Genomic DNA, 144,179 nt, shown 5'->3' on the forward strand with positions numbered 1-144,179 from the left:
TGCATTAAGTAAGGATTTCAACAGTTTGCACCCACACAGAAACACAAAGTGAAATATATTGTTTGAGTACTCGTTATAGCATTAAATCTCAATGTACAGCACATTAAGGACAGAGATCCTACATGAGGAGTAAGTGCACAGTGACTCCTGTTGTTGACTTTACCAATTGACACTCCTGTCTATGGCATCAGTAATCTCCCTATGCTCCAGTCATGAGTTCCCAAGGCTATGGAAGCCCTCTGAGTTCTCTGACTCTTATCTTGTTTAGACAAGGTCATAGTCAAAGTGGAGGTTCTCTCCTCCCTTCAGAGAAAGGTACCTCCTTCTTTGATGACCTGTTCTTTCCACTGGGATCTCACTCACAGAGATCTTTTGCCAGAGTGTCTTGGCTTTCCATGCCTGAAATACTCTCATGAGCTTTTCAGCCAGCTCTGAATGCCTTTAGGGCTGATTCTGAGGCCAGAGTGCTATTTAGGACATCTGCCATTCTATGAGTCTGCTGAGTATCTCACTTCCCATGTTGGATCACTCTCCCCTTTATTTACTCCATCGGTTAGCGTTAGCAGGTACTAGACTTGTCTATGTGCTCCCTTTGACTCCCAGTCCCTCCACCATGACCAACTGTGAACTGAAATTGATCACCTGGAACAGTGAGATGGCATTGGTACATGCCACCTCGATGGGATTGAATTGGAATCCCCTGGTATGCTTCCAACTCCACCACTTGGGGCAAGTTTTAATTTACATTTAAGCATTTGATCCAATTTAGTTAATTTTCATAAACAGTAGTGGATAGTGGCCTAACTTCATTCTGTTTTATATGAATATCAGCACATTGTCTTTTTATAGCATTTTAATTTCAGAGTACATAGGAGAGTGTATCCACTGGGAAAGGTCCACCCTGACTCCTTGGGCAGGCATGGTGGCCTAACTTCAAAGGACGGCCCCATCATAGTTGTCACAGCATTGCCTGGAACTGCCAACACCCATGTGTACACAAGCCATGTAAACCAAAATTAACTGGGGATGAACATTCCACTATGGGCAAGCCTCAACCAGTAATTAATCAGGGTGGAGCTACGCTCCAGCTTCCATCCCTTGGCCTGCATAATTCTGAGGCATTTCTAATGTTCCCTCATCGGATAAATGTCAAGTGTGCAAGCAAGGTATCTGGCTTAATAGCCTTTATTGGCAATCTTTCCTACCCTGTCTCCCTCTTCCCCTTGTATATACTACTGTGCCCCCTGTCCCTCTGCATGTGGATTCTAGACTCGAGGTCTGTCTTTGGAGGAACACAAACTAAGAGAAGCGTGAAAAGGATTTCCAGAATTCTCTGTGCAGAGCCCTTTCTGTGACTACCCTGTGGGTCTTTTTTCTTCAATCATATTCCCCTCCCGGCAGGATTCCTCTCTGATGTCCATAGACTCCCAAATAAGGCACGTAAGTCGAGAAGAATGCCACCAAGCATGACAGATTATAATTCTGCAGACTTCCATTTGACTCTAGTTCAATGTTTTAAAAATGGTGAGCAGCTTCCTTGGATAGAAGGAATCTAGAAGCCAGAGCCTCCTTGTGGTTTGTTTTCCATTCTTGGCATGCAATGTGTAATGTTGTGGCTGCAATAGATTCCCAGGATCTTGTCCAATCAAGAGTGAAATAACAAAGCCAGGAATTAGCTTAGAGGACAGTGTTTATGTTGCAAGTTGTCTCTTGGTCTGCCCAAAAGATCCCGTTTAACAACAATGAAACTGTCACACAATGCCACTCTCTTCTTCCACAAAAAATTTAAAGGAACATCATCCTCAAAGTGTGGCACTCATCTCCTCCTTGGCATTCAATCCCATGGCCAGACAGAGGATGCAAGATCTGCTTGTCAATGGAGACCTCTCTGCATGAAATTAGTGTGTCTTCACTCCTCCCAAATATGGATACAGCCCAGTGCTTTTAAAATCCCTGACTGCAGGCCCATGCTTCTGTGTGAAATCTTCACCAGCCCCTGAGAAACCATAACAATAATGAAAATTCAGAGAGCTCTTCATGAGTTAAATGCAATCATTTTTTGTTTTAAAGGCTGTCTTTTATCCCAATAGTCTATGTCTCCTCCTTTAGGGATATCAAAATTTCTTAAATTTCTTCCAAGAAATGATGACAAAACTTTGTTGCTTTTTTATTTCTCATATCATTTTTAAAATTTTACTAATATGTGAAATCAGAGTTTAATATTCAGTAGCCCATAGGAGTAGCACAACACAAAACTGCTGAGCAGACATATTGACAGTGACACTCCTTTTCCAGACCCTACCATTTCAGACTACTTTGTATTTTCTCCCTGCCACTCACTGCATCCTACATATGTTTCTCTGAAGACCTGAGCCTACCTCTCTTCCAACTCCCATTGAGAATCCAATTGAACTCTTCAAGCAATATTTATGAATCAGCTGCTCAGTGTCAAGTGCTATAAAAAAGAATGAGATATTTCCATTGTTCCCAAAATGTCTGTAATTTAATCCGAGAACAGGCCCCTTTACAACAAACGATAAGATAATCTCAGAACTCTACTGGAGGAATAGTTAATGAAGATGGAAAAGAAAGACTCCCTCCACTGGGTGCTGACGGCTCCATAGAGGAGGGCTCGTAGTTCTTAGTTAATGTTTCCTAAGTGTGTGTGTGGTGGGGGGAGGGCATCATGTTCCAACAAAATGTTATAAAAGCTTTCCTTCCTATTACTATATTGCTTAAATCCACATACAGATTTACCCAAATGTCTTTGTAGTAAGTATTTGCTAGAGAATGGTATGCAAGCTGTGTAAGAGAAATCTACTTGGGCAACTCTGGGCAGGCCCTATATTGCATACACCTAATTCACAATGTGTAGGGAAATGTTGATTAGCTGCAGTGGATAGTAGTTGACCAAGAGAGTAAGTGAATGCAGACAGAATAAGTGGAAAAGTATACACCCAAACATATGTTACTCTCCCAGAAGGAAAAATCAGCAGAGGGGCTCCTATAGCATTTGGTCAAGTTTGAAGGCATAACTGTAATGTCTAGGAAACAGCCAAAGAAAAAGTATCAATCCTGCATGCTATTAACTTCTGTAAATTGGTACCTGTGCAGCTTTAGGAATATAAAGTCACCTTGCTATACCTGTGAGTTCATTTGTTTCTGCTTAGTTTGTCATTCCAGAGAGAATTTTGAAGAGCAATGCAGTATATAACCTGCAGCTCATGTGTACTGGGTCTAATAAACCAGTTAGTTCATCCTTTCAATATCCTTTTAATTGGCTTCATGAAGGCTCATATGTTGTGGAAAGTCTGAGTCAATTATTACACTCAAAGAAACATTTCTGTTTTACAAATGGTCAATGAACTTATGGGTAAAGGTAAAAAGTGCTTAATTTGGGGGCCGGCGATGTGGCGTAGCGGGTTAAGCTGCCGCTTGCAGTGCTGGCATCCCATATGGGCACCAGTTTGAGACCCGGAAGCTCGTCTTCCAGTCCAGTTCTCTGCTATGGCCTGGGAAAGCAGTATAAGATGGCCCAAGTCCTTGGGTGCCTGCACCCACATGGGAGATCCAGAGGAAGCTCCTGACTCCTGGCTTCAAATCGGCACAGCTCCGGCCATTGCAACCAACTGGAGAGTGAACCAGCAGGAGGAAGACCTCTCTCTCTCTCTCTCTCACTCTCTCCCTCCCTCCCTCCCTCTCCTTCTCTCTGTGTGTAACTATTTCAAATAAATAAATCTTTTTTTAAAAAGTGTTTAATTTTGGGCCAGCGCCGTGGCTCAATAGGCTAATCCTCCGCCTTGCGGCGCCAGCACACCGGGTTCTAGTCCCGGTCAGGGCGCCGGATTCTGTCCTGGTTGCCCCTCTTCCAGTCCAGCTCTGTGCTGTGGCCCGGGAGTGCAGTGGAGGATGGCCCAAGTCCTTGGGCCCTGTACCCCATGGGAGACCAGGATAAGTACCTGGCTCCTGCCATCAGATCAGCGCGGTGCGCCGGCTGCTGCGTGCTGGCCGCGGCGACCATTGGAGGGTGAACCAACGGCAAAAGGAAGACCTTTCTCTCTGTCTCTCTCTCTCTCACTGTCCACTCTGCCTGTCAAAAAAAAGTGTTTAATTTTGCCAATTATCAAATAATGCAAATTTTTTTTACAGGTAGAGTGGACAGTGAGAGAGAGAGAGAGAGAGAAAGGTCTTCCTTCCATTGGTTCACACCCCAATGGCCACTGCGGCCGGCGCGCTACACCAATCCGAAGCCAGAAGCCAGGTGCTCCTCCTGGTCTCCCATGCGGGTGCAGGGCCCAAGCACTTGGGCCATCCTCCACTGTACTCCCGGACCACAGCAGAGAGCAACCGGGGAAGAGGAGCACCCGGGGCAGAATCCGGCGCCCCAACCGGGACTAGAACCCAGGGTGCCGGCGCCACAGGCAGAAGATTAGCCTAGTGAGCCTCGGCGCCGGCACAAATAATGCAAATTTAAACAAAAAGAGTATAAATAGTTTACCTGTCAGATTGTAAAAGAGGAACGAACATGCTAGTTCCCACTGTGTGTGACAGTGAACAGAAACAATATTCTCCTACATTTTTGGTGAGAATGTGAATCATTACAGCTTTCCCAGAGGCACTTCGTAATGTATCAAGAGCCATAAAAAATGCACATATCCAGGTTTAGTGTTTGGTGCAATAGTTAGGATGCAGGTTGGGACGCCCATAATAACGCATCTGGGTGGAGCCCCAGCTCTGCTGCAAATCCCAGCTTTCCGACAATACAGACCCTATGAGGAAGTGGTGGTTCCTGCCACCCATGTGGGAAACCTGGATCAAGTTCCCAGCTTCTAAACATTTGGGGAGTGAACCAGAGGCAGCAGACAGGACTTTTCTCTCTCTCTCTCATTCTCTCTCTCTCTCTCTCTCTGCTTCACAAATAATATATATTTTTTAAATACACATAACCTTTGACCTAGCAGTTCTACTTGTTGGAATTTATACTAAGAAACTAAATGAGTATGTACTCAAATTGGAAATAGGGGAAACATAGCAATAGGAAACTATACTCAAATGTTCTAATTCATCTGTAAGAGGGAACTCTGTCCACTCTTTGAAAATGCAGATGTTGGGGTCAGCACCGTGTCATAGTAGGCTAAGCGTCAGCATGCCATATGGGGGACAGTTTTTGTCCCAGCCACTCCTCTTCCAATCCAGCTCCCTGCTATGGCCTGGAAAAGCAGTGGAAGGTGGCCCATGAGCTTGGGCCCCTGCACCCACCTGGGAGACCTAGAAGAAGCTCTTGGCTCCTCACTTCAGATCAGCCCAGATCCAGCCGTTGCAGCCGTTTGGGGAGCAAACCAGCAGCTGGAAGACCTTTCTCTCTGTCTCTCCCCCTCTGTGTCTGTAACTCTACCTCTCAAATAAATAAATAAATAAATAAAACGTTAGCACTTATTTGGTGATCTGAAAAGATTATGATAAATGTAGATAAAAAATAGGTTATGGAACAACTGTGATTCCATTTGAATAAAATCTAAATTATACATCCAGTAATCATAAAACTTTTTATACATAAAACTTTGAAGATATACATCAAAATATAAATCATAGTTATATTATAGAGGATTATTGGTTATTTAATTTTTTAATTTAAATATTTATATTTTACACACTTATGTGATAAGTGGTAGTAGAAGGGGAGAGCAGCCAGTTGGGGGCTTGGCTGTAGGCAGAAGTATCATGGCAAACAGAAACCAGCAATTGGGTCTTAGATCAACTGTGCTTCCCAAATGAAATGTAAATAGTCAATTTTCCTCCTGTATCCTCAGTTTTCTCATATGTAGTACAAAAAGGATTAACTAATCACCTAATCCTACTTGAGACCATTTTAGGCCCATGAGATTTAGAATGAGTACCATGATATTTTAGTACCAAGGTAGCCTCAACCTGAATTGCAACTACCAGCAATAAAGTCAAATAATTCATCACAAAGATATCACTGGGATTAATTTTTTTCTATCCCTCAATGGTCTAAGGAGATGATCTGAGAAGATGGAGGAAAAACCACAGGAACTATAGAATGTTCTAAATGATCTATTTTGCATTGAGGTTGTCACTGTCTGGGTTCATCCATTGAGCTGCTGGGTTCACAGTGCTGATGGGGCTGAGATCCAGGTGAGAGTCCAAGGCAGCATGTTCAATTTCATGATCAGCCATCTTTAAAACACATAAAATTGGCCTCAGGGAGAGAAAATGGGCTGATTCCATACAACTTAGCACCACTACTAGAAATTAAGTAAAAAGCCAGTATCTTCGCTAAACAATTATCCAAAACTACGCCAAAGAACTGTACGAGACTTCATTACTCCTCACCACTTCCACCACCCATTTAGGGTCACCAACTTACAATGAAAAAGGACTTCAGGAAGAATAAGGTAAAGTCATGCAGAAAAGAATCATTTAACTTGTGAATAGCATTTGCTAATTTAATGAGACCTCAGAGCAACTGGATACATTCAGCCTCACTGGCTTCCGGATTTACCATGTGGCTTCCCCTGTGCTGGGAGCATCGTCCCTTCCTCATTCAGAATTTAATTTGCACCCATGCCACATAGGGATTGCAATCAACACTCCTTTCTGCCACAAGCCTGTTCAGTTTCCTGATTGCCTCACACATCCTGCATGTTCATTGCTCAGTTCTGCTAGGGGAATGTACCTCTCTTCTTTTCCCCTACTCCAGTGCCTCTGACTCGTCTTCATTCATTCAGCAAAGCTTGTATCAAGCTTTCATTTCTTGGAGGAAGTCCTTCAGACACCTTCAGTTTTAATCCATCCAGCTCTGTTCTGACATGTTTTGTATACACTATGGAAACATATCTTCAGTCCTCACAACTTTGATTTTTTAAGCTTTATTTATTTATTTGAGAGGCAGAGTTACAGACAGAGGGAAGGAAAGACAGAGAGAGAGGTCTTCCATCTGCTGGTTCATTCCCCAAATGGCTGCAATGGCCAGAGCTGAGCCAATGTGAAGCCAGGAGCCAGGAGTCTCTTCTGGGTCTCCAGAAGTGGGTGCAGGAGCCCAAGCACTTGGGTCATCTTCCACTGCTTTCCCAGGCCGTTAACAGGGATCTGGATTGAAAGTGGAGCAGCCAGCCGGCGCCACGGCTTACTAGGCTAATCCTCCACCTGCGGCGCTGGCACCCTGGGTTCTAGTCCTTGTTGGGGTGCCAGATTCTGTCCTGGTTGCTCCTCTTCCAGTCCAGCTCTCTGCTGTGGCCTGGGAGTGCAGTGGAGGATGGCCCAAGTGCTTGGGCCCTGCACCCGCATGGGAAACCAGGCGGAAGCACCTGGCTCCTGGCTTCCGATAGGTGCGCGCACTGACCATAGCGGCCATTTGCAGGGTGAACCAATGGAAAAAGGAAGACCTTTCTCTATGTCTCTCTCTCTCTCTCTCTCTCTCTCTCTTACTGTCTAACTCTGCCTGTCCAAAAAAAAAAAAAAAAAATAGAGCAGCCAGGACTCAAACTGGTGACCATACAGAATGCAGGTGGGAGTTTATCCTACTATGCCGCAGTGCCAGCCCTAACTTTGATGTTTTTAACATGCTTCAGTTGTATACCTCTAGAATGGAAGCCTCTGTAGGGTGAAAAAAAAAAAAACCTATCTCCTATATAGTTATCTCCAGTTATCTCCATTCTCTGAGGTGCCTAATAAACGTTCCATTTCTCTTTTCCTCTTTTTTATGAAAGGCAGAGAGACAGAAAGACAGAAATATGGGGAGAGTAAGTCCCATTCACTGATTCACTTCCCAAAATGCCTGAAATGTATGAAACCAGAGCCTGGAGCCGGGAACTTAACCCAGGTCTCCCATGTGGGTTTCAGGAAACCAATTACCTGTGCTATCACCACTGTTCCCCCAAGGTTTGCATTAGTGGGAAACTGGAGCCAGGAATCAAACCCAGGCACCCCAGGAGTCTTAACGGCTAGGCAAAACACCTGCTCCCTCTAAGGCTCTTTCTATGGTGATTAGGTGAATAAAGAAATACATAAAGATGAGCTAGTAAGAAATCATATGTAAACAAGACATCAACCCTAAAAGGAAATCAATAACGTCAATCCTCCTAAGAAATGCTCATTATTGTTAGGGACACATCACCAAAAGGTGTGTACCCAGAGAGAAGCTGGGAGTGATCCTGCTGCTGGAGCACACGGGAGTTTCTAAGGCTCTCTGGAGAGTGCTCATTTAGTGAGGAGTGGGACTCCACACTAGAAAACATGAGTGGGTTGACACAGCCTAAAGGAAAGGTACATGTAATTTTTGGTCGAACAATTTGTCAAATTGACTACAATATCCTGGATCCCATATGGAAAGAAGAAGCTGACCCAGTTGATAAACTAATTTGACTCTTCCAGTTTGGCAATTCTATTTCTGCCCAGGCATGGCTGTTTATGTAACTCCTTTCCTATGGCTGCTAAAAGTAGCTGCAAAGGTAGTTGACCTTCTTCCAACTTGCTGATGGCCACCTGCTGATGGATGGACGCTGAGCTCTCTGCACACCCAGAACAGTCCTCTGCCAGCACCTACTTATTAGCCCCCCTCACAGATGGCTAGGACCTAGCAGGATGGACAGAGCTGCGGGTACATCTGCTTTCTAGATAACATCTTTCCCAGTGCAGTTATTTTTAACCCTGCCTGGTTTTCCAGGGTGAGAAGCAAGAGGTGATAAAGATATTGCCGGGTATGCCCCGTGATATTATTGCGGATGCAAAATTGAAACTCGCTTAGCACAGAAGAGCTTTTAAAAAAATTCTGTCTATCCCTGCCAGCCCAGGAACTCTGTGATAATACTGGCAACAACCCCCCTATTTCAAAATGGCTCTCATTAAAAATTAGCACATAGCACACTACCTAGTACACCCTACACATGTGTGTGTGTGCATGTGTGTGCATGCATACGTATGTGTAGAGAAGAGAAAGAGGTAGTGCCATGTTTCATTTCACATTACAGAAATGCACATAGCATTTTGCTTCTTGGAAGCAATCATAAAAACCCTGCAACAAGCAGAATTTTTTCAGAAGAAGGAAATACACAAAAAATAAACTCCAAAATTTCAAGTGATGAGGCATAATTATGTGTAGTTTAGATGCATTAGCCTTCTCTGTGTTGATGATTTTCTTTACTATAAGCATTCATTAATCAGAATATCACAATTAGAAGAAAGAAAATGTCTTATCTGTTAGCTCTCTCTGCCACAGCTCTTCCAAAATCATGGCATCTGTTTTCTGATGATGGGACACCTGACAAATGTTCTGGAACACATCAGTTTGTCCTTGAACATGGGCTGCAGCATTCCTGGATTACTGACACAGGACTTTCTTCTACCCTCCAGAAGTTTTAGTGCCTGAAAGAAGGAACTCAGGACCCAGCTTCTGGCCAGTCTCATCTCAGAGTTAAATAGCTACCAGGTCCATCTGTTATTCTCAGACAGGTAAGCACCTGGCCAAGACCCTACACATTTTAGCAAACAAAGGAATTGGAACGTTGTTTTTGCAATTTTCTAGTTGTCTAATCCTGAAGTTAAAGTGTATTTGCTTCTAAAATAAAAGGAAGAGAATGAAAGGTCATGGAGGTGATTGGCTTTCCTGCTCCATGAAAAAGAAGGGTGGTGACATGTAACAGGAAAGAATTAGAAGGGTATAAGAGTATCCAATTGTAATTAACCTTTGGCGCTCCCTGCCCTAGGATGGCAGGAGGGCCAGTGTCTTGGCTGCCTTTCGAAAATAGTGTTGGAAGGCGATGTGCATTCAAAACAGATCCCACTATCATACCAGGTGTGCTTAAAAATATTAGTACTATCCATCTCCCAGACATGGGCAAAAGGTTGTGGCTAGTGTTGGGAAAGCATTCTAATACTGATATATGCAACTTGGCTGCAAGCTTATTTATTGGACAAAGCAAGGATGTAGCAGGAACCAAAGTAACTTGCAAGGTTCAGCAATTCAACAATCAGAAATTGCTCTTCCTTACTCATGCACACGAGTTCTACAGCATTCTATGAGGCAAGTTAGTATTTCCATAGCACAGATATGGAACCTGTGAAAGAATGCAGAGAAGTTGACTTGCTCAGCACCACACAGATGACAAATGGTAGAGTTCTACCTCCAATCAAGATTCTGGGCTACTTATGTCGGACCTCATCATTATGTTCAATCAGTGGCTTCATGTCGGAATCACTCAAACAGCTTTAAAAAGTAATGATGCCAAGGTTCTCCCCAAAAACACAGTCTGGAATGGGAGAATGATAGTTGTTCTTTTTCCTAAAAGCTCCTCATGAGACTCAACTACTTGCGTGTAACCAATTCTGAGAATCATCATGTTACATGACAACCATCACCCACCGTGGTGTGGAATCCATAGAATATGCTCTTCCGTGATAGTAGCAAACTTTCCCACTGGGGAGTAAAAGACTGATGCCTCCAGGCTGGTGCCATGTGTCAGTTGAATAGGTGATTGCAAGCTTGGTCTAATATGACAACCACTGATGGATTTGAGTAGGCAGAGAGAGAAATAGAAGATGAGTCAGAGGTTTCTAAGTTGGGTACTAGGTGGTTTTGATGGTAGTAACTGAAATAAGGAAAGCAGTAGAACTAACAAGTTTGCAGAAATATGATAGTAAAAAACCCAGTGTAGAAACTCTAAATTTTGCGGAAGCAAAAATCTAGATTATTTTTTGTTTCCATTCCTGCCTTGCTTTGTGATAGTAATTTCTATTCTCCACATCAAAAGTAGCAAATACAAAGATGACTATGAAAGTTCTTAGGAGAAAATATATTTCACCACATACAAATAAGAATTCTCACTACTTTATTCAGGGTAAGTTTGTTATATCATGGTTCCAGGAACCTACGAGCTTATGGCAAAGGTCCCTGTGTCTAGCCTTGTCTCTCCCAGTCTAGCATCTGGGACGGGGAAAATAAAGGAGCAGAACTCCTAGATTTTCCCCTTTCCTCTTAATAAAGTTAAGTAATAAAAACATGTATGGGGACTAGACCTGAAGAAAGAGAATCAGGTTCTTCCTTCTGTGGCTGCCCAGAGAGTTTCAGCAAAGGGTAGGCAGGGAGCTAGACAAAGGCTTCCAAACAAGATGAGCCTGGGTGTTTGCTCAGTACACAAGATGGATTCATCAGGAGCACATGTCCAGGTAGGGATGAGAACCAAGGAATATGGCCAAAGATAAGTAAGGAAAGCAAGAGGAAATAGGAACTTAAATGGAATTAACTTACAGCAAAAAACTACTAATAGAATTCAGGCTAAGACTGCTCATCCAATCAGTAGCAGTAGGGTCAGAATTGCTCCGCTGAGATGAGAGCCAGCGTTCAGAAGGATTACTCCCCCAAACAGCAGCTCTATTGCTCAAGCCTCTGTTTTAGTAGTATCACGGGATTTCCTGAGAAGCTCGGCTCAACCCTGATGAGCAACAATCATCAAGGAGCCCATTCCCTTGGGAGAGAGGCTTTCCCTTTTGTCCAAGAGTTTCATTGAATGTAACAAGCCACCCGTGGAATGGGTGACCTCTCCGGGTCAATAGAGTTGCACTGCTGCATTTCTTTCCTGATGCTGAGTCAGGAGTCCTGGCACTAGGGACTTTGATCAAGATGGGATGTCAATCAGGGCAAAGGCACCAGGCAAGGACCAGCGTTGTACCCTAGTGGGTAAAACCACCACCAGCATCCCATAAGGCACTGGGTCATATCCCGGCTGCTCCATCTCCTATGCAGCTCCCTGCTAAAGGCCTGGAAAAAGCAGCAGAAGGTGGACCAGATGCTTGGCCCTCCACCACCCATATGGCAGACCTGGATGATGCTCCCCTCCTGGCTTCACCCTGATTCAGCCCTGGCTGTTGTGGTCACTTGGGGAGTGAACCAGTGGATGGATGATCTCTCTCTCTCTCTCTCTCTCTCTCTCCACCTCTCCCTCTCTCTCTCCGAAACTCTTTCAAATAAATAAATAAATAAATAAATAAATAAATAAATCTAAAAAAATTTAAAGAAAAACAGAAAAACAGGTCGAGGTTACAATCTATCAAATTTCAAGGAATCACTTCAGAATTGGCAACCTGAAAAAAAAATTAAAGGAAAGATTTTCTCTAATTTCTCAAGATCAGGATAAATATTAAGATTTAAGATTCTATCTATGAATCAAATATATCACATCTTAATGAGTAATAAAAGGCAATCAATTAGAATTCATCTTTTTTTTTAATTTGACAGGCAGCGTTAGACAGTGAGAGAGAGAGACAGAGAGAAAGTTCTTCCTTTTTCGTTTGTTCACCCCCCAAATGGCCACTACGGCCGGTGCTGTGCTTATCCGAAGCCAGGAGCCAGGTGTTTCCTCCTGGTCTCCCATGCAGGTGCAAGGGCCCAAGCTCTTGGGCCATCCTCCACTAACCTCCTGGGCCACAGCAGAGAGCTGATCTGGAAGAGGAGCAACCGAGACTAGAACCCAGTGCCCACATGGAATGCCAGTGCTGCAGGTGGAGGATTAACCAAGTGAGCTATGGCGTCAGCCCCTAGAATCCATCTTAATAATTTATCAACTAGGGCTTGGATTTTAGCCTGTTAAAATGCCAGTTGGTTTACCCATGACCCATATCAGACAGTACTCCACCTTCCACTGCAGTTTCCTATTCATGCAGACCCTGGGAGTTAATAGGTGATGACTTAAGTAGTTGAGTCTCTGACAGCCATGTAGGAGAGCTGTTCTGAGTTCCTGGCTCTCAGCTTCAGTCCTGGCCATTATGGCCATTTGGGGAGTAAACCAGAAGACGGAAGCGTGCTCCCCTGCTTTCTCTCTCTTTCTCTCTCCTAAATAATTTTTTAACTAAATTTATTAACTAAATTCAGGTTCTGTGAGAATCAGCCATGTGACTCTGATCCCCCCAAAATGCATTTCTTATCCCTAGGTCTTAAGCACAGGTGTTTATGAAATGAGAGAAAAAAACAGTATCACAGCATCCCTGAGTGTCCTTCTAGTTTGTTTAAGGAATATAAATAAAGCCAGCAGGATTTAAAATGAAAGCAATTATATTCTGCTCCTTTAATCAACTTGTGTATGCTAACACATGGCACTACGCTAGAAGCAATGTGATATCTCACAAGCAAATTATAGAGAAAGAGCAGGCATTTCTGTGGCAAGGTAAAAAAAAAAAATCATCGGGAAATAAAAGTTCCCCCACCAACCAGCATCAGCCCATCTGTGCTTCCCTGAAAGACAGCTCTCCACCCCGCCTGGCACCATGCATACCCTTCTTCAACAACAAAGTTCCACACCAGAATGCCCTGCACGAGGGACAGTAGTTCCCCACCCGGAGCAAGACAGAACACAAAGGAAAACGATTTCTAGGCAGCTGAGATGTGTCCGATCAAACAGCTTTTGATTAGGGTGCACCCCGTGAGGGCCTGAAATGGCGGACTGATACCACCCGGCACCCTGGCCCCCGTCAGCGCTGTCCTGGGGGAGGAGCCAGACCTTTGTGACTTACAACACTGCAGACAGGGAAAAAATGTGTCAAATCTGCACACTTTCTGTGTTCTCGGTAAGCAAAATAGGTGTGGAAGAAAAAAGTTAAGATTCACTTTGGCACATTTCTAACTCTACCCATTTGGAGCAAGTCAGCTAGAGCATGTCCCAAATTGTACATGTCTTCCCTCTCTTCTTCCCACTCTTATATTTAACAGGGATCACTTTTCAGTTAAGTTTCAACACTTAAGAATAATTGTGTATTAATTAGAGTTCAACCAATAATAGAACAAAAAAATACTAAAAGAGATAAAGTGTTAAGTTGTTCATCAACAGTCAGGGCATGCCAAGGGATTCCAATTCAATCCCATCAAGGTGGCATGTACCAATGCCATCTCACTAGTCCAAGTGATCAATTTCTATTCACAATTGATCACACTGATAGGACTAAGAGTCAAAGGGATCACATAAACAAGACTAGTGTCTGCAAATACTGATACAATAAAAAAGGGAGAGAATGGTCCAACATGGGAAGCGGGATACACAGCAGATTCGTAAAAGGGCAGATGTCCTAAACAGCACTCTGGCCTCAGAATCAACCCTTAAGGCATTTGGATCTGGCTGAAAAGCCCATGAGAGTATTTCAGGCATGGAAAGCCAAGACACTCTGGCAAAAAAAAAAAAAAAAAAAAAAAAAAAAAAAACTAAATGAAAGATCTCTGTGAGTGAGATCCCAGTGGAAAGAACAGGTCATCAAAGAAGGAGGTACCTTTCTCTGAAGGGAGGAGAGAACTTCCACTTTGACTATAACCTTGTCTAAATACGATCAGAGTCGGCAAACTCAAAAGGCCTCCATAGCCTTGGCAACTCATGACAAGAGCCTAGGGTGATTACTGATGCCATAAACAAGAGTGTCAATTTGTTAAATCAACAACAGGAGTCACTGTGCACTTACTCTTGATGTAGGATCTCTGTCCTAAATGTGCTGTACATTGTGATTTAATGCTATAACTAGTACTCAAATAGTATTTTACACTTTGTGTTTCTGTGTGGGTGCAAACTGTTTAAAGCTTTACTTAATATATGCTAAACTGATCTTCTGTATATAAAGAGAATTGAAAATGAATCTTGATGTGAATGGAAGGGGAGAGGGAGCGGGAGATGGGAGGGTTGCAGGTGGGAGGAAAGTTATGGGGGGGGGAGCCATTGTAATCCATAAGCTGTACTTTGGAAATTTATATTCATTAAATAAAAGTGCCTAGTGGACAAAAAAAAAAAAGATTCGCTTTGAAGAGAAAGGCATATGTACTTTCTAAGAACCATAGAAGTTCTAAAATGCTGTCTAGTATGGTAGCCCCTGGGTACGTGTGGCTATGTCCATTTAAATCAACTGGGGTTGGCCTTTGGCATATCTCCCAGCAGGGTGTCCATGTTCAGATCTCAGCTTGCCAACCTATTCCAGATTTGCACCCTATCCCAGCTGCCAGCTACTGAGCACTCTGGGAGGCAGCAGGTGATGGCTCAAGCACTGGGCCCCTGCCACCCAAGTGGGAGACTCAGAGGCTCCTGGTTTGGTCTGGCCAAACAGTCCAGGCAGTTAAGGCCAATTGGGTGTGCACCAGTGAATGAGGGACCTCTTTCTGTTGGTCTCTCCCTCTCTCTTTGTATCTTTGCCTTTCCAATAAACAAATAAGTCTGTTTTCAAAAAGGAAACCAAAGGGAGAATTGATCAAAGAAAACAAAAACAAGCAAACATAACCCTGAGGAGGTTGCCTCTCCTATTATTTTATACCGAGAAGAGAATGTTGATTTTCATTATTTGTTGGCTATTCCTCCACTCGTGTTTTCTCAAGCTTTGGCACTTTATCTGACAGCTTCCACTTGGCTGTGAATTACAATGGTCACAGCATTAAAATAAATGCTTAGGGGTCGGCGTTGTGGCTTAAGCAGGTTAAGCTGCTACCTCCATTAAGCTCATGTGCCATATGGGTGCCCTTGTCTACCCCAGCTGCTCCACTTCCCATCCAGCTCCCTGATAATGTCGCCGGGAAAGCACCAGAGGATGGCCCAGGTGCTTGGGCCTCTGCACCCACAGGGAGACCCAGATGAAGCTCCTGGCTCCTGGCTTCAGCCTGGCCCAGTTCTAGCTGTTGAGACTATTTGGGGAGTGAAGCAGCAGACAGAAGATTCTCTCTCTCTCTCTCTCTCTCTCTCTCTTTCTGTAAGTCTGCCTTTCAAATACACAAATACATAAATAAATCTTTAAAAAAAAAAAACTGTAAGGGTAACACTTCCTTAGTGCTGGAGAAGTGTCCAGACGCCTCTTGTTTTTAGGACAACCCACATTACAGCCCCAGCAAGTCCTCACATGGAGTCCTCCTTTGATTTCCTTTCCCTGAGCCAACTGCATCATCTGCTCTCACTGGCCCCACTCCCACTGGCTAATTACCTCCCTCAGGTTTTCGATGAACGGGTGACTCAGCAAAATGACTTTTTAAATGAGTCTTCACATTGCGCAAGTCAGCCCACATGCAAACTGGGACTGGGGCTGATTTCTTGAGTAAATATTGCAAGACTTTAATATCTAAATTAGTGTTTTTATTTGAAATAGTTATCCCAGCAGGTAACATTCTGCTTCCAATTGTAGAGCCAAGGCTTAAGTCACTGCTAGAACAGTGCTTGGGGAATTTGCTTAAAGGCACATCCAAGTGAAAACTGCTAAATTGTCTTTGAAGAGGGATATGAGTGCCTTCCTACTTTCCCTTCTCTAGGGTGTCTCCTTGCAAACTAAGAGGCCAACAGGACTTTCAGTTTTATAAAGCAAGTCACAGGCCTTCTGATCTTTGCAAGAGTCAGCACAAATCTCTAAAACTAACAGAGGAGTATCCCATAAGGTCTGCAAGGGACAAATGCATTCATTTGTCCCTCATAGGGACACCATATTTTCATAGGTTCCTTGTTCACATACGAATGTGTACAATTCTGACCTGACTTTGTAGGCATTTCTGTGTAGCTGTACATGCATGTGAATATGATCACATTCACCCAACAGTGACAAATGGTTTCTTTCTGTTCTGTATCATTTCAGAGAGGTCTTCTGTTGGCTAGACTGTATGATTCTTCTCCTCCCCGAGAACCTACAACATGTGTTAGCACAGGCTGACAGCTAGATATGAGTGGAGTACCAGATGTCCTGGAGAGTCCCAGGGACTTTTCAAATTGTCACAACTCAACAACCACCAAATCGGTGAATGTTCCAGAAAAGCTAGCCTCATTGTTGACCATATTGTCATCATGGTTGAGATTACAACCTGCCTGAGACATCCCCATGAGAGATCTGAAAAGACCTTGTTACGAAAGAAAGTAGGTAGCCCTGCTGTTCCAAGAAAACCCCATCTTACTTGCAGAACTCTCTTCCCTATCTCATGAGAACTCTGCCCCTCATCATAAGATAAAATAAAGGATGCTCTCCACACAGCCTGCCCACTCTCCCTACTTCCAGAATGTACTTTTGCGTACAATAATCTCTGCTTGTTTGCTCAGTTCAACCCAGATGTGGTAATGTCAAGAACCAGGACGCACTTTGCCATAACATATGCATTGAAATATTTCAAACCTGTATGTTTATAGGCAAATTCTATTCTTTTTTTTTTTTTTTTTTGACAGCAGAGTGGACAGTGAGAGAGAGAGAGACAGTGAGAAAGGTCTTCCTTTACCGTTGGTTCACCCTCCAATGGCCGCCACGGCTGGCACGCTACGGCCGGCGCATTGCGCTGATCCAAAGCCAGGAGCCAGGTGCTTCTCCTGGTCTCCCATGTGGGTACAGGGCCCAAGCACTTGGGCCATCCTCCACTGCACTCCCGGGCCACAGCAGAGAGCTGGCCTGGAAGAGGGGCAACCGGGACAGAATCCGGTGCCCCGACCAGGACTAGAACCCGGTGTGCCGGTGCCGCAAGGTGGAGGATTAGCCTAGTGAGCCGCGGCGCCGGCCAAATTTTATTCTTGAAACCCCCTTACAAAAGCAACCTGGAATTTGACAAGTAGTAGGAATGATCATAAAGATTACAGAATCTGGGAAAATGAGGATTGTTGGTTTTTTGTTTGTTTGTTTAACATGATTCAAAAGTTAATCTCCAAAAGTATCGCTTTGAAAGGAAAAGAAACTTAGGTTCATTTGTTTTTAAAAAATGAGTGATTTCTTGATACTTTCAATAAGTAATATATAATATGCATTCAAAAAACATAAACAGCTTTTCTTCCATACATAGTAAATAATGTTCCCTAATTTTTATATATATTCTTATTTTGTTAGGTTTATTTTTGTCTAGTTGAAAGGCACAGTTACACAGGGAGAGAAGGAGAGACAGAGACAGAGACAGAGAGATCTTTTGATTCACTCCCCAACTGGCCACATAGGCTAGGGCGAGGCCATACTGAAGCCAAGAATCAGAAACTTCTTCCAGGTCTCCCCTGTTGGTACAGGGCCCCGACAAGTTGGGCCATCTCCAGCTTCTTTCCCAGACACATTAGCAGGGAGCTGGATTGGAAGTGAAACAGCCAGAATTCGAACCAGCGCCCATATGGGATGCCAGTATTGCAGGTGGCAGCTTCACCTGCTATGCCACAATACCAGTCCTTAACCATGTTCTAAATTTAATGACCTCTTAGTTAAACATAGCCAATATCCCCACAATAGTTCAGACACTGGGGCCTCTTGTTAAAAAGCACACAGGATGAGCCAATGAAGTCAAAAGCAAGCAGGGAAAAAGCTGGTTTTGTATCATTTTCCCCATATCCTGAGGATCCATGATCGGCTGTGTACAGAACATAAAATCAGATATGGTTTTTGCTCAAGTGACTCATGATCTAAATGTGAAAAATTACCTAAGATGCAAACAACAAGCAGGATAGAGCAGCCTAATGAGAGAGCTGTCAACAAGACAACACTGGTAGCACCAGCTCTTTCTGGGTATTGGTGAGAGTTCAGTGTTGCTGCATGGCACTGAGCTCCATGGCACCCTTGAGGTGTTGAGCACTGGCCTGAGCTGCCTGCTGAATACCACCAGGAAAGGTTTCTCAGAGTCGCTGTGGGTCTTCCCCAGTCACCACAAGAGAACTGGGCATGAGTCCATCCTGGTGATTCTCAGGTGGTGAGGCCCGGAAGCAACACCTCTGACCTCAACAGGATTTTGGAAACCCAAGTCCTTGAGACAGCTTCTCCACCCATGAACAGGATGACCTGGTCGGGGTCTCATGCTCCCGGTACCCTGGCTGCTGGATCTAAACACTGGGGGAAAACAGTGGTCGCATCTGACCTTGTACATCAATACTTCCCCAACTCCATAAGACACAGGCTTGTCTCCTTTAGGACAGGGTTTCTCTAATTTGAAAAATCATATAGAAGCACCATTAATATATATATTGGGGTGGGTATTGTGGTGCAGCAGGTAAGTCATCACTTGGGATGTCTGCATCCCATATTGGAGTTTCTGATTCCTGTCCTGGCCACGCTACTTTCTATTCAGCTTCCTACTACTGCATACTCTTGGAGGCATCTGGTGATGGTTCATAGCCTTGCCACCTGAGTGGGAGATTCAGACTGAGTTCTGAGCTCCCTGCTACAGACTGGCCCAGCCCTGGCTACGGCAGCCATTTGTGGAATGAACCAGTGGAGGTCTAAGATTTCTTTCTCTCTGTCTCTCTGTCTCTCTCTCTCCTCCCACCTTCACTCTCTCTCTCACTCTGCCTTTCAAACAAATAAAATATACATACTTCCAACCTTCACCCCAAAATCTTTCGGGGGAAGATTCAGGGACACTGATTTTTTCCCTGAACACTTAGGTGACACTGTTGCAAAGCAATGAGGGTTAATGAGCCCCCCTAACTCCCCTCTGTCCCACCTAGATTTAATCTTATTTCAGGATGAAAATTGAAAACTGGAGTCTGGATTCTTATTTCTCAAATGTGCCTAGATATTAGCATTTAGCTTCTAAAGATCTGGGCCATTTTACTCATTGTTATTCTTCCAGTGACTAAACTAGTGAATCTCTAAAGCTGTCCAGGGGATTCAATAGATCCATTTTCATTTTAAATGAGAAAAAAATGTGGTCCAGTCTGCAAGCATTTTAAATTTGTTGGACCCTTATGCAAAAATATAAATGGCTATTTTTTCCCAAACAAAAGAAATGAGGAGGAAGGTTTAAAGGAGAAATAAAACTCAAATCTGAATGTTGCAACTATCTTTGTTAACAGTAATCCCAGAAATGTCATAATAGACAGCCAAATGGATGGAAATCTTGTGGATTATGAGAGTTCCTTGATGCTAAAGGATGACCCCGTTGATTCTGTCCCCAGCTGTGGGTCCTCAGGGACCTTTGCAACAGAGGTTTCCAGTAAAAGAAGCAAAGGCAAGAAGAGACCAGGCTGGGACACCAAACCAGCTCTAGATTACTGCTGGGAGAGTGGCCAGTGGATGGTCCACTCCAGGTTATTCAGAGGGGCCTGGACAACCTTGGCTCAAACTCAGCCTACAGTGGCACCCACAAGGGACTAGATAAAGAATACAGGGCAACTGGATTCCCTAGGTAGTAACAATAGTCAACCTTAAGATAACCATAGCAGTCATCATGGTCTCTTTCTAATATGTAGCATACATGTGTACAGATACTCACACATACATACATTTTCTGCCGTATTTTATACTATGTCCTTTAAGGTTCTAAATAGGTATTAAAAGTAGGGAAAAAATTAATCTGGCTCCCAAACAAGGAAATATTGTAGAAGTATCTCAATAAGAAGTTTTTTTTAAGGACTTAAATTCCCAGTCTTCCTTATCTTTGGAGGACACAGTCTGCCTTGTGCAGGTACCCATGCCTATAAGAAATGTCAGATTTGAATTGGTGCCTGAAACACAACCAATATCGGTCCCACTACTTCTTCCTTATTTTCTAAAGGTGAGGGACTCTTTGGGTCAAATGCTCTGGCTGACCAATGAAGAAATGACCAAGGGCTGGTCTGAGTAGCAGCAAAAAACTGTAAAACTGATCTGCACTAAGCCGCCGTCTTGAGCTGCAGGTGGTCTATTTGACTGTCTATTACTGTAGAGCAGTGTGTGACATTTGTACTTTCCTGGTTCTATGCCTCAGGGTGCAACCTGGACCCCCAGTTACTGCACAGCAGTGGTAGAAGGTGAGATTTCAAAGAGGTACCAATGGCTGACTCAGCTGCATTTAGGCCAGCACTCTTCCTGATGCATAGAGGATTCTTACAGAAACATTTCATCCTTGTGGTTAAGTATAATAAATCTCTTCTTGTTTAAATGGTAAGTGGTTTGCTTCTTGGCAAAGCTTTAAAGGGAAAAATTAACACACGGTGTTCCATGGAAAAGGAGGTGATTCTTCAAACACACAGGTATAGACAGAGTCTTCCAAAAGTAGCAGGCTTAAATGGGAGGAGGATGAGAGTTAAGTGTTCTTCAAGTCCCAGAGCAGAGATAAAATGGCAGGGGCATCATGAGCCTAGCAGGCCCATCAAATCCAGGAACAAGCTCCAAACCAGGTCATGAAAGCCTGAAATGCAAAAACCGCCTGGGACAGACTGGTAAAAGTTAAGACAGCACCTTGATTCTCCACCCATTGCAGTGGAGGGAAACTCTGGTTGAAACAAATACACAGAGAAACAAAGTCTAGTCATGTTTAATATATAATATAAATTAAAAATTAGATTAAAGACAGAACTGGAGGAACGTGCAGGTGCCCAGAGAGCACAGCCCAGCATCTGGCCAACATGACCAGCAGGTGGTGCCATACACATTGCTTTTTTTAGTGCCATTCATGCTGAAATTTGGATATTGGAGTTGGTATTGAAGGCATCAGCTGAGAAAGAACAAACAAGGCTTATCAAGCATTGAGGCTTTTGGCCTACATCAGTCACCAAAAGCAACACATTTCAGCCTTACTGAGTTATCTCTAAGGCCTGATCTGATTGAACATCATTCAAGTGAAGACACAGCCAAGAGAGGTAGGTAAACACATCCCTGTGTTTAAAAAATGAAATATTTCCTTTTCACAAGGAAGCTGTGGTTCATTGTTCAGTTTTACCCAATATCATCACCAGTTTCTTTTTTTTTTCTAAGATTTATTTATTTGAAAGGCAGAGTTACAGAGAGAGAGAGACAGAGAGAGAGAGATCTTCCACTACTGGTTTACTCCCCAAATGACCACAATGGCTGAATCTGGTCTGATCTGAAGCCAGGAGCCCAAAACTTCTTCCAGTTCTCCCACATGGGTCCCAGGACCCAAGTACTTGGGCTATCCTCCACTGCTTTCCCAGGCAAATGAGCAGGGTGCTGCATTGGAAGTGGAGCAGATAGGACTTGAACCAGTACCCATATAGGGTACTGGCCCTGCAGGCAATGGCTTTACCCACTATGCCACATTGCTAGCCCCCATCAGTTTCTTTTATAACTGAGTTAAGATGATGAGATTCAGGACATAGGCTTTTTAAAAATCCAACATTCTAAATTATCAATAAGTGGAGATAAGGCAATATGACTAAAAAATGATAATTCAGTGCCCCAGTAACAGTATCAGGAGGCTGACTGCAAATCACTGGAATTTATCCAAATTCACTTGTTCTCATATCATTAAACTCCTAATAAGAAATTCTGCCAATTATACCGATGGTAAAATTATAACACAAGAATAGGTAGCCCACAGATGGATGATGTGACATCACTTCTTAGTGTGCTCAGGAGTACATAGCTCATCCCTTTATTTCCCCACCACCACTTTACATAAAATTTCCATGATCTTCTATTCCTGGCTTCAGCCTGAACAAATTCCTGCCTAAAGGATCACAGGCAGAGAACTGGTTACATGGAGATTATCACAGATATGGGACAGGTTCAGCAACTCAGGACTACACAGCATGATAGCAAGGAAGAGAGAAAGGTGTTAAGTCTTTAACAATCTGCTAAAAGTATATAGAAAACACATCCCTGAGAGTGATGTATCAAGAGTATATAAAGAGCTCTCAAAACTCAAAAACAGTCCAAGAAAAATTGGACAAAGGATCTGAATAGACCTTTCACCAAAGAAGATAGATAAATGGTAAATAAACACATGAAAAGATGCTCAGTACCATTACTAATTAAAGAAATGTGGATGGGGGCCGGCGCCACGGCTCACTTGGTTAATCCTCCACCTGCAGTGCCAGCATCCCATATGGGCACCGGGTTCTAGTCCTGGTTGGTCCTCTTCTGTGGGGAGCAAACCGGACTAGACTGTTACTGGAATTAAGACTTATTCTATGCATCTGCTCTCCCACAATATGGCGCTGGGAGAGAAGTAAACAGCTTCCGCACAGCTGCCTCCAGTTCAACCAATTAACTGTAGGACTTGCTCCTGATTGGAGAGCAGCGTACTCGGCGTGTGGGCAGCCGAGTTAGGATTGGCGGAGGAGGACTATAAAGGAGGAGAGAGACGGCATGCACCAGGAACATCTATGGGGAACATCTAAGGGAACCCGTGCAGCCCCCGAGAAAGCCGGCCGGCGGTGTGCCGCTCCCCCGCAGAAGTGGGGAAAGCGGCAGGGGGAACCGCCCTTCCACGGAGGTGGAAGGGACGGTAGCCCACCCGGGAAGAACCAGCAGCAAACCTGGGGAGGGCCGAGCAGACGAAAGAACAACGCAGGGTCCTGTGTCGTTCCTCCACGAAGAGGGGGAGCGACACTCTTCCAGTCCAGCTCTCTGCTGTGGCCTGGGAGTGCAGTGGAGGATGGCCCAAGTGCTTGGGCCCCTGCACCTGCATGGGAGATCAGGAGGAAACACCTGGCTCCTGGCTTCAGATCAGCATAGCTCCAGCCATAGCAGCCATTTGGGGAGTGAACCAATGGAAGGAAGATCTTTCTCTCTGTCTCTCTCTCTCATTGTCTAACTCTGTCAAATAAATTAAAAAAAAAAAAAAAAAAGAAATGTGGATGAAAACCACAATGAGATACCATCATATCTTTATTAGAATAAACTTTAAAAATTTAAGATAATATCAAACAATGGCAAGGATATGGAATATCAGGAAATCTCATTGCTGGTGGGAATATAAAATTGTACAGCCACTTCGGAAAACTTATAAAGTTAAGAATACACTTAGCATATGACCCAATAATCTCACTCATAGGTGTGTACCTAAGGATAATGAAAACTTAAATTCACACAAAAGTGCACACAAATGTGTATAACAGCTTTTAAAAGTAATTGCTATAAGATATCCAAATGTCCAATGGTTCATGAATAAATGAACGGCAGAACACACATACAATAGGATACCACTTAGCAAAAAGAGAGTGAAGGAGGAAGAAAGGAGGGAGGGAGAGAGAGAAGTTGGGACAGAGGGAGGGAGAGAAGTTGGGACAAAGGGAGGGAGGGAGAGAGGAAGGAAGGAGAGAGAAAGATTATTTTCAGATGTATCATGTGAGTGAAGTAAGCCATATTCAAAAGATTACGCTCTATAAGAGTCAATTTAGAAGCTCATCTGGAATAAGCAAAATTATAAGGACTGAAAGCGAATCCTGGACATAAAGAGTTAACCACAAAGAAGCAGTGTTGGGGAATATGTTGAGGTGTTGGAACCATTCAAAACCATCATTATAGAGGTAGTTGCACAATTAAATGTGTTTGTCAAAAGTCATAGAACTACATACTACATAGAGTTAATTTTACCATATAAAATATCTTCAAAAATGTCATGGAAAATGTATATTATGGATAAACTACCCATGAAATTCAAAATTACTTCCCACTAAATTACCTTTAATTCCATTTCCCACAAACTTTTTGAAATAACCTCATGTTCTAAGAAAATAAAATAAAGCAAAGTAGAAAAAGCTATTAAAGTCAACATGCAATTATCAATCACAAACTTAAATCTGGCCACAGGAACTCCATGAAGAAAAGGGATTGTTTCCTTCTTTAAGGCTCTCCCTTAAAGACTCTTCCTCCAGACTATGAAGCCTCAAGCTGAGAAGCTGGATTGATCTCTGAGATGTTCCACAAGAGCCTCAGCACCCTGGATCCACTGAGAGACAGTGCAATGTGCCCAGTGGGTAGGAGAGGTCCTAGCCTCAACTGCTGAAATTGGTCCAAATTTCCCTGACTTTCCCTAATTGAAGGCCAAACATATAAAATCCCTGAATGTGTTCAGACCTATCAAGAGCTTCAGATCCTTTGTTAGGAGCGATGTACAACTTTTTGAAGTAAACCAATAAGTAGCATCAGTCCCCAGATTTTGAGACTTACTCCCATAGTAGAAGGACAAAGGATCTGAATAGGCCTTTGTCTTACTCCCAAAGAAAAGGGAGCATAAGGCCTGCAAAGTGGCAAATATTTGGAGGAAGCGAATTACAACCCAAATGCAATGGACAGAGTTGTAACATGATTTTTTAAACTCTGTGTTTATGCAATAAGTAACATGACACAAACAAAGTACACGTCCTAGGACATATATTTCACGGGGAGAAAAAAACCCTAAAAGTCAAAGTTTCTTCAAATGTATCTTTTAAAAATTTCCAAGCTAATTTTTTTATCCAACTGAAATAACTCCAGCCTCCTCCATGAAGAACACTCGACCCATTATTCATGATGTAGTTCAGCAGGAAGTTATACAGTGAGCCTACAATAACCTACCTTTGGAATTTGAGTTCCTGCTGTAGTCTTAGAAATTTGGCAAGATCTAACTTCTCTGTTTCTTAATCTTATAATATATAAATTCAGAAGAATATCATTTGCCCTATACCAGTGGTTCTCAAGCTTTCACAGGCATCAGAATCAAGAGAAGAAATTGTTAAAATACAGATTTCTGGCGAACCCCACTGCTAGAGTTGCTGATGAAGTAAGTCTGAGGTGGGACCTGAGAATCTGCATATCTAGTAAAGCCCTGGGAGATACTGATGCTGCTGGTTTAGGGGATATGCTTTGAGAATCCCCACCCTCTGTATTGCAAGAGTCAAATAAGATATAACACATAAAACTGTTTCATGACATGCAATCCGCTATATCAGTATGTGGCAGTTTGTATTTATAGTTGCATTGAATCCTTTAAGGCGTCTTCTCTATCACTCGAATGCTACACTTTAGCATTTTTTTCTTTGAAAACCTTTGAAAAACTTTGCACTTTTTTTCTGATGTTGGCAGAGTCCATCTGGGGTTGATGTCATTTTTATTCTATTTTCCTTTCACCAACCAGACTTCACTGAGATCTTTCAACCCCTTGCAGTGCACAGCAGACTATCTAGCACACAATAGGCATTCCGGGCAGGAAGTTGCTGAGTTCAGTTGAACATCCCTTTTTATAAGAATACTGCTTTGCTTCTCGATGATTGCAATGAAAATACAGTAGGACCATAGTACAAAGCACAGTGATATATTATTTTCATGAATTGGGCATCTAAGGTCACTTTGAAACTGACATAATATTGACTATCTGACCAAATGTTAAATATCAAATACAATCTATACTGTATTCACATAAATGATAATTGCTTCATGTTTATATGTATACATTGTAAAAGTCATGTATACATTTCTTGATCAGTAATATAAATCTTCCAAGTGTGACCCAGGGTCCATGAGTAAATTGCTTTGATTTTCATTGCATCTTCAAGGAATGGGATCTATTAGAGATGTGAGAACAATAGCTCTGCTTCTATACTAAGACAATAAAAATTCCTACACAAATGATGTATGTACACAAATTTCTGACCAGCACCACCTCTGTCTACTGTAAAGAAACTGGACATGCCCATTCTTAAGAATAAATTAAGTCCTGATATTAAGCTATGAATGGCCACTAAATAGTAAAGTGTTACATCATCCTTTGTCCTTCGAATTTTAACAGCAGCCTCCTTAATAAAAGCAAAAGAATTGTTATAATTACGGAAATGCAGACATCATTGAAACCCAGGGTCATATGTTAAGGGATTGAAGGGCTTTCCCAAAAGCTTGAAATGATGTCCTCATTGACAATTCTTATTTTGTCCCATAGAAAGTCAGTCTTCTTGTGAGGACTAGAAGCATCAAATTCTGAAAAAAAAATTTTTCGCATTCATGACTTACAAGCTGACATTTTTTTTTTTTTGACAGGCAGAGTGGACAGTGAGAGAGAGAGACAGAGAGAAAGGTCTTCCTTTGCCGTTGGTTCACCCTCCAATGGCCGCCGCGGCCGGCACACTGTGGCCAGCGCACTGTGCTGATCCGTTGGCAGGAGCCAGGTACTTATCCTGGTCTCCCATGGGGTGCACGGCCCAAGTACTTGGGCCATCCTCCACTGCACTCCCTGGCCACAGCAGAGAGACAAGCTGACATTTTCCTTTTGATTTTATAACACATTTCTTGAAGGAGAAAAACTAAAATCTATGTCTGGATCATGTTTAAAGACTTATAGCTAGGTAAATTTTAGTTATTGATTGCTATGAAATAAACCATTCCAAAATAGTTTAGAGCAACAGCAATGTTATTTATTTTTAACTTTTATTTAATAAATATAAATTTCCAAAGTACAACATTTGGGTTAGAGAGGCTTTTTCCCCCCATAACCACCCTCCCACCTGCAACCATCCCATCTCCCACTTCCTCTCCCATCCCATTCTTCATCAAGATTCATTTTCAATTATCTTTATATACAGAAGATCAATTTAGTATATACTAAGTAAAGATTTCAACAGTTTGCACCCACACAGAAACACAAAGTGTAAAGTACTGTTTGAGTACTAGTTATAGCATTAAATCTCAATGTACAGCACACTAAGGACAAAGATCCTACATGAGAAGTAAGTGCACAGTGACTCCTGTTGTTGACTTAACAAATTGACACTCTTGTTTATGGCATCAGTAATCACCCTAGGCTCTTGTCATGAGCTGCCAAGGCTATGGAAGCCTTTTGAGTTCGCCAACTCCGATCTTATTTAGACAAGGTTATAGTCAAGTGGAAGTTCTCTCCTCCCTTCAGAGAAAGGTACCTCCTTCTTTGATGGCCTGTTCTTTCTGCTGGGATCTCACTCATAGATATCTTTCATTTAGGTTTGGTTTTTGTTTTTTTGTTGTTGTTGTTTGTTTTTTGTTTTTGCCAGAGTGTCTTGGCTTTCCATGCCTGAAATACTCTCATGGGATTTTAGGCAGATCTGAATGACTTAAGGGCTGATTCTGAGGCCAGAGTGCTGTTTAGGACATCTACCATCCTATGAGTCTGCTGTGTAACCCACTTCCCATGTTGGATCATTCTCTCCTTTTTAATTCTATCAATTAGTATTAGCAGACACTAGTCAATGTTATTAATATGGTTGCAATTTGGGCAGGGCTCTGCAGGAATGGCTTGTCTGCTCCATGTTGTGCAAGTCGGTGCAACTTGACTTCCAGAATGGTCAATATTTTTGTCTTTAATGATGGTACTTATTGCCTGGGACCTCAGCCAAGGCTATCTTATTAGTGGCCCTAATTCTTCTCCATGAGCATCTCAATGCTGGGGGGACAAAGGGAGGAGATAGAAGTTGCCAATCCAGGGAAAACATGACTTTTGTATTATATTGAGTAAGCCATCACAGAACTACATCAGATTGAAGGGAAGGTTGAATTCTGTATTTAGCGGAAGATTAAGCTTGTGATTATAAGAAAATTAAAAGTATGTCATTGTAAAAATTAAAAGGAAAGAAAGAAAAGGAGGGAAGGTGGGAGGGAGGGAGGGAGGCAGAGTGGGGTAAGAAGTATCATTATGCTCTTAAAACTGTATATATGAAATACATGAAGTTTGTTCCCTTTTTATAAATAAAAAAATAACTCAGACTTCTCAATGGGGACAGTGTGACAAAGGCAATCTTTTAACTATTATGTCAGAGTTTGGTTAAGATCAGACATTACATTAGGGCACAGGTAACCAAAGTCTGCCTTTAATCTTAAACCCATCAGTGTTTCTCATAGTGTAGCCTAAGACCAACACTGCCACCCAGAAATTTGTCAAAATTGCAGATTCCCATGTCCTTCCATAGACTTACTGGCTGAGAAAGTTTGCTTTACATTAAATTGAGAATTTTTCCCTGACCCTAAAATTTGCTGAACGAATTGAGAAGATGAAAATGAATTTAGTTATAGTAAACTACTCTGTTTATTTAGGAGGAAGAATAACAAATGAAACTGAAGATCTAGATTTGCTTGAAGCAATACACCATATTTACACATGATTTAATGTTCTAAAAATATTTATTGAGGATTCTACATAATAGATTTGTATCTCCATGGTGGTTAATCTTCAGTAAATATGCTTTTAGGATCACATTGCTTTTACTTGGTACACACTGTCTTATTAAATTCCAATTAAATCCATATGTAGGAATGCTCACTTATATTGCCTCTAGAAGGACTCATTACAGAATCAATTACTGGCATTGAACCCTAGTACAATTTGAAGAAAATAGCAGCCCCCACTTGTTTATACCAAAAGAAAAGCAATTTAAAATTTACACCATCACCAAACATGGTCTCTAAACATTTTTTCAGATGGCGTCTATGGTGGTAACTGCTTAAAGAAAAGTCATAAAACTCATGAAAATTTTCAACAAGAAAATATTTTTCTAAAAATAATTTGTCACTAAAGTTTGTAACATGTATTGTTGTTGATTGATGTAGCTATACACAGGCTGGTGCCATGGCTCACTTGGCTAATCCTCCGTCTGCTCTATTTCACAACTTTTTTTTTTTAAGAGTTTTAGGGCGCCAGCACCATGGTTCAATAGGCTAATGTTCCACCTAGCGGCGCCGGCACACCAGGTTCTAGTCCCGGTCGGGGCGCCGGATTCTGTCCCGGTTGCCCCTCTTCCAGGCCAGCTCTCTGCTGTGGCCCAGGAGGGCAGTGGAAGATGGCCAAGTGCTTGGGCTCCTGCACCCACATGGGAGACCAGGAAAAGCACCTGGCTCCTGGCTTGGGATCAGTGCAGCGCACCAGCCATGGCGGCCATTTGGGAGGTGAACCAACAGAAAGGAAGACCATTCTCTCTGTCTCTCTCTCTCTCACGGTCTAACTCTGCCTGTCAAAAAAAAAAAAAAAAAAAAGATAGAAAAAAAGAAGAAAAGATGTAGCTATACACAGCACAGAGCATGCCCAACAAGAAAAGACAAAAAAACTACAAAACACTGACGCAAGAGCCAAATGATACTTCTTCATAGCCTTGAGTCAACACAGAGAAGATTCCTGATCCTTGAACCATCATCCTTCCTTGAAGCACCCCCAGGTTCAGAGACAGCCTATTGGTGGCTATAGGAGGATTCTGATCCATAGATGGACCTAAAAAAATCCATTTACGTTTAGTGTCCTCTAGAGACAGTGAAATATTTAATACATTTTAGAATTTTTTATTCAAAAAGCTATATTTAAGAAAAGAAGTTCATTATTAACAAGTAAGTCATTAATCATCTGGGTATACTGCTTCTCCTCCTGGAATTGTCTGGCAAGCTTGTACTTCATCTTGCTTATGAGAAAAACAAATAAACAAACAAACAAAAAAACCTCCTCCAAGTCTCTTGATAGGTTCTATGAGAGAAGCTGCATGGTCTTGTTCCCTCAGAGGGTGTAACACTGAGGAAACAGCAGGATTTGGAAATCTCAGCCCAGGGCCTCCCTTCCATGGAGTGTGGCAAGGAACCTGCAAAAGCCAGTCTTGAAACAAAACATTGTCAAAACACTGGTGGGGCTGGCCCTGTAGCATGGTGGGTGAAGCCCTGGCTTGCAGTGCTGGCATCCCATATGGGCACCAGTTCAAGACCCCCCTGGCTGCTGCACTTCTGATCCAGCTCTCTGCTGTGGCTTGGGATAGCAGTGGAAGATGGCCCAAGTCTTTGAGGCCCTGTACCTGCATGGGAGACCCAGAAGAAGCTCCTGGCTCCTGGCTTTGGATCGGCACAGCTCCAGCCATTGCAGCCAATTGAGGAGTGAACCAGCAGATGGAAGACCTCCCTCCCTCCCTCTCTCTCTGTCTCTCTCTCTTTCTGCCTCTCCTTCTCTCTCTATGTAACTCTGATTTTCAAATAAATAAATTTTAAAAAAAAGTTTCCCTGCAATGTTGCAACTCTTTCTCCTTGCGCAGTCTGCTAGAGGAGGAGTTTCTTGGCCCAGGGGGACTCTGCTCTACAAGCCTTCCCCTCTCCTCTCTTCCCCTCCCCTCCCCTCCCCTCTCCTCTCCTCTCCTCTCCTCTCCTCTCCTCTCCTCTCCTCTCCTCTCCTCTCCTCTCCTCTCCTCTCTGGGGCTGTATTCCCCAGGTCATTCTTTACATGCCTGCATATCACCACTAAAGAGGCAGGCATGAACAACACTGATTTTCAATTCACAGTGATAGCCCCAAGAAGACGAAGAAGCAGTGAGCAGGAAAATTGGATTTGGGGAATTCTGAGAGAAGACAGGACAGTTTAAAGAACCTGGAGCCAGTTAGGAAAAGGAAGACAGATTGAGGGACACATAAGGCAACAGGAACAGCAGCAAAGGGCTCTATACCATCCAGGCCCATGCAACTCACTATCTATGCACTTGATTAAGTTTCCCAACCTCTCCAAAACTCTGCTTTGGCTGCTGAAAGTGGAGCTACTGATGCTTTTCTTACTGACATGATAGAGCTAGAATAGCACTTAGGTGTTTACTGCCTTGTGGAGAATTGAGCCCATTATATGCATCATTTTATTTCTCTGTATGGGAAAAGGGCGAAAAACCCAGCTGGAAGCAAACACCTGCTCCTACATGGGCAGTCCTTGAACATCAGAGGTGTGGCTGCGGCTCTGTAGAGCAGCCTGGCCTCACCCATCCTCATACCTCTTGTTCCTAAACATTTGGAGGCTTATGCAACATTGGCACAAGTCATCAATTCCACACTGGAAGAGGCAGATGATACACCCTTCTGTTGTTTCTTTCTTTGTCTTAATTTCAGGTTGTCTGTGTTAATCACATCCGAAATGCAGAGAACACTGGACAATAGGCCACACGTTGGGAATTCCATCATGAGTGAGACTGCAGATTTGCCATTCCACCTCTCCCATTTGAGGCTACCCTCTTCAAGCTCCCCGTCCTCTTTCAAACCCCATGACACAGGGGTGTTGTGTGTGTGATACAGCAAGGGGAACAATAATGTAACATGATTCTTAACTAGCAGCCGCCTAAGTGAGCATCATTATAGTCCCTTTGTGCATTAAAAAACCAAGCAAGTGTCTTTTCCAGTTGAGGACACTGAGGTAAAAAGGGAGCCAGAGAAAAGCAACACAAAACAGTTGAGGCACACTTGAGGCTTTACTGTTGCCAGCTGGGGTCACCTGCCTTTGTGCCTGGGGGAACTCGGAGGCGCTGGAGGCAGCCTTGGGGTTTCATGTATGTAATCCTTCCAAACATGGGTGTGGGGAGGGCAGCCTGTGGAAGAGGCTTAGGAGCTGAAGCGCACGGCCTATGTTCAGGGTAAAATTCTGCTTGGAAGGAAGTGCTGGCCCCTGAACCACAACCCACAGAGAAGGCAGCCTGGTAAGGGAATCCGCCTGAGCCGGTGACAGCAGTGACCTGTGGCTGCAGGGGTCAAGCCCTTTGTGGAAGCACGGGGCTGAGTCCTGCTAAAGGCCTTCCTCCTACTCTGTAAGGGAACAGGAGACTGCAGTAGAAAGGAGGCCCCTTAACACTGCTAATGCACACGATGACATAGAGACTCCAATGGCTCGGGGAGTCACAGCTGCCCTGGGGCAGGAGGCTGGCTGGAGTCAGAGAAGCCCCACTCCTATCAAGCTCAAAAGAGGCACAGAAGCTGGGCTGGCCAGTAACAGCTTTTTCCTGAGCACATCCCAAACATTAGACCCCTCCTCACCACCGCACAGGGGTGTCTCCAGCTCAGTGGCTCTCCAACCAGCATCATGAATATCACCTGGATTGGAAAGGAATGGAAAGTCCTGGCCCCACCCAGACCTACAGCATGCTGGATGTGCGTTCTGTGCAACTATGCAGCTCTGGGTACTGATCTCCCTGGGGGTGGGCAGTGAGGAGTGGCCACTCTGAGAGGCAGATGTCTGCAGGGAGCTCCTCCTCACTCAGCTCCTCCTCACTGCCCAATAGTGCTCCTTGGAAGCTCCCAAAGGACTATGGAGACTGCCTTTCCCAGAGGCTACCACCCCTGCCTATCCCATCTCTACTCCAGATACTACTACTCCTGCCTACCCCTCCCCGTTCCTGATACTACTGCCCCTGCTCCTCCCTCAGGAAGAGTTGAACTATACACTGCTGAAGTGTTCTGTAAATGCAGATACTTCTGCATAGCTGGCTTGCAACTCCCCCTTTCCCATTTTCCCATTGGAGTCCTCTCTTCTTTGGCCTTTACTGATTAGACACACCACTCACCCCTTCCTTGGGCTCTTATCAAATTAAATCCTCCTATGTCCCCTGATTTCAGATATCTTACAAGTGCTTCAGCCTTAGGCTTTTACTGATTATCAGTGGCTTTTCTTTTCTTCCCGGGTTTCTGGTTGAGCTATGCTTCCCATACTTTCTGGCTTCAGGGAACAAAATCTAGTTGACAGAGACAAGGGTTTGTGGGGCACATGTGTTAAGGTTCACTATTTAAGTTGCAACTAGCTGCTGCAATCAGTCTTGTCTTGCTGTCCAGAGATTCATGGAAAGGAGCACATCATTTGTTAGAGACCCAGGAGTTCAAATCCCAGTTTTTCACTTCTTAGTGAACTGGTTCTTCGTGAAGTAACTTAACTCCAAACCTGTGCTCAATTTCCTCTTCTGTAAGTGGTTATTGAAAATGCTTACACACAGGACTGTTGAGACAAACATGGTCATCTGTGAAAATGTGATTGTATATGTAAAGTGATTAGGATGCAGGTTCACCCATTTAAGTGTTTGCAACTATTAGTTCCCTTCAGTAGACATCTCCACTCAGTCACCACCAACATTTTACATTCTACCTATTTTTCATGAAATAAAAAGTCTGGCTTTATTATGTGAAAGGCTAACTCATTTGACCTTAGCAAACAATGACAATGATTGTTATTTCCAAGGTGTTTCTTCTGACCCAATGGTTCTCAGCCTTGACTTGACTTTGGAACCTGTGGACATGGGGAACAGTACTGATGCCTCAGACCAAACCCAGAGACACTGATTTAATTGATTAATTGGTTTTGGAGTACTCTAGATATGGGGAGTTGTAAAGCTTGCAAGCTAGTTCTAAAGCATGGCCAAGATTGAAAATTCCTCCCCAAATTCCCATGTATAGTAATGAAGTACAGAAAGGGTTTAGGTTAGATTTATAAACTAGAATGACAGCAGGTGCATCTTGGGTGAGGAAAAAGTGTTTCAATTCTAAGCACATTTTTATCTTGGGCTAAACAACAGTAAATACAAGCCTTTGTATTCACTGTAGTTCTGGTCTGCGGGCAGCACCCATGCTTTCCTGCTCTGTCCATGAGGTGAGAGCAGGCCCACAGTTAGCAGAGGGAAAGTGAATTCAGAGGAAGGTGAGCAGGTCCTTTAGTTGCAGGTGGAGTCTCCATAGAGCTTTTGTCCCAAGACAACCAATTTGATCTCCATCATCGAGAATGGGACTTCAAAAAGTTCAGGAAAAGAAGCATTAAAAGAAAAGCTAATTTTAATTTTAAAAATCCATAATTTATACATAGTGTTTTTCACAAATGGGCATTTCCCATGAACTGTTTGAAAACCGCTCATGTAATTTCTGAATGTGGTTCTAATATAATAGGTAGGGAAATGGAGTATTATGCGTTGGTCCTCCAAATCTGATTCATTTTGTAGACAAATCAAACCTGGAGTTATATGGTTTAAGCTACTGCTTTTAAGAAATGAAGCACCTGAATAACAGGTTTTATTACTTGCTGAAAATCACACACGCCAGATTCATGTGAAAGCCACTGGATATCCTGACTTCAGGGAAGAGTTCCTTCTATTTATAACCATGCATCTTCAATATTGCCCAAGAGAGAGCCTAACCTCAAGTTTGGAATATCCCCAACCAGGAGGCTGTAACAAAATGAAGAAACAAATTTTGGAAATGAATTCATATTAAATGATTCCCAATAAAGCATGAATTAATATTATGAGGCAAAATTACTGTTGGGAGGCATTCCTAATATTTAGAATATTTTATATTATACTTGGGAATATCAATTTTATTCAATAAGAACCACCCAAAATTCTAGTGGCTTATCATAATCAGTCTGCTCACCATGTTTTCGCTTTCTGGGATCCAGGCTGAAGGGGCAGGCCTTACTTGGGACATGCCATACCTAGGAAGAAGAGAAAGAGCAGGAGAATTGGTGGGATCACACAAGGCAAATGATACTCCTGCTCACGTTCTGTTGGCCAAGCAAGAGGGGACATAAACTGCTCCCATAAGAGAAATACAGTTCACATGGCCATGGGTAAGCACATATGAGGGGACTTCAAAAAGTTCATGGAAAATGCACATTATCTTAATGCCATTTTTCCATGGATCCTTTGATAGGGCAAGAGAAAACAAAAACTTGGGAGCAATAATATCGTCCATCACAGAGTATACTTTTAGCGCACAAGGTCTATCAAAACCCTAATGTGGTCTTATCCTTGAAGTGAGAATTGCTCATCCTCTCCACACTCTGAAGAATCCTCCCCTAGGATCAGAAAGGACTGGGGAAGATTGGAATGCAAAGAGGGGAGATCCAGATAGAAGAGGGTAGTCCTATAAAATGTGCTTTGTCTTGGGGTCCACTAAGGAGACCATCCTGGTCCCTCCCCCAGGACTTCAGTTGTCATGCGGGTGACTCATGCCAGGGAGGCGAGCTGGGGTGTGCCCTGGCACAAAGGATCCGAAGTAGGATCACCTACAAGTCATCGATATTTGGATTCTTAATGCCGTTTGTGACTTTGCAGCCAACACAATTCCCTTTCAGATTGCACTTTTGCTGAGATCAATATGAAGATTAATTGGTATTCCCTGGGCACACAGCAACTGATGGGGAGAAGGCAGTACAAAGGAGCACTAGGTAAAGCCAGCTGACTAGGTGAGCTTTGTCTACAACAGAGAATCATTCACCAAGGCATTACTGAGTAACCTCTAACCTAGCTGAATTCCAGGCTCCACTCAGGGCCAGCAAACTTCACGACATTGTTCACCTCCTCCTCCATTTATTGTCCTACAGTAGCCTCACCCATCCTCCCAGGATGCAAACTCAAGATTGGCCAAGAGAGACCAGACCTCAGGCAAACTGTAACCTGTAGCAGGCTGTGGTCCCTGAGAGCAGTTCATAGATTCATCCCCTTTGTTCCCTCATGTATTCATTAGTAACCAAGGGCCTATCAGTTGCCACTGTGGTGCAGACACAGTCCTTGATAAGGAGACACAGTCTTGACCAACCAAAATCATTACTAGTGGTGATAACATCTTATAATTTTAAAGCACTGTGAATGGCTTAAAGTTCCTCAGAGTAGGTGGCCAAGTTATAGAATCAAAGACTGCTGTATCAACAAACAAAGGTTCCCGCTGAGATCTCGCTGCCCTGAGGGACGATGCTCCATGCTCACATTTGGATGGTGCAGCACCCGCCTGTGTGGTGCCCAGCCTGAGAGGTGGTGTCTGTGGGCCCGGGATTTGGAGAGACCACACTCAGCTCAAGAGGCTAAGCTGCCAGGAAGAGATCAGCCAGGAAAAAAAAAAAGACACTGAATCTCCTTCCCAGACATTTTTTTGTAAAACCTTTATGGAAAACAGTATAGAGATTCATCAGAAAACTAAAAACATCTCTATCATATGACCCAACGCTCCTGCTTCTGGGAATATACCCAAAGAATGAAGTCAGCATATGAAAGAGATTCCTCCACTCCCATGTTTACTGCATCCCAATTCATAAAAACAAAAATAGAGAATAAACCTAGATGTCCATCAACTGATGACTGGACAAAGAAAATATAGTAAATGATGGAATATTACTCATCTGTAAAAAGGGATGAAATGTGCTTGCAACAAAATGGGTGAAACTGAAGATCATTATGCTAAGTGAAATAAGCCAGACATAGAAAAGCAAATTCCATATGCTTTCTCTCATAAGTGGAAGTATTTTTATGTATATTATATATATTCATGTTATGTATAACATGTATAAAATTACTTTATATATGTATAAAACTATTTGGATGCCATGTTATTTGACATATATATAAATATTATCTTTATTGAATTTATACCTTATATAACCATAAACCTTTCTTTCCAGGCTCGGCATTGTGGTGTAGCAGGTAAAGCCACTGCCTAAAGTGCCGAAATCCCATACGGGTGATGGTTCAAGTCCTGATTACTCCACTTTTGATCCAACTCTCTGCTATGGCCTGGGAAAGCAGTAGAAGATGGCCTGGGTACTTGAGTCCCTGCATCTACATGGGAGACCTAGAAGAAGCTCCTGGCTCTTGGCTTCAGGTCGGCTCATTTCAGGCCATTGCAGCTGGTTAGGGAGTGAACCAGTGGATGGGAGGCTTCTTTCTCTCTTTCTCTTTCTCTCAGATTCTTATCATTAATATAACATTAATATTCCTGCTTTCAAGAAAAACAGTGTGTATGTATGTATGTAATATGGAGTTAAGTAGGCCAAAATATTAAAAATTGTTAAATCTATGTGTGTCCATTAAACTCTTCTTTAGACTTTTCCACATTACTTGAAATATTTTAAAATAAAAACTAAAAATACAAAAATATAAATGTGCACATGCATATATATATATATATCTTGTAAAATGATAAATGTGATTTAAAGATTGAAAATTAATATGTTTAATCATCTCATTTTAAATTCTCTGTAAAATAACGCAGTAGTCATCTCATTTGATTTTCTATGGAATTTTGTGAGGTGGTAGCACCAAGTATTTCAACCCTCATTTTATGAATGAGGAAATAAGCCCAGAGAGAGTAAGCAGCTTACTGAAGTTCATAGAGTTAGTTAGAAGAACTTGTAACACTGTTAGGCCAGTAAAACACATCCAGGCACTTAAAACATTCCAAGAATCATTACAAGCCCATGCTTTCCTGAATCAAATTCCTGAACTCAGAAGTTGTCCTCTAAACTAAAAAAGAGATCCAAGCAAACAAATTATCCTTGTCTGCCTAAGAACTGCTGTTGGTCCTCATTGAGGGTGAAAAACAAACTTGGCTTCTTCAAGCTTGCAGATGAAGTAGAAATATTGGTGCAAGACTTTTACAGTTCATTAACTGTCATGCAGAGCGAGGAAGATTTGTGGCTTGCTTAAGGGACTGTTAGGCAGGGCTATGACACTCGTGCCAATAGGTTTAACCCTTCAGCAGCAGGCCACGTCAGCCACTTATGAGGCCGCCAGCATCCCGGCAAGGGCGAGCAGGAGGTCAGCCACACTCGGGCTGCTTTGAGTCCTCACGTAGAAAAATAATCTCTAGAATATCTTGTGTTTAGAATGATTTTTGTATTCTTTCTGGAGGTTTCCATTATAAAATCAATTTTTTATAAGCCACTTCTGAAAGACCTGTGCTGTTAGGATTAAATACTAAACAACTGAGCACCACAGCCAACAGTTCCATGTTCATGGCTTTCTAGATTTGTACCCAGCATTTCATATTTGCCAGAGTGGAGAACCACAGCCAAGCTAGGACTTATGGCAGAAAACAACAACTAACACTTCTGTTTGGTGACTAAGCAAAGTTTCAACAGAATTACTTCCTGTGCTTGCCCATGACAGGGTTTTTAATCCGTGACACTTTAAGAGAACAGACTCGGACCAAGCATATAACCCGGAAGGGAACAAAGCAACAACCGGAAGTTGATTTGGAGGTCAGTCGCCATCGTGAAAAGAAACAGTGATGGAAATGTCTTAAAAAGTTTATCTTCTATGATTATCTAAGGTGAAGTTGTAGGTGACAGACCCAGTGGTGAGGACCACGGTGTTATTTTTATTGAAAATATTTGCTGTTTGTTTGGGTAAAACAAAATCCTCTCTGTCCACGTAAGTAGTCAATGCCTTGAATTAAGTGACACTGTGTTGGATATATTCAGAAGTAAATCAGGAGAGAATGCATCTCACAGAAGAGATAAATATACTGCTTTCCCACACTGAAAACTGCAGGCAACGCATTTGTTGTTTTATATGGTAACAAACAATTATCCTTCACAATAGAACTAAAACCAGAAAGCTGACTCATGAATATGCTCTGATTTATTTCTCCCTGCTGGGGACATTATTAGTCTTTTCTAGCCCAGGCACATGTGAAGAAAAAGTGCTATACTCATGTGTAGTATGGGTGCACATGTGCACGTATGTGTGAGTATAAACTATTAACAAAATGGAGTTCCATGCATTCTCTATTACTAAACACATAATAGAAGCCGGTAGTAAATATTCGTCCCTTCAATGAATGATGGACAGACTGGTCTGGCAATCTTCTAAAATATAAATATGTTATCAGTGATTAATTATTAGACAGATTTCATTTTGGATTCAAATTAAACATAGGTACTGCTCCATCTTCAGTAACACAAGCCTATAGCTGATACTCTATGCCATCAATATTGATATTTGTATTTCAAGTTTTTTACATCTCTGACAATGGATAAAACTGTCAACCAGGTGGTAGTTGTAATGTAGCAGCTATTGTCTACTCATTCATAAACTTGCTTGTAAGTGTCCTATTATTCTAGTTCTATTATTAATAGTTATTGTTTTTGAATTTAATAATTTGTTTAGGTCTGAAAGATACTAGAAATTTTTTAATTAAATTTAAATTTGGTCCCATTAGCCAAATTTTTTTTTTAAGATTTATTTTATTTATTTGAAAGGCAGAGCTGCAGAGAGGTAGAGACAGAGAGAGGTCTTCCATTCACTGGTTCACTCCCCAAATGGCTGCAACAGCCAGAGCTGTGCAGATCCAAAGCCAGGAGCCAGGAGCCTATTCCAGGTCTCCCACGTGGGTGCAGGGGCCTAGGGACTTGGGCCATCCTCTACTGCTTTTCCCAGACCACATCAGAGAGCTGGATCAGCAGAGCTGCCAGGACTAGAACTGGCACCCATATGGGATGCCGGCACTTTAGGCAGGGGCTTTAACCCATTGTGCCACAGCACTGGCCCCTAACCAAATGTTTTTATGACTTCATGAATTTTGAATTATAATTAGAAAATCTCTCACAAACTAGTATTTAAAAGTAAAATATTTTAATTTTCATTTTTGTAGTTTTAGTTCTTATTTTTAAATCTTTGATCTGTTTTTAGTTTAGCTTACTATTCTGTCATTTGCTCCACCGATTTATGGTACCCAGTTAACATATTCTAAATTTGCTTATATTCATTTTAAACTGTTTCTGAGTTTTCAATTACTTTCCTTTGGTCTATTAATCAATTAATGCACTTATATCTCGCTATTTTATTCATTATGACTTAGTAATGATGTTTTAATACATGGCAAAGTCATTGACCCCTTCACTTATCTTCTTTGTTCAGAATATTCTTGGCTATATTTATATTTCAGTTTCCTGTATAAAATTTAAAAGTACCTTGTCTCTATCAAAATACCATCAGTGATTTGAATTATATTAAGTTGAAATAGTAATAAAAGAGAACTGGTATTGTTATAATGGTGAGTTTGCCTCCACAAGGTTACATAGGTAATAAAGACAGCTGACTGAAGAAACAGTTCCAAGACTCCTGATAAAGTGTGACCATCCAACTAGGGACTACATACACGTCCCAGCCATTCCTGTACTAAGCTAGGTGGGTCATGTGACACGTTTTTACCAGCAGAAGCGAAGCACAGGTGTTGGCTACCTCTCCCCATTCTGTGAGCTGCAGGAGATGACAAGGCCTTTCTACTGGGTAGAAAATAAACAAGATGAAATGAGTATGGGTCCCTTCATCATGTGGACAGCCACCCTCCAGTAACAGTTACATGCCTTATAGTGCTGTGTGAGCAAGAAAATAACTTTAATGTACCTAACTTATCATACAATTTAGATTCAAATATTTATGCCAGGTACCGCAAATAGATGCAATGTACTACCACATCTCTTTGCAATTGTTCAACTGTTCTTTGTTTCTCCTAGGACAATTTTAAAGTTTTCTTCCTACAGGTCATGTATATTTATTAGCATCTTTATTCACAGATATTTTTCTTTATAGTTGCTCTTGTAAATCGGGTACTTCTTCCCTTGTATTTTCTGGCTGGCAGTTGTTTGTATATATGAAAGCTCTAGGTTTGTATACATTGCTTTTTTACTGTTCTATCTTAATGAATTTTCTTACTGTTTGTTGCATATTTCTTTTAATTAGTGTAGATTATTCATCACATCACCTTCAAACTTTTGTAAATTTAATCTCCATTTTTCTATTTGTAATTTCTATGTCTTTTCCAAAAGCATTGACCAGTACCAGCAATATAACATTGCATGATAGTTATGTTACACTTCCATGTTTAATTCTTGACTTCCATGGAGATATCTCTGATGTTTCCCTCCATAACCATGGTGTTGATGTCAGGCTAAGATTTTATCATGTTGAAGATTGAGCAGTAACAAATGTTCAATTTTATGGCCAGTGCCGTGGCTCACATGGTTAATCCTCCGCCTGCGGCACCAGCATCCCATATGGGCGCCAGGTTCTAGTCCTGGTTGCTCCTCTTCCAGTCGAGCTCTGCTGTAGTCCAGGAGGGCAACAGAGGATGGCCCAAGTGCTTGGGCCCTGCACCCGCATGGGAGACCAGGAAGAAGCTCTGGCTCCTGGTTTCGGATTGGCACAGCACCAACCGTGGCGGCCATTTGGGGAGTGAACCGATGGAAGGAAGACCTTTCTCTCTGTCTCTGTCTCTCACTGTTTATAACTCTGTCAAATTAAAAAAAATGTTCAATTTTATCAATAAATTTAAGGTCTATTTTTTACCCATCAATTTTTATGGCATATTATTTTGTATCTTAACACTGGGATATTTTACTCCTAGAATAGAACCTATTCACTCACATACACGGATCTTATCATGTAGTACTGAAGTCTGCTTACTAATGATTTAGGATATTCAGAGAAATTTCCATTTGTGGAATTTGTTTGTGACTTTCTTTTCTGGAACAATTTGTACCAGTTTTTGATAGCAGTAGCTTACTCACTTCATAAAAATGGACGTATTCCTTCTTTGCTCTTGACTTGGTGGGATGTCCTTTAAAGGCTTGATTGAATTCCTTCATGTAATCAAACTGAAACTGGTGAGTGTATCTATTTTTTCTGTTCAGATGAGTATAATTATGTTTTATCTCTTCCAAGGTCAGTTTGGATAAATTATATTTTCCCAAGAAAACAAGTGAGTTAATTTTTCAAAATTGTTTACACAAAGTTGGACAAAAGGTGACTAGATTTAAAATTTCCCTATGATTTAGCAGTTCTTTGCCGCCATCATTTCCTTGTACTATGTATTTGCATTACCCATCTCTTTACTAAAAAGATACCATTACTTTTTTTTAATGTTACTTTCTATGTTCTTTCTTTTGAAGGAGGACCAGCTTCTGGACTCATAGTCTTTGTTGATTTTCAAGTTTCCATTTGAGTAGTCTATAATTTTATGTAAAATTTCTTCTCCATGCTCTGCTTCAATTTATTTTATTATTATTTTACTTTTTGAATTGGGTATATAACTTACTTTGTTCATTTTTAAAATTATATAAATATTTAAAATTGTGGTAAGCATTTAGCCTAGTGGCTCAGACGCAGGTTAAGAAGCTGCGTCTCACATTGGATGGACTACCTGAATTCATCATCTAGCTCTCCTACCTCCAGCCTCCTGCTAACACAGGCTTCCTGGAAGCAGTACTCCATGGCTCCAGTAACTGTATTCCTGCCACCTCCTGGGAGATCCAGATTGAATTCCTCACTCTGGGTTTCTGTGCTGGGTCCAGCCAGGGGAATTTGCTTGAATTTGGGGAGTGAACCAGTGTTTAGGAGCACTCCTTCTCTCTCAAATTAAAGAAAAATTATACATTCTTAAAATGTCAAATATTTAAAACTATGAATCTTCCTTCGCTCAATTCTGTCTACATTTTATATGTCAAATGGCATGAAGCTATGTGTTTTAATTATTAAAAAGTGATACAATTTTGATTATGCAAATATACTATCATTGTATAAGTAGTTGGATAAGAGACCTTTTTATAATAAAAGGCTTCCAAGTTAGAAGGCACTTTTCATTAGCAGCTTTTGTTCTTAAATTTTACTCTTACTGCACTGTGAAACATAAATGTGTCTGCATTACTTAGACTTCCTGGAATGTATTGAGATTTTCTCTACAATGTAGTGCCTGGCCATTGTCTATGAATACTCCCTAGGCAATGCACATTCTCTATTTTGAGAGTATTAAGCTTAAGCTATACCATCATGTCTACCATGTATCATACTATTTTGCTTAGCTCAATGTTTCCCTTGCTCCATGAAAGCCTGAAAGAGGCAAATTAAAAGTCTCTTCCTTTTTATGTTTCTCCTTTTCCGTTTATCTCCTGCAATTTGTATGTAAAAACCTGGAAGTCATGTTTTTTGATATGGAGATAAGCACAACTATTGCAGACTCAGGATAGAGTAGAATCAAACTGCCTTTCTTTACCCTAATTCTTTATTTTTGCCTGACTTCTACCATTTCTAATATTCAAACTCTCCTCTATTTAATTTTTTGGTTTTTTTTGAGATTTTTTCAATCCTTTAGTATACTTTTGCCAGACTCTTATTTTCAGCTTTACTGAACTACTGTGTTTGGATATATTTCACACAAAAATTATGGTTAATCTTCCTTTCCTGATTGACTCAGAAATCCCTTCTTTTGATAAGTGAGTTCATTTAATTAGTATGAGCAGTACATTTTCCTTAGATCTATCATTTTATGTTTTCTCCTTTTTTAGTTTTTTTTTACTACATGGTATATTTGCTTTGATTTTTTATATATTTATTCTAATTAAAAATTTTATCCATAATTGTTTAGAATCTATTGGTTCTTTGTTTCTCTAGGCAGCATATGTTAGTCTCTTGAATAGTGATAAAATTAGCACATTTCCTCTTTCCTGACAAACTGTTTTCAAATAATATTTTTTAATGTTTACCATTGTAAGCTTAAATATGTCAATTTTCCTAATGCTATCAGCTTTAATCAATAGCCATTAGCTAAACTATTATAATGATAAATAATCAGAAAAACTGTCCCACTGCTCACCTTCAATCATCCCTGAATTTTTTGTTAGTTGAAGCATTCCCACATTGTCAGAACATATGAGACTTAAAATGTACTGTTCTAAGCCCCAACTCTGTACTAGTCTTAATTCCAGAATAAATATTTTCAGCAGCATTCCCCACCTCTTGTTGTAAGATCCTTTCTGTAGTCATCTCACCTAATAAAACTTTATTCTCTCAAATTTCCTCAGAAAGGCTCCTAAAAGCCACATTTCCTTGATTTCAGCATATTCATAACTTTTGTACATAACGTTTAGGCTTCTTGTTTCAAGAAAGACAGAAGGGAGAGATAGAGATCTTAAAGCCAATGTTTCATTGCCCAAGTGCTTGCTACTGTTGGGGCTGGGCCAGGCCAAAGTCAATTTTCCCATTATTTAAAGCCAATCTCACATGTGGTATCCGGGACTCACGTACTTGAGCCATCACCTGCTGCCTCCCAAGTGCTCATTAGCAGGAAGATAGAATCAGAAGTGGAGTCAGACAATCCTATATGGGAGACCAGTGTCCCAAGCAGCATCTTAACTGCTACACCAAATGCCCAATCCAGCCTTTACTCTTAAAGGACATTTTGCACAGAAAACTCTTGACTTATATGTTCTTTCTCTGAAGTTTTTCTAAGTGTTGCATCATTATTTTGCGACAGGGAATTTTTCTGTTGAGAAATTTGAGACCTACCTAATTTCTTTACACATGCTTTGATCCTGTTTCCAGCTGCCCAGAGAAACATTTTAAAATCTTTTTATCTAGGGCTGGTACGTGGCCCAAAAGGTTAAGCTGTTGCCTACAACACAGTTATCCCATATCTGACTGCCAGTTTGAATCCCAGCTGCTCTGCTTAGGATCCAGCTCCCTCCTAATGGGCCTGGGAAGGCAGCTGAAGATGGTCCAAGTACTTAGGTCCCTGCCAACCAAGTGGGGACCCTGGATGGAGTTCCTGGCTCTGGCTTTGGCCTGATCCAGCCCGGGGCCATTGTGATCATTTGAGGAGTGAACCAGTGAGTGGAAGATCTCTTTATGCCTCTTACCACTCCCTCTCTGTCCCTCTTCCTTTCAAATAAACAAAACTTTTATTGAAAAAATCTGGACATCTTACAAATTTATTAGGTCAGTACTTTCTATCATATGGATTTAAACTTTTGACAGTAGTAGTAAGGTCACTTATATGTAAATTTTATTAAATGCATGTTTTAAATGTTTCTTTCCCATTTTTAAAATTTTCATCTTCAGAAACACCAATTATGCAAATATTGGATCTCCTTTGCCATTATTTTCTATTGAAATCTGAATGCATTTTTTGTGGTAATTTCTCTCCTAGTTTCCTCTATATCCTTTATTGTGTTTTCCATGGAATAGTTTGTTCATTGTGCTTCCTAAAATTTTGTGTTCACTTCTCGGATGTCTGTTTGGTTTTCTACTTCTGAGATCTGATTCCTAACATTCTGGCTTACTGTATTATCTTGCCAGCTCTTTCCTGAGGTTCTTATATTTTCTTTGAGTTCTATTACTTTTGGAGATGATTGTATTGTAAACGTTCTTCCTCCAATCTGCAATGAAATATATGGTTGCAATTTTCTTCTACTTTGTGGCAGTGTTTTTCCGGTGAGTGTTTTGTATCCATTGATAAGTTTTGATAATCTTTTGCATCTTCTATTGTGAAAGCACCTTGGTCTTAATTTAGTGCTGTGTCACTTCTTTCAGTTTATTAGTTAAGCGATGGGCCAGCTGTTTATAGGAAGCTCCTTTATTGGAAGGAGGAGTATTCTTCATGGGAGGAGAGCAGTCTAGCAAACACAGAGGTATTTCAAGCAGTCATGGGAAAATAGAATTAAAAGATATTTGGGCATTAAAAACATTTTTGAAGTCTATGCATATTTTTTAGTATACATTTTCCATAAACTCTTTGAAGAGCCCGCACAGTTACAACACAATATGGGTTGTCACAGATGAGATACACTCTGACAAATGAGGTTCATAGATAGATTCTTTCTGAACCCTCAGCCTCTGCTCCACTGTGCCACATCCATCTGACAACTCCTGCCACATCCATTACTGTGAACTAAGGACAGAGGAAGTGCACTTTGGGGCATAAGCCCCTCAGCTGCAGGAAATGCTGGTGCTTTCTGAAACAGCTCCTTCACTCTCATTCAGCCCTCTTTTGTCACCACGTCTTGCCCCATTTCTTCCTGTTCTTGGCTACCTGCGGTAACCATTTTGAAGTAATATTTTTGGGGATCTGTGAATTATCCATGTCTCTTGACTGCACCAAAAAAAGAAATCCTGGGCTTCTATTTTCTCATTTTTCTTTTGGGATTTTTATAATTTCTACAGTTATAAATATATGTGCCAATGTACAAAGCCATATTCATTCTGGAGACAAAAATGCAGCCTTTTAGCCAGGCCCCTTCCTTTCCCTGTGTTCCATCTTCTCTTGGTATTGTGCGCTAACATTATTAGACACATTTTTTGAAGAGCAAATTATCCATCTACCCGAAAGTATACAATTTCATGGGACCAGCAATTCAGTGCAGCAGGTTAAGCTATTGCTAGAGACACCCACATCTCGTATCAGAGAGCCAATTCAAGTCCTGGCTGCTCACTTGTGATCCAGCTTCCCAATGATGCATCTGGAAAGCTAGGAGATGACAGCCCAGGTACTTCTGCCCCCACCACCTGCGTGGGAGACCCAGGTCAGTTGCTGACTCCTGGATTCAGCCTGGCCCAGACTTGTTGAAGGCATTTGGGAAGGGAACCAGTGGATGGAAAATCAATCTCTGTCTGTCTCTCTGTCTCCCTCTCTGTCTCCCTCTGTCTCTCCCCCTCTCCCCCACCTTTTGTCATTCTGTGTTTTGGATAATAAATCTATTTTTTCAAGTATACGATTCCTGGTGAACTCAAGCTCTGTAACCTGCCCTGTGAGGTTGCCTGCCATGCCCCTGACCTACACTTTCAGTGTCTGTCTTCTCTAGTCTGTTTCCTGTGCTGAGTTCTCCATTCAGTCTTTTCTTCCTCTTCTTGTCTGCCTCCCATTTCCCACTTTTCCCATTATTTTTACAGGATGAACATATTTTGCCACTAAACCCCAGTTAAAAGTGACTTTCCTCCTATACTTGATTCCTATACTATTTCTCTATACTCACCATAGGGCTTTCGGCTTTCTCTCTGATATTGTAGTTATCTTCTCTGTTCTTATCCTCCCTCCTGACATCAAAACTCTAGAGAGAACCATTCTGCCTGATATATCTTCATTTCCCATAAAACATGCAGCACAATGAAAATTCCACATAAATATCTGTTGAATGAATGAGGTCACTCTCAGTACCGAATAAGAATGGAGATAGATGCTGCTTTAAAGATCACTCATTTTGCTCAGCTTCAGGGCCACCATCATCCATGTAGTAAAGAAATGGGATTTGACTGGGACCTAGTGTTTGCATGAAACAAAATTTTTTATTTTTTTATTTATATAAAGGGAACAGATTTCATGTATTTCATATACACAATTTTAAGAACACATTGATACTTTCTCTCTCCCATCCTCCCCCTTCCTAGCTGTCTTTTAATTTTTGCAATGTTATACTTCAAATTTACTTTATAATCACAAGCACTTCATCCTCCACTAAATGAAGAATTCAATAAGTATCATGCAGAAAAACCGCTGTTCCTCAGTAGTATAGATCAGGGCTAAAAACAATAATCAAATCTCAAGATGTCAGTTTCTCTCACTGACATTGTTTTTTGTTTTTTTAATGCATTGTTACTAAAGACGCTAACCAGCTGAGCCCCAGCCATGAGTAGATGCACAGGCCTACAACCACACGTCTCCCACTTGGCTCCTCCCAGCCTCCCGAGCACGTCCGTTCCCACACCTCCTCAGTGCCATGACTCCATCAGGGTCTGACCTGGGCTGTGGCCCTGGGCCTCCCTGAGTCTCCCAGCACTTGGGGTCAGGCTTTCTTGAGAACTCTCAAAGAAAATGTATTGCCAAGAATGACCTAGAAGAGATTACCTTGTGTGTTACTAAAGTGACTACATTTCTTACTCTCCAAGTAGACTTTGAGGAGACCTTTTCTTAAACTCTAATAACTGGATTATGTCCAATCACATCACTATGAGACTTCCAAAAGCCTTAGTCAGCTTGGCCTTACAGCCAGCCTCCCCAGGGAGAACCGCCAAGTCCAATCCAGCGAGCACACCTCAGACACATGCCCTTCCCTCAAAGACAAGTCCACCATCAGTGTTTTTCCTCCAGACTTTGATCTCTAAGCTGGACAGGCAGGTGAGCATTTTTTAGGCTGCCAGTCCAAGTATCAGCCATGATGCAATGGACATGAGTACTCAAGAGCAGGTCCTAGGCCATGTTCTAGTAAACAGAGTGTCAACTTGTCCCACTATTCTGACCCTAAAGAGGATCAGGGAAGGAGCAGTAAGGCAGGCCGGCCATAAGGAAAACTGGAAAAGAGAAACCATGGCCAGAATGTGTCCCTAGAGCAGTTGTGGTGCAGTGTGTGTGTGTGTGTGTGTACACATGGGTATATATGATGAGAATGATCCTCCCCTCTCAGGATACACTATCTATCCCCTTACGGTGTCCCTTGCCAAGGTCCCAGGGGAAATGAATAAGTTGTAATTGTACAAAACACAATAGAAGCCAAAACTTCACAATACATGAAATCAGTACATGAATTGAGAAGTCTAAGTCATGTGTTTTTTGAGAGTGGCACTAGAGCAAATTTTTCTGTCAATAGAAACAAAAATAAAGGTAAACTGTGAGTGCCACCTGGTGGAGAGATTTGTCACTGCATGAGGCTCCTCAGCCGGTGGCATGGCCAGGGTGGAGATGCTCCCATCTACCCAACCCCTACCCCCACTTAGAAACAGCATCACACCATTTTCTTGCTATGGAAAGACTCAAGGGGGTCATTTTCTTAGTCCCCACACTCTGCGGATTCGGTGTGAGCCACAGGGAACACAGGGCAGTGACACAGAGGGAGAGTTGGTGAGAGGGATGGGGTGATGCCATCACCTAATACAACAAAACCAAAGCCGGTTGCATATCCAAGTGTGTGTACGCATTCATCCCTTGAGACATGAAGTCCTTGGCCTTTTGCCATGCGCAGCCAAGGGGCAGACTTCACATTCCCCCCGTCTCTGACTTCACTGTCAGGATTTCAAGTCACCTGCGGAAATACCAGGATGGGTGGGTGTGTGTTCCATGGTGGGGTGCATCCAGGAGGATCCCAGTACTGGCAGCCTTCTGAGATCTCCCTGGAAAGATTTTGTCATTCATGTGTGTTACTTCTATTCTAGTCCATGACAGGGATTTAATGTGTCCTGTGAGTTTGAGTTGCTAGTCAATGCTGCAAGAAAGGCTGGAACTGGACTCCTGGGTTCTGTCTTCAAAGCCTTTCAGTCTAGCAGCTGCCATTTCAACAAGCTCCTGGGTGGGAGAATCAATGAGACAGCATTTATCTTCCTGACAGCACAGCCCCCTATGAGGCTGTTTGCTTCTGTGCTGGCACAGCCGCTGAGGCAGGGCAGTCCTTCGATCCCACCCCACCTCCGTGGCTTTGTAAAGTGACAGGTTTTTCCTCACAAGGACCACCAACCTGAGGGCTCTAAGGGGCCAGACACTGGGGGTACAGGTCTCCTGGCTGGACAGAGGTCCTCCGCAGGTGCCAGACTTAGAATTGCTGCTCATCACGCTGGAGCCCTCTCTTGTGAGCTGAGCTCTTGGCTGCCTTCCATTTGCACAGCCAGGGGAGTGTGTGTCCATGGAAAGTCATCATCTGAGTCAGACAGACACAGATGGGGTCCAGCCCAACCACTAGCCAGCCCAGTGATCCTCAGGTCGCTTCACCCCAGGTCTCATAGCTTTCATCTACAAAATAGGGCAATTTTGCTTGGCTCATGGGATTATAGTAAGAACTAATGAATACAAAACTGCATAGCACAAATAGAAGTCTATTCCTTTTACATGTGTTATCCCTGAAAGTGAGGGAATAGTCATTTATATGTATGTGTGTATTTCCAGTTTTAGTTTTTGCACATGTATAATAATGAAAGCATATCACTGTGGACATCATAACCTCTTTCTTAAAACTGAAACACATTTTCTTTGGGGCTATTTAAAGTAATTAGCAGTTAGGTGCATTGTTCACATAATTTTTCTTTTATTGTCTGAAAAAGGCAATGTGTCATCCCAATGAAATATGAAAACAACTGCACATTTCAGAATATGCAGCTTCAGAAAATATTTTTGAAAACAATCCTATACTTTGCTGAATACTCCATAAGTGAATAAAATTTTGCCTTTGGTATATACCTTGTTTCTTGCAAAGTAGGCTTTTAACCTCTTAGTAGTAGAAACATTTATTAAACACTTAAGTGGGTTAAGCAGCATTCTGGCTTTTTGTGTATTTTCTAAATTTATTTTAGAACAATAAACTGTTCTGTTTTTGCTGGACAGTTCTATGAATGTTAACAAACGCAGAGACCCAGATCAATCCCACAATAGATGTAGTGCACTTCCCTCATCCCCACAATCCTTTCATGCAACCTCTCCCTCGCACTTAGCCACTGGCAACCATTGCTCTAATCTTCAGCCCTACAGTTTTGCCCTTTTGTAATGTCATATAGATAATATACTATGCATCATCAGAACTATCTAAGAGCCTCAGTCCTTCTGCAGCCCCTCTCCTCGTTTGATAAAGAGGCAAATGCAAACTAACAGAATCCAAAAGAGATTTCTCTTTAAAAAAAAGTATGAATGGCCCCCTACCACTTTATGTCAGATTGTTCTCATTATTTCTTTTTATTTTAAACATGTATTTATATGTTTATTTATTTATTTAAAAGGCAAAGCTACAAAGAGAAAAGGAGAAAGAGAGAGGGGGAGAGAGAGAAGGGGAAAGTGAGAGAGAGAGAAAGAGAATCTTCCATCTGCTTGTTCATTTCCCAGATGGCCACAACAGCTGAGGTGAGGCTGGACAAGGCCAAAGCCAGGAGCCTGGAGCCTCTTTCAGGTCTCCCACATGGGTGCAGGGTCCCAAGTACTTGAACCATCTTCTTTTGCTTTCCCAGGCGCATTAGCACGAAGCTTGATCAAAAGTGAAGTAGCCAAGACTTGAACCGGGAACTACACGGGATGCTGACACAGTAGACAGAAGCTTAACCTTCTACGCCACAGCACCAGCCCCAAAAGAGAATTCTTTACAGGAGGCCATATGAAGGGTCTTCAAGAACAAAACAGCCCTCAGCCTCAGGAAAGTTATCATCCATGGGATGACCACAACCAAACCAGCTGCTTCTCTTAAATAAGAGAAAGCAGACCATGTCTCACGAGTGAGGAGGCAAGCACAATAATCAGGATGGCATCAGGAAGATCATTGCCATTTCACAGGGAGAATGCATGAGGAAGTGAGCTTGACAGGTGCACTATAAAATGATGCTTTTGGGCAGGTACTGAGGACTCAAGAGCGAGCAAAACAGGGTCAGGTCAGGGTGCAGGGCAGGAAATCCCTGCTCGAGGCAGATGGCATTGGGGACGAAAGGAAAGAAGGGCAGCCAGTGTGGCTAAAACACAGTGAATGAAGGGGAGACTGACAGGAAGCAAAGCCAAGAAAATAGCCAGAGATCCGATGAAAGAAGCCACAAGGACTCTGAGGGGGATGGAGCTGCTGGACGGCCCTGTGCATGGGATGGACACATCGAACTTACATCTTAGTAGAACCACTCTAAAAGTCACTCTGTGAGCCTTCTGGAGAGGCTAGGCTCAGACACAAGTGACCAGGCAGGAAGCTTTTTCTGCAATCCAGGTGATAAATGATAATGGCTGTACCCAGGGGCCGGGGTAGACGTGGTGACAGGTCCTCAGCATCTGGATGCAGGTAAAGCCAACAGTATCTGCTGAAACAGTTGACTAGAAGAATGCCATTGTCATTACTGAGATGAGAAGATTGCAGGAAGAACAAGTTTGAGGTGTAAAATCAGTGGTTGACTTTGGAATGTGTTAGGTTGAAGATGTCTCATAGATAGTCCTCACGGAGATGTTGAGTAAAACCAGGGCAGAGATGATGAGCAAGGAGAGGCACACAAAGGATGAGTTAGAGGGGAAAGAGGGTGGGGTTCACCAGGATGCCATGGCCCCAGCTCAGGCACAAAGATATCTAGGTCTGACCTTGGAAAAGAAGGAGAAGAGATGCTTAAAGATTGTTTAATGGATGACTCTCTAGCCTTGCAAATAAAGACAAACAATCTCTGTTTAAATTTTGGATGACTTCAAGATTGGTGTTATCCTCTTGGAAACAATTATTTATGAATCAGATTAAAAATTTTATAGCAGAAATATTTTTACAATGATGAAAGCATATGCCTTATATTATCAAAAAAGGAATTAATCAAGTCTATTTTGGCCTTAGTAGAAAGAACCCAAAACGTTGGCTTTGTGATATTTTATCATCAAATGACAGTGTGTGTGTTTAACTCATTTCTGCAAAGCTCCTGACTCCTCTGCTCTCCTCAGAAACATTTATCTGAAACAGGCTAAATCTATAAACTCTCACAAATTGTTTCCAAAGTAGGCAGCATGCAGAGCTGGAAGAAATTGAAGTTCAAATGCTTACGTTCACCTTTCTGATTTAATGAATATAATTGGATATTTCAGTCTTGATCACAATTACTTAAGGTCGTCATTCTTAGAGAGAGATGAATGGGTAAGGAATACCATGCCACTGAGTCCAGCATTGTACCTACAGCTGTGGGCTGTTTGGTTTATATTTTTAAGAAGTTCCTTCCCTTAATACAGACTAATTCTATTTTTCGATAGTTCCTTGAGGTGACACATTCTTTCCATGTGGGGCTCTGTTAAGGTAGGAGCCTCCTCAAGTTCTTATCTCAGGGAATGGTCTACCATGCAGCCATTCAGACAGCAAGCCCAAAATGCATGCTCTGTTCCCCCAGTTCTGCCCATTCTCCCTCCCAGTAACTCTGGCCTTGCTGCTCTTTCCTTCCCCCTTTGCCATGTCTCTGTAGGGCTTTTCCCACCTGAAGAGCAACCACAAGAACACATCAGCGTTCCAGGGCTCTCATCTCACTTTCTCCATACCCACCCACCTGTCGCTCCCCCTCTTCGTGGAGGAACGACACTAGACCCTGCGCTGTTCTTTTGTCTGCTCGGCCCTTCCCGGGTTTGCTGCTGGTCCTTCCCAGGTTGGCTGCCGACCCTCCACCTCCGTGGAAGGGCGGCTCCCCCTGCCACTTTCCCCACTTCCGCGGGGGAGCGGCACACCACCGGCCGGCTCTCTCGGGGGCTGCTCAGATGTTATCCGGATGTTTCCTTTAGATGTTCCTGGTGCATGTTGTCTCTCTCCTCCTTTATAGTCCTCTTCCGCCAATCCCAACTCTGCTACCCACACGCCGAGCACGCTGCTCTCCTCCAATCAGGAGCAGCTCCTGCAGTTTATTGGTCGAACTGGAGGCAGCTGCGCAGAAGCTGTTTACTCCTCTCCCAGCGCCATATTGTGGGAGAGCAGATGCATAGAATAAGTCTTAATTCCAGTAACTTAGTCTAGTCCGAGTTGCTCCCCACACCCACCCTCCATTCTTTCCAAGGAGATCTTTCAAATATGCCCAATCCTCTTTAAATTCTGCAGCAATCCTCATCACTTTGAAGATGAGGTCCCTACTCCTTAGCACCTCTCGTTTAGCACCTTTTGAGCTTTCTTCTCCAGTTTTCATTTCTGTTATCCCCACACATGTCAGGCCTCCCAGCTATAGAACATCTTTCAGTCTCCCTATAAAACGCCATTCCCTCTTGCCTCAGGGCCTTTGTACTAGTGCTTTTTCTACTCTGATCAACCTGCTGCCTTTCCCCACAATGACCTTCATCATACTTTAAGACCCAACGAAACTACTGGCTTCTCTGACTTGTCTCCCCACGCATCCCCACAAGTATCAGCCTGGGTGCTCTATCCTCCTCACTCCCATAACACTCTTGCCTTCCCTCCATCTCTTATCCCACTGAACTGGAACTTTTGGACAAATGACATGCAACACACAAGTGTCCCTTGTTCATGTATACACATACAAGTATACTTAAAAAAGTTACAGAAAATGCATACTGTTAAAAACCTATATGGATTTCAAAAACGTTCTGTACCCAAATAAATTTATATTCTAATTGCATTTTTCAGGGGCCAACATTGTGGTACAGTAGGTCAAGTCACCACCTAAGACATGAGTACCCCATATCAGAATGATGGTTCAAGTCCAAGCTTACAGCTCCCTGTTAATACACCTGGGGAAGCAACAGGAGATAGCCCAAGTATTTGGGCCCTTTCCACACAAATGGGAGACCTGGATGGAGTTCTGGGCTCCTGGCTTTGATTTGGCCCATCTCATGCCTTTGTGGTCATTTGGGCAGTGAACCAGCATGTAGAAGATATCTTTCACTGTGTCTCCCTCTCTCTGTTCTTCTGTTTTTCAAATAAAAGTTATAAATATATAAATCTAAAAAGTAAGAATTTCATTTTTCCATGAAATGTTTGAGCACTTTCTTTCCCTCACTCTCTCTCTCCTTCTCTCTCCATTACACACACATAATATAGAACCTGTATTTCATCAGTTTATCCCCTGTACCTAGCACAGTACTAGCAGAAAATAAAAATTCACAGGCTCTTAATTAAATGAATAAATTGATTAATCTACTTTATTAAAATAATTAAATTTTTAATAAATTAATTCATCAAAAGTCTGAGGTTTAATGGGCTTTAGTTATTTGAGATATTGTAAGAAGCTAAATTTGAATCCATTAAAGTCATTCTTTTTTTCCCTTCATAAAGGCCCTTCATCAAAAACTCCACACATAAGAATTAACAACAATAGAACAAAGTGAAAACCCATGGCAGAGGTGTATGACTCTATGTATTAGCAACCACTGGCATAAGTAGCTGCTTTTATATTGATGTTTGAGACTCTTGCTATAAACTGACTTCAATAGTCTTTTCAGATGCAGCCTGCTCACAAGCACATAAATTCATCTAGTACATGCTTTCACCAAAATCTCGAAGAGTAAGTGCTTTCCAAAAACACTAATTTATCACCAGAGTCTACAGGCACAGGGACTGCTCGTGCGGAGAAGATGTAGCAAGAGGCTCCAGCACACTGGAGCACAGAGCCTCCTGCCAAAGGCTGCGGAGCAATTCTCTCTGCAGTAAACAGGGGTGGGAAATGCTTTTCTGTCAAAGGATATTTAGATATTTATAACATCATTCAGAGGCCATACAAAATTATCAACTTGAAAATTAGCCTGCTATAGATTTACTGAATTTTGAGTTACCACCTGTGATTGGCTTGGCAGGATTGGACCCGATCATTTCATAGGTCTTCCATGGCCCATGGGCTGGACATTCCCCACCCCTGAGGGGGGGACTCCAGGAAGGCCTTTCTGATCCCAAATATCTCCCCCTGCAAGGACCAGAACCCTTGCTCTGTGTTAACAGAAACATCCCCCTCGGGTTTCTGCATAACCTTTCTGACAGCAAATACCCCAGGAGGGGCTTTATGGTACATTCCTACCACCCGTGGAAGAATCTCTTTCTCCAGACAAGAGGTACATTTGTGAAGCACAGAAAGAACTCAGGACAGAAAGACTTGGAAAGGAAGCAGGACGTGGAAGTTACACCCGACACACCTTCACACTCAAGCCTGCCCCAGTTTCTGAGGCCACCTGTGTCTATCAGTGGTGGAAATCCTTTTATTAGGGCAGCTGTGTGCATTGGCCTCTCCACCAATATCAAACAAAAAGGGTTGAATTTTTGGAAACCCACAACTCTCCCATGCCTTCCACAGGGTCTTGGCCACGGTCACAGTCTGAATAGTTTGCAGAATCAAGTGAATCCAACCTGGATAAAGAGTTCCTTAGCCTTGCTGGAGTACATGCATTCCATGGCAAATGAAATGGCCTCATGATCTCTTTCAATGGCATGATTGTTCTCAGCCGTTCCATGAAACTGTCATTTTTCCCCCAGAAGGCAGAGCAAGCCAGCTTTTCAGGAAATCATAGTATCCAATTTATAAGTGCACATGACTCTGCTGCAGTCTCCCGGGTGCCCAATAAAGCTGATTTGCACACTGATCTCCAATAATGCCCATGAATAATACATGAATAATGCACATTTCAAACACGTCCTGAATAACAGTTTAAATAGAAATAGATGGTGTTATGCCATGTCTTCTAGGGGAAGGGTTCAAGGTGCAAAGCAAACAAATTAAACAGATGAAGAAAGCAGAGCAGGGGTGGGGGGAATCATCAGAGGACTGGGGTATTAATGAAGGGGTGTGTTCAGTGGGGAAAGGCTCAAAGTGGCTGAGGCAGGGGTTTTGCAAGAGGTTTTTGACAACAATGAGGTATTAACTGCATCAGTGTGAGACATGATAAAGCCACAATTGAAAGAGGTGGTTCCAGACAAGGCAGAGTTTGGGGGAGGGGTGAGCATAAGGAGGGAGGGGAAGGCAGATGCTATATTACAAAGTAGCAGGGATGGCCCCCAGGTAACCTTCAAATCCCAGGAAAATCCAACAGAACTTAGCATGGTGGAATTTCCACTGATCGCTTGTAGAAGTCATCAAGGCTTGCTGAGTAGCTTGGATTGTCAAAAACAGCCCACCTACCACCTCTGGCTGCACAATTACTGCTCCTGGTGGAAGGAAGATACGTAGAATCCTCAGAGTCACCAACACAGTGTGCTGTGCCCCAAGTCCTGGCATTCTCCTTGACAGTCACTCTTTGTGGCTTCCCAGTCTCCGTGAGAGCTGGGCCATCTTTGGCCTCAGCATTAACTTACTCTAATACTGAACAGGTGCTGTCTTCAAACAGGGCATTAAAGATAGACAAATATATATATATATATATATATATATATAATATTTGTATGTATATTTGTATATTGTGATAGAGAGATAGATAGATAGGTAGATAGGTAGGTAGATAGATAGATAGATAGGAAAATAGAGAGCCTAAATGGAATTAGAGGCAACTTTCCTCTGGTTTCCTATATTCAAATTGTCACCTGTGATCAGCCAGAGGAAGTATGTGCAGAGCAGACACAGAAAGTCTACTTATGAGCCAGCAGCCTCAGCCAGGTGCCAGAACACAGCCAGGCACCTAGGAATGAGCAGGCAGTGATTTTCAAGTCTTCCAAGTCAGGTTCCCTGTGCAAGAGTTTAGCACAGCCCAAAGGGAGTGGGAGATGATGGATTACAAGATACAGATGCTCATTTCAACAAGGAATGACACACATCAGGGACAGACGGGAATAGATTTCATGACAAGCTTCCCAGAAGCCATGTCCCCTCAAACCTCAAAGAAGGGAGAAGGAACCCCCAAAGTAGACCAGAGTTCTTACACAGAGCCTACGAGAAGGCTTACCACTCCCTCCCCATTCTAGCTCCTTGTTTGAACATTCCGTGCTCAGTGGTGGAAAGCAAGGGCAGGCAGAGAGGGCCTTCCAGCAGGATCTGGAAGCAAGCATGTGTGAGTGCTGCTGCGGGCCAGCACTCCCCAGGGCTGGGATAAAGTTCTGACCCTCAGAGCTTAGCAGCAAGTGAAGGAGAGATGCTGAGAAATGCCATTATGGATTGCATGGTGATAGGCACTTGCAGGAGCACCTCAGACCGCCAGGCGAGACCCAGGATTACCACTGCACAACTACCAGCAAGAACTTTGGCATTCCCCACAGCAGGTCCTGAGACCACGCATATTTGGACATTTTGATTGGAGATTGGCTCCCTTGTTGTGTTCAATGGCAATTCTCACACAGGGCAGGTGACTTCTTACCTTCTGGAGGGGAGGCAGGAAGGAGGGAAATACCTTGTGACCGTTCAGTCTTACTGCATATAGCTCCTCGTCGTAGTAAAGATCAGCTGAAACACACTGCCTTTCTTCTCTGCCAGTGGTGTGATGCATTTCTATCACTGGCTTTTTAGACCTCACTGATCTTGTTTCCTTGTTGAATCCATTCTGACTGATGAGTTACCTCTCCACTCTAAATGCAAGTAAGAGACAAGTGAGAGAAATTTCATACCAGTCCAACAACATATATTGAATGCAACCTGTCAGACACAGCACCAGGTACAGCTATGAGCAAGGCAGGCACTTCCTAACAATGAGGAATTCACAGTCCAGAGGGCAGGACAACCATGAAATGAGTAATATGAACACCAGCATGCAGAGCAGGAGGCAGGAGATGCACTGCGCTGCATTTCTGTGGGTAAATAAGACTCATCTACAGTTCATTGTTTTGCTTTTACAGAAAAGGAATAAAAGAAGGAAAGAAGAAAAACAGGAAGGAGAAAGGGAGGGAGAGAAGGAGGAGAGAGAAAAAATGTGAAAATGTGTATAAGGATAAGTGTCAACCGGTACTGGCCTTAGGGGCAGAGAGGCAATAGAGAATGTTGAGGACCTTGATAAACTCAAAGCTCGCCCAGGGTCTAAAGGACACTCCTCCAGCAGGTTGCTTCCAAGTACATTTGCAGATGTGCTTTTTCTAGATTTTCTCCTTTAAAAAAAAGGCTAAAATTCTGATTTACTTTAGGTAAACTCTCCTGAGTTTTAAATGTTGACTTGTATAAAAAATTAATATATTGTATGCAAGCCAAACCAAACCCCCCGGCAGGTGGAAGCCAATTTGCAGAGCCCACTCTAACCGGTCTCCTGGAAGGTTACAGATCTCAGAGTGTGCACCAGACAGAGCCCATTATTTCAGACCCTCGCCTCCTTCCCAGCACGGCACAGGCCTCACGCCGATTTCACATTCCTCCTATGTTCCTGTCGATGAACAGATTTAGCATTTTAACTGAGCTTTTGATAAGCAGCAGGGCTGTCTTTTGGCTAGGACATTGGACTAGGTGACCTCAAAGGTCGCTGCTGAATCTAATTGACACCCCACATCCTGAAATTAGGAGAATAATGACAGCATAGCAATGATAAATCCAATGATGCATTAAGTGTTCATTTGCAGTGAGTTCATTTGTGTTATCTGGTTTAAATGACTCACAGGACTCACTCATTTCATTTATGTAGGGAAAATGCTCACTGAAGTCGACACTATGGGTAAAATAAAAGCAGCATTTCCTTGTCTCCCCTTTCATGGTTTTGGTGCTAGTGCTCGAGATGACAGACATCCCCAGTACCCATGGGCATGGACTGGCTACCCATGAACCTCACCCCCAGGGCAGGCTTGTGCGAAACTCTGCAGGTTGTGTGAAAAGTGTCTTCTGTCTACTGTGTGTCAAAGTGGCTCTGAAGTAGGCATGGTTTGTTCAGAAATTTACAGTCCAATCAGAGAGGCAGAAGATCTTCCCGTATAAGCAGATGCCAGGTTAGAAACAAATTCAGCAGGAAAAGAAATGAGGGGTGTTGGGGAAATCAGAGTATTTTCAGTAGCAGAGGTGGATTGGCTGGGCCCCTGGGGAGGGGAGCAAGACTTGGAAACACTGGGAGGAGGAGAGAAGGTGAAATGGAAGTCAGTGCCCCTTTCGGATGTGCCAGTGTCATCTCTGGCAGCCTGGAAGAATACAGCAGGAAACGGTTTGGGGAAGGGCAGTTATGCAAATGAAAGGAAAACCAAACCAAGTCACCTTCGTCCTCAGCCCCAAACCACTATGGCCAGGGAGCAAACCTCACAGCATCTGGGTGGCCTGTGTCTGCAGAAGGCGGACAAGGAGCCCTGTTCTTTGTGGCTCCTCCTCCTGATGCCCACATCTCTGGGCTACAGAGCAGGCTTTGAAGGCTTCCCTCAGAAGCACAGTTTGCAGAAGGGGCCTGCTGGTTGGACCCTGCGGCTGGACTTGGCTTCTGGCGTGGGCAGGCCACGGGGCAGAACAGAGGCTGTGGATGGCAGCAGAGGTCTGGACCACCCCCTCCTCCCATTTGCCTGAAGGTCTGGAGGGCACTTCCCTGAACTTGAGCAAGACAATGAAACCATCTGCAGGCAGAGGAAGCCCTGTGGGGTGCATGCTGGAGCTCACAACAGGGAGGCAGAGTGGGGAAGGAAGGGTGAGAAGGCAGGAGGGAGATCCCATTTGGAAATAAGGAGAAGGCTTTGAACTTGCAGATCCCTCCAACAGAGGCAAACCTGCTCTAAAGCAGCCCCAGCTGGGTGCCACAGGAGCCTGTGAATAAATTTGACAGGGAGCAGGGGATGACAGCTCCCCATCCCTAATGCATTCACCCCCAGGTGCTGCTGGGCATCTGTTCTGTAATTATCCAGGCTCTCCCCTCCACGCCTCCCCCTCCCCCTTCACTCCCTCCTGTGGCTGTTGGAACATTTGCCATAATTATCTCTATGGAGACCTTTGGAAGGATGTGCTGTGTGGCTCTTTTCTCTCCCTCCGTCTCCCTCCTCCTGGGCAGGAGGAGAGAAGCCCCTGGCTAGTGGGTTTGGGAGCATTCCATTTCCCGGGGGCCACACAGCATCCTGCCCTCCCTACCCAGCCCATGAGCACAACATCTGTTCTTCCCTTGGTGCACCTTTGTGGGGCAGAAACAAGGAAGGGGCAGAGAGCAGGGTCTGCAAGGAGGTCGTTTTCCATCCACAGGGTACCTTCCCTCCCTCCCCAGGATCTGATGTGCCCATGGGTTGAAAATAACACCACTAATAAACGCTTAAGGGGACTACGTGAACATGCTGAGAACTTCTCATAATAATATTATTAATATTTGAGGTAGGTCTTTGGAAAAGTGGTTAAGAAGCTGCATGGGACACCCACCTCCCATCTCAGGGTGCCTGGGTTCGAGTCTCAGCTCTGCTCTCAATTCCAGCTTCCTGCTACTGGACACCATAACAGGCAGCAGGTGATGGCTCAAGTGATTGGGTCATTGCCACCCACGTGGAAGACTCGAAATTAATTCCTGGCTCCCAGCTTTGCCCTGGCTCAACCCTGCATTTTGTATACATTTTGGGAAGTGAATTAGAAGATGGGAGCTCTCTCTCTCTCTCTCTCTCTCCGCCCCCTCCTTTTCAAATAAATAAAATTTTAAAATGAAAACATTAGTAATAATAATAATGATAATACTAAAGATAATAATACACAGTTCCAGATGGAAGAGCAAGGGAAGGAGGCCTACTGTTTGTTTCCAGCATCTGTCACCATGCGTTGCCCATACTTGGCATTCGATACGTATTTGTTGAAGAGACGGAATACTGCTTTCTCGCATATTTCACCAACATGTCTCTAAAGACAATACTCACGAGTAGGTACTAGAATGTCAACATTAGGGTGAAAAAAATTGCCACACAAAGATATTCAGCAACTTCCCCAGGGCATATAGCTAGTAAGGAATAAAGCCTGGACTTGAACACAGACCTATGACACCCAGTTATGCCACGTCACCGGCTGGTGTGCTTCCATAAACACTTCAGTTGCTGTTTTCTCTAACGACAGAGTCCTCATTTTCCTGACTCCTACTCACTGCTAAGCCTCCGAGAAGATACCTTACTCACAAACGAATCTCTTACTATTGTGAATCACATTTCATTTACTCAGATTCACTACCACATATCAGAAACATTCAGCGCATGATAGGTACTCAATGAATGTTAAATTTTTATTTTACAGATAGCAGTCATAACCTGCTCAAGACCATACGGCTGGCATGTTTAAGATCCAGTCTGAACTAGAGCCTTTGACGGCACGAGTGATCAACCGCTGAGCTACATGGTACATAATTTCATATTATGTAACAAATGAAGTTCTATAATTGTAGTTATTTCCATTGTTACTGACAGCTTCTTAATATATACAACCAACTAATAATCATAAACTTGAGTTATTTCAGTCTTTAGTATAATGAAAGCAATGCAAGCTTATTTTGGAATATTAGAAGAAAATACAGAGAAAAGAAATTAAATCAATAATCCCAAACATGTAAAATTAATGTTTTCTTAGGGTTTGTTTATGCCTTTCTACATAATTGAAATCATAGTCTTTATACAACTTGGGATTCTATTTTTTAAAACTAAATATTAAAACACAAACATTCCCCAATTCATTCTAATAATTTCCCTATAATTTGTTTAAATAACTTGAAGTCATTATTTTACATATGTGATACTCATTTTAATCACTAAAACAATTCATTGCCTGGACTTTCAAACATCTCCTGTTGCTGGACCATTTTTCACTATTAAAAGTGATAATACAGAGAATAGCCTTTTCTACTTTCAGAATTTGAGAACACTTTTTAGTAGAATAAATAGTCTTCCAGAAGAGAAATGATTGAGTCAATGGGCATGAACATTTTCAGGGCTCTTGACATAGATTGCCAAATTGCTTTCCAAATGAGTTGTGCTAATTTTTGTTCCCACTAACAGTGATTTGGATAGTCCCATAATTTAAATTTGATAATTTCTTTAAAACACACACACATAATCACAATGTTTTGAATTGCAATACGAAAGACATTTAACAGATTATTTAGTTGGCTTCTCTTATTCCCTCTTTTATATCTTAGGAAGCCAATGTCCAACCACTTCAATTCCTGCCCAAGATCACAGGAATCTGAGGCTATGAACCAGGCTACAGCCGGGCCTACTGAATCCCAGTTCTCAGCACCAGCTCCGAGGGATCCGAAGACAACATTGCGATCTATTTATCTGCTCACTAGAAGTGTTACAGAGTTGCCATCAGTGGGTAACTTAATTTTGATCATAGCTTCAAGAGAAACAGCTTTTGAAATATCTGGGCCAGGCTAGTAACTAATCCCCATCCATGGTGAGATAACACTCACCGTAACTGCTAACACTCACCGATAACATTCTTCTACCTGCCAGGGTTCTGCAGGGAATTTGCATCCGCTTATCACTTCTTCCTCCTGGCTCAGGCCTCTGGAGCTCTTTCAGTCCCGCTTGATGCACACCTTGGCAGCTTTCACTGCAGCCTTCCTGGGGCTTGTGCTTTTCCCATCACTGCTCAGCATGATGGCAGCCTACCTCATCTGCAACCTCAGGCCAAGCAGAAGTGTTGCTCCTGCCCATCTGCCATGTTGGCCACATTTCCCCGATTGCTAAGTAATTCCAGGCTCTTCCCAGGAGGGCTGAGTGAGCTGCAAGCTAAGCCTCTCCTCCTAGGCCCTGCTTTGTGCTCTCAGTCATTATCAGAGCTGTGGTAGGAGATGGAGCTACACTTCCTCCACCAGGGGCCAAATGGCCCATGACTCGGCTGATCACTGACCCAAAGTGTGGCCTGCAATTTGCCGTGGGAGACAGAAAGTACATCACCGGCAGAGTGGTATACTAGGGGACATTCCTATATTCAATTCCTACACTAGCGTTTTCTATGCAATCCAAATTATATACCACGGTCACGGAAACTGACTTACAACATGGCTTGCGCTGACTTACTTCTCCACTTAGAAACGCACCTATTACTATAAGCTGAAAAATGGTTAACTTTGCTTTCGAAGCCCCTTCCTATGCAAGATATCTGTCTTCCACCAGTCATTCATTCAAGTTCGTTGTATGCCAACCCCTCCAGGAAAGGCATTCAAGGGAGGGGTAGCAGTAGAAAGAGGCAGGAGACTTGTGGGAAAAGTGAAGGTTTGATGGAACTTGGCTGTAGGAGAAAAGTGCTCGGGGGATAGCAAGGGGCTCAGACCATCCGCTGTGCCTAGAATGTTCTTCCCCACTTCCCCCTCATGGAACCCTCAGCCTTCCTAGTCCAGTTCCTACATCACTTCTGAGGTGCTTGGAACCCACCTTACCTCCCAACTACAATCACGTTCCTCGTTAGACTGAAGCACCTGCTCCATACCTCTGCTGTGCCATTTTTTCACACTGAGATGACACTTTCTAAAATGCCTGAAATCCTCATAACTAAATTTACATTCCATTTTTTAAACATTGGCCTTTGTCGATTTATGTTCCCTTCCTTCCTTGCACTTGGAAGATGACCAAAACATTTGTTCAAAGAATTAAAATTTTATGTAAGCCACACTTAATACTGGATAGGATGAGTGAATGAATGAGTGAATGAATGATGGGGGTAATACTGGAAAAATAGTTGCTTGAGAAACTCTCCAAGTGTCTGTTCTCAGCTACCTGGGATGGACACACATATACTGGTAACACAAATTGGCACTTAAAATCAGGCTATATACATACAACCAGCAGGACACTGAACATGATAAATGATCACTAAATACTGACCAACCAAAAAGCTCAATAGTTTTTTTTTAGCATAGTCCTACAACTAAAATTATAACACTTAAGCACTATAATCAGAATATCCGATCTGCCTTTTGCCAGTGGGAAGCAATTCTTGATTTTTCCCACAGCATAGCATACATCATGAGCCATAGGTGTCACTTACAGGCCTCTGTGAGGGTATGCTCGCCAGCTTTGTATCTATTAAAAAGAGGAAAGCCTGAGATCAGGGCCTGCCAGTCAGGAGGCAGGAGAAAATTCAGACCTTATGTTTCCATGTCTCATGACCTGGTCACAAAATGATTTGCCAGCACTGAAACCATCCTGGCAGGAAGACGCCTGGCCAGGCATTTGATGAAGACTTCGCGTGCTCCCGTTTGATGATCTTTGGGAAAACGTGACGTTGTCATTTGTCACATCTTTAAATAGGATGGAGTCAAGCGGTCTCTGAGCTGCTGGTGGAGTGTCAGTCACTTTTTGCCTTTCCCTTTTACATGCGTGTCTGAGCTTCGTAATTGAATCTAAATATGGCACTGGGGCACTTTTTAAATCTAGAGACGGGAAATACTTGCTGGAAGAAGCCGAGAGCTTGGCGTTGGCAGCTGCCAAGGGAATCAGAGAATATGGCAGGATCAAGGCTGGCCAGAAACAGAGGCAGTACGGAAAAGGCAAGGTTTGGCTTAAGAGACCTAGAGTCAGCTGCCATAACCTGGCAAATGGACAAGCAATTTTTTCACAGCCAACAGTAAAATGAAACTTATGGAAACAATAAAGTAAATGTTCTTCTAGCCAGTAAGTCAAATTAGAGAAGAGTAGCTTTTTTCCAACCAGGCCTGAAAATCAATATAGTTTAGTGGTCTAAAGACTGCCAGGAAGTTAACAGCATTTCAGGTCCTGAGTTAATGACGTATAGTAAAGATTGGCAAACTATGGCACCTGGGCCAAATCTAGCCCCATGCCTAATTCTGTAGGCTCACCAGCAAAGAATGCATTTTACATTTGCAAATGGTTAGGGAAAAAAACTAAAAAGAATACTATTTTGTGACACAGGAAAATCACATAGAATTGGAATTTCAGTACGACAAAGAGAGAGTTCTTGGAACTCAGCCATGCTCATTTGCTTACATGGTGTGTAAGGCTGCTCTCATGCTATGAAGGCAGAATGAGTACTTGTGAAAGAGCCACAATACTTGCATAGCTTAAAGCGGTTATTTACTATCTGCCCCTTTCCAGAACTTTGCTGCCCTATAATATTCATGGTCAGAGACGATTAATTCAAGGCCCATTCCTAATGAAGTAAAGATAACATATACCAGCACAAGGAATGAAGCTTGGAGTTGTAAGAGGATTTGGAAGAGCCCTGGTCCAGCCTCCCGCAGCACAGAATTCCTGCAGGAAGCATCCAGGCATGAGGACTAACAATACCAAGGAGCTCTTTGTTTTCAAACAGCTTATGAGAGAGAAATACTTCTGGTGTTGAACTAAACTGATCTTTATCTCCACTCTGGTATGGACTTTCTTACCTACAAACATTTTCTTTTTTTAAAGATTTATTTTATTTATTTGAAAAACAGAGTTACAGAGAGAGGTAGAGACAGAGAGAAAGGTCTTCCATCCACCGATTCACTCCCCAATTGGCCGCAACGGCCGGAGCTGTGCTGACCTGAAGCTAGGAGCTTCTTCTGGGTCTCTCACGTGGGTGCAGGGACCCAAGCCCTTGAGCCATCTTCTACTGCTTTCCCAGGCCATAGCAGAGAGCTGGATCGGAAAGAGGAGCAGCCGGGACTAGAACCAGCGCTCATGTGGGATGCCGGTGCTTCGGACCAGGGCATTAACCCACTGTGCCACAGCGCCAGCCCCACCTACAAATATTTTCTACACTGAGAGGGCACTAATCACAATTCTTCAAATTGTGGTCAGAGTGGATCACTACTCTCCACTACAGGTCAGCACTTTCCGTCTCAAAGAGTTTCACATGCACTGTCTCATGCTGCCCCTCACAACAGTTTCTAGAGAGCCGGCCTGTATCATTATCTCTGTGACAACTAAAGAACTTGAGGCTAATGTTATGAATTGAATGGTGTTCCCCCCAAATTCATATGCTGAGGCTTTAACTCCCAATGTTATGGTATTTGGATAGAGGACCATTGGGGACATCATTAAAGTTAAATGGTGGTGTAAGGGTAGAGCCCTAACTGATAGGATTGGTGTTTCTAGAAGAAGAGATGCCATAGTAATTCTTCCTCCCACTCCTAAACACACACACACACACACACACACACACACACACAGAGGAAAGCAAGGAGAAGTTTGGATCTACAAGCACAGAATCAAGTCCTTATCAGAAATCAACCCTGATGATACCTTGATCTTGGACTTCCAGCCTCCAAAACTGTGAGAAAACACATTTCTGTTGCTTGAGGCACTCCACCTATGCTGTTTTGTTACAGTGATTCTAACAGACTAATACAATTAATAAGATTAAAAACATGTTCAACATAGGGCAGCTTACCAGCTACAGAGCAGGAGTTCGTTCTAGAAATATTTACTAAGTGCCTATTAAGCACAAGGAGTCTAAAGGAAGATAAAGGTATTTATCAAAGTATTACCAGTATTCAATTTTTAAAGTGCAACCAAAAGAGATACATGGTGCTATGAGAAATAAGTAAGATGAAATGACTTCCTCGAGTTGATCAAAGGAGTGCACCCCAAGACCCAAATGAACCGATCTGAAAGGCAAAAGCAACCTTATTGAGCGAAGGAGTAGGGGAGTGAACTTCCTGAGAGAAGGCATGTGCAAAGACCCACTAGTAGCAAGAAGCACGTTGTGCTCAAGGAAATGGTATAAAGCCAATATGGCTGAAAGAGGTGGGGGTGGCCCGAGACAAAGCTGCAGAGTCAAGAACTGATAGACTTCTTTCTCTTTAAACATGGTATTGAAACACAATACACACACCAAGAAAGGCACATAAAGTACAGATAAATGACTATTTTTGTCCTCTGAGCACACCAAAATTAAGAACAAAACATTACTAGTAAACCAAGAGTCCTCACTATTACCCCCTTCCGCCTCCTTTCTTTTAATATGGGGAAAGAAGAATACGTTGTCATTCACATGGTAGGATTCAGTGAAGCAATTTTGATAACTAAATCCCAAATGATTTGACATCAATACAATTTCTATACTCTCTCTGTATGTTAACACAAAAAAAAAGAGAGAAAAAAATGTGTCTTTCTAGATCTGGCTTATTCCATTTAGCATAATGATACTAGACTTCTTATGACCTTGTCAGCTCCGGCAAACAACTGTATCTTTATGTTAAGGACATTACAAAGCATTAAAGTGCTTTCAACACGGAAATGACTTTTCTGAACACTTCATGTGAGGAAGGAGTACTGATTGCAGTGTGGGAACCAGATTAAAGAAAGGCAAGAAAGCCAGTTAAAAGACCATTGTAGTAGACAATACGAGAGGCATTGTGTAGCTTGGACTAGCAACGTTGCTCTGAAGATACAGGGAAGGAAATAGCTATGAGATCTCTTTATTCCATAACATCATCAGGATATATGATTGGCAGTGCATGAGGCTGAGAGCAAGATGTCTAGTATGACTTCTTGACCCCTGTACGTGTAATGGGATGGATCAGATTATGGTTACATTTCCTGAGATGTGACATCGTACAAGAGGCTGTCAGTGCCCTCAGCCAAAGACCAGCAGAAACACCACTGGAGTGGGCATTTGGAGCAGCATTTAAAAGATCACTTGTGGCCAGTGCCGCAGCTCACTAGGCTAATCCTCCACCTGCGGCGCCAGCACACCGGGTTCTAGTCCCGGTCGGGGCGCTGGATTCTATCCCAGTTGCTCCTCTTCCAGGCCAGCTCTCTTCTGTGGCCTGGGAGGGCAGTGGAGGATGGCCCAAGTGCTTAGGCCCTGCACCCCATGGGAGACCAGGAGAAGCACCTGGCTCCTGCCATCGGATCAGCACAGTGCACCGGCCGCAGCGGCCATTGGAGGGTGAACCAATGGCAAAGGAAGACCTTTCTCTGTCTCTCTCTCTCTCACTGTCTACTCTGCCTGTGAAAAAAAAAATCACTTGTGAGGCTTGATCCCATATCAGAGTGCCTGGTTCAAGTCCTAGCTCCACTTCTGATCTAACTTCCTGCTGATGTGTATGCTGGGAAAGCATCAGATGACAGCTCAAGTACCTGGGGCCCTGCCACCCATCTGGGATCCCATCTTGGACTGAGTACCTGTTTCCTGGCTTGACCTGGCTAAGACCTGGCTCTTGTAGGCATTTGGGAGCAAACCAGCAGATGGAAGCTATTTCCCTCCCTCCCTTCTAAATCCCTCCTTTCAAATAAAATGAAGATAAGAACATGGAACTTTTTAAATGCTTCACATGTAGATACACTGTCACACTGGGGGGAATGCATGCAATCATAAAGGATCTCAGTCAGGAGTGTAACAAGAGCCACACTATAAAATATGGGAACATCTGGACAGCAGGTCTTCTCATCTGGTCTGGCCCCGCCAAAGAAAACCTCAGGAGAGACTCGAAATTCAATAAATCTACAGCCAGCTAATTTTTAAGTTGATAACTACTTATGGCCTGTGAATGATGTTATAAATGTCCAAATGACCCTTGGACAAAAAAAAAGTCTCCCCCTGCCCCCGGCTCTGGAATGTGAGCTTCCATTAGGTGACTTGGGGATGATACAAGGAAATGGAAGTTTGCTCCTCTGTGGATGCTGTCAGGAAGCAGGGCTAATTCTGTGATTGGATATCACCATATCATCACATTTTGTATCAAGAAGATTGTAAGAGGGCCCAGTGCTGTAGCGCAACAGGTTACCGCCCTGGCTTGAAGTGCTGGCATCCCATATGGGTGCTGGTTCAAGACCCAGCTGCTCCACTCCCGATCCAGCTCTCTGCTGTGGCCTGGGAAAGCAGAAGAAGATGGCCCAAGTGCTTGGGCCCTGCACCCACGTGGGAGACCTAGAGGAAGTTCCTGGCTCCTGGCTTTGGGTCAACGCAGCTCTGGCTGTTGTAGCCAATTGGAGAGTGAACCATCAGATGGAAGACCTCTCTCTCTCTCTCTCTGTCTCTCTCTCTCTCTGCCTCTCCTCTCTCTGTGTAACTCTGCTTTCAAATAAATAAATAAATCTTTTTTAAAAAAAAAAAAAAAAGATTGCAAGAATGGAAGGAAGCCAAAACTGATTGGTCGAGGCAGAACAGGTCTACAGTATCCAGGATGGGCAATGCTTGCTCATTCTTTTAAAAGATTTTATTTATATATTTGAGAGGTAGAGTTACAGACACTGAGATGAAAAGACATAGAGAAAGGTCTTCCTTCAGTTGGTTCACTCCCCAGATGGCCGCAACGGCCAGAACTGCGCTGATCTGAAGCCAGGAGCCAAGAGGTTCTTCCAGGTCTCCCACACAGGTGCAGGGGCTCAAGGACTTGGGAGATCTTCTACTGCTTTCACAGGCCACAGCGGAGCTGGATTGCAAGAGGAGAAGCCAGAACTAGAACCGGTGTCCATATGGGATGCCAGAGCCGCAGGTGGAGGACTGTGCCTACTGTGCCGTGGCGCTGGCCCCACCTATTCATTTTTGTGTTTGTTGACAGTGTTTAAATTTTTGTCTCAGTTCCCACCTGATGATTAGGTCTTAACTGAGTGACCTTGTCTAATGTTTGTGTTCCTTAGAATCGCTTACATTCGACAGAACACCATCGCATTGCCCTAACTGATGGGAAGTGACTTGCAAAGCACGGAGTAACGGGAAGGGACAGGTGAGCTCCTGGCTGTCAGGGCTGTTTTCCCCTCTCACAGATGCTCCGTTTAGTCAGGGGCTGATAGAGTCAAGCTGTAGGAGCTTCATCTAAAATATTCCCCTCGCACCACTGCTAGCTCTTGCTGACTGGGAACAATGTAGAGAGCATGTGCTCCGTAGTGGGGCCAGGATGCCAGGATTCATGTCTTCGGCTCCCTTTTTTGAGGGGCAGGTGGGTTATCATCTGACAAGACAGTGTCTACACAGCAGCCTTTGCAACTCACGGAAGACAGATCAGCCAACTGCAGCACAGGCAATTACAAGGAACAGAACAAAAATGATTATTCTTGTAATGGACCCTGAAGAAAGGGATATAGATTACCAAACCCAGGCGATGAAAATAGGTCCCAGATTCTAAACGGTCTCTTCTAGAGATTCAGTGGCTTTTTTAGCCTGATCACAAACAATCCTATCTGTACAGCTGGAAAAGTCTGCTGTAAGTTAAATTTCCCCTTGGCTAACTAAGAGCAAATCTGTGTGACTGTGTGATTATAACAGCAATATCCATTGAATTTAAATATTTTTAAAGATTTATTTATTTGGTAGGCAGAGTTATAGAGAGGCAGAGATAGACACATAGGCAGAGAGAGAGAGAGGGAGGTCTTCAATCTGCTGGTTCACTCCCCAGATGTCCACAACGGCTGGAGCTGCACTGATCCAAAGCCAGGAGCCAGGAGCTTTTTCTGGGTCTCCCATGCAGGTACAGGGGCCCAAGAACTTGGACCATCTTCTGGTGCTTTCCCAGGCCATAACAGAGAGCTGGATCAGAAGTGGAGCAGCCAGGACTTGAACCCTTGAACCGGTGCTCGTATTGGATGCTGGCACTGCACATAGCAGCTTTACCTGCTACGCCACAGTGCTGGGCCCACTGAATTTAAATTTCAACTGCTTTGTTGGGCTTCCACAGCAGAAGTTGTGATATCTGATAGATTAAGAGAAAACTTACAGATTAATTTTTCAACTTATATTATTGAATATGCCTTCTTGTCCCTCTGCAGATTGGAAAATTCCTGAAATGAAGATAAACAACTCCTGAAAAGCAAGCTGCTGAATCTCTGAAGAGAATAAACTGGCCATTCTAGCAAGCAGAGTCCCGTATTCTTTCCATTCCTGAAGGGTGGGTTTCGCCAACAGAGTTGTCATAACATCAGCAGCAAAAAAACACTGTGTTGAAATGAGTGAGGTCTAAGTTCAATTTTTATCATAATAAAGTCTTAGGCTGGCGCCGCAGCTCACTAGACTAATCCTCCTCCTGTGGCGCCGGCACCCCAGGTTCTAGTCCCAGTCAGGGTGCCGGATTCTGTCCCGGTTGCTCCTCTTCCTGTCCAGCTCTCTGCTGTGGCCCAAGAGGGCAGTGGAGGATGGCCCAAGTGCTTGGGCCCTGCACCCACATGGGAGACCAGGAGGAAGCACCTGGCTCCTAGCTTCGCATCGCCATAACGCGCTGGCTGTAGCGGCCATTTGGGGGGTGAACCAACGGAAAAAGGAAGACCTTTCTCTGTCTCTCTCTCTGTCTACTCTGCCTGTCAAAAAAAAAAAAGAATAAAGTCTAAAGTTCTGTGATAGAAAATTAATACCAAGATGGACGTATAGAAATAAATCCACCTTGTTAAATTTTTTAAAGAAATGGTTATTAAATTGTTGATAATAACTAGTTATATTCAGAACAGTAGGTCTGGTCTGAGAAAAACACAGCAGAACAGCGTGATTTTTCTTAAATGGAAGAAGGTCATAGAGAATCAAAAAGGAGAGGGTAAAAATCAGGAGGGCTATATCAATAAACCTGTTTGTCAATTGACAGAGATAGTCAGGGGGCTGGCGCTGTAGCATAGCAGGTAAAGCTGCCACCTGTAATACCAGTATCCCATAAGGGTGCCTGTTTGAGTCCCAGCTGCTCCACTTCTTTGTTTGTTTGTTTGTTTTGACAAGCAGAGTGGACAGTGAGAGAGAGAGACAGAGAGAAAGGTCTTCCTTTTCCGCTGGTTCACTCCCCAATGGCCGCTGCGGCCGGCGGGCTGAGGCCGGCACACCACGCAAATCCAAAGCCAGGAGCCAGGTCTCCAATGCAGGTGCAGGGCCCAAGGACCTGGGCCATCCTCCACTGCACTCCCTGGCCACAGTAGAGAGCTGAACAGGAAGAGGAGCGACCGGGACAGAATCCGGCACCCCGACCAGGACTAGAACCTGGGGTGCCGGCGCCACAGGCGGAGGATTAGCCTATTGAGCCGCGGCGCTGGCCTTCTCCACTTCTGATCCAGCTCTTTGCTATGGCCTGGGAAAGCAGCAGAAGATGGCCCAAGTCCTTGGGCCCCTGCACCCATGTGAGAGACCTGGAAGAAACTCCTGGCTCCTGGCTTTGGATCTTCTCAGCTCTGGCTGATCAGTCATTTGAGGAGTGAACCAGCAGATAAAAGATCCCTCCTTCCCTCTCTCTCTCTCTCCCCTACCCTGCCTCCCTGTAACTCTGCATATCAAATAAATAAATAAATGTTTAAAAATAGAGATAGCTCATAATAATAGGCAAGATTAGTGGCAGAGAAAGGAGGAAGTGAAGGGGTACTGAAGAAGACAATGGTCACTCTTGGTGTATCAGTGTATCACCCTGGGTGGAAGCTGCTCATATCTGCGGGCCACATCTTATTGGATCATCTTAGCTTAAGGGTATATTAAGTGCAAGGGACTTTGAGGCCCAATATGGCATGCCAACCAGCAGCTGGAATACAGGACACAAGGCTTTAGAAAGAGCTCTGACGCGGAGATACAAATGTATGATTCATCTCCCCTACAGACTCTCAATAGAGCCATGGAGCTCCCTAGGAATCTCGAGAGACAGGAGAAGAGGATCAGACTTTGCCAAGCTGCATGCTCTCAGTTCTGCCATGCTATTTTGGGACTTTAGCTAGAGATACCCTTCTGCCTTTCTGGTGGTCTACCCTAAGCATGAACAAGGAGTTGCTATATTTAGAAGTCAGGGATCGACACCATATTTTCATGCTCCATTTGTTGGCTAAATGCCCAAATGTTGAATAAGAGAGAGCAGTACCAAAGAGGCACTCTCCTTTTCATCGGCATGATATGGTAAGCGGTTTCTGTAATACCGCTGTGCTACCAATCAGCATTCCTTACCATGCTCTACACAGGGGTCAGGTGGAAATTTTTTTTTCTACCAAGGGCCATTTGGATATTTATAATGTCATCCGTGGGACATACAAAATCATCAACTTACAAATTAGCCTGCCATAAACTTATTGAATTTTGAGTCCTGCCTGCAGCTGCCTTGGCAGGAACACACCAAATGATTTCCCAAGCCTCATATAGCCTGTAGTTCAGATGTTTCCCACCCTTTCAGGTCTAAATTCTTTCCCACTTTATATTTACCCATAATAGAAGAAAAGTCCATCATAATGAATGCCCTATAACCTCGGTAGAGATATAAAATGATACATTATAAAGGTTTTATTTAGTTTACCTTGATTAGCTTAGCAAAAACTATTTTAAAAAAAAATAGGGGCCAGAGCCATCACATAATGGGTTACACCACTGTCTAAAGCACCACCATCCCGTGTAACATCAGTTAGAGTCAAGGATGCTCCACTTCTGATCCAGCTCCCTGCTAGTACCCCTGGGAAAGCAGCAGAAGTTGGTGCAGTGTTTAGGCCCCTGCACCCACAAGGGAGGCCCAGAAGAAGCTCCTGGCTTCTGGTTTTGGTCTGGCCCAGCTGCAGTCCTTGCAACCATTTGGGGAGTGAACTAGCAGGTGGATGATCTCTCTCTCTCTCTCTCTCCTCTGTCTCTCTCTGTCTCTGTAACTCTGCCTTTCTAATAAAATAAAGAAATTTTTTTAAAAAAGGACCAAAAATACTGATTATAAAAAACAAGGGGTCAGCACTATGGCATAGTGGGTAAAACCACTGCCTGTAGTGTCAGTATCCCGTATGGGCACTGGTTCGAGTCTCGGCTGCTCCACTTCCAATCCAGCTCTCTGCTATGGCCTGGGAAAGCAGTGTAAGATGGCCTAAGTCCTTGGGCCCCTGCACCCACATGGGAGCCCCAGAAGAGGCTCCTGGCTCCTGGCTCCCGAGTTTGGATTGGTCCAGCTCCTGCCATTGTGGCCATTGGGTAGTGAACCATAAGATGGAAGTCTCTCTCTCTCTCTCTCACTCACTCTCTCCCTCCCTCCCTCTCTCCCTTCCTCTCTCTTCTTTTCAAATAAATAAATCTTTAAAAAAGATAGTTTATTTTTCTGTAAAGAGAAGTGGAGAGCCTGAGCTTCCCATCAGTAAAATAACTTTCCATTACATACAGAGAAACTCTAGACTGCATATCATGGCCTACAAGGTCTTTTGGGATCTGGCTTGGTCACTCCAGTCTCACCCCTACATGCTCTTCCTCATTGTCACTCCCCCTCCTCGTGGAGGAACGACACAGGACCCTGCGCTGTTCTTTTGTCTGCTCGGCCCTCCCCGGGTTTGCTGCTGGTTCTTCCCGGGTTGGCCGCCGTCCCTTCCACCTCCGTGGAAGGGCGGTTCCCCCTGGCCACTTTCCCCACTTCTGCAGGGGAGCGGCACACCACCGGCCGGCTCTCTCGGGGGCTGCACAGGTGTTCCTTCAGCTAGATGTTCCCCTTAGATGTTCCTGGTGCATGCCGTCTCTCTCCTCCTTTATAGTCCTCCTCCGCCAATCCTAACTCGGCTGCCCACACGCCGAGTACGCTGCTCTCCTCCAATCAGGAGCAGGTCCTGCTGTTTATTGGTTGAACTGGAGGCAGCTGTGCAGAAGCCGTCTCTCCCTTCTCAGCGCCATATTGTGGGAGAGCAGATGCATAGAATAAGTCTTAATTCCAGTAACTCAGTCCAGTCCGGGTTGCTCCCCACACTCATCTACCATGCTCTAGCCAAATCAGCCTACTCTCAACTCCTTGATGTATGCTGACATTCTCTTTTCCATCTCAAGGCTTCATATACTCTACCAATAATACTCTTCCTCTTCCTCTATCATGTTTTGGCGATTCCTACTCATCTTTCAATCTAGCTCACATGTCACTTCCCCCAATAAGAGGATTTCCCAAACCAAATTCACTTCTCCAACTAATGTACCTTGGTTATCATGATCATAGCACATCTGTAACATGTTATAGTCAATTATCTTGTAGACCATGTCAATAATACAACTTGACCAATGTCTTTCTGCTCCCTGTAAGGGTAAGCAGATAATAAATGTTTTAGGTTTTGTGGGCCATACAATCTCTGTGGCAACTACTGTACTCTGACGTGGCAGTGCAAATGCAGCTATAGACAATGCATTTTAAAATGAGCATGTTGTAAATAAATCTTTATTAACAAAGAAAGCAGAGACAGGATTTGGCCCACAGGTTATAGTTTCCCAATCTCTGCCCTATACTAAGAACTCTTTATAAACCAAGAATTTGTTGTATCATGCTGCATTTTTAATGCCTAGCACAAGCATTTACTTGTTGAAGACATGCACAAATTACTTGTACCAAATTCTTACAACATTGCCCAGTTGCTCTAAGACAATTCCCCTACCATCCTGCTTGTCCCTCTCTAGTTAACTTCGGAACACTAAAATCAAGGCCATCTGTCTCAACCATTGTTTTAATCAGATTAGTGCCCTGCTGAGGATCTGAAGGTAATTTTCTCTTGCATTGTGCATAAAGTTTAACTGTTTTAATCACATTGAAGAGCATTTACTGTCATAGAAATGGATTAGATACTGAAGTCAAAGGCATGGATTAGAATCTCACTTTTTATCACTTGCAAGCTTTATGACCTTTGGATTAAATACTGGATATTTGATTCATGTAATGGAAAATCCAGAAACACAGTAACTTTTAGAGTACTCAATCAAGAGCCTAAATGGTGCCATTAAAGACTCTGTGTCTTTGGGTCTCTTTTCTCTACCTTCTGCAGTGCCAGTTCCATTGCCAGGATGATTTACTTCATGCAACCAAATAACTGCATTTGTTCCGGGCATCATATCTGCCTACTACACCATCCAGAATATTGCAAAAAAAAAAAAATAAGGATATTTCTGAGAACCCCCAAATAGACCTCTCTTTGTGCTATTCTGTTTCAATACATTATATGCCCATTCCTGAACAACACTCTGGGGCCAAGGAAATGTCAGGATAGCTTAGATCTTGGTCACCTAAATCACCACTAAATACAGAGAGAAGGTATTGTCCTGATTACCAGGGATGACTCAAGACCTTACTCATCTTGATAAGGTTCAGTCTCCTCTTAAGTGCATGGCCTGGCAACAAATAACTAGTACAAATTACATAACTATTCTTGCTCACGTTTTCTGTATAAAATACAGGAATGGCATAAATTCCCAACTCATTATGATGATTAAATGGGGGGAGAGAAATAACATAAATAACATACATTTGACACACACTAGATATTGTATAAACTTGTTTTCCTTTACCCTTTTTCTTGCTCTTAATCTGCTTCAAATAATTTCCAACGCTTTAGTTGATATAATTACCTAATAAGCCTGATTTTTTAAATAGAGCTTGATTCACAGTCTAGATAGGAAAATTCTAAACAATAACAAAGGTGTGAAAATGTTAAACCAGCTCATCTTCATGAGTTAAAACATAACTCTTCCTTCAAACTAGTGACCTGTGTCATTTAACATTAGTATCATTCTCAATATTATCTTGCAGCAACAGAAGAAATCACTAAGTAAGCAGTTTCTTCAGCTCACCAGAGTCTGAATGCAACTCTATTCAACTCAGCATTATGTGAGGTATGGGAGTAGCTGGAGAACTTCCTCAGTAGTCCCTTTTCCAAAAAAAAAAAAAAAGAGGGAGAAGACCCAAATCAATAAAATCTGAGATGAAAAAGGAGATGTAATACTGGATACCATAGAAATCAAAAGAATCATCAGAAATTACTACAAATAGCTATATGCCAACAAATTGGAAAATCTGGAAGAAATGGGTAGATTTCTGAACACATACAATCTACCAAACTTGAGTCATGAAGACAAAAAGCCTGAACAGACCAATAATCAAGATGAATACTGAATCAGTAATTTAGACCTCCCAACAAAGAAAACCCTGGACCAGATAGCTTCACTGATAAATCAAATACCTTGGAATAAATTTAACCAAGGATGCTAAAGATCTCTATGATGACAATTACAAAACATTAAAGAAATAAATAGAAGAAGATACAAAAAAATGGAAAAATCTTCCATGTTAATGGATTGGAGAAATCAATACCATCAAAATGACCATAATACTGGAAACAATTTACGGATTCAATGTGATACCAATAAAAAGACCAAGGACGTTCTTCTCAGATATAGAAAAAATGATACAGAAATTCATACGGAAACACAAGAGACTCAAATAGTTAAGCAATCTTACATAACAAAAACAAATCCAGAGGCATCACAATACAAGATTTCAAGACATACTACAGGGCAGTTATAATTAAAACAGCCTGGTACTGGCACCAAAATAGACATGTAGACCAATGGAACAGAATAGAAACCACAGAAATTAATCCACCATTCTACAACTAACTAATCTTCGACAAAAAAACTAAAATCAAAACCTGGAGTAAGGACAATCTCTTCAACAAATGGTACTGGGAAAAATGGGATCTACACTTGTAGAATTGGAAACAAGACCCCTAACTTACAGTTTATAGAAAAATCAACTCTAAATGGATCAAGGATATAACTCTATCTCCTGATGGCATCAAATTACTAGAGAAAAACATTAGGGAAGCTATGCAAGACATTGGCATAGGCAAAGACTTCTTGGAAAATACCCCAGAAGTACAGGCAATAAAGACAATGATAGACACATGCGATTGTATTAAGCTAAGGAGCTTCTGCACTGCAATGGAAACACTCAAAAAAGCGAAGAAAAAACCAACAAAATGGGAGAAAATATTTGTAAATTATGCAACTGATAAAGAATTAATATCCAGGACCGATAAATAATTCAATAACTCATCAACAAAAAATAATCCATTTAAGAAATGGGTAAAGGACATGAACAGGCATTTTTCAAAGGATGAAACAGAAATGACCAACACATGAAAAAATGCTCAAGGATCACTAGCCATCAGGGAAATGCAAATAAAAACCACAATGAGGTTTCATCTCAACCCTGTTAGAATGGTCACCAAACAAAAAAACAATAAATGTTTGTGAAGTTGTGGGGAGAAAGGTATCCTAATACACTGTTGTTGGGAATGTAAATTAGTTGAACTATTATGGAAGACACTATGGAGATTCCTCAGAGATCTGAAAATAGATCTACCATGTCACACAACCATCTTACTCCTGGGAATTTGCCCAATTAAATCCCCATATGAAAGTGTTATTTTTCATTGCAGTTCAATTCACAATGTCTAAGGTATGGAATCAACCTAGATGTCCATCAACTGATGACTGCATAAAGAAAATGTGGTATATATACACTATGGAATACTACTTAGCCATAAAAAAGAATGAAATCTTGTCTTTTGCAACAAAATACATGCAACTGGAAACTATTGTGCATAATGAAATAAGCCAGTCCCAAAAAGACAAATATTATGTTTTCTCCAATATGTGGCAGTTTACATAGAACACAAAAAAATGCATAAAAATGAAATAGGCATTTTGTGATATAATTGTCATTTTTATTCCTTCTTATACTCCTGTGGAACTGTAGTCTTCCTATATTTTACTTGTTGAATATTATGATTAGTGACAAATTAAATTTGTGAATATAGAGTAGATTAAAATTATATTTTTGCAAAAACTAATGAAGGGAGGGGAGGAAGTGAGGGAGTTGGAGGTTAACAGGAGATTAGGGGAGGTGTGGTTGTCTTCTTGGAACTGTACCTATGAAACTCATGAAGTCTGTTCTCTTTATATTGATAAAAATTTTAAGAAAAAAGAAAACAAAAGTAGCATGTAAGTGAGGGAGGGGAGAACAAAGAAGAAAAATACTATTTATTTGTGGATTGATTATACTAAGAATTTTGACATCACAAAATGTTTACATCTTGGCTTCTTTATAATAGAACCTGAATATTTTACCTGTGAAAGAAAAATCTACTTTGAGCAGGTGTGTGGGAAGACACTTAGCACATCTTTGGCTATGATGTCACCACTTGGAGCTTCTCAAGGGACACCACCCTTAGCATCAACTCACCTTCTAGCAAGCCAGCCAAACACAGACCCTCCAGTCAATAAATCCATGACCTATTGCCTCATTCCTCTGGCTGGAGAGGAGGTTGACATGTGTAAGAGGGAAATTATCAGACCCACAGGAGCAGGCAGTGGCCCCCTTGTTGGAGAAGGGCTGACTGAAGCTGTTTCAGTTCAGGGTGAATTTTTCTAAAATTATCCCCTTTGAAATTATATATTCCAGTTTAATGTTTGAAACCCCTGATTGATTGCTCGAGTTAGAGCTCTGATAACAGTCCTTGGTGTTCTTCAAGAGACTGAAAATGCCAGCTCTTGGGAAAATGACAGTTCTTTGAGAAATAATCAGGTTCACTGCACATCTCTCTACAATAGGAAAATTATCACTGGGTTCACAAAATTACCTATGATGGCCTTTTCCCCAGCACTGATGGTCCTTCACTACTAACCAGAGACCTATGAAAAGAGAGGAGGCATTTTGTTTTAACTTCCTGTTGATGTCCATTGTACCTTCACTACCCATCTCATCATAAAGGGATATTTTGCTTGAAAATAAAATTCATTCTGTATTGTTTGGACATTTCTTTTTTGGGAAGCAGGGGATTGGGATAGATGACCTCTGTCCCTTAGGCTTCTGGGAATTCTGTAATTTGGAAATTCCCAAAAGTACACAATGCGGTGTTATTTTTGCCGCATGAGAAATTAATCAACATTTCTGGTAACAACCACAGAGAAAGATTAGGTGAAAAGGGAGATGCTGCCAGTCATGATCATTGTGATGAAGAACCCTACTTTGGATGTGAGAGACAAGTTTAAGGCACAAGAATCATTTAAATTCAATTTCCAAAGAATTTGCTTAACATTGCTTCCTTTCATTGGAAGTGAGAACGGTAACATTAAAAATTCACAAGGGTATAAAAAATGGCAAAAGATAAAGGGTAACAGTTTTGAATAGCTGTAAAGTACGAATTCAGTTCAGAAGTTCTAGGTCTAAAATAAGGATAGTTTATTAGAAATCAATGAAGAGACCAAGACTTTTTGCTCCTTACCATAAAAAGAAAAGTCATAAAAGTGATTATTTCTTAGGATTTTCTGAGCTCCTGGGATCCCACCAACTATTTTCTTTAGGATAATGTGAACAGTCACGCCCTGCACCACAACGCTCTGTCCATGTAACTGAGATGACAGTTACACGTGGGACCATATGGGCACATGTATAATTGGGATGATGAACAGCTCTTTGTCTCAAATACTAAAATTAAGATGATTCTAGTCCATAATAAGTGAGCAGAAGGAAGACTTATCTAGCCAAATGATGGAAAATTAATTTAACAATAAAACCCCACCAGAAGAAACAACTGCTCATCTGATATCTAAAGGGAACTTTTCCTGCCATCTGCTGTTGTTAGCATTTTATATCACCACACTTGCCTGCTCTCTCCCAGAGCTCAGTGCTGCTAAACTCTCCAGACTGAGTAAGCTACCACGCAGGAGAACAGAGCAGTTGAGGAGTAGGAGTCAATACAAAAAGCACTTCGCTATCCCCAGACTCAGTGTGCCATCTTTCCCAGCAGTGTAAGAATGAACGCTGGACTTCTCCAGAAACACTCATCATGGGTGGAAGAACATCAGGGGCCATCACACGGAGTCACTCAGCCAAGCAAGCATCCCAGTGCCTTCTCCCCACTTCCTGACTATGTAACATGACACCTAGAGATGACCAGGTCTGAAGAGTGTGACACAGAGGGTGTACCCAGAGGAAGGACATTTGGACTACAGAACATCATCAGTCATTTATAGCTGTCCCAAAGAGTCCCATTAAAAGTGAAATAGGATTCTCATAAGCGCAGAATCAGACACTGGTGGCAGTGGTGGAGTTGGGGATTGCATTTGATGTTTCACTAACAAAGAAGAGCTTAGGAAACAATATGCTTAGATGATTATGGATCCAGATGGTTTCCACATCAAAACTTGGGGACAAGGAAAGTGGAATTGAGTGAGCTATGAGTACAGGGCAGCAAGCAATTCTACCCACCATTCCCTAAGAAAGAAGGTTTTTTTTTTTTTTTAAGATTTATTTTATTATTTACTTGAAAGGTAGGATGACACAGAGAGAGGGAGAGACAGAGATCTTCTACCTGCTGGCTCACTCCCCAAATGGACATAGTAGCCATGGCTGGTCTAGGCAAAAACTAAGAGCCAGGAACCCCATCTAGGTCTCCCATGTGGGTGGCAGGGACCCAAGTACTTAAGCCATTGTTTACTGCTTCCCAGGAGCATTAACAGAGCTAGATCAGAAGCAGAGCAGCAAAGACTCGAACTGGTACTCCAAAATGAGATTCTGGATCACAAGCAGTGGCTTAACCTGCTGTGCCACAATGTTGACCTCCTAAGATCTTTATGATTGTGTTCCCTGCTTAGAAGGAAGGAAAAATTCTACCCTGTGTCAAGCTGAGTGCCCAAAAGGACTGCAATGTGGCCAAATCCCCCAAAGGAAAAAGTAGCAGGCTGCGGCAAGTGCTCAGACCTTCCGCAGGGAAGATGGTTTGGAGCCCTGTGTAGATGCTTCGTGAGCTTCCCATGCAGAACAGAAGTCCTGACAGGGAACCCCTGCAGACAGCGTTCAGCTGAGGGGAGGACTGGTGGGCCTGCTATCTTTGGGTAGTTAGCACAGCCCAATTAGGAGCCATATAGGGTTTCCCTATGCTCCACAGGAGCCTATACCAACTGGAGGAAAACTGAACATTCCATAAGTCACATCTGTATGTTCGGTGCCTGTCCATGGCATGAAACTGCTTGGCATAGAAGAACCACTTGTTACCAACAAAAATGGATGAGAGATAAGGAGAATAGTCCAGGAGGGGTTATGCTAATTGTTGACACATCCTCCTCTAGACAGTTAGAAGAGAAAAAGAGATCCTGATGGCTGGGATGGGAAATGGTATGGAGCATGGAGATATCATCCTTAATGTTTAGTTATTGGTGAGAGGGAGCAATAAGAAAAGGTGGTTCATAAGCAAAGACAGTTCAAATTTAAAACTGTGGGTCAACTGTTCCCCAAAGAAACACAGATATGTGTGATTTACCTTCAAATTCAGGGAGCTCACAGGAGCTCTGATGTCTAGGTAGGAGCTCAATGTTAAGAACACTACCTTAGGGGCCAGCACTCTGGAGTGGCAGATAAAGCCTCCGCCTGTAGTGCCAGCATCCCACATGGGCACCAGTTTAAGTCCCAGCTGCTCCCTTTGGATACAGCTCCCTGTTAATGTGCTTGAGAGAGCAGCCGAAGATGATCCAAGTCCTTGGGCCCGTGAACCCACATGGGAGACCCAGAAGAAGCTCCTGGATCCTGGCTTAGGATTGGCCCAGTTCCAGCCATTACAGCCATTTGGGGAGTGAACCAGTGGATGGAAGATCCAAATCTCCCTTCCTCCCTCCCTCCCTCCCTCTCCCTCTCCCTCTCCCTCTCCCTCTCCCTCTCCCTCTCCCTCTCCCTCTCCCTCTCCCTCTCCCTCTGTCTCTCTCTTTCTCTCTCTCTCTCTGCCTTTCAAATAAATAAATAAATCTTTAAAAAAATTGTAAAACCCCACCTTAAAGTCACGCTTTGATAGAAGAGATGAGTTTATTTATAGTAAACTCAATAGCAGGTTCTTAAAGTACAACACTTGCATCAGAATAATCTGATATGATTATTTGGTACATAGGTAAAATACAAGTTTCTGAGCCCCTCCACAGAATTAAAGAATTGCAATATCTGGGGTGGCATCCTGGAATTTGCATTTTTAATAAGAACTCAGGTAATATTTATGCAATATATGATGTAAACTCTGAGAGTTGAGAATGGTTTTAAATAGGAAGGTCTTGAGAGTCCAACAAAAATCCAAGGCTGGTCCTAACACATCAGAAACTAACTGATCACCAGACAGGGTTGTCTATTAAGGACTCAGGGGGCAGGTCAAGCCCACACCTGTCTGGCACACAAAGAGGAAGGTCCAGTGATGCTTCTTATGAGCCAGCATTGGTCTAGTACTTTCTTTGGTACAGGCACTGTAGCCTGTGGTTTATGTTATTTGATTTCTCTCAAAAATTCTCCTATCATAGATGAAGCAATTAAAGTTCAGGGAATTTAGACATCTTGCGTAGAGTCATAGAATAAAACAAGAGGAAGAGTCAACCTGACTTTAACATACATTTTTTAAAACTATAAAACTGTATCACACAGCCTTCATTTTTATATATGAAACTTAGTTTACATAGATAAATTAATCATTATTTTAAAAATCCAAACATATATTGTTTCCAATGATTTACAATATATTTCAGAATAAAGTTTTACGTAGATGAAAGAAAGACAAATATAAAATGTGATGTACATCAGTTGGCAACATATAAATCTGGGAACACATTGTACAATGGGAGACAGAATGAGGACTCGCCATACAACCTGGAATACCTACAAAGACTTCCAATAGGAAATCTTACTTTGAATCAGCTCTGCACACCGGTAGAATTTCGAATTACTTGAAATGTATATAAAGTCTTCTTCAAATAGTCTAGAGTATATTTGTGTGTGTTTTTGTTAATTTTTATTATTATAAAGAGGACATATTTCATGCATTTCATAGGCACAATTCTAATCCTTTTAAAATCCACCACATAATGGTTAGGACACCACTTAGGATACCCACAGCCCACATTAGAGTGTCTGGGTTCAAGTCACAGCTCTGCTCCTGATTCCAGCTTCCTGCTAATGCCTACACAGGAATGTAGCAGGTTATGGCTCAAGTACTTGGATTCTTGCCACCCATTTGAGACTTGGATTGAGTTCCAGAACCCTGGCTTCAGCTTTGCCCATATCCAGCTGTTGTGGGCATTTGGTGAGTGAATCAACAGATGTAATATCTGTCTCACTGTCTCTCTCAGTCTCTCTTTCTCTGTGTGTATGTTTATGTGTGTATGTGATGTGTCTGCCTTTAAAATGAATAAAAATAAATTTAAAATGCTTATTCTGCTTTAAGTATTACTTTTAATAAACAAGAATATGAGAAGGTAGTTCCTGAACAAAGAAAAGTTTCTACATTGATACTCACCAGTTCCTCAATAGCCTATGAAGGATAAACAATAACTAACTTTGTTGAGTACTTACTGTGCTCCAGATACTGTATTAATGCATTTAATCCTTACAGAAACATTTAGGAATATACATTATCATTACCATCTCCAGTTCTAAAGAATGGCATAAACTTGCCCAAGACCTAACTGACAGAAAGAGAACTTGGAGCTTGAGGGTCCCACACCAATGTGCTCCGTCTAACCACAGGCTGTACTGATGAAGCAGCCAGCTGGGGGGACTGGGGAACTAGCTCAGTCCACCACACTAACAGAGCCAAGGGAAAGCTAGAAAGACCCTACACATCAAAGGACTTGGCATTCACTGGGCTCAAAAATGATTATGTGTTGAAAGTGAAAGATATCACGTTATCAGTTTTTGAGTAAACCACTTGAGTAATTGTGGGATTGAGAGAGGAGAGGTATCTATTTTTCTATCTCTTTTCATCTGGGAAATGACCCCATTTCCCAAGAGCATTTCTTTTATTTGAAAACAATTTTATTCCAAACTCTAGACGTGTTTATTCCCTTAGAGCCTAAGAATAGTCCCAGAGGTCACTGCCCTTGTTTTAAGGATGGCTTCTTTTTGTAACTTCAGTTGTGCAATTTAACCTTTGAGGGTATGTATTAAAAAAACTAGAATGACTGGCAAAAAACTAATTAATTAATTAATTAATTAATTTAACAAAGAAAGAGAAGGCTTTTTAAAGATATATAAATGACTCCCTATATGTTCACTGACAATCTGTCTTGGAGAACATTGCACATCTCCAGTTCTCCATGAAGATAGGATGCCTTTGCTGCCTGCTCAGACAAAGGTTCTCATGATTTAGCAAGATTCACCCCAAAATTGATGGTAAACGCTCAGCTGCTTTTGCAACCTATTTCCTTATAGCATCGTAACTCGGACCCCATTCCCTCCCAAAGTCTTCCTAAGCTTCTGAACGGAATGACATCAATCTAAGTGTTCTTGTCTGTATTTTCCATGACTTTCTTTATTCCTTTTCCACAGAGTTGTTTTTCTCTAGAAGTTTCTTGTAAGTACTGACTATGTGCCTTGAGATGGTCTAGGCAATGACATGTATTCACTCACTGAAGCTTTGGTAACAAATCCATGAATTAGAATTGTTTTCTAAATAAATAAATGGGGACACAGAAAGTCCAGCCCATTGCCCAAGATCAAAAACATTCATCACAGGATTCAGTCACACAGCTTGGCTTCAGACCTTGCGTGCTCATCCAATAGGTTATTTGCCACCAATATGATTACATTTCACCCTAAATGTAGTTTTAAGTTATGCATGCTATACTACCCACTCACATACATTAGTCCAAATGTTAAAGCAAGGGAGCTTACCCAAAAGATCAAAGCCATTATTCAGACAGTAATAATAATGGCTACTATTTATTGAGCTAATGTTATTTTTTTCATACCTTAACATTTTAGTAGCAAATATGATAAGTTATATAATTGACCTCATTAAAAAAAAAAAACTATGAGTCAGACATGACACATAGAATGTTCAAGACTATTAGAGGTTCCCCAAAGATCTGAACACAGTTCTGTTCAGTTGGTGGCTGTTGCTCTGTCACTACCTCTTGTAGCCTTAATACTAGCCTTCTGTGAACAGCCAACCTAGAATAGTCAAGGAAACACTCAGCTAAAGTGTCATCATTTTTGGGCTTTCAACAACCAAAAAAACGAAGCATTATCCATCATTAGATATAAATTCCAGGCATTAGGAAAAATGGCTTCAAAAAGTTCAGAGAAAAGGAAGGTGACACTGTAAAAGTTAAAATGACTAAAAGAAGGAAAGTTCACAGGCAAGAATTCTATCTGAACAATAACAAATGACCTTGATCAAGAAGAAAAAGGAAATCATCTGAAAGATAAACCTCTAGAGAGGCTCTGTAGTCTCAAATTTTTAAAAGAAATGCCTGAAATATGGAAGGAGGCCCATACCACCAAGCAATACAAAGTAGCACAATGATATTAGGACAAATAGAGGCCAGACTGCACTGGGGCTCCAAAGGACAGAGTGAGGGCATGGAAAGAGGGCTTGGTATTGGGTTCAGAGCAGGAAGAAAAATAAGAAATGGCAAGGCCCACTGCGTGGGGGCAAGTGGTGTCATGTGGAAAGCTAACGGAGAGAAAAGGGCAATTCAACTTGTATATTGCTTTCTCTATCAAGAAAAGTGATCTTCAAACTGGGAAGGCTAGAACAAATATGGTTAGTAGGAAATTGAAACCTAAGACACACCAGGAGACAATAAGGAAACACTCAGCCAGTTTAAATGAGTTCAAGTTCACAGCCCCAGGTGAATGACTCCCACTCCTCCCAAGGAAGGTGTGGAATGTGCAGCCACTACAGGGTACATAGGTCAAAGTGGAAGAATTCAAGAATACTGCAGTATGCTCCAGTTTTTTTTTTTTAACTTTTATTTAATGAATATAAATTTCCAAAGTACAGCTTATGGATTACAATGGCTTCCCCCCCCCCCCAGTAACTTCCCTCCCACCCACAACCCTCCCCTCTCCCGCTCCAGTTTTTAAAAATGTAGGATGGGTGTTTTTTATTTTTTAACAGAAAGTCACAAAATATCAATCCTTGGCAAATTTCAATGAGGAAATATCTATCAATTGTAAAAAGATAATTATCAAGCAAATCACTTGTGCCAATATGATTCTTAGAATATAAGCTTTATCAAGTAACCTTGTTTCTGTGTCAAATAGTTCCCATGAGAAGTCAATTATTTCCCTAGGTTGAGATTTCAAGAAGTCAGCATCAAACTCTGCCTCTGGACAACAGAGGTTTTAGGGAATGGAGTGACAGTTTTGTAATGAAGAGGTTTCTTAACTCTTTGGATGGCTGCAGACAAAAGTTGTTTATAAACTCAATCCTGTCCACCTAGGAAGAAGTGTGCAGTGATGAGCGGTGCTCTTCTTGCTCTGGAGCATAATCCCATTTATTTGGCCCATTTTTTGTTACTCATATGACTATATGGAAATCGGATGCATAATATTTTGATACAGCCATTTTGAAGACATTTGACAACCCTGAAAACCCATGTTAAGAAACTTTTAGAAGGAGCGATTCACGTAATTATACACAAACTCTACTCCTCTTATTCTTGATACAAAATTCTGAGTGAATTTTGTACCTGCAGTAAGGTCAGTTGCAGGGATGGAACTCTGAGCTATTGATTGTTCGCATTATTAAGAAACATAAAAAGGTGCATTTTAAAAATCTTGATATAAAATAAGCTATTTTAATGCACTCTTTTGTTAGGATCAAATCCAAATAGCCACATCAAAGTAACTGCATCAAAATCTTTTCTCCAGATCTGATTTCCTTATGCCCATTTACATCACACACTTTGGAACTCCATGACAATTAGGACTTTCTAAGTGCAACATCTGCATTTCACTTCCCTGGTTGATACAACTCACTGTGTTTCTAATATCTGTGAGGACAGAAAGACGTAAGGACAACTTCAGAGCCAACGCAGCAGCCCCTGTGTCCTTGGGGAATATGCTCCAAGACCCCTAGGTGATGCTTTAACCTCACACAGTCCCAAGCCCTAAATAGATAAACCTACGATGAAGTTCAATTTACGAATTAGGCAGGATAAGAAATTACCAGTAATTAACAGAATAATTATAACAATATGCCAAAATAAAGAGTTGTTTAAATTTATTAATTCTTTACTTCTGGGATGTTCTCCTTAATATCTTCAGGCCACTGTTGACTACAGGTAATGGAAACCACATAAAGCAAAAGCTCAGATAAAGGGAAAATATTATATTTATTAAATTCCTACCAAGCCAGATGGTGTCTTCTTGCCTATAGGGACTGAAAGTGAAGACTGCATGCCATTCTAAATTCTTTGGTAGTAAACAATAGAAATAGACCCTTGTTTAACCTAAACAAGAAAGGATTTTATTGGAACAACACAGGGCAACGGTACAACAACAGAAAAGGTGAACAGGTCTTGAGAAGGTCTAGAATCAGAGCAGCTCCAGGATGTCAGTAGAGAAAACAAAGCCAGCAACTGCAGGGGCGTGCCGCGAACAGCTCCAGTCCCACTAGCCATCTGCCTCTGCTCAAGTTCAAAGCTTGTCACGTACCCTCCCCTGTGATCAGGGCCACTGGGGTCATGAATGGCCAACAGCCACATGACTGGAAGACAGCAGTTTTTAAAATGGAAAAAGAAAAGAACCATTACTAGAAAAAAGCACAGTATCCTAAGAAAGAATGGGGTTAAAATACACATATGTGTATTATGTTTGTGTGTGTGTGTGTGTGTGTATCTGCTAGAGACCTTGAACTTTAGTCAAACACTCATTTTCAAAAACACAGGCTTTATCTCACTTGCTTCAAGTAAATAACAGGTTAGTTGCCTGCAAGTTCAATAAACAAGTAGTGTGGTAAGACACATGTGTTGGATATTTTAATAATACCCTACAGTCAATACAAGGGAGGGGAGAGCTACACTGATAAGCCTTATTCCCACCTCCTGGAGAGTTTAGTCTTCAATTCTTAGCCTCACCTTTTAGGAAGGACATTGTGAAGGTACTTGTCTCAGACACTATATCCTCTCTTTTGACCTCTGCCCTATAGTCTAGAAGACCCTAGAAACTCAGTTTTGCCAAGTCTCCTACCAACTGGCTTCTAGTTAGGCTGTCCCGGAGAGAAGTCATGGAAGGGAACTGGGGTGTGGGAGGTGCGGAGATGCAGTTCTCTTCCTGACCACACTGTCTCAGCCTCCTTCCAGCAGCAGGTGGCATCTCACGTCAGTGCCTTGGCAATTCTCACACCCGCACTGAGAAGCCGCTCCCTTGGACCCAGCACCAGGCTTGCCTGCTGAGCCACAGCACATAAGCTGTGCCAACAGCAGCATTGGTGGTCCCAGAATCAGCCAGGATGTGCCCCTTCACACCAGCAGCACACTCCCTGACACACACACACACACACACACACACCTTGCAGCACCGGTGCTGTCCGTGGTGCCTGACCAGCGGTTGCTGCTCTGCCGTGGGTGGCCCTCCTTTGTGATTCTGGGCCCTGGGACACCTCCCACTCATTCTCCAGCTGTAGAGACAGTGACTGCTTCTGAAGCTGCTCATTTCTGCATTATCTCATGTTTGCCTCTTTGCTCCCTCTGCCTTTCTATCACCTATGTAAAAAGCTGCCAATCTCTGTTGGAAATATTGAGAATGTTTCTTTTTTCTAGATCCTGATATGCAAATGCTGAAGAACAAGATTACACCCAGAGGAGGAGGAGGAGGAGGGAGTTTGCTACCATGACATACTTGGATCCTCTGGGCTCCTTCTATGGAGGTGCAGTCACCCAAAGGATGGGCTTCCACCCATTGGAGAGACTGGAGAAAGGCCAACCAGAGTGACAAACTGGGCTAAATCAATGCTCGTGGATCTGAAAGTTCACCTGCAGAACCCACAGACTTTAACTAAAGAGCTGGTCATTTTCTTTTGAAGTTGGAGGACAAAGTTTGGTTATTTAGTCACCTGCAGAAAAAGTAAAAATTAGCCTCCAGGGTCTATCTCGACCTCAGAGTAATTTAAAATGACATCCCTGAATCTGAGAACAAGGAAATGGAATCTGCCACTGCTTTACCACACCTGAACATTGACTCTGGTTATGGGAGCATTTTCCTCACTGCTTCCCCTCTGCTTCCACCATGTTCCTTCTGTCAGCCTGGGATTTGCACCCCAGGCCCTGCGGAGGGGACAAAGAGGGCTACAGTCACAACTAACAGAACCAGAGGGTTCTAGTGTTCCAAAGAGAACTGCGCATCCCATGGTTCTTGTCTGAAGGATCTACAGCTCTGAATCTTCCCATCCCAGCCTGAGGCCTCCCATCCCAGCCCGGTATTCACAAGGGATGGGCTGACAGAGACCAGGCAGGCAGACAAGGCTGGAAAACTTTAACAAGATAATCTTCCTGCCACCTTGAAATTCCCACCACCCTCCTGATTACGCGCCAGCTGTCAACAACCCGTGCACATCTGCACAGTTCCCACCCTTCTGGTGCTGGGGCATGTATGAGGAGCCTCAGAACAGCTGTTGTCTATCCACTCACTAGGTCTCCTTTCCTGGTACAAAACTGCCTTCAATCGCTTGGCAACTTTGTTGGTGGCGGAGAAAGACAGTCCGTCCTGGGTACCGCTCAACTGAATATAGAAACCAAATGCTGGTCTCTATAATTCTCTTAAATGGGAACTTCTGGCACCCTGGAAGAAGCACTTGTTTTAGTTTTTTATGTCAAGATGTAAACCTTGGAGCAGAAAGAGAATACAGGCATTTGCTAAGGAAACATACCGCAGTTACATCAGGACCACAGATCAACCCAGAGTTCATTGTGACCGAGTCCAAGGATGCTCTCTGCATCCACTGTGACTATGGCTCCAGTGAGTCTACACTGCAAAAATAAAAAAAAAAACCACCCTGGAGTTAACCATTGCAGTGCCTTGGCCCAGCTTCCTGGCAAGTGAGGGTTCGAACAGCAGGATTTCAGTGGCCTACATGTTGTGGCTTTTATCAATACAGCTCCTTGTGAATGATTTTACTTTCTTTTGTTTCCCCTTAAGTTGTCCAGTGTCCCTCCTACATGTCTTATGTCATGGGATGAGTTCCAAGAAAACAAAAGGAAAATATCCCAAGAGTTTCCACTGATGTGCCCATAGCCAGCACACTCTGGACACGTGCCATGATTGAAGGCCCCCAGAGTGAGTGCACACACTACAACATACACATGCCCAAAAGCCTAAAACTCCAACAATGGCCTAGGATAATTTTGAATTAAATTTAGAATAAATTTGAATTTTAAATAATCCTCTTTCTAAAGCTCTTGCCGCCCCCACCCAATTGCAAATCTAAGATCACAACTTTCTTTAAGCAGATTTCTTTTATTAAGATTTTTTTTTAAATCTGAGGGGTAGAGAGACAGAGAACTTCCATCTGCTGGTCTTCTCCCCAAATGCCTACAACATCCAAGGCTGGGCCAGGAACCCCATTAGGGCCTCCCACTCGGGTGGCAGGGAGCCAGGTATCTGAGCCATCACCTGCTGCCTCCCAGGGTGCACATGAGCAGGAAGCTGGAATTGGGAGCAGAGCCAGGACTTGAACCCTGGCGCTTGACATGAGATGCAGGTGTCTTAACTGCTTTGCCAAAAACCCACCCTCATGTTTCTTTAATGAAAAACTAGTGGTTAGTTCCTAGATGGAAGGAGTAAGTATGGGCAGAGGATAGTGCTAAAAGGGAAGAGAAAGGTAATGATACAGAATATCATGAGGTGGCTGGTGTGTGCGTGTGTGGAGGGCTGCTTCTGTGTTGGACCCACCTAAGACATAGATGTCTACTACAGGCCGGGAAGCCTTTATCATCTCCCAGCTCAGGAGACCTGACTTGCAATGTTCAGCCAGGTCCGCTCTCTGATTCTTCTCCTTCCAATGCTCTCTGACTACCTCACCCCCCATCATTCCCCTCCCTGTCCCTTTTATGTTCCTCTGCCCACCTCCTCCCATGCCCCCAGTCTACGGCAGCCACCTGGGGACTGTGCTATTCAATAATTAGCCAGGGCAGCTGCTAAACCAAACGAACTCCTGAGACCTGCAGCTGGCAGAGCGGAGAGCTGCCTGGAGGAGGGGGAAGCTGGGGGAGGCCACAGGGCCTTCTCAGGTGGCCAGATGACGCCTAATTAGGCCCCCTGTCAGGAGGCCTCAGCAGATGGGCAAATGCCTGGAAGCCTCAGGGAGTGAGCAAGACACTCTGGGAACTCCTGGTGTGCTCCTTCCTGTCCAGCTGCCTCTGGGGCTGTGAGCGAGGATGGTGAAAACAATAATTGGCGCCTTGGGTCAAGGGGCCTTGCCTTTCCCAGCCCAGAGGGGAGAAGCTCTGCTTCCCTGTGGCCCAGCCGCCCCGCTCACCCACCTTCACCACCCTGGGGCCTGCGCTGTGGATGCTGCTGATTGAAAAATGGTTTTTCTGTTGCTGTTTTTAGATGCACTCCAGAGCAGTTGGCACTGGGAACATTTTTCTAAATGCAAACAATGCACACCATGAATTCAGGAGAGGCAGGCAGTAACCAGAAGAGAAACATGAAGAAAATGAATGATCTCTGCCTCTCCAGCCTGCAAAAGTGAAAAGCAAACAGCGTGGCAGAGGGAGGGTCGGGCAGTTCTTGAACTAATTTTGAGAGGAATGCAGTTTCTGAGCAACGTGTAGCCAGGGGCCAAAGAGCAGGGGACAGGAGAGGCTGTGGAGGGGACAGGGGAGGCTGTGGTGGGGACAGGGGAAGCTGTGGAGGGGGCAGGTTTCATACTTCAGAGTGCCCAATGCCTGCAAGACCATCCTAAGTTTCCGCTCACCAACCCGGTCACTGTACACCTTGCTGTCTCCACTGCCATCACATCTAACCAGTGAAGACGAGCAGAAGAGGACACCCTCCTCCCCAAAATCTCCTGTGGACATCGGAAGTTTACCTTCCAGAATTCTAGCTGGGCATAAATGGTTGGAGTGGCAATGAGGGTTCCAAGCACCGAGGGGGAAAGCTACAAGGAGCAGACCTAAGAAGGCACCACCATGACCCATTTGCCCTTTCCTTTCACTCTCTTCCATAACTCTCCTCTTGAGCGACTGGAAGCATCTTTGTCTTTTGATGAAGAGATTGGCATCAGCAGATTTAACGTCTTGACTCAAAGAGCTCTAGTCTAGAAAAAACAAAGGTCAGGAAAACACAAGAAATCTACCTGCCCCCAAGCCCTGGTGCCTCCACTGGCGACGCCCATAAGCCTCCGTGTGGGCTCAGAGAAGCAGCCTCTTTGTCTCCTCTGGTGACTCCTTGGAGTCACTGTTGCAAAGTGAACTCGTATGAGAATTACTTGTACCTTCTAATCGCCCTGGAGCCTGGTAATGACTGTTTTGTAACTGCTCTGTGTAGAAAATCATTTAGAAGAAAATGTAATGTGGCTGAGGAAATAAGCATAAGAATCATTTATTATAATATTCTTTATTTACTCTTGTTATTAATGTCCCTTGTTTGTGAGACCAATTTAGGGACAGGCTGGGCTGTGTATGATTAGATTTTTTTTGGCCAGGAAGGGGATCAAGCTGGCAGCAGAACGTCTTTGAGCAATCTCTACTCTCTGTAGTTCCTGGAGTATAACATATTTTCTGCAGGCTTTGGCTGATACAGTGGACATTAATTGTTAATTCTCCTCCAACAGCCATCTGCTAAAAATGAAGATTTCCTGGAAATTTGGGGAAACAGCGCCATCTAGCAGCCCTTGCTCTAAGTGCATCTAAGTCGGGTCCATTGCAGACCACAGGTGGGAAAATTGCTTTTTCTGTGAGGACTAAGCAGCAAAGATACTCCCCACATATCCACTTCTGGTACCAATAAAAACAACCTGTTTGCAACAGCTTTGAGTCTATTTTGTTTCAGGATGACAGCTCAGCATTATACTCTGAGGATAGGCAGTTTCCTAAAATTACGTTAGCATTGAACTTTTCATTTGGAAAACACCTCAGAACTACCCATGTAATAGAGGAGGACACTGATGCCCAAGAAGCACCTCTTCAAGGTCACACTGGCATCTTGGGGTTCAGTTGCACTCAGAAGCCAGAACCAATCCCACTAAGCCTAGATCGGGGGCAAACATTTATCAGTCTAGGGAGAGGGGCTGGCAGTGTGGTGTAGTGGGTAAAGTTGCTACCTGTAATGTGAGTATCCCATATGGGAGCTGGTTCAAGTCCTGGCTGCTCCACTTCTAATCCAGCTCTCTGCTATGGAAAATCAGCAGAAGATGGCCCAAGTCCTTGGGCCCCTGCACTCACGTGGGAGACCCAGAAGAAGCTCCTGGCTATGGATCCACTCAGCTCCAGCCATTGCAGCCATCTGGAGAGTGAACCAGCAGTTGGAAGACCTTTCTTTCTCTCTGCTTCTGCCTCTCTGTAGCACTGCCTTTCAAGTCAATCAATAAAAAAAAAAACTGCTAGGGAGAGACGAAAACAGGACACAGAAGTGACAACATCAGAGCACGTGTCAGTAGCAGAGTGTTATGTGTACTTCTGAATCTACAGTACAACAGGACCCATTTGTTTGTGGGAATATATTCCTAGACCCCCAATGGATCCCTAAAACTGTGGATAATACTGTATCCTTTATAGACTTTTTTTCCTATATATGCATACATATGCTATAACCCAATTTACAAATTAGGCACAGTAAGAGTTAACAAAAAATATAATTCAATAGAACAACTATAATAATATATTTTTAATAAGTTGCTAATATCTGTACTCTTGCACTTTGAGGCAATTATTAAATAAAGGATTATACAAGCACTCCAATACTGTAAATAGTCGATCTGACAACAAAGATGGCTATGAAAAGACTAGAAGGAGGGTAGCATATACAACATGGATATGCTGGACAAAGGGATGATTCATGTCCTGGGCAGGATCTAAGAGGAATGCACAAGTTTTTATCACACTATTCAGAACCACAACTTGAAACTTATAAATTGCTTCCTTCTGCCATTTTTGTTTAACATTTTTGGACCATAGTTGTTCTAGAGCCACTAAAGCCACAGAAAGGGAAACTGTGGAACAGGGAGAACTCCTGTACAATTTCAAGGGTAAGGCAAGGCACAGATTAAACACAGAGGTGGTTTTTGGCCTATGTCTAGGGCACAGGCATGTACTGTGAAAAGCTGTTTGGGCAGCCTTCCATTGAAATGCCTGAAACAGATACTTGGATTTCCCTTAGTTCATTCAGACCACTGGAACAAAATGCCTTAAACTCAGTGAGTTATAAACAGTGGAAAGTTATCACTCACAATTCTGGAGGCTGGGAAGTCTACATTCAAGACACGGGCAGATTCCTTACCTGGTGAGTGCCTGTTCTTCTTGGATGATGCCTGCTGTGCATTCTCAGTTGGCAGAAGGAGCAGAGATGCCCTCAAGCCTCTCCTGAGAGTGCACTGACCCCTTTTGTGAGGGTGGAGCCCTCATGACACAATCACTCCCCCCAGGCCTCTGCTCTGAATGTCATGCCCATGGGGTGTGAGGTTCCAACATGCAGATCTGGAGGGAGGAGCCCCATCATTCAGCCCACAGCAGGACATTCTCAGCTAAGTTTCTCTATGTCCTCACTGGTCGAGGGTGTCTGCCAAAGAGCAGATATTACAGACTTAATTTTAGAAACAGAGGTTTTTAAATTTTTCTCTTCTACCAAACCTTTAGAACACTGACATCAAACGTGTCTGACTATCTCTTGCTCAGTGAAAGACTAATTTGTAAATTCTGCCTGTCAGGGCTGAAAGGGACCCAGGGAGATGTCCTGGGCTCATCCTTGCATGTGCGACTGTATCACCAGAGAGGTGTTAAGAACATCACTGCATGGGCCCCGCCAGGACTAATTAAATCAAAATCTCCAGTGTAGGGCTTAGCTGTTAACATTTTTAAAGTTACTTTAGTGACTCCAATATGCATCCAAAGTCTAGAACTGACTTCCAGGCTGAACTGTCCTCTCAAAGATGAGAAAACCAATTTATAGACTCAATGCAATCCCTGTCAAAAAATCAAGGACATTATTCACAAATATAGAAAAAAATGATGGTAAAATTCATATGGAAACACAATAGAACCTGAGCAACTAAAGAAATCTTATACCACAAAAAAGAAAGCCAGAGGCATCACAATACCATATTTCAAGACAAACTACGGGGTAGTTATAATCAAAGCAGCCTGGTACTGGCAAAAAAAAAAAAAAAAAGATGTGTAGACAAATGGAACAGAATAGAAATGCCAGAAATCAACCCACAGATCAACAGCCAACTTATCTTTGACTAAGGAGCTAAAATCAATCCCCGGAGAAAGGACAATCTCTTCAACCAATTGTGCTGGGAAAACTGGATCTCCACATGCAGAAGTATGAAACCTTGTATCTTATATCTTACACATAAATCCACTCAAAATGGATCAAGGACCTAAAGCTATGACCTGATACCATCAAATTACTAGAGGAGGACATTGGAGAAACTGTAAGATATTGGCATAGGTAAAGACTTCTTGGAAAAGACCCCAGAAGCACAGGCAATCAAAGCAAAAATAGACAAATAGGATTACCTCAAGCTAAGAAGCTTCTGCACTGCAAAGAAAAAGCACTCAACAAAGGAAAGAGGCCACCAACAGAATGGGAAAAATATTTACAAACTATGCAACAGATAAAGAATTAATATCCAGAATCTATAAAGAGCTCAAGAAACTCAACAGCAACAAAACACTTCAGTTAAGAAATGGGCAAAGGACTTGAACAGGCACCTTTCAAAAGAGGAAATTGAAATGGCCAATAGATACATGAAAATACACTCAGGATTGCTAGCCCTCAGGTAAATGCAAATGAAATCACAATGCAGTTTCACCTCGCCCCAGTTAGAATGGCTGTCATACAGACATCAACAATCAATAAATGCTTACAAGGATGTGGGGGAAAAGTACCCTAATACACTGTTGGCGGGAATGTAAACTAACTGGTGTAGCCATTGTGGAAGATGGTATGGAGACACCTCAGAGATCTGAAAATCAATATACCATATTACCCAGCCACTCCACTCCTGGGAATTTTCCCAAACAAAATGAAATCAGCATATGAAGGAGTGATCTGTTTCTGCATGTTTATTGCAGCTCAATTCACAATAGCTAAGATATGGAATCAACCCAGATTTCCATCAACTGATGACTGGATAAAGAAATTATGGTATATACACTATGGGATACTACTCAGCAGAAAAAATAAATGAAATCCTGACTTTTGCAACAAAATGGATACAACTAGAAATCATTATACTTAGTGAAATAAACCAGTCCCCAAAAGACAGCTACCATATGTTTTCTATGATTAGGACTAATACAGTACCTAAAATGTAATGTATTATTAGAGTGAAATTGACATTTAAAGATTCGATGATCATTTACAGCCCTTGTCTCTACTGTCGAGGAACAGTGTAGTTTTTTCATACTATTTTTTAATTCTTTACTTAATGTAGGGTTAATCTTATGAATATAAAGTAAACTGAAAATAGCTATTTATAAAAATTAAGAGTGGGAATAGGAGAGGAAGGAGGAAGAAGGGTTGGAGCATGGGCAGGAGGCAGGTGGGAGGTATCACTATGTTCCTAAATCTGTACATGTGAAATACATGAAAGTTGTATATCTTAAATAAATTTTTTAAAAATAATAGTTATAATTTTAAAAAAGAAAAGATGAGAAAACCAATGATCAGAAAGACAAAGTGACTAGCTCAGAAACACACATGGAAGTAAGGGCAAAACTGGGAACCGTCTTTTCCCTGTCCATCCCTGCCTACTGCAGTGCAGAGCCTTTACCCTGGTGGCGTTTCAGGTCTCCAGCATTCTAACCTATTCTCCCATGTGCAATCACCCTAACAAACAGCTGCAATTCCTCCAGGAAGGTTTGATGGAAGATGAATAGTATTCATTTGGAATTGTGCAAGGAGGATTTCCCCAAGGGTTTTGTCCCATCTTCATTCTAAGGCACTGCTGCCCATCTACTTCTGCTCAAGGAACATCGTGATCAACAGCAATACAGCCGGTGCCATGGCTTAATAGGCTAATCCTCCGCCTGCGGCGCCGGCACACTGGGTTCTAGTCCAGGCTGGGGCACCAGATTCTGTTCCGGTTGCCCCTCTTCTAGGCCAGCTCTCTGCTGTGGCCTGGGAGTGCAGTGGAGGATGGTCCAAGTGCTTGGGCCCTGCACCCCATGGGAGACCAGGAGAAGCACCTGGCTCCTGGCTTCGGATCAGCGCACGGCGCTGGCAGCAACGGCCATTGGAGGGTGAACCAATGGCAAAGGAAGACCTTTCTCTCTGTCTCTCTTTCTCACTGTCTACTCTGCCTGTCCAAAAAAAAAAAAAAAGAGAGAGAGAAAAAAAGAAAAAACAGCAATGCAATGATCTCTGACGGTCAAGCTATCCTAAGGATGCCTTGGGCTCTGACAACCTTACAGTATCCACACTCATCTTGCCTTTGACAATTAAAGACCACCTTTTGGTCTGTGGCAGTCCAATCCCATCATTACCTCTAGATTCAGGGAGGCTGGTCCAATGGCAGCTGTTCCCATGGCCATTCCTGGGCCACAAAGAAGAGCCCTCTTAGACCTCTTCAAGGATACCCAGGCTCCCCTCCCAACTGCATCCTGCCCAGTCCTGGTACAAGGAATGCCCCTGAGTCCTTCATGGAGACACAGTGGGGCTGCATGAGCTCGTCTCTGATGATATATCTGCTCTAGCACTGCCATTGTCCTAAGCCTTTGGACATGTCCTCTGCCTCACTAAGGACAGTCAAGATAGGTCATCCTAACCATCCCCCTCGTTCAAAAGTCTGGTCCAAGACTTGTCACCTTATTGTCTCTTTAACAAACCAAAAACTACAGGCAGCCCAGCATTTTGCATCCAAACCACATCTCCCAGGCTGTTTCTCAAACTTTAAAATAGCTTAAAACTCACTTGGTAGACAAAAATCCTCCAGATTCTACACATATCCCCCCCTGTTCATGGGCCATGAAACGATTAATTGCATCAACAACCAAAGTTTAAAAAAGAAGAACAGCACAGCCTTGGCCTGGGATCCTCTGCTGAGCTCTGATGTGAGCAGGAGCATCCCAGTGGGCATTCTCAGGCTTTTCCCCCGAGCTTCCCCCACCCACTGCCCCTCTTACCCTTTTCCTTCCATCAGGGACCTCAAGGGTGGGGGGGGGGCAAGTTAAGAATCTTGACCTCTTGGAGCAAAGCTGACTCCAGACTTCATAGCCCCTTTGCCCAGGTTTTGACCTTTGACATTCCTCAGAATAAAACATAGAGGCTTTAAGGGATGGTAGATGGTGTAACACAAATAGGGATCTGCATTCAAGGCCCCACGACACCTAGGGGTGACTGCCCACAAAGCCTTTTTGGGATTGGGGTATTTCAGGCACGTTGATGCAAGCTATCAAGTGATTCAATACAGAAACTCCTTCAAACTGAGTCCGACCGTGCCCTTCCTCCCTGGAGCCCTAGAGGGGCTTCACGGTCACTCAGCAGAAAGCACAAAAGTCCTCACTGGGCACAGGCCTTCTGTGCTCATCACCCTCCCTTCTCTGGCTCATTTCCTACCCAACTCTCTTACTCAGTGGGGCCCAGACACACTGGTCTCGCTATTCTGCCACAACTAGCAACTTCCACTGGCATCCTCGTCAGCTTAGGGTAGCTGCCCTCTATCTAGTCCCTGACCTTTGATAGTTTAAGCTATACCTTCCTTCCTCCCCTCTGCCTTTTTCCCGTGGTACGTGTCACCTTCCAACACATTGTTCACATCATTTATTCTGACACCATCTCTCTCCCCTACTGGAATGTAAGTGCCATGAGGATGGCGATGTTTGTCTCTGACAAACACCCCAACCCCAGGAAATGTTGGGTGTGGAATATGATTGATAAATATTCCTTCTCTCTGTCAATGCGTGAGATTGCTATGTGCTTGACTATGTGGTTGAGCTAATCACAGTCCAATAAACATTCCACAAATGAGCCATTTGTGGCCAGTTTGCCTGCTTTTCTTCTCTACCAAGCTGGAACAATCTCACAGTGATCAATTCAATTATGCAGAAATTGACCCAGTCTGCTAAGACATGCAGAGCCAGCAATTAACATTTCTACAACATTTTAAAAACTTCTTTAACTAGAAATTCACATGAATGTTCAAGCAAAAGGGTTCCCGCCACCTGAGCTTCTCGTGTGTTTCTTGTAAAAATGAGGGAGTCCTGTGCCACTCATATACAACGAGCTTGGTCATTTCCATGAGGGAGGCTCAAGTGAAAATAAAATGATAATTGTGACTCCTTTCACACTAAATTAACCACGAATTTACAGAAACAGCCTGCAATGAACACCCCTGATGGGCCTTGTTTTAGAGAACCCTAAGACACCCGACAACAATCAGCATCAGTCCACACAACTCACTAGTCAGGCCCCATCTCATTTCAAGAAGAATGCAAAAAGTTCACAGGAAATGGAATTTTAAATCAGCGCATTTTGATGCAAAAATATAAAATTCGTGTGCAATTTTTCCATAACATATTTTCCATGAACATTTTGAAGATCTCATGATATTACTCCTTTCACCAAATGAAAGCCTCAGCCAATGAATCACTGAGTTATGTTGGTTAATATTGAATTTAGAAAACTATCTTGGGGCCGGTGCTGTGGTGCAGTAGGTTGCAGCACTGGCATTCCATATGAGCACGGGTTCGAGTCCTGGCTGCTCCACTTCCAATCCAGCTCCCCGTTAATGGCATCTAGGAAAGCAGTGGAGGACAGACCAAGTCCTTGGGCCCCTGCACCCACATGGGAGACTCGGAAGAAACTCCTGGCTTCGGATCAGCCCTTAGGTAGAAATGCACTTGGCATGTCATGCTCCTCTCTGGCTTAACCCTTTTCTCCTCTTGCCTAGAATCCAGATCCCTCATCCTAGCCCAGAAGCCAGTCCTCCCTTATTTGGGACACCCAGGGACTTCCCAGCCCTTAGCTTGAATGAGACAACTCAGTGTAACCCCACCCCCAAAACTTTTTATTGCCATGAACTCTCAAACTCATTCTCCAAGTAAACAAGATCCCTTTGTCCACCCACAGGCAGGAAGCTGCAGATCCCTAGCTTTTCAGCACAAGCTTGCCTCTACTGACAATCTCCATCAACGTGCAGAGGTGTTGGCACAAAGCTGCCTGTCACTGAGCAGGCCCCTCGTCCCCCTCACCTGTCACACTCCGCGGAGGAGCTCACAGCATGAAAGATAAGGGAGAACTGAGCTGGATGAAGGAAGGGCTGGCTAGGTCCTCATTCGGTCCTGTTTCTCACAGGCCTGACACAGGTCATCACCCGTGAGTGAGCTGGATTCCTCACCCGCACCTGCTCCCCTGCCACCAGGGTGAGAGAAGACAGCAGCGAGGAGGAGGAAGGGGACTGGGGAACCACCTCCCCCAGAGCCAGCCTAGGACTGCAGATTAGGGGTGTCTCCTCCTGCGGTTCACCCCGCCCTGGAGGGAAAGCGCAACAGACAGCAGGGAGAAAGACACAGGGCTGTGGGTTCCACAGCTCGCCCAGCGTACACACTGCTGCCTCTGTGGAAATGGGTCCAGGGCTATGAATTTATTAATGTTCTTAACTCTCGCTTTCTATTAGTCTCTGCCTTGCTTCTCACAGTTCCCCATTCCATGCTTGTAAACAAAGCCAGCCGTTTATTTGAACAGAAATGGCATGCCGATTAAATTTAAAGGGTGACAGAAAAGCAAAGGGGGCCAAATCTCCTGAAGTTACCACTGCCTCCTCTCTGATCCTTTTCTATCTGGATGCTGCTAAGCACACTGTCTCTTCTAGACATCATTTCACTTAATTGTCATGGCAATGACAGGAGGGGGTTCTTACATGGTGTTTGCTTATTGCAGTGAAAGGAATGAGGCTAAGAAAAACAAAGATACCTGTCCCCACTCACATGGATCTCAAAGACCTAGACCTCAACAGATATGTGTGGTTTACAGCCCCGAGGAGACTGTCTGGCTTGCAAATCCATGCAAAGCTGCCTCAAAGAGGAAAAAATTCTGAATATTTATGGATGAGATAAATGTTCTAAATAGATCCTCTTGGATTGAGAGCATAGGGCATTAGGATTTCCCTATGTCCACAGCAGAAAAAGGGTCAAAAGGAGTAGGAAAGGTGCCACAAGATAAACCCCCACAAGAGGACTTGGCTCCCTTCGCGTGTTTCTTCACTCCAGGCTACCAGAGCTGGCTTTTCTTCATGGGAATAAGGGAGAGAGATGACTGCGTGAGTTAGTGCCTGCTCATAGTCCAGCTTCCTGTCCCACCTGGCAACAGGCTGCGGAGTGCATACACAAAGCAGGATGCCACCCAAGCAGCGTGAACAACACCTTCCTGCCCCACGGCTTGCAATTTCCCATCGCTTCCCAAATGCAAGCCCAGACGCACAGAGTGAGCAAAACTGGCCTGGAGACCACCAGCAGTCCAGGCAGAGACAGCACTGGGGAGCACCAAGAAGCTCACCCACAGTTCACTCACCCTGTCTTTCATCAGGGGACCTAGTGTTTAGGGGAAGGAGGCGACTGTAACACGTGTGCAGAACAGCGCGAAGAGATGGAGAAGAGAATAAGGATGTCAGGGAAGACCTCCCTGGGATGAGGTTGAGCTGAGACCTCCATGAAGCTGGGCAGTACGTGCAAGGTAACTCAGAAGAGAACACACTTGGTGTGCGCAGCAAGTAGCAAGGAGGCCAGAGTGCCCGGACCAAACTGAAGGAGGAATGGTAGCGTGGGACATTAGTTGAGATATCTTGGCACTCGGTCAGGAAGCTTTATATGCTAAGGACAGGATTCGTTGTTTTTTTGTTTTTGTTTTTGTTTTTGTTTTTTTGAAAGGCAGAGTTAGACAGTGAGAGAGACAGAGAAACAAAGAAAGGTCTTCCTTCTGTTGGTCCCCCACCCCCCACCCCCAGATGGCCGCTACAGCTGGCGCACTGCGGCGATCTGAAGCCAGGAGCCAGGTGCTTCCTCCTGGTCTCCCTTATGGGTGCAGGGCCCAAGCACTTGGGCCATCCTCCACTGCCTTCCCGGGCCACAGCAGAGAGCTGGACTGGAAGAGGAGCAACCAGGACAGAATCCGGTGCCCCAACTGGGACTAGAACCTGGGGTGCCAGTGCCGCAGGTGGAGGATTAGCCTAGTGAGCCATGGCGCCAGCCACTTTGTTTTTTAATAGTAATGTAAAGCCATGAGAGAGCTTAAAGGAAAGGGCTGCCATGAATTCCCTTATTATTTTTGTAAAATTATCCTTAATGGCTTATGGAGAAGAAATGTAGAGAAGGCTTATGTGGAAGATGGGAGAGGTTGTAATTAAGGAGGGAGCAAGCCGGCGCCGTGGCTCAATAGGCTAATCCTCCACCTTGCGGCGCCGGCACACCGGGTTCTAGTCCCGGTTGGGGCGCCGGATTCTGTCCCGGTTGCCCCTCTTCCAGGCCAGCTCTCTGCTATGGCCAGGGAGTGCAGTGGAGGATGGCCCAGGTGCTTGGGCCCTGCACCCCATGGGAGACCAGGAAAAGCACCTGGCTCCTGGCTCCTGCCATCGGATCAGCGCGGTGCGCCGGCTGCAGCGGCGGCCATTGGAGGGTGAACCAACGGCAAAGGAAGACCTTTCTCTCTCTGTCTCTCTCTCTCACTGTCCACTCTGCCTGTCAAAAATAAAAAAAAAATAAATAAATAAAAAAATAATAAATAAATTAATTAATTAATTAAGGAGGGAGCAAAGGGAATGAGATAAGGGGGTGAAGTCAGATGGTGCTCTAAACGTAGACCTGGATTAAACAAAACTTTTTAAATAGTTTACTTATTATAAATATTATTATATATAATGTAGTATATAAACGATACTATATAATATATAAATATTAATAGTTTATTATAATTCATTTATTAAAATTACTTACATTATTAAAAACTTTTTTAAACTTTATTTTTAAAAAGGTGGACCCAAAGCGACTTGCTGCTGGGTTACAAAGCTGACGGGTTGATGAGAAAATTACAGTGCAAGGTTGGTGACATGGATTTCAGTCTGAGCGTGTTTGACCTGTGGTTGCTGTTTATGGATTCTCTGACATAGAGGTCAGATTCTGGGTTCTATTTAGCAATATAGCATCCTATATAGCTAAATAGGTTGCACAGCAAATAGGTTCTATAGCAAATAGCATATAAGAGACATTTAATAAGTTCAAATGTATGATGAGTACTGGGATTACTACATACACATACACACACACACACACACACACACACATCCACAGCCAGCCAACTACCCCACTTCCCTTTGGCTTTTGCTGTGTATTTCTATTACTTTCGCTTTTCCAAATGAAGTCTTAATTGGAACATCAATTATAAAATGGATGAAATTAAATATTCTACTAATTAAAATTTACACATTGGGCCGGTGCTGTGGGGTACTGGGCTAAGCCTCTACCTGCAGGGCAGAAATCCCATATAGGTGCTGGTGCAGGTCCCGGCTGCTCCTCTTCCAATCCAGCTCTCTGCTATGGCCTGGGAAAGCAGTAGAAGATGACCCAAGTCCTTGGGCCCCTGCACCCACATGGGAGACCCAGAAGAAGCTCCTGGCTCCTGGCTCCTGGCTTCGAATCGGCTCAGCTCTAGCCATTGTGGCCATCTGGGGAGTGAACCAATGGATTAAAGACCTCTTTCTTTGTCTCTTCCTCTCTCTGTAACTCTACCTTTCAAATAAATAAATAAAATCTTGTTTACAAATTTACAGATTGAGTTCACTTATGACATTCGCATATTATAAAGTCAAACTTCAGGGCCAAATGGTTCCGATGAACAAGACATTGGAAATCAGAAATTAGGAATGACAGTTGCAATTTTTCCATAAGCTCTAACTTTAATTTATTTCTGTTTTATTTTTTGTACTTCATGAAAAAGTGATTACAAGTAGCCAAATGTTATATATGTTGTGTGCTGGGTGGGGAGAAATGCTTTTGGCTACAGGTAAAAAGAGTTGAATATCTGTCACTTATTCCTAAAGACATTTACTGTTGATTAACAAGTGCCAGGAAATACAGATACATGTGCCAGTTGGAAGTAGAACCTCCAAGCCTTGAGCCAGCAGCCACAATGCAGCCAATAAAGAACTAGTTCTTCCATTCTCCTATTCCGTTATCACCAGGCTGTCCTTCCGCTGTCATGAGCCATCACGATACCGTTAAAAAGCAGGAGCAAAGGGGTGAGCGTTTGGCATACCAGCTTAAATCCCCACTTGAGATACCCACATCCCATTTCAGAGTTCCTCATCACATTCTGCCTACTCTGCTTCCAATACAGCTTCCTGCTAATGCACACCTTGAGAGGCAGCAGGTAGGGGCTCATATAGGAGTTCGGGGCTCCTGGCTTCTGACTGACACATCCCTGCCTGCTGCAGACATGTAGGGAGTGAACCAGTAAATGGAAGATCTCTCTGTCTCTGTCCATCTGTCTTCCTTTCAAACAAAATGAAAATCAACAATTGCTTAAAGGATCAGGCACAAAGTGGCCACCAGGAAGAAAGACCCTTGTCCCATTTTTATTAGGGAAATGTCTTTCCCAGGAACCTCCGTCAGGGATCTCCTGTGTCTAATTGGACAGATGTGGGACAGATGTGCACTCCCAGACTTTCATTCAGCTGCAGAGTTCCCTGGCTAGCTGCTGACCAAGCCCAGGGGAGAGTCTCAAGAAACTTTCTAATAACCAGGCTGGAAGCTTGCAAGGCAAGTGGCAGAATCCTCTTATACAAAGTGGAATAAATGCTCATATGTATATAAAAGGGGACCATCTCTCACTGTTGTCAGCGAAAAAAGGCAATTTTGATCTGATCTTTCCTGAAGACTTAAGAAAGTGGAGCTAAACTGACTAGGAGCAAGAAAAACAAACAGAAGATGATGTTTCCCCATTCATCTCCTCAGAGTCCCATTCACTGTGACCCCCGTGGCCCCTGAATCTCTCTGTTCTTTCCCACAAACCACCATCAAGAACACCATCCTCGCCTGACCATTCCTCCCTTCACCCACTGTCCCACAGTCACTGGTCCCGATTTCTCCAATTCTCCTTTCTCCACTGTTCTGATGTGTGCAAGGAGCAACACAATTGTGGCATTTCCCTGATTATGGACAAGAGGCCACCGTACCCATGCTCTGATGGTTTTAGCCTTGTCACCTGATGACACTGAGAGTATCCCCAAGCTCCACTCACAGATACCAGCTAGACCAGGGGAGACTCTACAGGTACAATATAAGCAAAGCAGTGACTTACTAATCAATGTTATCAATGCGTATCTAGTTATGAGTTAACTTGTTATTCTACCATCACTGTAACACCATGATGTGAATGGACTCTGAGCAATGAGCCTGGCATCACTTCAATATGACCTACATGCACAATAAGGCTAAATGATTTTATACAATTTTCTGAGATTAGTTAGATGCAAACCTCACTTATTGACAAACCCATTGATGTTTTTCAAGTGAAAATATATGCTCACGGGTATAGACAAAATTTTTCCCTGAGGGCTACACCCTTCCACTAACCACACACACGCACACGCACAGAGTAGACCTGACATCATAAAGAAAAGTAGCTGTCCCTGGTGTTAACTTTAAAATGGGAAATATTTACTGTGAGTCTTTTTCCTGAGCCTATAGTTTGAGATGTGTTAGAGATAATTATTTAAAAATAAACAAACCACAACTCACCCATGGTAAAGTAGAAGTGAACTGCAGACAACTAGTTCTTCACACTGGTGTTCCAGAGACCCCTAAAAACATGGAAATGTATCAACCAAGAGTAGTAGTCAACAGGTTAGCAAGGAAGCCAGTTTCTCTCAATAAATTCCCCCAACCTGCCTGTGTACAGTGGCTAAAAGAATCCAGACAACTGAGCCTGTGAACACCATACAGATGGTCCCTCTGTAACAGACATATGATGACACCTTTATTTTTGGAAGAAAAGCATAAACATTCAGAAAACAAAAAGGACTCTGTGCTTGAACGTGGAAGAGACTATGGCAAAAATGGCTGGAAGGTCCAATTCCCTGCCATGCAGAAGTGTCTGGAAAGGAATTTCCTGGGACTGCGGTTGTACATCTCAAAGTCAAGGACTGACTCTCTTGTCCTCCTCCACCTTGGACAGGCTAACCTCATGGTAGTAATAACCATATCAATAAGACAGCAGTGCTGGACCATAGAAGGGTCTCATTTTCAGTTCAGTTTGCAGCACCAGGAGTTCAAGTTATGGAGCATCAGCTCTGATGAAATTTTTTTTTTTTTTTTTTTTGACAGGCAGAGTGGACAGTGAGAGAGAGAGACAGAGAGAGAAAGGTCTTCCTTTGCCGCTGGTTCACCCTCCAATGGCCGCCGCTGCAGCCGGCGCACCGCGCTGATCCTGGCAGGAGCCAGGAGCCAGGTGCTTTTCCTGGTCTCCCATGGGGTGCAGGGCCCAAGCACCTGGGCCATCCTCCACTGCACTCCCTGGCCATAGCAGAGAGCTGGCCTGGAAGAGGGGCAACCGGGACAGAATCCGGCGCCCCAACCGGGACTAGAACCCGGTGTGCCGGTGCCGCAAGGTGGAGGATTAGCCTATTGAGCCACGGCGCCGGCTCTGATGAAATTGATACCTGAGAGACCCCTGGTATTTCAAAGTGCACAGCACTGAATCCTCTGCCTTGGATACACTTTAGAAATTCTTTGCACACATTTGACTTGAAATAATGACTTCATTTAAAAATAAAGTAGCTCTAGATTTTGAGGTCGGCTTGCTCTTCATGACTGTGGATTTCTCAGCCCAAGGCAGGAAAGTTAGTTGGTCGTGGTCATGGCCCCTAAAGAGATAACTCATAGCCCCATAGCCCCTGTGTCATCTGATTCTTTGATATGAACAATTGATGGGAAAAGTTATTTGTCAAAGCAATTCCAAGTTCCAATTTGCTTTCAGCCTTTGATTAGGCCCTGCCTGTGTTGAAACGGCAACTGCTGCAGCTGATCCTGCCTTGTTCTCAGTCTCCTCAGGGGAGCCACCGGACCCTCCTTGCAAGCTCAGGTCTTACTCAACTCTCCAAGTGGTTCTTCCAGAAGCAGAAGTATGTGGTGATGGACTTTACTTCCATATCTGTATTGTGTTCCTCTTAATCTTGACCTTCTACTCAATTCAACTGCAGTTATCTGGGTCAAAAGTAGCTGTATCCAAAGATTTAGCAATATTAATCTTCATCCTTTTTTTTTTTTAATATTTGATCAAATGAATTGGTTCCCCCTACCCCATTACAGCCAACTTTTTTCTTTGGTTTATTTAAAAGACCAAGAGACAGGGATATGAACTCCCCCAAACTCCCACAACAGCTAGGGCTGAGCCAAGTGAAAGTCAGGAGCCCAGAATTCAAGCCAGGAGACCTGAGAGTGGCAAGGATCCAGTTATTTTGGCCATCATCTGCTGCCTCGCAGGGTGCACGTTCACAGGCAGCTGGAATCAGCAGAGGAGTGGGAACCTGAACTCTGATATGGAATGCAGATGTCTCACGTGGCGTCTCGATCATTGTGCCAAATACCCACCCAACAAATTGTGTCTTGATGACTAGAAATCATCATAAATGATATTCTTTGCTTATACTTTGGTTCTTACACAACTGCCTTGTTTATTTAATATTCTTTGAATTCTGAGCACATCAAAGAGCTGCAAAAATGCTTTTATTTAAAAATGCTTTTATTAAATGCCACACTTTAGGAAACAAAAGAAAGCTCAACTCAAGTAGTTTGAACAATTAAACCCCTCCATAACTGGACACTTGGAGATGGATTAGGGCATGAATTTTAGCTCCATCAGTTTTTTGAAGATTCAGACTTCTTTCTTCTCTTCACTGTGCTAAATTCACCTCTTCATCACCTTAAGATGACAATTCCAGATATTATAACACTACATGATACCATCTAGAAGCAACAGCAGCAGATACACACACACACACACACACACACACACATATGTATATATGTATATGTATATATAAAAACTTTGTCAATGATGTCCAAGGTTGGGTTTAGTTTGTTTTGTATTTGCTGGAAATCTTTCATGGAGATGTCCAAGCTGATTCCCTACCCCCACCCATTGGCTAGCATTGTGCCACATCCCACATTTTAACCAGTTACTGATAAAAGGAAAATGAGACCATGTAATAACCTTAAGGTCAGTGAACATGCAGCTGGTGCTGGGATTATAGCACATCTTTCCATAAAAACTACAATAACAAAAAATACAGGCAAAGAAATTGGAGCATAAAAAATATCAGGGAAGAAAATAGGGAAAGGAAGAAATTTGAGAAAGCAACCAAGTCTGACATATGTGATACCAGGGACTAAAGTGCAAATAAAAGCTTATTCATCAATTACTCTACACCCAAACCCTCTATTTGATATGGTCAGGGTTACTACTCAGGGCTGCCTTCTTAGGAAAGATATATATGTCAACAAATCCATAAGCAACTTATTTGATAAAAATCATTGAAATTTTTATTGAGTAGAATAGACAGTTCTGCATTTTAAGGTATAGTTCCCTGAAAGGTTGATGACATCTGAGTAATTATTTCTTATCAAATACAAAATCAAGTTACCATGTAGGACACTAGTTAACATTTATCTCCATTGTAAAGGGGTTCATAAATTCATTTAGTATCATCTAAAAATAAAAGATTGTTTATCATAGCTCCAGATAATTCCTTCAAAGCAATAGAATTTTCCAAGTCTTCATGATGATTCTACTGAAAAGATACTACTATCTCTATTTTACAGTTGAGAAAATTAAGAACTAGCAGAAACAGAATTCAACACTAGGGAGGTCTAATTATAACACTTGTGTTCTCTCCATGTAAGTCAAGCAGAGTAGTAAAGAAGCAAAGAAAAATGCATTTCTCCTGTCCATTTAATCATCATAATCTGTAATTATCAAATTCATTATCTCAATAGCAGCCTGGCAACACATAGATTATAAATAAAACTACCAAGTTTTATTTATTTAACACACACATATTTACAACCTTCTGTTTAATCATTGCAAGACAGGGATATATTCCACACCTAACTGCAAGAAAAATGAGGGGCTGATCTTTCCAAGATCTCAGAGACAGGACCAGGATGAGAGCCCTTGCTTCACAAGACAGACCAGTACACTTCACTTCCACAAGAGAAAAAACTCAAGAACACCCATCTGCCATTGTCTGTTTCTCCTTAAAGCCTGAGCTGCAGCATACAGGTAGAAGGGATGCAAGAAAGTCTTGTTCTCCTCTTCACCTGTTACGCTATACCACATTCCCTTTTCACAAACAACTGCCATACGATGATCTGGAAAAGAATATCCACTCTCAGGACTTGGTGTCTTCATGGATTAACCCTCCCCTGCATTTATGAGTTTATAAAAGGGTAATGCTTACCCACCCTGTACAAAGAAGAGTAAACAAGGATGTGAAATTCTACATAATGAGTGAAGGAAGAAATATGTTAGAGATACGAAATCTTCTAGGGGCTGTTTGTTGGTAAATTGGTAAATTCTGGAGAGTAAAGTATCCAATGACCCAGTAGAAATTACTTTGTGCTAACATGGCATCTCCATTTAGCACTGAGATCTTCTGTGGACCATATCACTCATGGTAAGGATAGATTTCCAGTCCATTGACTCACAAAGTGTTTCAGTGGCCTAATTATGCCTGAAGTGGAAAATCACCCTTAAAAGAAAGCTAATGCTTTTTTACCAACATAGCACTGATCTAACTGTTCCTCTGTCTTAAAATGATTGGGTTAACAAGGCAGAAAACACCTTTAAAATCAAGTTTGTGTACATCTTGACTCCTTGTAATTGTCTAAGATAGAAATTATTTTCTTAAAGGGTAAAGAGGCTGATCTTAGCAACCTGGACAGTTGTCAAATAAGGACATGTTTCAGATGCATGATTATTAAAAAATTGATTTCTGAAGATTTTCAATTCAGTCTGATCATCTCTGCTAAATAAACAAATAACTCCAAGTTGCAAACAACCATGGGAGGGGAGTTTGGAGGGGAACTTTCCTGCCACTAAACAAGGGTTCCTCACTGCTGGAAGTGTCCTCCATGCCCATCAAGGGGCCATGGGAGGAAGCCAAGGCAATGTGGAGGAGGAAGGTGTGACATCCCCCAGGCCAGGGTGAGGGCAAAGGATTGTGTCTCAATACTAACGTTGGGGGTAGTAAACAGAGGCATTTACAGAAATAATTTAGAGTTGACAGCTATTCTAAGAGGCTTAGAATTCTAAGAGCCTGCAGAACTTAGAGAAAAAATTTTGAAGTTCATGCATTTCCCCCAGTGTCTCCAGCTTCCTCCCTCTTTAAAATAAGCCCTAGGTGGAATGATTTTGTAAAGTGAAGAATTCTCTTATATGAATAGCTCTTCTTTCATTTTATGTTTTATATGTTTGAATATTTCACATAAGGACTTTTTCCCAGAAAATGTAGAATAAAACATCAGTATGTGAAGATGAGTGAGTCAACACACACACAAAAAACAACATCAAAGTACTTGGAAGCACTCTCTTTGATAAGTCCCTCTCCATTGGCCATAGGCACGTACTCTCCATGAATGGAAGCAAAGGTCCCTGCTGGCAAGCAGTGGGATACAGAGTGGTTTTCCAAATGCATGGATCTACACTGGGGCCCTGAAGAGTCATCAGGTTTGATAGACATTTGAACTCTTCTAAAACAACTCCAGCAATTACAAGAGGAGGTCACTGGGTCCACTGAGACCTCAGCTGATAGCATCTGAAGTCTCCAAAGCCATATCACCTCACTAACAGGCACTACAGAATAGACTGACCTTAACGGTGTTCTTATCATGCTAACCAATCAGGCCAGTTAAAACCACACCCATCAAACAGTCTTCACTAGGGTCCAGAGACCACCTTCATTTCCCCTCCTCTATGAAATCCTCTCATTACTTGGTTAATGCCACTCTTAGGACCATTGGCTTCTACTCTCACCCTGTCTTTTATACTATCTTGTCTATTTAAGAGTTTATAGGCTCCTTCACCAACCAGGCGGTCAATCAAATGCTGCTACAGGGATATCCTCGGCTCCCCACCCAGGAGATAGTGGCTTGAGACTTGTTGCCCTAGGTCAGCAGCAAGCAGTTATAAAAGATCGACCTTCGCCCCTTCACTCCTCCTGGATTTTTGGGCTGATGTAATTCCATACATTGCCTGCTTTATAAAAAAAAAAAAGAAGGGAATGTTAGTAAAATGGTGCCATCTTATCTGTGGCATCATCTATGCCCTGGACACCATCTTGGGCTCTGGCAGTAAGCTTCGGTCCCAAGCCCCACGGCCCAACCACAGGTGTCCGCTCCACCCCTACCCTAATGGGATTCGCTGCTCCTACTTCCCTGCCCCCACCAACGTATAACAGGACCTGCCTCCAGCACACGTGCTGTCTCTCCTGATTCCTCTCTCTCTTACTCTCTTGCCCTCTCCCCCACCCAACAATAAACCTTTTCCTTAACTTTGGTGTTTGGTGTGTTTTGTGGCAGCCTTACATATGTGTTAGTCAGCTTTCCAGTACTACAATGAAATACTCAAGACAAGCTACTTAAGAAGGCAGGAGGTTGACTCCACCACCTGGTTTTGGAGGCACATAGTCCAACACCGGGCAGCCCCATTTGTTTAGCATCAGCAGAGTCCTAAGAAGCCACAGAGAATCACATGGCAAGAGGGAACTGCACGGGCAGAAGGAGAGTCACATGGAAAGGCAGGAAGCAGACAGTGGCTAAGACTCAGGCTCAGGAGAACTACCTTCCAAGGGCACACCCTCAGTGACATAAGGACCACCCTCTAGGCTCACTTCTAAACACCATAACTGGATTAAGTTCTTACCCTATTAGTACCATGAATTTAAGATTTGGAGATTAACACCTGCATGTATTCAGGAGCCACAGCAGTGCATTGTCTTTTATTAATTATTCATAAAGCCAAAGGAAACCTGGTGAACACTAATTTCTCCCCCTCCCCCCCACCCAAGATGTTCCTCCGAATAAATAAATAAATGATGTTAGTTTCAAATAAGCTTGGAGACCATTTCATATGAACTCCCTTATTGGAGTCAAAAGCACATCTGCCTAGTGGAGGCCACAGGAAGTTCTAGCTTAACAAAAAAATGGTTAACAGTGTTTGATGCACTGTTTTCCAAACCCTTTAACCATGGAATCTTTTATTGTAGCTCCTAACCACTTTTCAAGGGTAACACTCTTTGGAAAATGTTGATCTAGTTAGGAAAATGTTAAAATAACCCAACTTCCCCATTTTATTTGGTAGAAAAAAATTTAAAAGTTGGGGCTCAGGCACAGGAATGGAGTTTTTCAAGTTGATCCAACAATTTTACCAAGAACTTGACCTACTTCCAGCCCAGGTCCCCCTCCACTACAAGGTCCTGTGGACCACGCTCATAAAGGAAGCCCACCTGGCCTTCTGCCATTGGTAAACAGGAACACGGAAGAGCATTTGGCCATGCCTTCTCCTGGGGAGTGGGCATATCACACGGAAAATAGGACTTATTTTCCCACCCGATTCCTCTGCTCTGGAAAGAAACTCCACAGTCCCATTCCAGTATCTTCACTTCCAGGTGAAGTCAGTACATGGGAAAGATGGCAGGAGTCTGGCTATCCTGGCTCCCAGTGTCACAGGAGGTGAGACTGGAATTGAAGTCTATTTTTTTTATTTTTTATTTTTTTGACAGGCAGAGTTAGACAGTGAGGGAGAGACAGAGACAGAGAGAAAGGTCTTCCTTTTTCCGTTGGTTCACCTCCCAAGTGGCCGCTACCGCAGGCATGTTGCGGCCGTCGCACTGCGCCAATCCAAAGCCAGGAGCCAGGTGCCTTCTAGTCTCCCATGCGGGTGCAGGGCCCAAGAACCTGGTCCATCCTCCACTGCTTTCCCAGGCCACAGCAGAGAGCTGGACTGGAAGAGGAGCAAGCGGGACAGGATCCGGCGCCCCGACCAGGACTAGAACCCGGGGTGCCGGCGCCGCAGGTGGAAGTCTAACACAAGAGGGAGTCTGATAAGCACCAAAGGACTGCACAGCTCCACCTCCATTTACAGGAGAAAGGGCCATTTCTGATCAGGTCCTTTCCAAGACAAGGGTCATGCAAATTGAAAGGACAAACCCAAGTTAGGAGGTTTTATTCAACCAGAATTCAATTAAGGAATTAAATACCATTAGTAGCTTCTTAAATTAAGCATAAAACCTTTTCAAAGTTTATGTTGTTACTTGAAATCCAGACTGAGAGGAAAAAGGATTCCTGTGATCCTAGTATAGTCCATTATTTCGCGAAGTTGAAACTCAGATAAATTGGCTCCATAAATAGTTAATGAAAGCTAAAAGGCGCAGCCCGCAGATGCAGAGCCCAGAAGTGTTTGCTTCGGAAACACTGCCTCCTGAGAGTCATTGAGAGTGAAAACGCAGCGGAGCACCAGGGCCTTGTTACTGATCTTGCGTTTGTCATGTTGTCGGCCCTTTATGTTCCTTTCTCTGCTCCTTTCCTCGGCCCCTAGGGTGTTCATCTTTTCCTTGGAACAGGACTTCAGACTTTCCAAATGTGTCTGCAATTTTTGAACTGTTTAAACCACAATACCTAAAATGCCAGATTAGGGTTATTTCTGTGAGTGCAGATTTTTTTAAGTGCATCTCTGAGTTTGCAAACAAAATATGGTGGCAACTCATAAAACTGATGTGAATGATGTTTTAAAATAGAATGCTCTGTTTTCCAAGAAATTAAAGTGGCAAACATTTAAGTTTTTTGCTTTAGTAGAAATTATCATAGATGAAAAGTTCCAGCATAATTGAGCCCATGGGGTTCCCCTCCCCTCCTCCACCAGTGAAGGGCAGCTTCCTGGCCCAGGCCCCCAGTGGTACCAGTTTCCTTTGCCATTATTTCCTCCCTCCTCCAATGGATTCTCAGCCCCCAAGCCTTTAGCCAATAGGAAGCTCAGCCCTGTTCCTTTCACATATCCCACCCCCACCCCCACTCCCTTTCTCCAGGAGCCTGTAGTCTAGGAAACCTCTGGCTTACCTTCTCAGATGGAGCAAGTTATAGTTGTGGTTGATCATGAAATAATGGAACAAGAACCAGACTGCACATCCTGAACAAGCCTAGGGCCACTGACATACAGGGCCTCTGAAGACACACATTATCCCCCATCACTTCTTCCCAAGACAGAGGGCTCCTCATGTCCCTGGAAGGCTGATAACAGACCTTCTATCTCCTAAGAAACAGTGGATGAGGCTTTGCTTCTAGGGCCTAGGGGCCCTGATCTCTTTATGCACTGGACAGCTAGGGGGCCTGTGTCCCTGTGTGTCTGGGCCTCTCAAGGTGGGCATTGTTCCTCATGCATCCCCCCTGACAGCCAGGGCACAGTCTCGTAAGAGCAATTCTCAGCACAAAAATCACACGCTGTCTCAACAATCAGCATACACAGCACCTGGAAAATATTGTCATCTGCCAGATTCTACACAAGAGCCATGGGTGGCTGGAAATCGGATTCCCAAGCTGAGATGCTGGAGAGGAAATGGAGTTCACTTTTTAATCACTCTCTGTTGTGTCTGCAAGAAAAGGCGGTTTATGGACCCACTAAGAAAGAGAGAACAGTACTAGAGATTCACCAATACTGTGTCTGATGGGAGAAGGAAATCATGCTAGGATCAGAGGTTAAAGGCATCATGATCACGCGGGAAGACATCACCGTGAAAGCACCCTTCCTCCTCTCTGTGTTGCTCTCTCTCCTGCTTTCTTCAGACCCACCAAAAAGAAAGGATCAAATATATTCATCCCCACTGTGGAGGATCATTAAAGCAAAACCGTAACCTCCCCAAAGTGTCTGGAATACTGGAACATTTGTCACGTATGGCTGCTAGCAGTGGCGGTCTGTTTTGGCAACATTTTTTGGTTGTTGTTGCTATTGTTTCGTTTTTGTTTTAACCAAACTTGGAGCCAAACAGAACTGAGTTCGGGTTCAGTTTTGCTATTTACTTACTGTGTAGAATTTATAAATAAGAGGGATGGTTTATATTGTTGCAACTATGATTCAAAAAGAGCATTTGCCTATGAAAACTTGTCAGCTTGAACACTGTGGAATCATGACTGATCAGTCTCAGCCTGGGGGAAGCAGATGATAAAATTAATCTTGAATTATTGCGACACAATGATTTAAAAAGAGTGAAACTAGTTTTCAACTCTTTTAGAATCATTTCATTGCTGAGGGGATGCAGTGTTTAGATTCCAAGATACAGTCTCTTCATGGAAGCTCTTGGTGTTTGGGGAGTAATTTGACTTTTGCATCACATTGTTGACTTCTATTAGGTTCTATGTGTCCCTGCATGCAGAAGACCCCTCAGAGTGTTGAGGTTACTCCATGCACTCAATCTCACAGGCTTGCAACTCAATAGGGAAAGAGGGCTGCTGCTTGGGGCCGGCTCTCAGGCGCAGTGGGTTTACGCCCTGGCCTGAAGCGCCTGCATCCCATATGGGCGATGGTTCTAGTCCTGGCTGCTCCTCTTCCCATCCAGCTCTCTGCTATGGCCTGGGAAAGCAGTAGAAGATGGCTCAAGTCCTTGGGCCCCTGCACCTGTGTGGGAGACTGGGAAGAAGTTCCTGGCTCCTGGCTTCAGATAGGCGCAGCTCCGGCCGTTGCGGCCAATTGGGGAGTGAACCATCGGAAGGAAGACCTCTCTCTCTGCCTCTCCTCTCTCTGTGTAACTCTGGCTTTCAAATAAATAAATAAATCCTTTAAAAAATCGAGGGCTGCTGCTTTTTGAACTTATTTTGGAGACAGAGAATCAGAGACAGAGACAGTAAGAACTCACGCTCACAGGGTCACCTCCCAAATGCCCATAAACAGCTGGGCCTGGGCCAGGCCAAAGTCAAGAGCTGGATCTCTTGGAGAGAGAGGAGAGAGAAGGGGGGGAGAGAGAGAGAAGAGAGAGGGGAGAGAGAGAAGAAAAGGGAGAGAGAAGGGCGAGAAAGAAGGTAGCAGGAACCTGTTTATACTTGAGTCATCATTGCTGCCTCCTGAAGTCTGCATTAGCAGAAAGCTGCAGTCAGGATCCAGACACCAGAATGGGATCCAAGTACTCTGGTGTGGGATGCAGGCAACTTAACAGGTGTCTTCAAAATACATAACGTCTGCCCCAAGGTGACTGCTTCTTAAAAGGAAGACGTTCCAGTGGGCCCTACGAGGCAGCTGCAGCTGAGAGTCTTTCTGCCATCTTGACCTTGGGGGCATTCAGGGCCCCACCTGCCCGGTGGCCACCCCATGGAGTTGGGATGTGGAGGCAGAAGGGAGCCAGAGAGCAGGGCAGCCTTGGAGCCTAGGGTGATCACTGCTTCCTAGCAGAGGATGAGGAAGTCAATGCACCTGTGAACCTACAGGAGCTGGAGAAGGTAATTCCAGGAACCTGAATTTTGCAATCCATTTCCCTGTTTCTAATATTTTCCCCACATGTCGCTGTTCATGCTTCACTTACACATGAATGGTCCATTTGGAAAACTCAGTGGAAATTAAGTGAATAGACAGAATGAGACTTCTCTCCACATTGATAACATCTGAAGTGGCTGCTCACTTCCAGGAGGCCCGTGAGCCAGGGGAGAGAGAGATGAATGGAATAGCACCCCAAAGGGAAGCTGAAACTCGGGAAAAAACAGCCCCATCTCCTTCGTCCTGCAGCCTAGTTCATAGGAAAATTCACTCTCACGCTCGTCAATGCATGGGCTCTAGCATTTTAAAAGTTACGTTTCCCCTTGGATCTCATTCCTCTACTTGACAGCAGCAGATCTAAAATGCTAACACTCTCCTCTACCACTCTGTCACACCAGATGTCTTTGATGCCTGTTTTCCAAATAACACAGAACTAGCTAGGCAGGCACGCCTTCAGTTTTCTTTCACCCTCCTCTCCTACAGAAGTAAATTCATCCACGACTTTTTTCCTTTCCTCAATGTGTATGTGAGAAGTCTTTCCTAGTCCATTCTAAGACTGACTTTTAATCTTGATGCATTTCCTTCCTTATAGGAAATCCATGCACTGAATTATCCCTTTGTCTCTCAGATCTTCCCTTTTTCCACTAAAAAACAGTAGTAGTGGGGGCGGGGGGAGGCTACTTTGGATATTCTCACCAAAAACAATCCCCCATTTCCCTCCACCCTATGAAAGTGTCTAAAAGTTAGACTTACTAGTCTACTTTTGTCAGCTCTCACTCTTCAGAATTCCGTGAGCTGAATCACTTTATCACTCCCTCAAGTCACTCTTAATGGCTTAAGGAAGAGTTTTGATCTTTGTCTTTTGACCTGCCCTCCAGGTCTCCTGCCTGTGACTCCTTCTGAAACACACTACAGTGCAACCTTACTGGACTCCTCTGCAGTCCCCTAAAATGCTACACACTTGACCTGCCTTCCAGGAAACCCACCCATGTAGATGGGTAAGTAGCAAACCCCTATGCATCCCTCAAAATCCTGAACCATTTTCCCCTTCACTGGAACGTCTCCCAGTTCCTCTGCTCCTCTGTCAAGAAGAATGAACATCTTTCACTCCACCGAAAGCACAATGTCGCCTCCTTTGTTGCACGGCGCCCATCACCATGGTCTGTGAGGGCAGCTGGTGCTCAGGTCTACTTCTACTACATTCTAATTTTTCTGACGGCCCCAACCATGTCCTGCTCCTTTGTACACTCCTAACACCGGATACAATACCTGGAGCATAGAAGGCACTTCCTAAATATATGTCTGATGTTTAAATTCCAGCTCCCCTACAAGCACAGGCCTCAAAGGGGCCAGAGTCAGATGTGAGAGGTCTTCATCAGAGTCAATACAATGCTCTGATGGCTGGTGCTGTGGCTCATTAGCCTAATCCTCTGCCTGAGGCACCAGCACCCCGGGTTCTAGTCCTGGTTGGGGCGCCGGATTCTGTCCCGGTTGCTCCTTTTCCAATCCAGCTCTCTGCTGTGGCCCGGGAGTGCAGTGGAGGATGGCCCAAGTGCTTGGGCCCTGCACCCGCATGGGAGACCAGGAGAAGCACCTGGCTCCTGGCTTCGGATCAGCGCAGCACGCCGGCTGTAGAAGCCATTTGGGGGGTGAACCAACAGAAGGAAGACCTTTCTCTCTGTCTCTGTCTCTCTCTCACTGTCTAACTCTGCCTGTCATAAAAAAATGCTCTGAACCAGAGTGAGAAACTGCAGTGAGGTTTAAATATGTACAAACGCCAATGCCTAAATGGGACACGTAGAACAAAACTGAAGCATCTGGAGTTCCTTGGATTATAATTGAAAGAATATATGGGGGTTGGCACTGTGGCGTAGGGGGTAAAGCCACCGCCTGCAGTGCCAGCATCCCATGTGGGTGCCAGTTCGAGTCCCGGCTGCTCCACTTCCAATCCAGCTCTCTGCTATGGCCTGGGTTAGCAGCGGAAGATGTGGAAGATGGCCCAAGTCCTTGAGCCCTTGCACCCACGTGGAAGACCCAGAGGGGGCTCTTGGCTCCTGGCTTCGGATGGGTACAGCTCTGGCCCTTGTGGACAACTGGGGAGTGAACCAGAGGATAGAAGACCTCTCTCTCTCTCTCTCTCTTTCTCTCTTTTTCTCTCTCTCTGCCTCTCCTTCTCTCTCTGTGTAACTCTGACTTTCAAATAAATAAATAAATCTTAAAAAAAAGAAAGAAAATGTGAGTTTTGGTTTCTCATTCATTCCCAACCAGGAGACCCATATAGTGGACACTTTCATTCCCCAGCTACAGAAATCCACAACGTATAAGCACAGAGACATTTGGAATGAAGGGATGACCTGAGACTGGAAGAGAAGGGAAAGGCCGCCCATCTTTCCCCTGGGAAGCTTCTGTACCCACTGATCCTTAAGGTCCAAATTGCAATGACCGAAATCTTTTTGGGTTGGAGAACGTCTCACCCACAACAGACAAAATCTGCAAGTTTGTTCACTTTCTCAATCTTTACATCTCCTGTTATTGCTTCTTAAGCCTAATGGTATTTCTTGGAAAAAAAAAAAAAAAAGAAAAGAAATTCTGCGTGTTGATTCAGACCACTCCACCACCAGGTACATCCTCCCTGCTCCACCAACCCATATTAAATCTAATCTCAAGAGTAATATTTTCCTCCATTTTTCAAACAGTTCAAGCCAGATCATGCACACCGATGACTTCTGTAGAGTCAAAGGGAACAGGAGAAATCTGGAAGGGACGTAATGGCTGGCTAAGAAGAATTTTCTCAGGGCAAAACAAAAGCAAATAGAGATGGGAAAGTGCTCAGCTCTAAGTTCGCAAAGCAGTGGGGCTGCAGAGGCTGCCCAGTCCCTTGAACCTGATCCCAACAGGGAGACGTCACTGAGGCCCCGTGATATGCAACATAAAGAACCGCAGTTTCCCATGGGCCTTGTTCCTCCGTCCTGTGCAAAGAAGTCCCACGTAGTTATCCAGTGTCTTGCCTTTCGGGAGCTTAGAGATTTTGCAAACAAGCTTTTGCTTTACAAAGCGATTCCCTGGCTTCCTCCGGGAAGCCTGGACATTGAAGGCGCTTTCACCACCCAAGCTGGCCTGTTCTTGTTCACTCCTCCCGGCCCAGACATGCCCAGAGCTGCCCTTTCCTGACTCACCTACCCCAGCTTGACTGCAGAAACCATCATCCTACGGTGCGTGGCCGGCCTCACCTCAGCTGCACCGCAACCCTTCTCTTCACTGTGGGTTCTCCGACAGGCAGTGACGGACACAGTGATCAGGAGCATGCTGGGAGCAGAAGGGAGTTAACCCCATGGTTTGACCCCCACCCCCGGGAAACAGGAGATGATTGATAAATGCTCTCTCTGTGGAGCAGAGCAGGGGCTCTTAAATGTGAACTTGCATAACAGTCACCTGGGAGGCTTGTGAAAACCCAATATCCCGAACCACCACCTGACATTTTGATTCAGGAACTCAGCCAGGGGACAGTGAATGTGCGTACGTGAGCAGTCCAGGTAACACCAGTGCAGCTGTCTACCCTAGCAGGACACTGGGGACTCAGTTCTGTCAGGGATGCAGCTCCTGAGGTGCCCACACAATTAAGCTCCAGTCACCCACACAGATGGCACACTTGGAAACGAGTTTTGCATTCCCTTCCCCTCCTCCATGTCACTCTCCCCAGTTCCTCACTCTACTTTCTGGAAATCACTTCTCAAATAAGCTACCTAACATGCCCTTGTCCCCCACTCTGCTTTCAGGGGAAACCGAGCCTAAGGCCTGGACTCTTAAGCCCTAATTTCCTTCAGCATTCCTCCTGGACTCACGTGGCCTTGTGTCCTGGTACACAGAACAACTTGATCCAGCTATTCACGCCAGGAAGTGTCCTCTAATATTAGATATCTAATGAGAGTAAGTGTTGTATTATTGGTTAATGCATTTAAGTCAAGGACTTTTTTTTTTTTTTAACAGGCAGAGTTAGACAGTGAGAGAGAGAGAGACAGATCTTCCTTCCATTGGTTCACTCCCCAAATGGCAGCTACAGCTGGAACTATGCCTATCCAAAGCCAGGAGCCAGGTGCTTCATCCTGGTCTCCTATACAGGTGCAGGGCCCAAGCACTTGGGCCATCCTCCACTGCACTCCCGGGCCACAGCAGAGAGCTGGCCTGGAAGAGGAGCAACCGGGATAGAATCCGGTGCCCCTGCTGGGACTAGAACCCGGGGTGCTGGCGCTGCAGGCAGAGGATTAGCCAAGTGAGCCGTGGCGCCAGCCAAGGACTTGGTTTTCTAATCCCTAGCTTGTCCATAAGCCTACCAGGGCCTCACAGATTTTCCAAAGGCTCCCTCACTGCATCAGGAAAATAACATAGACCTCTGTAGGTTCTAATGCTAACATAGTAGGTGCCTACCCAGCAGCCAGGCCTCTCTTGTAACTGGTAGCACCTGTGTTCCCAGCCTCCAGGCACAGATCATGACTGACTAATCCAAAATCTTGACTACAGTATAGTAAATCAGTGCCTAAAATTCATTTTGACAGCCTTCCTAGTGCTGGTATGTGGATTCAGGATACCTGATTTTGGCCAACACAAAATAACAGAAAGTTAGAAAGGATTTCAGAGAAAAAAAAATTATCTCCATTGAAAAAGGAGTCATCACATAAGGACCTTTCCTACTGACTCCCTGGTTACATCCACTTTGCCTGCCTTTGAACACAGGTGTGGCGCTTGAAGCCAGTGACAGCCATCATGCAGCCGTGAAGCTGCAAGAACTACTGTGAAATGCAAAAGTGCTGCGGATGCTAGACCTGCCTGGTAAGCAAAGGAGCGCCTGGCTCAGGCCTTTCTGTTCTGTCACATAACTGACAGTGTTGTTGCTGAAGTCATCCAAAAGTACCCCTGGCTTATCTGTGACAAAGGATCTGTATCTAGAATATATAAAGAACTCATTTAAAACAGTAATAATGAGCCAAAAACCCATATAAAAGCACAAAAGACTTAAACAGTCATTTCGCAAAAGAAGATATACAAATGGCCAGCAAGCCTATTAAAAAACTGTTTAATATAACTGTTCATCACAGAAATGCAAATTAAAACCACAGGAAGATACCAACACATACCCTCTGAAAGGCTAGATAAATAATAACAAGGGGCCGGCACCGTGGCTCACTTGGTTAATCCTCCGCCTGCAGCACCAGCATCTCATGTGGGCACCGGATTCTGTCCCGGTTGCTCCTCTTCCAGGTCAGCTCTCTGCTGTGGCCCAGGAGTGCAGTGGAGGATGGCCCAAGTGCTTGGGCCCCTGCACCCGCATGGGAGACCAGGCAGAAGCACCTGGCTCCTGGCTTCAGATCAGCGCAGCGCCGTCTATAGAGGCCATTTGGGGGGTAAACCAACAGAAGGAAGATCTTTCTGTCTCTCTCTCTAACTCTATCTGTCAAATAATAAAAACAAAATTAAAAAATAATCATAACAAAATAAGTGTTGACAAGGATGTCAAATACATGGAACTCTTGCACTACTGGTCGGGGGGTAAAACAGAGAAGGCAGCTTGGAGGACCAGTGACAGCACCTAGGAGAGTTGGATGCCTGCTTATACCACAGGACAATTTTAGCCAAACTTCAGGTCTTTAACCTCAACCACCCAATGATTACCACTGTCACACGCAAGCCAGGACAGATCGGCTACCCTAGAGAAACCAGAAACTTCTACTCCATTTACACAGGGCTACCACCTCCAATGGCTTAATCCTTTAGCACTTCATGTGTGGTATCCCTAAGTGAATTGAAAGGTAGAGATAGTATATTCTGTGATTTTTAACTATTTTTGAAACCCAAATTGCTTACTTAGACTAAGAGGGTCAGATGTACTTATGGAGATAATGAGTAAAAGTGTTTTATATCAGGAAACCTCTGAGTAATCTAGGACTTGAAAGGTGCACTTCCATTACTTTATAACCTCTTAACTCTCTCCTAAATAATAAATATGTGTTTCATGGATTCTAAATAAATATCTGTTGATTTCAATTGATTTTGAAGTTAAAGCCTCAGAAAATAAATGCAAAGATGCATGGATAGCTGTCTGAATGCACACTCACACACTCACACACACACACACACACTCTCACACACACACAGACCCTCTCTACCCCCTTCTTTTCCATATCAAAGCAGAAAGTAGATCAAAAGTAGAGTAGGGGGGTGCAGGCAGAGTCACAGCTCACATACCCCTTATTCTATTCTACTAAACAGGTGCTGGTTTTGCCACTAAGAACGTGATGATAACAATCATTTCTGCCCCCAGCCTGAACACGTGGCCACTGGTCTCGTTAGGGTGCTGGAACTCAGGAGAGAGCTAAACCTGGCTGCCTTCACCTCTGGTTGTCTTTCCCTCTCTGCACCTTCCCACTCTTAGAGCTCTCATTCTCACCCTTCGCCAGTTCTCTCTGCCCTCTCTCTGCTGCTCCATCCTTCACCTTGCATAAAGGACGCACACACTACAATTCCTTCATTCCCTGGCCCCTTCCACAGCCCACAGAGAGATTTATCCTGGCCCTGCCCCTGTATTTGCAACCGAGAATGGCTGTGCTTTTCTTCAGGACACCACTGAGGAAATACTAAATTCTTTAGAAAAAGGAAGGGTTACTTATTTAGGTACATTTTCTGTTTTATGGATGGAATAATACTTCGTAGGAATAAGACACTGAGAGATTTCCTGTTATGATAAAAGTTATGATACCAAAGACTAGAAAAATCCATGTTAAAATAAGTCAAGGCTTTCATAAGAGTGGTTGCAGTCTTCATTTTTCTACCATGGTAGGTAAGCCCTACCATGTCACAGCTACATGGATATGCTATCCCACCAAAATTACCTCCTAATAGAGAAAGGTTGATGATGCAATTTAAAAATTATTAAAGACCAAAATACATCATAGAGGTGAAAGTTCTAACATCTATGAACTCCCATGATCCCAGTCTTTAAAAACAATAAAATAACCTTCCAAAAGCCATAAAATAGACATAAGGTACTCAATAAATGAATAAAAGAAGTGCCTTGATTTACTGTAAAATAAATATGGAGCCCCGCATAAAACGACCCTATTTTGATATATATCAGACCTAAACTTAAGCTGCATTGAATATTGTTAATGATTTTGTTTGCCATTTATAATTTACATATTTTAGAGGAAATTATAAACTCTGATTGGGGGTATTTAGGTGACTGACAGAATACTGAACAACTTCTTTTTACTGATTCCTGTTACCTTAACCTGGATTGTCTAGAAAGCAAAACTTAGGTAAGAAAGTAAGTGTTGGGGCCGGAACTGTGCCGTAGCAGGTAAAGCTACTGCCTGCAGTGCCAGCATCACATTGGGTGCTGGTTCTAGTCCCAGCTGCTCCACTTCCAATCCAGCTGTCTGCTATGGCCTGGGAAGGCAATGGAAGATGGCCCAAGTCCTTGGGCCCCTGAACCCATGTGGGAGACCCAGAAGAAGCTCCTGGCTCCTGGCTTCAGATTGGTGCAGCTCCGACCATTGCAGCCAACTGGGAAGTGAACCAGCGGATGGAAGACCTCTCTCTCTTCTCTCCCTTTCTCTGCCTCTCCTTCTCCCTGTGTGTAACTCTGACTTTCAAATAAGTAAATAAATAAATCTTTAAAAAAAGAGAGAGAGAGAAAGGGAAAGCAACATGAGCAGGAATGGGAGCCGTGCACGGTGCAGTGGATGGCCCTGGGAGTGCTCTATGCATGAAAGCAAATCACAAGAGAAAGGAGCCAAGAAGGCAGAATAGTGAGAAATCACACTGACCCAACCACAGAAATACCAGAAAAACAAAGAAAGGACAACGTGCCCAGAGGACTGATTGAGAAAAATTTTCAGGGCAGAAAGGACAAAACAAAACATAGATTCCATGGGACAATTAGAGGAGAGGACATGCCAGCCCCAGCCATGCCACCAGTCATGCCTGCACCTGCACAGCCAGTGCCCATTTGAAAAGTACCATTTGCCAGGATAAGGTAAGAGGAGGCTATTACAGCACCCTCTGCTGGCAGCTTTGACAAAGAATTGCGTGGTCCTCACTGGCTTCAAGTCTGGAGCCTGGGAAGCTGGCGTGTGTCTGGGCAACTACTTTGCTCTGTGAAGGGAGGCTGTCACCTATTTCCCCTTCCCTCACAGAGTGCCAGACTCAGTTAGCTGTGGTGGAGTCGTAGCTAAACTCTCTTATAACTTGGGAAACAGTGGACAGTCCCACTGCTGCCATTGGCTGCTGCAGCTGGGAAATGAGCAGCTTGCAGGGTGGAGAGCAGACCCCTATACCCACACTGTGGGAGTTCTGGGTAGAGGTCACAGAGCTGAGAGGGTGGCAGGCTGAGCGTTGGGTCCTGTGTACCCACCTGCTCTAACTGCAGGGACTCAGGGCTGCCAGCACACTGGACACAGATCTTGTAGGGGGCAGGGTCAGGGGACACACTACAGGGTGGGTCAGTACTATGGCCAGTGTGCACACCTAAGTGGAGTGAGTTGTGCTGGCACCATGAGCTCACCCTAGGCTATGAATCAGCTGGTTCACCTGGCACAGAAAAGAACTGGGACTGTGAATATACTAACTGGCTCCAACATCCCCTCCCAGGCTGACAGTAGCCAGAGGCACCCTACCACACCCACCTGTGTGTCACTCTGGACTCTTGCCCCACAAACAGTACCCACAACTCCCTGGCCCCTCACGCATACACACCTGGAACTCAAAGTGTAAGCCTTAGGCACACGACCAAGCCACAGAGGCCATTTCCAGGAACAAAGTCTTCAGAAAAAAAGAAAATTTAAGAAAGACTAATCTTCCAGGGGAGATTACAACAGACAGCCCAGATGTGCAAAAATCAATGAAGAAGCATAAGAAGCATGAACAAGTAAGGCAACATGACTGTGATGGAGAGGTTGACAAAATGTCTGAAAAAGAATTCAAAAGTATATAAGGTTACCCAAAAACACAGAGAAATAGTCAAATTATATAAAGATATCTGTACATGACATGGGCAAGAAACTCTGCAAAGAGATTAAGATGTTGCAGAAATACCAAACAGAAATATTAGAAATGAAGTATTCACTAACTCAAATAAAAAAAAAATCCAGTAGAAAGCCTTACCAGAAGGCTTGGTGAGACAGAAGAAACAATATCCAATCTAGAAGACAGGTCTTTTGAAATATTTCACTAAGGAAGAAAAAGAAGAAAGAAGAAAGTTGAAGATGAAGGAGAAGAAGAAGAAAAGTTGGAAGGACTGAAAACAAGTTCAAGATCTATGGGATACCACCAAATGATGAAATATGCTGGTCTTACAAGTTCCTGAAGGTGAGGAAAAAATAATGACTTAGAAAACTTATTCAGTGAAATAACAGCAGAAAGTTTACATAATCTCCAATAAAATTTGGACATCTAAATACAGGAATACAGGGAGCATATAGAACTCCAAAGAGGCATGATCAGAAAAGATACGCAGAACAACATATTACTGTCAAACTTTCAAAAGTAAAACATAAAGAGAATATCCTAAAATTTCAGGAGAGAAACACCAGATCCCATTTAAGGGAATTCCCATCAGTCTGATGGCAGTTTTCTCAACAGAACTCCTACAGGCCAGAAAAGAATGTAGAGACATAGTCCAAGTAGTAAAAGAAAAAACTACCAACCCAGAATACTTTATCCAATGAAGTTCTTATTCATAAGTGAACATGAACTATAGACCTTCTAAGGCAAAGAAGAATTAATAGAATTTGTCACCAGACAGCCTTGCAAATAGTATTTATGTATGTGTTACACATGGAAACAGGTAAAAATAATCAGCATCATGAAAGAAAGTGAAGGTACAAAGCCTCCTAGAACAAAGAGTCAAAGGAAATAATAGGAATATTATAGAAAATGGTAGGATCAAATCAGTACTTATTAAAAATCTTGAATATAAGTGGGCTAAATTCTCCAAATGAAACATTCAGTCTGGCTGAATGTATTAAAAAACAAGATCCATCAATATGCTGCCTATAAAATCATGCTTCACCAATAAAGATACATACTGACTGTAAGTGAAAGGCTGGAAAAAGGTATTCATGTAGATGGAAATCAAATATGAGCAGGAGTAGATATACTCATGTCAAACAAAATAGACTTTAAGATAAAAACAAGACACAAAGAAAGTCATTATGTAATGATTAATTAATTCAATGAGAATATTTGACTGCAATAAATATATATGTACCCAATGCTATGGCACCCAGCTGCTTAAAACAAAAGATAATGGAGCTAAAGGGAGACAGAGCTCCACTACAACAATAATGGGGGTTTCTATAACCCATGTTCATCCGTGGACAGATCAATCACACAGAAATTTGACAGAGAAGCAACAGAGCTAATCTACATGAAAAACCAAATGGACCTAATAGATCATATCATGTATCATGTATCTTTTCTGACCACAGTGGAATGAAGCTGGAAATTAATAACAAAAGATACTCTGAAAAATATGCAGACACATGGAGACTGAACAACATGCTCCTGAATGAACAGTGGGTCATAGAAGAAATCAAAAAGGAAATAAGAAAATAACTTGAAACAAATGAAAATAAAAACACAAACATATCAAAACTTATGGGATACAACAAAATGGTTTGAAGAAGAAAGATTATAGCAACTGGTGCCTACATCAAAAAATCAGAAAGGTATCAAACAAATGATCTAGCAGTTTATCTCAGGGACCTATGAAAACAAGAACAAATCAAACCCCAAATTAGTAGAAGGAAGAGACAAAAGAGATAGAGAATAAACAAAATAGAAATAAAGAAAAAAACTATACCAAAAATTAGTGGAATGAAGAGCTGGGTTTCTTTAACAAAAATAAACAAAATTGATAAACCATTGATCCCACTAACCATAAAAAGGGAGAAGACCAAATTAATAAAATCACAGAAGAAAATGGAACTGTTACAACTGATACCACTGAAATGCAAAGAATAATCGGGAATTATTACAAATAGCTTTATGCCAACATATTGGAAACTCTAGAAGCAACACATAGATTTGTGGACACATGTAATCTACCACATGAGTTACCAAATATAGACCAATAACCAACCTTGACATTTAATCAGTAATAAAGAGCCTAGCAACAAAGAAAAGCCCAGAAACAAATGGCTTCACTGAATTCTACCAAACTTTAAAGGAAGAATGAATCCAAATTTTTCGGAAACTATTCAAAACAACTGAAAGAAAGGGAATCCTTCCAAACTCATTCTATAAAATCAGAATTCGTTAATTCCTAAACCAGAGAAAGATACAACAAAGAAAGAGAATCACAGACTAATATATCAGATGCACAAAGATGCAAAAATCTCCAGAAAAATACTAGCAAATTGAATCCAACAACATTTATCATATAGCAATGGTTAAACCTACACAAATTAATAAGCATGATACATCTCATCAGCAGAATGAAGAACAAAATATTATCTCAATAGCTACACAGAAAACACTAGATAAACTACAATATCTTTTCATAATTAAAAACATTTAAAAATTGGATAGAGAAGGTACAAACCTCAATGCAATCAAGGCAAGCATCATATCGAATGTGGAAAAACTGGAGGCATTTGCACTAAGATCTAAAACCAGACAGGGATTCTCTGTCTCATTATTATTAAACAATACAGTTCAGGAAGTTTTAGAGCCATTATTCAAGAAAAAGAAATGAAAGGGTTATAAATTGGAAAGGAGGAAGTCAAATTACGCCTGTTTGCAGATGACATGATTTTTTACATAGGGGAACCAAAAGACTCCACTGAGACACTATTGGAACTCAGATGGCAATTTAGCAAAGTTGCAAGGATATAAAATTAACACACAAAACCCAACAGCATTCTTAAATAACAACGTTGTTCTGACTGAGAAAGAACTTATAAGATCAGTTCCATTCATAATAGCTAGAGAAAAAATTAAATACCTTGGGATAAATTTAGCAAAGGTAGTGAAAGATCTCTACAATGAAAATTGCAAAACATTAAGGAAAGAAATAGAAGACACACAAAAAATAGAAAAATCTTTCATGTTCATGGATTAGAAGAATTAATATCACCAAAATGTCCATAATTCCCAAAGAAATTTATAGATTCAACCCAATTATAATCAAAATTCCAATGAGACTCTTCTCAGAACTAGAAAAAAAAGTCCTAAAATTTTTACCGAGAAACAAAGATTCCAAATATCTAAAGCAATCTTAAAAATATAAACAAAGCCAGAGACACCAAAGTATCAGATTTCAAGACATACTACAGGGCTGTAGTAATAAAAGCAGCCTAGTATTGACACAAAAATAGATATGCAGATCAATAGAACAGAATAGAAACACCAGAAATCAATCCACACATTTACACCCAACCAATTGTTGACAAATGAATCGTTCTCTGGAGAAAGAACAATATCTTCAACAAATGGCATTGGGAAAACTGGATTCCCACAGGAATAAGTTGTAAACAAGGTCTCTCCCTTACAGTCTATACAAAAATCAACTCAGTATGGATCAAAGATCTTAATCCAAAACCTGAAATCATCAAATTACTAGAACAAAATGTAGGGGAAACTCTGCAAAACATTGGCATAGGAAAAGACATCTTGGATAAGACCCAGTGGGGAATAGTGAGGTCTCCTGGAGTACTAGTAATGTTTTGTCTTAATTTGGGTGTTGGTTATGAATGTACACAGAGGACAAAAATAAAATACCCTTATTCGTCTGTATGCCTACATGCATTTCTTACTATATATACTATTATGTTTAATAAAATGTTCTTTTCAAAAAAAAGAAAATTAGCAGTCTCTGTTACACAATGATTGTATAGCTGCCTTCAGTTTATCTCTACCTTGCCAATGAATAGAAGCAGGGTTAAAGTTTTGCCAGGCAAATATTCCAGAGGCAGAGGGGATAAGAAGGGTTAATGGTATACACAAAGGTATGATTGTAATAATGAACCATGGAATTTAAACCCAGAAAGACAATAAATGAATTCATGAGGAGGGTGATACATGGTAAAAGGTGACAGGGTCATTATATTGGAGGGTTTGCAAAAGTCAGAAAGTTGTTGAAAGAGCAGGCATTAGACCTAGGGCTTACAACATCTGTGTCCCATATCAAAGTGGATTCAACACCCAGCTCAGCTCCCAATTCCAGCTTCCCATAAATACAGACCTGGGAGGCAGCAGGGGATGGCTCCAATGACTGTGTTCCTGCCTCTTATGTGGAAGACCTGGATTGAGTTTTCAGTTCCTGAGTTTGGCCCTGGCCCAGTTCCAGCTGTTGTAGGCAAGTGGGGTATAAGCCAGTAGATGGGAGCTTTCTTTCTGTCTACCTCCCTCTTAAATAAGTAAAAAATTTAAATGTAAAAGTAAGTATATAAGAGGTATAAAGCAGAATTATCTCAGGCAAGCTGGAATATATGTTTATCATACTTATGACTGACCTTAACTTACTTGAGCAAACCTCTGAAAGCTGAGGAACACTAAATGCAACCTTACACTGCTCCTACCGCTGGCCCTGCACTTAGAGTTGTTTGTGACTTTGCTCCCAGAATGGGTGCTCTATGCATCCCAATTCTATGCTTCATTCAGCAATGATCCAAGTTAGGGGTCCCTGATGCACTGAGCTTTGGTCATAGGCACAGTGTAGCTGCAAGAGAAGCTAGGAAAGTGCCTGGCCTTTTCAGGCTGCTACCCTGCCACTTCCTGAGTACAAGGAAGAGTCTGTCTCCCATGGAGACTCATGAAGTGGGGATGTTCCTCAAAGAGAGGAGGGGTTGCAGATTCTGAACAGCCAGAAAAAAAATAAAATTAATAAATGTCTCTTGGAGTCACCATTCTTCTTGGATGAAGCCTTGAAAAGCAGCCAGCATCCTCCGAGTCTTCTTATTTAATCTTATAAGACACTATTAGAAGTTCAATTTGGGAATACTTGATTGATGATCAGAGCGCATTTACCACTAATATCCTAATAATTTCACATTGGAAGAGGGAACTGTTAGCAATAAATTCGCTTTCTAAAATGCCAATTTTACACAAATAAAATCAATCTGAAATTGATTAACTCATAACCACTGACATTTTCTAATATAATATGAATGATTTAAATTATTCTTAATCAGTATTATAGGAGGCTTGAAGTTTTCATAGGTTTTCCCATAAAATATTTTACAGCTCCTTGCCTCACTGTCCATTTATGAGCAGTGTTGCTAAGGCTTCCCAGAGCCCTGGGCAGATCCTCCAATCAATACTCCCCATGTAGGAGCTGCATTTCTCTCTGACTGCAAAGACACTGCAGGGCTGGTTTTCTTAAATACAGACACTTGCTAACTTAAAAGCTATGTTGCAAGGTGTATTTGCAAACTATTTGTGCAGAATCCCTCTCAGTAACAATAGTACATTAACTATGCACCAGAAATTGTCTTATGTACAATTTTAAGGATTAACTTACTTAATCTTTGCAATAATCTTACAAAGTAAATAGGATTGTGAACAGCATTTTATAGATGAGAAAAATGAGGCTACTAGGGGTTGGTATTGTTTACAAGATTTTATTGGTCATAACTGCTAGGGGCTAGATTCAAACCCAGGCCCACTTGGGAGCCATCCCCAAACCTTTAGATGTACTACACACACACACACACACACACACACACACACATTGTTGTCACGGTACAGCTGGGTTCCGGACTAGCTTACAGAATAAGTAAAATGCATATATTTACAACATTTAATGTGGGAGAGTAATATATACAATACATACAATATAAATATATGTCAAATTTTCTTAATAAGATATTAAAACTCTTTATCAGAGCTGCCCAACCCTCCAAATGCCCTATCTTGCTTTGAGTGAGAAGGAGCTACTAATATAGGAATCCCCCAATACAGAAGTCTCCCCAAATTCAAACTATGCGCTTGAGTAGAAACAGGGAACTATATAGTTACTCCATTTGTTCTTGCACTCTAATTTTCTAAAACTGCATTCTTTGAATTTCTTGGTTCATGACTTCCTCCATCTTCAAAGCTCTCAGAGCAGCATCAGGAAACCTCTCTCATCTCATCACCTCTCTTCTGTTTCTGGGGTCAAGTTTGTCACCTGCTTTCTTATCAATGCTTGCAATTACATTAGGGGTTTGCAGAAGTAATTCCAGATAACCCCCCAAATCTCAAGATCCTAAACTTAACCATATCACAAAGTCACTTTTGCCATACAATGTAACACTCATAGGTTCTCAGTTGAGAGACAGGACGTACTGGGGGTGGGGGCGGGGGTCACTCTTCAGCCTATCATAAACTTCTCACTGGAACAGTTCTCTAACCTCAAGGAAAATAATCCACTCTATCACCTCCTCACTGTCTATCTTGCCTCTTCACCCAGCCTTGAGTCTCTGGTAAAAACATATAACCATTCCACCGAACACGTCTCTAACTCCAATACTCCTTTCCTTGCTTAAGAAAACCCCAACTCTTGTCAAATTTATATATATATATATATATATAAATTTATGTATATATGTATATATATTATGTATGTATAATATGTATGTATGTATATTATATAAACATAATTATATATGTATATGTAATTATATATATGATATATATTTTATATATAATACATATTATATTATATATAATATGTATATGTGTATATATATATACACATACACACACAATTTGAACCTTCTCTCCAACAGCTGAACATTTCTTTATAAAAATCATCTATATTATTAAGTGAAGTAATCTTAATGTGATGACATAAATCCAAGACAAGCACTCAACTCCATACTAATTTTCCGTTCACATTCTCTGGTATTCTTTTACATCTTCTGTTTATATTCAGATCTCCAATGCATGCTCCCTGATCACCAACTCCACACTCAACATCTGGTATCAGCCAGACAGGCGTGCAGCCATCAGACGGAAGCACCCACCTCTTCCCGCCAGCCAATCTCCCAAGCTGCTTGAACATCCACCCTATTTCTTTTCCTCCTTTTCTGACACAATGCCAGCTCTGACATTCGTATCAGAGACACACTGTCCCTGGCTGATTCCTGGCACTATCCCCACTAGGATATCCCCAATACCCTCCAAGTAGTAAGGGCCCCAAATTCTATCTTGAGACCTTTGCATTAAGACTTTTATTCTTGCTAAGTAATAAATCTTAAAGATGTTCCTTTACGTCTTCAGTCATTCATCCCTTCAAGAAAATGAAGTATCTGGTGACCATGTATACATGGGTGAGGAAGGGAAAATGCATGAGAAATGCTACACTGCACAAAGAAAACGTTCTTCCTTGCTAATTCTAGAATACTCGGGGCATTAACTAAGGGTGTTTGAAGCCAGATCAAGGTGGAGCAGATGAGTGACTGGCGAGGGCAGACACAGCTAAGGAAGGAAGGACCGAATGTAAAAATAGATGGGCTGCTCCAGTGTTTGGTAAAAACCCAGGCTGGGAGACAGCAAAGAAAGCTGGGTCATTCCCAGTCATGGGATGTGTGTGCAGTTAGGCAGCAGAACTAAGGATCCAAGGCAACCCAGATAGACAGGCATCTCAGCAGAGGAGGTGCAGCTGGCTGACCTCAAGTGGGAAAAAGACCCAGAGTAAATGGAAAAATGCTCCCTTTGCCTGCGTCTGGTGTCTCTATGTCATCCAATCCACGTCTTTCACTGCCTGTCTCTGTACATACAGTCTAGGCTTCAATGATCCAGGTTCCCTATGGCAGACTATGGGCCTGCATTGGTTGAACAAGGGCTGTGCATTTACCTTCTACTCCACAGGTACTGGGATCTGAGCTCCCACCTCAAGCCCATGTGTGGAGCCTCCACAGAGGCACCGATGTCTTGGGGGAAAAAGTCTGAAAACACCATCGTGCAAGGATTTCGCCACAGCAGCAGCCTCTGGTCGGCATCATGAGAGAAGGTCAAGTCCAGCTTCTGGTTTGGGCTTAGCTCAGTCGAGGAAGCCTGCCTCCCACTGCACGCTTCCACCTCAGGCCCTATGCAGAGATGCAGCTGGCTTGAGAGGAACTTCCCTCTCCACTTCTCAGCACACTCAGCATCCCTCTCCATCCCTTCTTTATCTGCCTGTATCCAATTCACTTCTCAGAACTCAGTTTGAGTCACTTCGCAAGTCCAGAACTGATGGGTCTTCTTTGGGCTCCCATAGTGTGGTACTAACTGTATATAAATTACCAGTTTACTTGTCTAATGCCTATTATACTTGTTTTTTCCTTCTGTCCTCAGGGCATCGACAAATATTTTTTCAATATAACCACAGCATATTCAGACTAGCTGAGATCCTACAAGAAAACTGGCTACAGTCAACTTCCCATATCTTCACACACCTTTTTATGATTGCCTTTTTTTAAATTAAGAGGCAGAGGCAGGAGAGAGAGAGATCAATCTTCCATCCTCTGGATCACTCCCCAGATGGCCACAACAGTCTGAGGTTGGACCAGGCTGAACACAGGAGCCCAGTAACTCTACCCAGATCCCACATATGGGTGACAGGACCTCAAGTGCTTTATCCATCATATGCTGCCCAGCACACTAGCCCAGAGCTGCATGTGGGTGCCCCAAGTGGCGGCTTAAGTAACTGCACCACAAACCCAGCCCCCTGGGTATCTTAACCAGTATCTTAGCTGTTTTGTCAAATGCTCCCTCCCCCAGGTACCATTTAAACATCTCCCAGCTTCTCATCCATCTTGTTATCATATGCCAAATAAAGTAAGTTCTTTCCCAGCTTAGAATGGTGAGATACCAAAACCAACACAACCCAACTCCATAGACTTGGAGAGGGGTGAGCATCTTTAACAAAGACCTTTTGTTTTAAAGAAAAGAACAATGTGAAGGGAGACAGAACTATTCCATGTATGACAACAATTGAGGTTTTCTTGCTCTGTCATTCATCTCATTCCCCCAAGTCCCATCACCACACCTGTTATAATTTCATCTCCTTTCTGTTTTGTCAAAGCTTCCAACTTTTCCAAGTATTCTTTCTTACCTCATATTTCCTTTCTCTCCAATTCCCCCAACCCCCAGAATACCTGCTTCCACTAGATCCACCCCCCCATCATCACTCTAGAAGCACAAAAAAATTGGAGACAATTGTCTGATTTTAGTCACCATTCAGATTAAAATTACAGAAATATCAACATTAAGGAAACCATGATAATACAAGGCAGAGAAAACAAAAGTTCTAGCAGGGGGCCAAGGCACTACTGTGAGGCCAAGGGGAGGGAAAGATTGAAGATCTCAGGTGGACAGTGGTTCCTCACTCTCCTTTGACCTGATGTATTTACCTCCAGATAGAGTACATTAATCAGGAGCTCCAAATACCAGCTTGTATCTTCCATCTACTCCCACGCTATGATGATTTTCTATGGCATTTCTCTGCCTCTTCCCCTAATGTCACTACGGCTACAGCTTCCACCAGCTTCCTAGGGACCTGGTCCTTTCGTAGCTTCACAGCTCGATAGAGAGGAAACCCAGGGTGCCGTTCAGGAGGGACAGCAGGGTTAGAACATGGGTTCAGTTCTGCCAAAGCCAACGTTTCTCTTTGGACAAGCAAGCACAGCTGGTTTTCCAGTTCCTAACAGATCAGGGATCAGAAAGAGCCTCCCCCTTGGTTTGCCTGGAGAGCCATCCTTATGAGTAAAAACTACCATTTACTGACCAATTACGACATACAAGCCACGCATGCGTCCGTGCCCTTTCCTGTGTTAACTCTCCTCTTCACAGTAACATAAAATACATGATGGCATTAAAGGCAGACAAACAGGACCCAGAAAGGTAGAGTGCATCAGTAGTAGGTGTGCTGGATCTTTCTGCCCTGACTCCTCCCCTGCTTTCTTGGCCCCTACACCACAGTATCTCTTCAGTACAGAAGTAAATGTCTCCATTAGCTTCTGAATCTTTGGTGTAATCCAACTGTTTCCAGCCTTTTCCCAGAGCGGTGAGTTGGCGCCTTTAAGTGGCAGGAGGAGCTTGAAGTGAAACCAGTGGGCGACATTGTATCCTTGTGCCCTTGGGAAGACACTTCTCCAGGCCCCGATGGAAGCACACAGGTGTTCCCTGGAGCCTGGCGATTCAAAGTAAGAGCCTCAGTATGAACTTGCAAGCTGTAATTTAGGGCTACATAGAAGCTGCCCCACCCCGCCAAGACCTCCACTCCCTCCGAACGTCCCACCTTGCTGGCGATCATCCAACTAGAGATTCAGGTGACAACTCTAATTCCTTAATGTCAACACCTGGAGCTAAGGGTAATGCTTCCATAAACAGCAGCTACCTCACAGCCAAGTACCCCTCACACATACCCTGTCGCTGGCTCCTGCATGCCACAAGTTTGAGTGAAGCACTGTCTCTCTCAAAAGTACATTCACCCCTCTATATCAGCATTTGCCTGGGACCTTTTCACAGATATGCCTTGAGCATTCAGAAAACACTTAAAATATTTACCATTGTGCTATCAGAGCAGTCATGACAGAGGCTGAAATAAAATATTTATTTCTACGTCTTTCAAGGAGAGTAATAACCTTGCAGCCCAGAGAACTCAGTCAGCATCCTACCAGCCAACCTCCACCCTCTTTCTTCAAAGCAACTCGTCTGTCTCTCAATTTCTTGGTGTTAGTCAACACTTAAGCAGGGAAATCGCTGAATGGGCAAGCAGGTGAGCTACACTTTTTAAAAATACAGGAATAAGGAATCAGTGCTATCAATAAGTGAAGAGAGCTTTCTCTGTCAACACTGTTATTTCTTTTATAAAACTGAAGAAAAAAGAAACCAAGAACTCTAAATATTACTCTTCACATCAGATACTAAGATCCTCTTATAGAGCAAATTGTCCACTACACATTGCTTGCTTGGAGCCTAACAGCAAATCAAAACCACTAATAACTACAAGGTGATATCTCACACACAAAATCTGGGGTGTTTCAAAGAAAAGAGCCTTATTGAAAGTTAAGGGTCTTGTTTTGGTGTGAAATGTTCATGCACTGATGAGTACATATGCAGTGATTCAAAGCAGACACTAAACGAATTTCTCATGGCAATGATACTTGATTAATTCACTCCATGTGGTTTTTCCTACATGTGCTGTTGGCTGGTACTTTTGCTCTGACCACAGAATTTGCTTTAAAAAAGAAAATTCTGTTAGATACACACATACACACACACACACACACACACACACATTTCTTGGCATTCTAAGGTCTCAACATATTTAAGAAAACAGATCTGTACAGACAGAATAGGAGTCCAATGGAGTGACAGAGTTGGGGAAGACAAGGTAATTTCAGAGCTTAGGACATTCAGAGAGAGTCTAGAGCAGCTCTGGGCAGTGCACTGCTTGGGGGAAGGATGGGCAGCTGAATGTGAGCAGATGACCAGTGTAGGCAGGGAGGGCAGAGGCAGGGAGAAGTTAGCAACTGGCACAGGAAAGCAGGATGGAGATAGGTTCCACCTCCACTACAATGGTTCTGCCTATAGTATCTCTTGAACAATTCTAGACACCATAAAGCTGTTTCTAAGTCCGCTCAGCAAATCTGGGATGTGTCTCCCCAGATTTGGCACGCGAAAGTCTTGGATGCTCTTCAGACTGTTTTCCCAGATTCTTTTTTTAAAGATTTTTATTTATTTGAGAGGCAGAATTACAGACAGTGAGAGGGAGAGACAGAGAGAATGGTCTTCCTTCCATTGGTTCACTCCACAAATGGCTGAAATTGCCAGAGCTGCACCGATCTGGAGCCAGAAGCCAGGAGCTTCTTCCCAGTATCCCACCCGGGAGCAGTGGCCCCAGGACCTGGGCCATCTTCTACAGCTTTTCCAGGCCACAGCAGAAAACTGGATTGGAAGAGGAGCAGCCTCTAGAACCGGCGCCTATATGGGATGCTGGTGCTGCCAGTGGAAAATTAACCTACTGTGCCATAGCACCAGCCCCTCTTCCAAATTCTTGATTAAGTGATCCAGCTGCTCTTAGCTGAAGCCTGAATGATTGGAACTCAACTCTACTTCCTAATCAGGGAAGACCCTGAGCTGAGGGTTGTATTCATTGTGCCTTTTTATTTTCTGTGATGTGGATGGTTTGGCATCTTGGGAACTTGCTGACCCTGGAAGGGCCGCCTCAAGGGGATAGCCAGTTCCTAGAGCTGGTCAATGAAATACCAGTGAACACACCTTTTTCTGGTGCAAACTAACTGACCCAGGGCCACCCCTGCACCACCTGCTTTAGAGGGCACTCGAATGGAGGGCCACTGTTGTCTTGTCCTAATTAACTCAGGGCCAGTTATCAGACAACCAGGCATAGCCCCTATGCCTACAGCCTGCAGAAATGAATCAAATTCTGAACCTGTGTACCCTTTCCCACCTGTCCTTCCACAGAAACACCACAGAGACTCTTGGACCCCTCTGCCTCCACGCTGACCAGGTGCTTCTCCATACAGCCTTGCATTCTTGGCCCCTTCCCTTTAGGAACCACTTTTTAATGGTAATTGTTCCCTGACCTGTTGGCCCCTCCCACACCTGAAAAATAATAAAATGTACGTTTTAAAACAAAGATAAGTAGCTTTAAAAAGTGACAGTTGGGAGATCAGTGTTCCAAGCTCCGTAAGAAGAAAGAGCTCTGTAGATAAAAACTATCTTGGATGAATTCATGTCTGTCTATCTATTTGTGTTTATATATTTCCCTCATTTTCTTCTTAATGTTAATAATAAAATAGAGCATAAATGCATATTATAAAAAGGGCATGGAAGAACAGACTTTGGACTCATCTAACTTAGGTTTGCAATCAGTCCGACTGCCTGCATCCAAGCTTCTGACTCGTAGCCCACTGAGGCATCTCTCTGAACCTCAGGTTCTCAACACTAAAAATCTTATATTAATGTGAAAATTTTTTTTTAAACTTTTATTTAATGAATATACGTTTCCAAAGTACGAATAATGGATTACTATGGCTTCCCCCCCATACCGTCCCTCCCACCCACAACCCTCCCCTTTCCCACTCCCTCTCCCCTTCCATTCACATCAAGATTCATTTTCGATTATCTTAATATACAGAAGATCAGCTTAGTATACATTAAGTAAGGATTTCAACAGTTTGCTCCCACACAGAAACATAAAGTGAAAAATAATAGATGATTTTTTTTTAATGATGATGAAATCAGATCAGACCTATTGTCATGTTTAATCCCAGTGAGAGTCAAGTTGGGAATTGATAATTTCTTTTTTTTTTTTTTTTACAGAGGATCAGTTTAGTATGCATTAAGTAAGGATTTCAACAGTTTGCACCCCCATAGAAACACAAAGTGAAATATATTGTTTGAGTACTCGTTATAGCATTAAATCTCAATGCACAGCACATTAAGGACAGAGATCCTACATGAGGAGTAAGTGCACAGTGACTCCTGTTGTTGACTTTACCAATTGACACTCCTGTCTATGGCATCAGTAATCTCCCTATGCTCCAGTCATGAGTTTCCAAGGCTATGGAAGCCCTCTGAGTTCTCCGACTCTTATCTTGTTTAGACAAGGTCATAGTCAAAGTGGAGGTTCTCTCCTCCCTTCAGAGAAAGGTACCTCCTTCTTTGAAGACCTGTTCTTTCCACTGAGATCTCACTCACAGAGATCTTTTGCCAGAGTGTCTTGGCTTTCCATGCCTGAAATACTCTCATGGGCTTTTCAGCCAGATCTGAATGCCTTTAGGGCTGATTCTGAGGCCAGAGTGCTAGTTAGGGCATCTGCCATTCTATGAGTCTGCTGAGTATCTCACTTCCCATGTTGGATCACTCTCCCCTTTATTTATTCTATCGGTTAGTGTTAGCAGGTACTAGACTTGCTTATGTGCTCCCTTTGACTCTTAGTCCTTTCATTATGATCAATTGCGAACTGAAATTGATCACTTGGACTAGTGAGATGGCATTGGTACATGCCACCTTGATGGGATTAAATTGGAGTCCCCTGGTATGTTTCCAACTCTACCATTTGGGGCAAGTCAGCTTGAGCATGTCCCAAATTATATATCTCTTCCCTCTCTTATTCCTACTCTTATGTTTAACAGGGATCACATTTCAGTTAAATTTCAACACTTAAGAATAACTGTGTATTAATTACAGAATTAAACCAGTTATTAATGTGAAAATTAAGTGGCATTCAGGAGTGGGTTGTTAGCCTAGCAGTGAAGACACCAGTATCCCACATTACAGTACCTGGGTTCAATTCCCAACTCTGACTCCTGACTCCAGCTCCCTGCCAATGCAGATCCTGGGAGGCAGTGGTGAAGTAATTGGATCCCTGCCACCCACGTGAGAGACGGGATTGAATTCTCAGCTCCCAGTGCAAGCCCAGCCACTGCAGGCGTTTCAAGAGTGAACTAGGGAATGGGAGCTCACTCCCTTGCGTGTGTTTTCTCTTTCTTTCTCTTTGCCTCTCAAACTAATTCACTAGCTTTTAAAAATTAAATGGCATAATGTGAAATGAAAATGCTTTCACTGGTTAGTTGTCTAAAGTGTGCAATGTCACTTGAGATATTATCTCACCAAATCCATAGAATAGGTGGTTGGAACTCACATCCTTATTTTTGAGATGATAAAACAGACTCAAATAAATTAAGAAATGTGCCCAATGAGAGACAGACAGTAAACCACAGACAGAAGGCCAGACCCAAGATTTCCATGCTGCTTTCTTCTCACACTTCCCAATATTTGTTCCTAGTCCCTCATGCCCCTACCGGTCTCTAGGAGAAGGGGCTCATGAACTAATTCAATTTCAGGTATTTTCATAAGAACCTGATTTTTAAACTATTGCTATTGGGGTGGGAGTGAGAGGAGTAAGGGAAAGAACTGACTGATCTGTGCCTATGTAGGGGTCTTTAGGAAAGTACCTTGAATATGGCAGTGAACACACAAGTCTACACAAGTGATACAATTTCATAGTACTTAGTGTACATGCATAAGCAAGTGCCCATAAAATGGAAAATCTGAATAGGGCCCATGGATACTATCAAAGCCCATTTCCCATTTGTGCTTTGTATTATAATTATACAGGATGTCACTACTGGAAAAAAATGGGTGAAGGGTATAAAAGGCTGCTCTGTTTTATCTTTTACAATTGCATATGAATTTATAATTATCTTAATATAAAATTTATTTTCAAATTTTTTTTACTAATTTGAAATGCAGAGTTAGAGAGAGAGAGAGAGAGAGAGGCCTTCCATCTGTTGGTTCACTCCCCAAGTGGTCCTGAGTTGAGCAAGATTGAAGCCAGGAGCCAGAAGCTTCATCTGGGTCTCCCATGTAGGTGGCAGGGGCCCCAACACTTGGGCTACCTTTTGATGCTTTTCCCAGGCCATTAACAGGCAGCTGGATTTGGAGTAGGCAGCTGATACACAAACCAGTGCCCAGATGGGGTGCTAGCCTCACAAGCAGCGGCTTTATCCACTACACCACAATGCTGGTGGTGCCATCTCGATATAAAATTTAAATGAATGCCACAGAGAATGAATCCAAGGGGCTGGCATTTTCAGTTTGAATAGGCAAGGAAGAAGAGGAGATACTAGGTAACCAACAGGCCTCCATAGCTCATCTGGCAGGAAACAGTCTCACCTTCCCCTACCCAGCTCTCCCCTGGCTGTGGGATGCAAGGTAGAAAAGCAAGGCCTTCAGTCAGGTGCTCAATGTCACCTTTTCCGACCACCCGGACTTCCCCCGGGCCATCAGGGCCTTGGCACCAGAGCATTCCTGCAGCTTCCCAGAGAATCCCACGGGTGGAAGGAAAGGAGTTGACTGTGGAGTCTTCCTCCCACTTTTCCCTGGAGTTTGGGTTGGAACCAAGTGCAAGTCACAGAAGTCACTGAGTTAATGCAATTATGCAGCTGGGGGCCACATTGGGCAATAGTCCTGCAAGCTTTGGGCTGGGGACTATTTGGGGCAAGGCTCCCTTCAATTCCTAACATTGTTCTTCTGCTCCAAGTGCCTCTTGGCTAAAGCAAGTACCCTATTCTCTGTCTTCAGGGGAGAGTCCCACATCACTTCCCCCTCATTCCTCATCCCCTGAGTTAGGATTGGAGGGACACAAACCACCTGTAACACCCAAGGTCACACCTGGCTTCAGATGCCATCTTCCCACTGTCTCTGTTTCCTTGATTTGCAGTCTATGCCCATTTCACCTATTAAAATTCCCTCCTCCATCCCAGGCTGTCAAGTGATTTCTCTTTCCTGTCCCTCTGTTCTCAAATCTACCCTCAAATGCTTCATGTGCTAGGGTCCCAGAGACTGAAAACAGCTTAAAAATAAGGCTCTCAGGTATGTGAAGTGTATTATGGTTTAGGGATCACATAATAACCCCAGAAAATAAAAAATGAATTATTTTATCTATTGTATGGATATGAAAATTACATCTATGAAAAGTTAGGGGACTAGCCACAGAGCACAGAATCAGTTAATTTCAGAACTCAAACTCAGATTGAGTTGGCTGACGTGGGAGTTTTTGCTTAACTTTACAGCCCATCTCTTTACCTTCAATCCATGTAAGTTAATTCCAGATGCTCCCAGAAAGTATAATGGGGTTACCATATAGAACTTTACATCTTGCTCCACACAATAGCACCGCCTGGATGAGTTCACTGAAGTTGCCTCCTCCATGCAGTCATTCAGGGACTCAGGCCAGTGACCTTCAGCAGGTGCCAGTGAAGGCTGCCTGTGATCATCTCCTTGCAGCCAGCCAGAAAGCGAAGGGTCACAGATGAGTGGATGTGGGAGGCTTTTACAGAAAAAGCCTGCTGCGGTATGAATGGTTGTATCCCCACAATTCACATGTTGAGATCCTCACCCCCAAAATGACATCATTAGAAGATGGGTCCATTGGGAAGTGACTAGGTCATGAGGGTATAGTCCTCATGAATGCAATTGGTGTCCTCATAACCTAGACCCCAGAAAGATCCATTGCTCCTTCTTGATGTGGGTACACAGCAAAAAGACACCATCCCTGAACTAAGGAATGGGCCCTGTCTAGACTCTGAATCTGCCAGCACTTTGATCTTGAACTTCCCAGCCCCCAACACTATGGGAAATAAACTTCTGCTGAATTTATTCTGAGATGTGACTTGCCCCAGCGGCATCTCCACTTTAGCAAAAACTGAAACCATAAGCCCAGAAATTCTCCCAGCCAGTGGAGTTCCAGCTGTCTGCCTTTCACCTGGCAGCATGGGGAGCTGAGAGACCTATGCTCTACGCTGCTCTCAAACCTCAGCACAGAAAACGGCCAAGACACAGGGCCAGCCCTGGCAGGTGCTCCGCGGGTATCTGAACACACAAAGACAGACCAGTGTGAAGGATGCAAGACAAAGGGCTACTCAACCGTGGTCGTCCCACTGCTTGTGGCCCTGACTTCTAAGGGCGCTTGAACACTTGCTTAAACTATCTGCAATTCAGCTTCTTACTTGATAAAATGGGAAGAAAAACCCAAACCCCACAGTAAGGTTCAGCCTGGGAGGGAGTCTCACAGTCTCCAAAAAGCCCTTTGAGAGTTCTTTGTAGTCTTGATCTTTGATGTGTTCCTAGGATCCAGGAAAGTAGATGCTGCCAGCCAGCCCCCTCCCATCAGTTAAGACATCCGCATTAAACCTCAAGTAAGGGCTAGCACATGTCCAGGTCTGTTCCCTAGCAGTATATGGAGTCTTTTTCCATCTAGTATGTGGATAGGGGCTGGCTCAGGGCCCCTTCCTTTTTTATTCTTTTGGTTAAAGGGACATCTTGCATGGAACATATGATTAGCGAAGATTAAAGAAGCATCACCATTCAGTAGGCAAGTGGAGTGAGTAATGGGACTCCACTTAGACAGGCTCTTTTACCCCTTCGTCTACATGTGCGCTCCTTCATCCTAACCTCATCCC

The 144,179-nt window shown here is 43.1% G+C and overlaps 1 long non-coding RNA gene across 9 annotated transcripts; it reads right to left on the minus strand.

Annotated features, from left to right (window-relative positions):
• Positions 1 to 34,746: 34,746 nt before the first annotated feature.
• Positions 34,747 to 120,630, minus strand: LOC149123714 (uncharacterized). 9 transcript variants are annotated; one of them, XR_016214017.1, is made up of 4 exons: positions 120,456 to 120,630; positions 106,452 to 106,513; positions 79,379 to 79,430; positions 34,747 to 34,807 (listed from the first exon to the last, which is right to left on the minus strand). It is a non-coding gene; the product is annotated as an uncharacterized LOC149123714 (long non-coding RNA). The 9 variants fall into 9 exon arrangements; XR_016214020.1 differs by having other exon boundaries at positions 120,406 to 120,630; XR_016214015.1 differs by having other exon boundaries at positions 120,402 to 120,630.
• Positions 120,631 to 144,179: the final 23,549 nt, after the last annotated feature.

The sequence above is a fragment of the Oryctolagus cuniculus genome, chromosome 10, assembly GCF_051225735.1.
Source record: "Oryctolagus cuniculus isolate XC-2025 breed Fujian yellow rabbit chromosome 10, ASM5122573v1, whole genome shotgun sequence".
Taxonomy (NCBI): domain Eukaryota; kingdom Metazoa; phylum Chordata; class Mammalia; order Lagomorpha; family Leporidae; genus Oryctolagus; species Oryctolagus cuniculus.